We start from the raw sequence: 144,179 nt of genomic DNA, 5'->3' as shown, positions 1-144,179 counted from the left end.
TTTTCTTTCTCCCAACATTTTCCAGGGGGAGAGAGGAAGAGTTTTTTTAAAAGATATGGATATAAGAAATGAGCAATTTTGATTTTTTTCAAACAAAATTTCATTTAGAAAATTTTCATCCAAAAGTGAAAATTACACGCTAAAGCAGATCTTGAGTGCCATGTAAGGCCTTGTATTGGGTATTTGCATTGCTAGTCAGTTTCAACCCAACCAACTGAGAATCTGTGGATCAGATTCCAAAACGATCCAAGTCAATGGAAAGTTTCCCTGTGAGTTCAATAGTCCTCGGACTAAGCCATTAAAGCAGTTTGCTTCATTTAAGATAACTCAAACCGTTTCACCTCTCATCAAGTGAGTTCATTTCCACTGGTTTCCTTTGATTCTTTCCACATGACACTTGTTGCTATTTTACTCACTTAAAAAAAAATATTTGGAAAACCACTCACACACTTATTAAGCTGTTCATATTCCATGCCTTTTTTGTATTTAGCAGTTGCAAATATACTGCATGAAGGAAGACTAGGGCATGAAAGATGAGAGAGGAAAAGATATTTGCTGTGATCTAGATGACAGTGGTGCAATTAAACTGCCAGAAAAGAAAATACATGCTTTATTTGTCTAAGAGTGGTTTCAAGCTGAGAACATTTTGTACTGCACGTTCAAGGAAGTAATTAGCATATCTGGCATTGTAATAGCTTAGGTGATAGGCATCAGGATGTTAGTCACTGCAAATAACTGCAGTGTGGCACTAAAGGAACATTACAAGGATTGTTGTCTTACATCATGTGTTTGAAGAGTAAAAAAAATACAAATAAATCTAACAAATTAGAATGTGAAATTACATTTTTTTCTTTTGCAAACAGGCTTTGATTTGTTGGAATGATTTTTCAGGGCACAGGGCACCTCATAGCCTATCCTTTTTTGAAAAACTGAAGTTGAGTTTAATGGATGCTCTCCTGTCTCCTTGGACATGCAGCATTCAGTCCTCACTGGATAAAGGAATGACTTGAGGTTCTCAATCTGACATTTTTGCCTGATGATGACATAATATAAGTTCTAGCTGTAATCAGTTTTGTGCTCAAGGCCCCATCTTATTAACCTGAATTCACAAGCAATTCTTGAGATTCACTTAATCATAAAAGCACAATAAAAATGAAGGGCCTGAGCCTCTGCTGTCACAGGAGGAGGAGGGAAAGGTTCCCTTACATAATCTTTTGGCTTCCCTGATCTGTATGGCACGAGTGGGAAAATTCAACTCCTGGAATAAGTAAGGGAAGTCTGAGGTCATAAATACCACGCTATTTTTTTCTTTGAACAAGCTTCCAGTTACAAATAAACAAAACCAAGGAAACACCAAGAAACAGTCACCATAAACAAGAAACCAAACTACATAACAATAACAAAAAACTCACAACTGTTCCTTCTCCTGGCTTCCCGGGAAATATTCCTTCCATAAAACTCTCACCTAGTGTCATTCATCTGAACCTTTAAGAAGACTTTGTTGTCACAAATTTTCTGAGAGGAGGTGACATCTTTCTCCTTAAGTTGCCAGTATATGGTTGGAACAGCAGATGTGACCCAGAATGCCAGTGGCATCTCAAGATAGCTCTCTGAGGGTGAGGAATGAGGTGTTAGTAAATACATTTCAATTTTCAAAAATGCTTCTTCATTTAAACTTGTCTTAAGTTGGACGTCCTTCAAACTGTGAGACAAATAATTAAGGAAATATTTGCTGTGGACTTCGTTCTCTTCTCGTTTACTGCACCAGTGTAATTCCATTGACTTCAGTGGAAATAGTTCTGATTTACAGAGGTGCAAGATAGAGTAACCCAGTCCTTTATCTCTAGGTTTTAAAATAAATTTTCCTTTTTTTTTCTATATTCTTGGGTGGAAGAATTTAAAATATTGTGGACATTGGTGTGGAAGGTAGAAAGAAAGACTTTCATTTTCAGCATGGCTAACCTTTCCTCCAGGAGAAGGTTTTAAGGTACTGTGGGAGGGAAGAGATGAGAGACCGACGCCTCTCCCCGGGGCTGCACGGAGCTTGGCAGTGTGGGGAGAAGCAGCTTCCCGGGGGAAGCAGTCACTCACTAAGGCCAGCGGAGGGACAAGGAAGTGGAGGGTGGGCTCAGGCACCGGTGGTCAGGTGTGCAGCTCCCTTCTCCCTCCCTCCCCTCAGGCTCGTCACCTCAGTAATATCAACTTTCCCGAGCAACGCTGGGTAACTCCAACTAGTGTGTGTGTGTGTGTGTGTGTGTGTGTGTGTGTGTGTGTGTGTATTTAAAATAATAAATGGGAAAAACCATGCACATGTGTAAACCCCCATCTATAAAACCAGTGACGAAATTGAAAACTATAGCATAAAGGGAGTGCCATAGGAAAAAGAAAACCCAATAGATGGTTTAGTTTGCTTATACCCAGGCCTCCAATGGTCATGCCAACTGCTCTGAGATTTATTCCACATATCAGAGGCTCCCAAGGTTTTTTCCTGTGCCTTCCTTCTCTGTGGGAGTCACCTAACAGCCTCCATACCATCAACTCCTGCCCAGTTGGGAAAGACACTCACTGAGGAGCATGGGTGACTCACTCCCTGGGGAGCAGCAGGACCTGGCTGTCTCAGTCCCCAGACCCATGGCTGTGCAGTGCAGCCCACTGTGGAGTGGAGCGGGGCTCACTTCTGCTGCTCAGAGCTTCGCTGTTGCAGGCTCAGGAGAGTTTGTGTGTGGCTGTGGCAACACTGGCCAGGGCAGAGCAGCAGTGGGGTGACTGGGCAGGGCATTGCCGGTGGACAGTTACAGGAGAAGGGGGAAAGCAAAAGGAGGCTGCCAGGTCAGGGTGGAGCTGTGTGAGGCAAGTCCATCTTCATCAGTTTTAAGCCAGACAGTCCGGTTTTTGTAAGGTTTGACCCTGCCTGGTACAGATAACACTGTGTGTGGTTTTGTCCAGTGTCATTGTGGATGCATGAAGGATGCCATTTTTCAGCATATGTTGCTCATGCAAATTGGATAGGGGAGGGAAATACAGTAAAATGGCAACCTTCAGGACTGCCATTTATGCAACTGAGGCTGTGTCCAGACTCAGGGGGTTTTTCGAAAAAAGTAGCCTTTTTTCAAAAAAACTTCCCCTGCGTCCAGACTCAAGCCGCGTTCTTTCGAAATTAATTCGAAAGAACGCGGCTTTTCTTTCGATGGCGGTAAACCTCATTTCACGAGGAAGAATGCCTTCTTTCGAAAGTTCCTCTTTCGAAAGAAGGCGTTCTTCAATGTAAATAGGGCTTCTTCAAAAGAGAGCATCCAGACTCACTGGATGCTTTCTTTCGAAAAAGCAAGCCGCTTTTTCGAAATTTCTCCGTGCAGTCTAGACGCTCTCTTTCGAAAGAGGCTCTTTCGAAAGATGCTTTCGAAAGAGCCTCTTTCGAAAGAGGCTTGCAGTCTAGACATAGCCTGAGGGGGTGTCCTATCATCTGAGGATGCATCAATGTTCACTGCAGGGTGCACTGTCCTCAGCACACTCTCCCCACTCCTGCCTTATCCCGGACTGGTCATCTGGGCAGTAGCAGCTCTGCCTCCTGTTTCCGTAATAACCTGCTTGTGCCCTCTGGGGATGGTATGCCTCACAGTTTGGGAACCTCTGTCATAGGTAGCTGCATCAATATTTCCACTGGAAAATTGCAAACAGAAAGAAATTGTGTTTTGTGGGGCTTTTGTTGCTAAGAAAGGAAGAAAGTGCAGTTGTTTATTAGCAGTCAATCAATTGTCATTGTGATGTATTTTGCTAAAAAAAAAGGAACTTGAAAAAAAATACTCCTGTAAGACTGTGAGTGACCTATACAAGATGGTTTTCAAAACTGCTAGAGGTCACACACATCTGCGTATGAGCATCCTGTTGTTAGAAGCCAACATGTAGTGAGGGAGGGAATTAAAAAGAAAAGGACAATCGACTCACTGAAAAGGCAATACTGGCAAAATATCTGCAGAAAATGGAGCCCTAATTTGTTAGCCCCAAGTGCAGCATGAAACCAAAGGTGTGGACAAACCCTTTAAAGGATGGATTCTGGTTCATTCTAATTTGGAGTCACATGAATTTCATGTATCTGAATTTGCGCCCCACACCTTATTGCATGAGAATGCACCAAGTACACACAGGCCTGGCCTTAGGGCTCCTGGTCTTTTGAGAGAGGACAAAGTTAAAGTAATGGGGATGGGGGAGGTGCATACAGTTCCATCTTTTCTGTTAGAAGCAGACGGAGAGCTCCCTCTTCTGACTTGGAGAGGAAGTTCTTGCTCCTTCAGAGCTCTCATGTCTCCTTGGCTAGATGCCAATCTCCAGACAAAGAAGGCTGAAGGGAAGGGGCAACAAGAGGAACTGAGGAGTTTCTGGAACTCTCAGTTTTCCCAGTAGGCGGAGCAGCAGCAGCACCTAACAGAACTCCCTGTCTCCCCCCCCCCCCCAGTCCCACAGATAGGTGGGAAGTGGTTGGAGAATGGCATGGAGTAGGCTAAATGTGGTTCTCTCCACACTGGAGCCATATCTCTTGTGGGAAAATATCTGTCCCTCATGAATTTTACACAAATCCCTCTTTAAAAATGTTTTAAAATCTGCCAAAATGAAGGACATTGACTGCCCCACTCCTCGTAGGCTTACAAAGCTGCACCCCTACAAAGTCTGAAAGAAACGGCAAACTTATTTATAAACTCAGTATTCTAATCTTCCTATCCTAAAGTGTCCAAAAATCATGAGTCAGGCCACCAAAATTGTGAGATTAGTTTTAAAGTTATAAGTTATTAAAAAAAATAAAGCTTGGGCTCTTCTTATTTGTCTTGGGGGGGCAGGGCAGGGGGGAAATGAGTCTTTAGGATACATGAGGCTCATGCTTTTGAAGTTTTCTCCACAACCATGATAAGAAGCTTAGTTTAAAAAAAATGAATGCTGAATTCTCATGAATTTGGAGAACTCTGGGGGTATGTCTAGACTACATGCCTCTGTCGCCAGAGGCATGTAAAATAGGCTACCCGACATAGTCAATGAAGCCGGGATTTAAATATCCCCAGCTTCATTAAAATAAAAATGGCCGCCGCGCTGTGCCAGCTCAGCTGATCATTGGCACAGCACGGCAGTCAAGATTGGTCAACAGGGAATGCCTTTGTCGACCGCTCCTGTAAACCTCGTTTCACGAGGCATAAAGGAGCGGTCGACAAAGGTGTTCCAAGTCGACTGATCCACATCTTGACTGCTGCACTGTGCCGATGATCAGCTGAGCCAGCACAGTGCGGTGGCCATTTTATTTTAACGAAGCTGGGGATATTTAAATCCTGGCTTCATTGACTATGTCGGGTAGTCTAATTTACATGCCTCTGATGACAGAGGCATGTAGTCTAGACATACGCTGTGAGCTTGAGGCTTTATGAAAAATAAACAACCTGCCCCACCATCGCAAATATCGCGAGACTTGTGATAATATTGCACATGTCCGCAACTGTGTAAATTTCACAGGCCCATGTTTACTTTGTGTCTCATAGAGAACTAATCCTATTGCGGGGATTTAGCAAGCAAGGATTACGAGCAAGAAGGATAGCTGGTTAACTCCAATTATTATTGAAAAATGACTTACCAGTCAGTGTAGTTCTAAGATGCCAAGTTGGTCCTGCACTATTAGATATTAACCTAACTTAGGTCAATAGAATTAAAATGATAAAAGTGAGAGCAGAATCAAGTCTATTAGTTGCAATGAATCCACTCGGGTGGCAAAAAAATGCTCGAGTCCTGTTTGCATAATAAGCCCTCCCTCCTCAAATGTAGATTAGCATGAATAAGAAATCATTTGTCTTTGCATTTCTTTCCAGGAAGATATTAGCTTGTTTGTAAGATTTAGTCCGACTTCAACTAAAATGCTCACCATTTGAAGAAGACCACTGTACACATTCAAGCACCGGAAGGGAAAGCAGTTTCCTTGCTATATTAGTTTATTAAATCTAAATAATATGAAGTGACACCGAACAGCAAAAGTAATTTATTTGACTGCTGTCACCAAGCATTGCTACAGAAGATTGATGGTAAAACTCACTGAGTTTTCCTTTTCCCAGGTAAAAAGCTGAAGGAAATGTGACTGTGCTTCTCCATTCATGCCCAAGAGCATTTTGATTAATATTTTGTTCAGCAAACCCCATGCTACTGGCACACAAGAAGTATATCACATTCCTGGTGGCTAATTCAATATGGACAGCAGTAAGCAGTTGGAATGTAACACAGAAAAACATAGTTTTCACAGATTTCTTACGAGCCTTTACCTGTAGCAGACACATAGTAAGACTTGTTATTTAGTAGACTATCATCCATTTCTTAAGGAGCTTTTAGAGTGATGAAATCATAGATTCTTGTACTCTTCAGCACCTTACCTTTTATAATCTGCTGTCAAAATGGCTTCATTTTAAGATCCACTCATTTGGAAGAAACCTGCTCTTCAGAAGCATCCACTGATCATTAGCGATAAGGGGTTGCATTTGGATGAAAAAACAACAACCAAAATGAACCTTTGACAGATTTGAACTGTATCAAACTCAAGCCTTCTTCATGGACTAAACAAGTTTCCTTTCCTTTCCTCCTTTTTTCTTAATAGCCCTTTACTTTCTAATTTAGGTGAGAAATATTGCATCACAAGAGTAGCTAGGCAACAGCAAGCCATATCTGGACATTTGCAGCTTCCATTCATGTCAAGGGGACAAGCAGGTAATAGCACTTTACATGATTTTGTTCCTGGTATTCATCCCTCAGTGAGAACCAGGAAGGCAGTTTTTGGAAGATTTTATGCTAATGGAGTTCTGGGATAAGTTTTAGTTCAACAGTACTAATACTAATACTGACAGTTACTTCCTAAGAATAATTACAGACTAAGAATTTATTGCAGCAATTTTACAGCAAATAAATTTGGGGGCGAGGGGGGGTAACAATTTCTTAGCAGCGTCAGGAGTAAAATATCTTTAATACATTACTTTCATCTGAAGAAGTGGGTTGTACCCACGAAAGCTCATGATGTCATCTATATTTTCGATTAGTCTCTAAAAGTGCTACAAGGCTATTAGTTGTTTTTACTGATTAAGAGAGAGTTCTTTTTTCTAGGTGCCAGGTCCTGGCCTTGTTGATTTAGTCAGAAAGAAGCATAAGGGGGAATAAAATTCCTCACTTCCTTAGCGTATGTCTACACTACCCTCCTAGTTCGAACTAGGAGGGTAATGTATGCATACCGCACTTGCTAATGAAGCCCGGGATTTGAATTTCCCGGGCTTCATTAGCATAAGCGGGGAGCCGCCATTTTTAAATCCCCGCTGCTTCGAACCCCGTGTAGCGCGGCTACACGGGGCTCGAACTAGGTAGTTCGGACTAGGGTCCTATTCCGAACTACCGTTACTCCTCGTGAAACGAGGAGTACCGGTAGTTCGGAATAGGCACCCTAGTCCGAACTACCTAGTTCGAGCCCCGTGTAGCCGCGCTACACGGGGTTCGAAGCAGCGGGGATTTAAAAATGGCGGCTCCCCGCTTATGCTAATGAAGCCCGGGAAATTCAAATCCCGGGCTTCATTAGCAAGTGCGGTATGCATACATTACCCCGCTAGTTCGAACTAGCGGGGTAGTGTAGACATACCCTCACTTCCTAACTATTGGCATAGGAAACATCAGAGGGGTTGTATGCTTTTTTCTCCTCACCCCCAAATAAATGTTGAAGGCAGGGAATGAGCCAAGCTTTGGTTCAGCCTCCCTTTCTCCAGGGGAAATGAGGTAGTATGACATAACAGATTACTGCCCCCTTAGGCAAATGGGAAGGAACTATAACGTCACAAGTCTCAATTCCTTCCCTTAGTTTGTCCTGGGTTAGATGAACTTTGCACCATTCATTGTACAAGGTTAGAGGCATAGACACAATATAGCCCTAGAAATATTGAACGCTAAGGCTGTGTCTAGACTACATGCCTCTGTCAGCAGAGGCATGTAGATTAGACAGATCAGCAAAGGCAAATGAAGCCACGATTTAAATGATCGCGGCTTCATTTACATTTACATGGCTGCTGTGCTGAGCCGACAAACAGCTGATCAGCTGTTTGTTGGCTCGCCGCTAGTCTGGACGTTCCCCCTGTCGACATCAAAGCCCTTTGTCGGCAGCCCTGTTATTCCTCATGGAATGAGGTTTACCGAGGCTGCCGACAAAGGGCTTTGATGTCGACAGGGGAAACGTCCAGACTAGCGGCGAGCCGACAAACAGCTGATCAGCTGTTTGTCGGCTCAGCGCGGCAGCCATGTAAATGTAAATGAAGCCGCGATCATTTAAATCGCGGCTTCATTTACCTTTGCTGAACAAACAAATCTACATGCCTCTGCCGACAGAGGCATGTAGTGTAGACATACCCTAAGAGTCCCGGAGAAGAGTCCTGTGGAATGCTTCAAGTGCAATTATTTTGGGTGTATGAGTGATCACCCTGCACCATCCTCCAGGTCTTTGCTGAAAGGGAAGAATGCAAACATTTCCTGAGCAAATCCATTAATCCTTGCTAGGGTCAGTAGCTGAGACACAAAAATCTTGTGCTGAATGGTAAATCTAAATGTTTCAGGCTGGATAGCTAAAAAGATTATTCCTTAAGCAGGAAATGTTAGGCTGTAAAAAACATACATTAATAAAACCCACTTTATCATATGCTTTCACTATCATTCAACCATTTCCCAAATGAGTATTTTAAGCTTTTTTCATTACATTTCTGATCTCACTGTAAATAATTTACCTTGTTTTATTGAGTGTGTGGGGAGCGTCTCTGCATGTGCGAATGGAATAGAACATACATAGTCAAATACAATTAAGAACTGATGTAAATATTGAAACCCAGTATCGCTTGCAGGAAGCACACTGACAGTATTTCCAGAGAACGATGGCAATTGAAATTTATGCTTAATTTGCTGCACTCTGAAGACAATCACAATTTATATGAACATTCGTGGGCTTTATGTAGTACAATTAATGCGCCCATTAGCTTGTATTACAATATTTTAGGCATGTTTTCACAATCAGCTAGCTGAGATCCATAAAGCACCAGAGATAGGTAGTTTCAGAGAGCTTTCATTGCCGCATTTGAAGGAATTAGGAAATGCAATATATTCCTATTCAGATACATGAATGCCATCTGCCAGACTGCTCTGCTACTGGTGGTATTTGGAAGATTTACTTCCTAAAGCCAGGCCAGAGGGATTAGAGAGAAAGAGAGAGAGTAAAGATGTGGCAGCCAAGGAGTGATAATTAAGGGCACTGTCTGTTTGTGGCAGCCAGGTGGGTTTGGCAGATATTGCATTTCCCTTTCCTTGATCTGCTCTGGACTTTTCCTTCATTCTTTCCTGAAACAGTGGCTGCATCTTAGAAGTGCACTTGACTATATTTGAGTTTATCATTAAGTAACTTTATTTGTTACTTTATGTTGTTTTGCTAAAGACAGTTTGTGGTAAGAACACATACATGGGTTAAATTCTGCAGTCAGTGGAAGCATTTGATTTATTCATTGTGAGTGGACAGTGAGAAATATCTTCCTTCTCTTGTTTTATCCTGTTTCTGTTTTCTTTGGTTATTTCAAATAGGTGAAAGATTGTCTTCAGTTTGGGAGTAAAATAGAAATTAGTTTCTTGTGTTTGTCCTAGCTCTTATGTGTGACTCAGCCCTTTTGAGATTTCCGTTTTTACAAAGCAATTATCCAAAACCCTTCTAAGCCAACTGGAAGAGTTCTATTGACCTCAATTTTTCTTTAAATCAGGAACCAACAGCTGCAGGTCCCAAGCTGTTGGTATTCATAGAGAATGGCACTAAGTGCAAGATTTTGGGCTGGAGTGTGTGTGACTGGGTAGCCAGGGCAATTAGGCTAATAGGTTTGAAAATAACCTAAGATTAACTCTGTAGCAGAGGTGTCTCCTGGACTGTGAGAAGACATCTTGCTTAAAGAAAACAAGTTTGATAGTTTTAAAAAGTTGCAACTCTTTAAAATTGACATTTGAGTCCTGGAATAACATGACCTTAACACAGGATCCTAAGAATGGGATCAAATAACTTAGAAGTTTATTATGCCTAATAGTGCAAACTTTTTTTAGCATATGCTGTGTTAATGCAAATATAGGAGAGAAATCAATAAGGGTATGTCTACACTACCCTCTTAATTCGAACTAGGAGGGTAATGTAGGCATACCGCACTTGCAAATGAAGCCCGGGATTTGAATTTCCCGGGCTTCATTTGCAAGTGCGGTATGCCTACATTACTCTCCTAGTTCGAATTAGGAGGGTAGTGTAGACATACCCTAACACAAATGGCAAAAAACCCTCAATGTAAAGGATAAGTTAAATATCAAGATAGCAGAGTTGTATTTTTTTATAATTGCTTTTGGTAAAGTATAAAATTGTAATTAGATTACAATATGTACATAAAATTATGTTTATTGCATACTTTTGGAGTCCTGTGGCACCTGAGGCCATGTCTATACTAGGAAAGTATTTAGAAATTACTAAATTTAACTTAATAATTCCCAATTTAACAAATTCAAATGAATATCCACACTACATGGAAGCCTTGAAATAAGTCTGAAGTAGGCTCCCTTAATGTGGACATGCTTTTTGGACCTGGAACCCCAGGAGGCACTGGGGAGTAATTAGTATGAGTTACTCTGGGGAGTAGTTATTTTGAAATAGCAGCACCGGAGTGACCATACTACTTTTATTTCAAAATAACTATTTTGGAATTAGCATTACTCCTGATGAAAAGCAGGAGAACAGATTTAGAATTCCACAGCCCCTTATTTAAAAATAACGGACTTGGTAGTGTGGATGCTCCGCTTATAAATTTGATCTGGGGGTGTTTATTTTGAAATAAAGTCCTAACGTGGACCAAGTCTCAGATACTAACAGATGTATTAGGAAATAAGCTTTCATGGGTAAAACCCACTATGAAATCTTATGCCCTAATAAATCTGTTAGTCTCTAGGGGTATGTCTACACTACAAAGTTAATTCGAACTAACAGACGTTAGTTTGAATTAACTTTGATAGGCGCTACACTAGCGATCCGCTAGTTCGAACTTAATTTGAACTAGCGGTGCGCTTAATTTGAACTAGGTAAACCTCATTCTACGAGGACTAACGCCTAGTTTGAATTAACTAGTTCGAATTAAGGGCTGTGTAGCCACTTAATTCGAACTAGTAGAAGGCTAGCCCTTCCCAGGTTCCCCTGGTGGTCACTCTGGGCACAACCAGGAAAACTCCTCTCCTTTCCCCCAGCCCCGAGCCCTTAAAGGGGTAGACTCTGGCCAGATGGCACTTGACACAGCCAGCCCTGCCAGCGGTCTCTGCCCTGACCCAGTGGCCCCACGATGAGCCAGGGAGCCAGTGCCAGCGAGCCATCCCCTGCCCAGTCCCCCAGCACCCAGGGGCCATCCAGAGGCAGTAGACGGTGCGCGCCCTCCTGGTCTAGTGCGGAGGTCATGGACCTCATTGAGGTTTGGGGGCAGGCCCCCAACCTCCATGATCTCCGCACTAGGTGGAGGAACCCGGCTGTCTACGGCCGCATAGCAGCCGCCATGGCCCGAAAGGGTGCGCCTGAATGTAAAGCAGCTGCGTCAGGTGTACACCAGGGCCACCAGGGGCGGCGCCGCAGCAGGGGCTGCCACCTGTCCTTACTTCCCCGCCCTCGACTGACTCTTGGGGGGGCAGGGCAGTCCGTGCCAGCCCGGGGGACAGCGAGCCGGGACCGGAGGGCCCTGACCCGGGCACACCATTGGGGCCACCGCCAGCTGTTCCAGCAGGGTCATCCAGGGAGACCGTACCGGGTAAGTAGTTTAAATTAAGTAGTTTGGGGGGGCGGGGAGCTGGGAGGGAGACCAGAGACTGTGCGTATCGGCCATGCCTTCCACGGATGACGCAGACACCTGTGCACGTGCGAGCACGTGCCATGCCACCCTTGGGCAGGTGGCTCCAGCTGTGTGACACCCAGGGGCCATGGCCCAATAGGCACATGCATGTGTGAAGAGACCTGACATGCTCCCGACCCCAGGGCGGGACCCAGCAGGATGCTTTCCCTTCACATGTCCCCTCTACACAGAGGCAGGGGACATCTCCCCCCTCCCTCCGCCACCCCAGCCACACTATACATGGCACAGGGACATGGGTGCGGTCTTGGGGCAGCTCCCTGTCCTGGGGAGAGCCAGACATCCTGACCATGGCCTCTGTACAAGCACAGCGGCTCTGACGGTGCAGGGCATGGTCGCCCTCATGTCGGGGGGGGGGGGGGGCTGGGCATCATCCGCTGCGTCCCCAGGGAGAACTGACCACTTCTCTTCTTTCTCTACAGCTGCACCAGCTGCTCGTGCAGGGCGCACCATCCTGCCCAGGACATGCTCCCGCACCCACGGCCTGCTCCGGACCACCATCACGGAGCAGGAGTACTGGGACCAGCACCTGGGGTCCTTGCGAGCCATGCACTGCACAGTGGAGGCCTGGGTGCGGGCAGACCTGCAGCTCCGCCAGGAGCAGCTGGCTGAGGTCCGAGGGCTGAACTCAAACCTGCAGGCCCTGAACTCAAACCTCCCAGTTTTCCCCCTCCCCTCTCCCACACTCTCTCCTGCCCTTTCCCGCCTCCTTTCCCCCGTCTCCTCACAGTTTTATCCCCCCCCCCCCAGTTTTGTTAAATAGAGATTCTATTTTTGAACACACGTGTCCTTTATTTTGTACATCAGGAAGGGAGGCTAGGGAGGGGTAAGTGGAAGGAGGTGAGGGAGGAATGGGGTACGAGCCCCCGATGGGGAGGACTGGGCTGGCTCTGCGGGCTCCTCGGGGTGGAAGTTCTCCTGCAGCCCCTCAATTGACCATCCTCCCTGGATGGCAGCCTGCGGCAAGTGCCACCGGGCTGTTGGCCGAGTGCTGTGATGTGCCAAGTGTCGGCATTCAGGGCACTGCAAGCCAGGACTGTTTTGCTGTCCCTCATCGAGTTAGACAAGCAAGTAGGGAACCCCTGAGAACTGTCTGTCTGGGATGGGGGTTGAGTCCCTTTAAGCACAGCCCTTGGCTAGCCTGAGGCAGCAGCTCCACACTCTAAGTCCTAATCTGATGCCCTGCCGGCACTGCTTCCGGCCATCATTAACCTCGGTTCAGGGTCCACTCAGTGTGGACATGCTAGTTCGAATTAGCAAAACGCTAATTCGAACTAGTTTTTAGGTCTAGATGCACTAGTTAGAATTAGCTTAGTTCAAATGAACTAATTCGAATTAAGTTAGTTCGAATTAGTGTTGTAGTGTAGACATACCCAAGGGTGCCATAGGACTCCTCCTTGTTTTTGCAGATACAGACCAACATGGCTAATCCTCTGAGGCATATTTTGGGGTAAATTTTGGGACAAGTGTGTTCAGTTTGGCTTTGAACTGAGACTCAAGAGATTTGAATTGGGTTTCCAGTTTTGCCACAGACTTCAGTGTGACTTCTAACTCTGTTTTGTAATAGAGCTATTGCTCAGGCCAAGTATTTTTGTATTAGTGTGATAGTATGGGCCAGGGGTAGGGAACTTAAGGCCTGGGAGCTGGATGCAGCCCCCAGCTTGCCTGGATCTGGCCCCTGAGGCTCAGGGCTCCCCTCAGCATTGGGCAGCCCACACTGGGGAGAGCTCTTTTTTTTTGTTTGTTTGTTTCTCTCTTGTGAGCAGCCTCTGACTGATTTTTCTGTTGGTCAAAGGCCCTGACTCAAAAAAAATTCCGCACCCTGGTATAGACTATATATTTAAATACTAGCCTGTCCTAAGATGGGATTTTCAGGTCTCTCCTCCATGTTGGTCGTCTCTCCTGAGCCTCCGGTCTCTCGCTCCGTCTCTCTCTCTCTCTCCTCCTCCTCCTCCTACTGCCTCCCCCCCACCTCAGCTCTCCTCCCCCTCTTGCCTCTCACTCAGGAGACCACAGAGTCCCTTTTGGGCTCCACACGCCCTGTGCTGTATGGGGAGCATGGAGACCAAACAGCCGCTTGTGCCACTTGCTCCCGTGCAGCAGCCCTGTTGAGCAGCGCAGAAGTCAGCCGAGTGCCATGGCAGGAGGCAAACGGGGGCGGGGTGGTGACATTCATGGCAAGGGGGTGGGGCCTGGAGCTGCTGTCATGCCGCACATCACCGCCCCGCCCCCCCTTCTCCTCCTGCCGTGGAGCTCTTCTGAATTCTGCGCCACTCAGCCAGGCTGCCATGGGGGAGCAAGCGGCCGTTTGGGCCCCGCACTCCCCATGCAGCACGGGCCGCCCAGAGGGAACAGCCAGCATTTCAGAAACAGCACCGCCCAGAGGGAACAGCCAGCATTTCAGAAACAGCACCGCCCAGAGGGAACAGCCAGCATTTCAGCGTTACAGACTCACAGACACTGGGCTACTATTATTTAAACTAGCCAATTAGCCCATCATAAAACGGGATTTTCAGGTCTCTCCTCCACATCGGTCTTCTCTCCTGAGCCTCTGGTCTCTCGCTCTGTCTCTCTCTCTCTTCTCCTCCTACTGGCTGCCCCGCCCCCCAGCTCTCCTCCGCCTCCTGCCTCTCTCTTTCTCTTCTCGTCTCCCTCCTGCCTCTCACTCGGGGTGAGCATGGAGCCCAAACGGTCGCTTGCACCACTTGCTCCCACGCGGTGGCCTGGCTGAGCGGCGCAGAAGTCAGCCGAGCACCATGGCGGGAGGTAAAGGGTGGCAGAGCAGTGACGTTCACAGCCAGGGGGTGGGGCCTGGAGCCGCCGTCATGCCGCATGTCACCGCCCCACTCCCCTTCCCCTCCTGCTGTGGCACTTGGCCATCTTCTGCACCACTCAGCCAGGCCACCGCGGGGGAGCAAGCGGACATTTGGGCCCTGCACTCCCCATGCAACATGGGCTGCCCAGAGGGAACAGGCAGCATTTCAGCAACAGCGCTGCCCAGAGGGAGCAGCCAGCATTTCAAGCAACAGTGCCGCCAGGAGGGAACAGCCAGCATTTCAGTGTTACAGACTCTCAGACACTGGGCTACTTTATTTAAATATTATTTCTTTGTACTGGTTGAACCATGGCCCACTGAGAGTTTAAAGCAATTCTCATTAAGTCAAAAGAAGTTGACTTTAATGGGAGCTGAATCAAGGTTCAATGAGACCACTTGTGTGATTAGGGAATGAAGTATTTAGACACTGCCATATGCTCAGGAAGTGCTTCTATTGAATTATGACCCTCACAAATCATGACTCAGGCTCCCAAAAGTCATGAGACTGGCTTAAAAATCTTAAGAATCTAAAAACTAATGAATTGTGAGTGTTTTAATTTACCTTCTGTCTGTTAAAACCTTCAGGTTTCTTGTTTTCCAGCTCTCCTTTGCTTCAAAAGGTAGAAACTTAGTTTTTTTCCCCAAAACGAAAGCTGAATCTGTCCGTAGTTACCTGACCCTAATAATGATCATGAAAGGAGGATTACTAGAGCAGCTGATTTTTCTAAAATGTGTGGTAACACACATGGCAGTCATGACTATATTCCTGATCAATATGACTTTTAATGTATTAAACAGGATATATTGAGATTAAAGCCAACGTCAGAATAGGAATGGAATTATTCTTCCTAAATAAGGACAAGCAATCTTTCAAAGGAAACTAAATCATCAGATCACAGCTGGAAAGTGAATTCACACAATGAACTGCAAAATCAAATTGCATTTTCTGTCTTAAGGAGACATTTCACTTGGAACTGATTAATTTTGTGAACCAGAGATCAGAAGTGTGATTGGAAAGCCAATAGAAAATATCATTGCTTTCATTTAGGCAAAATCAATTGAGCATGCCATGGGGCAATTTCTGATATTTTAAACTTTTTTACCATATTTTACAAATATTTTCTAATACAATAAATATGGTATTATTTGTATACCATTTTTTTGAACACCACATGATAAAACTCATTTTAATTCTTCCATGTAGAAATAAGCAGCTGACCTATATATATATAGGTCTCAGAGGGTTATGAGTATTCTACCTTCTCACCTTGATAAATAGCAGGAGTTCCTGGCTAGGCCCTTGATCCTGCATTGTTCCAATCAACGGGAAGTTTTTAGAATTAGTGAGTGGGTGCAGGATCAAGCCTTAGATGCAAAGAGGGTCCCGGTATAGAAAAGAGAATCATGATATGGAAAAGGATGTGACCTGCTGATATAGCTATTTGCTTAATTATGGCCTCAATCACGCATGTGATTGTGGATTTGCTTGGGCCCATGTCTGCGTCTCCATGAAGGTGCAGCAGGGCACCCGTGTACAATCTTTTGCCATTTGGGGCCTGCATGTGTCTAATCCATAAACATAACTCACTGGAATGTGGGCCAGAAATCTCTCGTAACTTCCCACTGTTCGCTTTTCATAAGAAAGACAGAGCTGAATCATTTGTAATCACTTTATTTCTTGTTCAAAATACATATGAAACAAATAGAATAAAATTATATTTCAAATGTGTTCTTTTCTTTTTCTTTTCTTTTTTATAAAATTATCACAAACTGTACACTTCATAACATCTTTTGAGGTTTCATTGTTACATATTTTTTCTGAACTGACAAATAGAGTCACACTTTCTAGAGAATACATTGTAAAAATACTGAAATGTGTTACATCTCTTAAAGGCTAGTGCAAAAAACATTTACTATCAGTAATACAATTATATGCTGTCAAGTTTCACAAATGGCTGTTTAGCGCGTACAAAAAGCCAGTAACACGAGTTCAAAAAGGTTTTTAAATTTCTTTCCCCTTTATAATGCAGAAGCCATAGATATTGACTCGAACAATGGCTGGGTACCAAATCACAAACTGCATTTAAAAAGTCACGCCATGAACACTGAATAAAGGGTACCAAAACAGTCAAGTATTTAATTTTAGATCCCACTTAACCATTACCACATAGCAAGACAAGGCAAAAGCTTAGAAGAACTTTGCAGTTCTTCCATTGGCTACATAGACTTGGCAAAAGTTGCGATCTAATTGTGAAGATTATCTTAAAGGTAGGCAGTTTATTAGAGTTTTGGCTATTGAGGGCCTAATCCAATACCCACTAAAGTCAGTGGAAGAATGTCAGTGGGCATTAGAATGGGTTCTTAATTTTATATTTTTATTTTTTATTTTAGCCCTCAAATTTTCACAGGCCAGTAACCCAATAACTTCCTATCTTTCAAACTGTTCGCTCTTGACAGCAACATCTCTATAAATAACCAAAATATTCTCTTGTAACTATAATAGAAAAAATAGAATTCCATAGCTAAATCCTGCTTCCTTCATTTCACTCACATGAGGAGTTTCACTGCAATCCTTAGGCTGAGAAATGTGATTTGTGTTACATGCCCTCTCAAAAGAGTAAAAGGTTTTAAGAACTCTCCTTTAGCTCCAACTTGCACTAGCTGGGTTCTGAGTGAGAGCACACAGGAGTAGATGCCACTTAACTGGAGGGTGAGAAGTAAGCAGAGATGGGTAGGGCATAGAAACTTTACTCCACCTCCCACTTCCTGGTTAGTGTAGCTGAGCTGGTTTAAGAGTTGCTGTAATTTACTGATAGTATAGAGTAGCAGTAAGATCATGGTACAGTAATCCATTTCCACTCAGCAAAGTACTGTAGAAAGTGCTTAACTTAAGGTACATGCCTAAGTCCCAGGGACTTTAATGGGACTTAACTTTTATGTTTTTCCATACATCTAGGCTGTGTCTACACGGCCACTTATTCTGGAAAATCAGCCGCTTTTCCGGAATAACTTGCCAGCTGTCTACACTGGCCACTTGAATTTCCAGAAAAGCACGGACGATCTAATGTAAACTCGTCAGTGTTTTTATGGAAAAACTATGCTGCTCCCGTTTGGGCAAAAGTCCTTTTCCAGAAAACTGTTCCGGAAAAGGGCTAGTGTAAACAGCACAGATTTCTTTTCCGCAAAAAAGCCCCGATCGCGAAAATGACGATCGGGGCTTTTTTGCGGAAAAGCGCGTCTAGATTGGCACGGACGCTTTTCCGCAAAAAGTGCTTTTCCGGAAAAGCATCCTGCCAATGTAGACGCGCTTTTTCCGAAAATGCTTATAATGGAAAAGTTTTCCGTTTTAAGCATTTCCAGAAAAGGGTGCCAGTGTAGACGTAGCCCTAGACTACAGAGCTTTTCTGGCATATTGGAGGTATCCTGGAAAAGCTCTGCTGCATCCAAAGAATATGTCTGCTTTTCCGAAAAAAAGTCAGAAAAGTGGACGCATTTTGTCGGCATCCCTGTAAACGTTGTTTCACAAGGAAGAAGGGATGTTCCAAAAGAGGGTTTTTTCCCGACATTTGGCCCGTGTAGACTAGCCAAATGTTGGAAAAGCCTCTTTCAGAAGAAAAGCAGAAAAAGATACGCAAATTGTGGTTTGCAATTTGCGTATCTTTTTCTGACTTTTCTTTGTAATGTAGACATAGCCTATAGGAATAGACTTAAGTATGTGCTTAAATCTGACTGAATAGATCCTAAATTATTGTTCTCAGATCAGAGTGGAAAAAGGAAAGGAAACTGGGAATTGGAGGGGAGTCTGCCAGGTCTGCTCTTGTGGTGGTTCAAGAAGCTGCTGCTCCTGGCTCCGAGTTGTGCCTATAAGGCCCCCTATAGTCATTGAGACTGCTCATGTGAGCAAGGTGGGTAGTGTTTAGACCTACTTTTGGAAGAAGAGAATAAAACACACTCTCTGAAATATATAGATAATTTTTTAAATTGATAAGTAGTTTTCTACTTGGCATTCTTAGCAAAAGTATATTTTTATATATATTTTTCATAGAAATATATATTGAAAATAAGTGCTTCATGTTTGCTGTACAACAGGGCTATCTAAGGGTTACACCAGAAAAGTCTACTCTTTGCAGACACACTCTGAGGTTCACTACTAATATGGCATCAGACGGAAACCTGTAGGCTACAATTAAAATAAAAGATCCAATAAAGATATGTCTGACCTCCACACCAGGCTATAGACACCAGACATTTTTATTTAGTGAACTGGGCAGTGGAGGCTTACATTGCTTGCCAGTGCTAGGAAAAGCCACACACATGACAGGCAATAGTTTATACCCTAGAGATGCACTGAAGACTTGACTATAAGCTGAAATGGCAGCAAATCACTAGAATCTACAGTTGACACTTCAGAATTCGTCGCTCTTGCCTCCAGTCCGCTTGCTGGGTTCATTTGATGACATTTGCACCCTACTTGTATATTTTATCAAATGCAGCCTGGGCCAAAGCTCATTGATGTTTCAGCACTTTGTCATTTGTCTTGGTGTTGGAAGGAAACGACACACTATAAAGAATAATAGAAAACTGGATACTGCCCAAACGCTCATTTTTCCTGGGTACTAATATTGGCAGAGATGTAATATCTGACCTGCACATTTAAATTACCCCCAGGCACCTCATTTTAATGAACATAAGAACACATACATCAAATACAGAAAGAACAGCAGTTTAACTCCTTAAAAATCTCAGTTTAAAAGAACATTACAATTTTTACATATTGGAACTATCATGGTAACAGATTTTAATAAGCTTCCTTTACCAAGGCAAAATATAAAAAGTGTATTATTTTTCAAAGCATATTCTTTTAAAAAATAAATGCAATAACTTTGTGCTCTGTTCTCTTAATAATTATTAAAGCTACAGTGTTGTGTTATATTGTGATTTTATTCGGTTGAGGGGTTTCTTTGACAATGGAAAGGGTTGCAATTTTTTGTCCTACAAATTTTTACCATTGAGAAGGCTTTCAAAATAGGGTGTACACCTTTTTTTCTTCTAAAATCTTTTTACTAACATATTTTAGAATCTTTTTTGCATAATATTATATCCCTTTCAGTTCATGACTAGATCAATAGTACTACTTTTGCTGCTGCTAGATAACAAAATATCAAAGTTGTATCTCATTTAATATAAAGAGGATAGTTAGCAACAGTAGATACAGCAAAAAAAAGAAGTTCTAAAAGACGCCTTGAAATGGATTTGGATGAATCTTTTTTCTCTGTGTGGCTCTCTTACTAACAACCCTCCTTGGGAAGGATTCACATTTACTCCACTTGGGTATGGAGTGGTTTTAGAATTAGGCTTAAGATTTTAAGGGGTTCCCCCCCCCCCCGGCACTGTTTTAATGTATACCACCTGGCTCTGACACCCAACGGGTATCAGAGAGTGGTACCAATTCGTATTTTTCCTAAGGTTGGGTAGTTCCAGTCCCCACCTTTTTCCCCACCTCGAGCTGTGCTCTAGCTCCTGCTCCTTCCACATGGACCCCAGGTCTCCTTCGGACAGGAAGTCTTCCCTTTCTCTTATTCACATAATTCATGAGCCAGTGGCACCAGAAGTCAAGCAGACTCCCCAATTTGTGCCCTACAGCAATAGTCACTCCATGTGCCAGATTGTTACAGAACTCATTTATATTTGGCCTGGCTTCCCATCTGTATGGAGGAGCAGTTGGGTCAAAATTCAGTGGCATTGTGGCCATACCACTGGAGCAATGTTCCATACCACTTTGGTACCAGTTGCACTGATCTGCATAAGACCACCGCTTAAAAGTGGTCAGGCCAGATCCACCCTGATTCTGTGGCTTATGGAAGTGAAAAAACCTTGGGATGGGTGAGGGAGTCATTCACTACCTCCAGTCCCCAGTTGGCACTACTGATTCCTCCGACAGATGAGGGTAGCCAGAGTGCAGTTGTACTTCAGCCATGCCCTCTTTCACCGTAACAAAAGTCTATCAGTGTAGACTCAGTTACAGGACTGGAGCTTAAACAGGTTGAAGCTGTATATTTCATATTCAGCAGTCTGACTACACACTGGTAATAACTGTAATAATTTGGAGTGGGGGAGGGAAACCTGCCAGATGAGGTTAACAGGCTCAACAAATTAGTCAATCCCTGGTGCTAAGGGAATAATTCAAGTCATTAGACTCTCTTATCCTCTCTAAAGTTGAAAAGGAACAAAAAATGACATACCATAAAGTGCTCTTTGGAGGTTCATTCTAATCTCCTCTCTCATTTTCTGTGATAATCAAGGCTCCCTTCGGATAAAGAAGTCCACTCACACACACTCATACACTAAATACAATAAAATAATTACATTTGGCAATTCTATACCCTGTTTCATCCAAAGGTCCTCAGAGCTCTCCACAAACATTAATTAAACCTTACAAAACCCCTGTAAAGTAATGGCTATATTAGAATCACTTTGACCTCTGCAGAAACACTCAGTGGTTAGCTGCAAACATCACCACTGTGCAACTGCTTAGGGCAAGAGAAGACGAGTTCAGTATCAATTGAACCTGCATGTGTCATTTTAGATGGAAGATCAAAATCATTTGGAGTTTGACCTGGAAACCAATGCACTGTGGGATATTACATGATAAATACACTGTAACCAGGATTTCAGTTGTATGAGCCCTCCACAGAAGAAGTAGGATGGTAACACCTGTTATCTTCCTCCTTCAGGAAAATATCATAGAAAGACCTTTCTCCAGAGAATTATGGGCCTTAGAGGTTCAGGAAACTAAATTACTTCTCTTTCCTTCCCTTCTAGCAGGCAGAAGAAATGGGAAACTCACTATCTCTGAGCTGCTACCTGCTGCAAGACTGAGTGGCAAAGTGAGCCCTACTTTATTCTGAGGCATTTGTCAAGTCATGGTTCAGATTGAAGAATCTTATTATCTTCTGAATCCCGTCAGCACTTATTGCTTCCTAGTGGATTTTCCATCCAAACCCTTCTAGTCTGGTTTTCATGAACCCTAATGGCTAATAGGCCTTTTGTGTTCCCAGCTGTGGGCTTTCTAACAACACTAGTTTGACTGGGAAGAAGGTCAAGTCTTCAAAGATAACAATTCAGGCATCGTTCCTTAACAACACTCAAGCATTTGAGGTATGACATATCCTGAGCCATTCTTTGTTTCCCTGCTGTTTTTTCCTCACAGCCCTCTATTAAATTAAACCAATATTTGCATACAATAAACATCCAATAACAATCTCAACATACAATCTTCATGAATTAGTACTTTATTCTTAAAAAGCAGTTCTACTGCTATCACAGCAACCATCCAAATTCCTGCCAATGAAACCTTTATAGAACACCACCATGAGGAAAGAGCACATCTTCCTTAAGTTTTCATTACCAAACAATGCCTACGTACTTTGATAAATCAATGAAATTGTATTTTTCTGTATTAATTATATTTATTGTCTTATATGTATAGAAAGTAAACAAGGCCTAAAGCCTATCTTACCTGGATTGTAATTTCATCAGATTTCATAACCAGAGAGCTCAAGCCTGCCAGGTACTGAGCACTCTGTCACTATCCAGCAAAGCACAAAAGCTCCTGCTTAATGTTAATAGCGCCAGTAATCCCACTGATGCTGTGGTGTAAAGGCTTAATTAACAAGACTACTCCGCCCTTTCCCCTGTATTTTCCTGTTTTAAACTCTGATGTCTGCTTGAGCCCAGTGCAATATAAGACTCGGTCTGCATCTGAATGGAAGGTAGTATGTAGCTATTAGGCCATGTCTATACTACTGTGGGCCATCAACCTAAGTTACGCAACTTCAGCTGCCTGAATAACATAGCTGAAGTTAACGTACTTAGGCCTGTTTACTGTGGTATCTTCACTGTTCTAAATCCACAGCTGATACGCTCCCGTTGTTTACTCTTCTCATTTTGGTGGAGTGCCAGAGTCAATGGGAGAGTGCTAGGCAATTGATTTAATCAACTCCGATTGGACTGATAGATTCAGCCCTTAGAGAAGCCATGTCCTATGTCAGCAATGAAAAAGTGTCCTTGCAACAGCATGCAGTGTGCTATCTATTAGGCAAGACATAAAACCAAGGCTCCAGGCACTTACTGTCTTTAAGGACTTTGCAGGCTTATCAAAGGGTGTGTGGGAGGGGGCGAGAGCGGGGGCGGGGGGAGATGATGGCCACTGACACTGCTACTGTGACAGTAGGGACAGGAGCCCTGGGGCCTTTAAATCACCATTGGAGCACTGCTCCATACAGAGTGGGCAGCTCTGAGAGTTGTGGAGGGGCAGCGCCACAGTCTGGGCAGCGCTGAGGGCTGGCTACCCCTGGCCCTGCCCCTTCCAGTGCCATGGAATGGCCCCCACACACCTTGCCCAGGGGCCCATGGAAGATGTTGGCTCCTCTGTAGCACTTTTCACCAGATAGGTGTTATTTGTTCTATTTCCCCCTTTGGTATATAAATCCCTCATGTAGCTTGATTTGGAAAGATTATTTTCTTGGATTCTCAGCCTTTATTTTTCTATGTGTTGCTGAACAACTGCCAACTCCAGCCTAGAAATGCAGAAAGGGATTTCTGCACATAAGAACTGAATTAATTTTATATAATGCTTTGGGATGAAATGCAAGGTATCATTTGTCATGAACATGACAAAAGACAGTTCAGCATCTTACTTCATTTCTATACTTGCTGCTTCTGTGCCCCCCACCCCGAACAACCTTTTAAGCTCCCTCTTTATCACTGCCTCAATAGTGCATTCAGGCCCATCATGAAAAACGAATACACAGCATGAATATCGCAAAGATTACCTGCTCTAAAGAAGCTTTTTGCTCCACTGACTTTGCAGTTGTACCAAACAGTTGTACAGTTGTGGTTATGATTTCATCCTGGTCATTTTCCTATGTTTTCAGTAGCTCCATATTGCATCATGTTTGTCAGTTTTACAATTTTCTGGAAGTGGAGTGCTTAGATTTTTGAGTGATCCTCATAAGCCAAATGGAAGTGAGTTTGTGAACAAAAGGTCAAAACTGGGTCTCATTTCATGTAAGGAGAATGAAGAGGCAAGAACATTTTCTCTCTAAAATATTCAATAATATTCTTGCCTTAGAAAAATTCTACCCATCACTGGCTTACTTAACTGACTTTAAATCTTCTCCAGTTCAAAAGCTGCCTCAAATCTACTTAGCAATTCACAGTTAGGTCATATTTTATGCCAATAGAATCTTCAAGCACATTCATATGAATGCACAAAACATATTTTGAATCAGGGACTCTCTCTTTCTATTGTTTGTCCAGCATCTAGCACCACTGGAACTCTGTTTCTCATTGCTTTTCTGGGTGCTATTGCATTATAAATGCTAAATAATAACGATTACAGATTTTGAGCATGTAACTATTTGTGTGTTTTCAAATGTAGGTTTTGGCGAGCTCAAATAAATACTTTCTCAAATTTGGCTGACATATTTATGGAGCCTCTTTGAATATGTGACTCTTTAAACACTAAAACAGTCCTGTTACATATGTAATACTGCTATGGCTTTCCACATGGCAAATTACTGTAGATCAAATCATACTCTGGGACTTTCAGTGCAAGGTAGCAACATTTGCATGGGATGCTAATACATGGCAAACTGTAGATTAACACTCTGGTGTGCCATGCAATAACTTGCCAGACAGACAAGCCCCTTGGGAGTGCTAGATAATTTCTCAAATTCTCCATCATTTATGCTTTTAAAATGATTTAAAGAGTTTATAAACTACATGATTACCAGTCAAACATATGCAGTACCATAGACCATTTATATTCCATAAATTATGTAGGTCTGTATTTTGTTAAAGGGTTAAAAAACTAATTAATGTGAAAGTTGGCAATTAGATCATCATCACTCGACAATATTATAGTCAAGGCTTCCAAATCAGTAAAATAAAGGCCAACAGAAAATAAATGAAAGTCCAAAAGTTGGCAGGAAGGAAGGGTTGAGGAAGGATTCCCAGGAAATGGAACAAATTGCTAAGTCTTATGGGTAGAAGTGGTTATGAATTTGTTTTTTTTCCTGAGAAAACCTTTGATGACAATTAAAATTGCTTATTTTCATTGAAATCTTTCTTTTGAATTTTTGGACTTTCAACTGAATAATGTGGACATTTGGTCACTGAAAACCAAAACAAAAAGAAATTAAGGTTTTCGGGTTTTTTATTTATTGAGGAAAACCAAAAAAGAACATAAAAATGGCTACACTCGGTCACACCAATGGTCCATCTAGCCCCGTGTCATGTCTTGCGACAGTGGCTGGTGCGGGATTCTTCAGAGGGAATGAACAGAGCAGGGCAATTGATTGTATGAGGCACCTCCTGTTGCCCAATCCCAGTTTCTAGCAGTCAGACATTTAAGGGATGTAATTTTCCACAAAAGCGACATTTTTGAGAAAATTTCCCATTTCATCAGAAAAGTCATTTTGATGGAAAATTTGTGACCTGACATATTTATGGGTTTCTGCACTCCCTGCCCTTCCCACTCAGTCTAGCAGCAGATAACAGCACAGAGATAGTGTATTTCCCTCTCCTATTGCCTGCTGGAAGGGAAGGAGGTAGGAATAATGCTGCTTCCTGAATTCTTGATGAGCATCATACATTGGAGAAAGGCCAATAGCTTTTATTCTGACAGGCTACAGTTTCCTGAAGAAGGGAAATAATGGATGTAGCCATCCCACACCTATTAAGGAGGATGCAGGGAAAGGCTTTCATAGATTCTAAGACCAGAAATCATTTTGAGGCAGTGCAGAGGAAAGCAAGGTTTAGATGACTACTGCTCAAACACAAACCTGGTTGAGAAAATATGGTAGGAGAAAAGTGGGTAGGTGGGGGGGCTGATGGAGGGAAAGAGAAAAATCCATGGAGTTTCACAGTATAGAGATCTGCAGTTCACATAAAAGAGGGTGATGTGTGAACTGCATCAGCCTAGCTTCGATGAATATTTGTGGATGTCTGCTTATGTTTGCAGCCCCACTAGAATCCCAAAGTTACCCTGATTTTCATGACCCAATCACACCTTTTGCATAGACCTCTCACAACTTCATCATTGTTCAAAGTGTGTTTTATGGTGAGAAAACACTTCATTATTTACTCAAAAGACCAAACCGACTAATTGGAGAAATTTGCTCTTGAGCTTTGCCATTTTAAATTGTATTGTTCTAAATATATATATGAGCTGAACAACTGTTTTCAAGCCACTTAATTCATCATGTAAACACAGTATGTATATATTGGTAGAGTTTACTTTGCTGAGCACACTAAAAATTCTGTAGTACAAAGTAAAATTTTTATGAAAAATAATTACTGTGCTCAGCCAATTCAACATAAAATAATTTAGGCTTTTAGAAATGCAAGTGTTTTTTTCCAATTTGCAGATGTTATTAGAATGTACTTACACAAACCACTTGCTAAATTGGATTGTGTTTAAATGAAAAATAATATTTTGAATATTTGCAATCACTATATTTGTTCTTTTTTTGCACCCCTTCTACAAATTAAGCACAATTAAGTTTCTTAAGAACTGGTAGGAAAAGTTCTTGATTCACTCACTGGGACTTTTTTTGCTTCGTTTTCATTTTGATCAAACTTTTTTGCCAAGGTTTCATTTCTAAAAATGGCGGTCTTCGGGAAAAAATGGTATAGTCTAAGGCAGGAGCAGGCAAAAGGTGGCTAGCAGACCTCATCTGGCCCACCAACCTGCTAGATCAAGCCCACAACCGCCTTGCTAGTATCCTTACTACACCGTAGCTCACGTCACTTTAAAAACTAGGTGCTAATTGCTCTGGATGCTGGGGAGGGACTGGGAGGCTTCACACGCTGCCCCTACCCTCTAGCAAAATCCCTCAGCTCCCATTGGCTAGTTTCTGGTCAATAGGATCTGAGAAATGATGCTGGAGGAAGGGGCTGTGAGCAAAGCCTCCCTCCTCCCTTCCTCTGCTGGAGCCAAAGCCACATGGAGCAGTCAGCCCAGCAGACAGGCAGGAGCCTTTCTCAAGTTTTTGCAGGGCTGCTGGCTGGGAGCAACCTAGGTAAGCACCTTCCAGCCAGAGCATGCCTCTGGCACCCCACCCTTTTTCTCTCCCAACTTCCTGCCCCAAGGTTACCACCCCCTCCTGCCTCAGGTCATCACCTAAACCCTCTGTATCCCCTCTCACCACCTCCTCCCAGACACAACTCCCTCCCGGATCCTGCACTCCCTCCTTACACGCCTCCCCCAGGGCAGAATCCTCATACCCCCTACTGAACCCTGCACTCTAAGCCCCAGACCCAGTTCATAACCCTCTCCACTCAAACTCCCTCTCAGATCCAACCTTCCCTATTGCACCCCAGTCCTCTATCCCAAGCTCCTTTCTACACCCCAACCATCAACCCAGACCCTGCAACCCCTTCATAGAAGTGCAGCCCTTGACCACTTACCAAAATCTTGGCGTGGTCCCCCATTACAAATTATTGCCCACCTCTGGTCTAAGGCCTCAAATCCTGCAAGAAGTTACACACATACATAACTTGTAAGCAATTCTTTTGAAAAGAATGGAATTGCTCACATAGCAAATGAAGCACAGGCTTAACTTTGCAGGATCAATATTTAAGGGATCAATTAAAAAATAAACAGTTTTACATTACTTAAACTCATCACTGACAAGGGCATGGTATGAGAAACCAGCTAAAACAATATATATCTACACTTGTTTTTCCAAGTTGTATGCCCCAATTTAGGCATTTCAGTTTATATGTAGGCACCTAATTAAGCAGCCTGTTTTTTCAGAGAGGCAGAGCACCTGCAAATCAAGTTTGGAAACAGAAGCCATTATTAATAATTTAAAAAAAAAAATAGAGGGCACAAACTGGATTATTATTCCTTTGGTTTTGGATAATAATTTAAATCCATGAAAGTTATCATTTAAATATTTTGCCACATATAATAAAACAATACATGATAGTAATAGAAAATGATTAAACAGTTATTAACAAGATGTTCATTACTGAACACTAATGCTACATTTGATTGTGAACTTGTTAGATTTTTTTGGATATTAGATGCAAAAAAGTGCAAAGAATATTCAGTCAACTGTTACAGTACCACATTACAAAATAGTAACTTTTTGGGGCATAAACCCCCATTTCCTATAATACTTTATATTAAGATAAATGTATACTCAAAATAGTTTTTGAATCTTCAGATATATAGGTATGTATCTAAATCAGCCTTGCATAACTATCATGAATATTTACTAGCCCAGGCACAAAATCTCATGATGATGATTGATGATGAAAAACGAATTACAGTTTATCCCCTATTTAAAAAACTTACTTGCCCAAGGCAAGTGAATGAGTAAAATTTGCAAGGCTGTATGTATACATATTTATTAAAATACAATCTTGAGGGTTAAAATACCATGGGACAAGAGGACAAAACCTCTAGAAGGAAACAGTTTCTAAAGTTGTTTGCACAGATTTTTTTCAATGGTTGGTCCCTTTTTGGTTTTATTTTCAATAATATATAAAGAAGGCCTGAAAGGTTATGGAGTTTGTTTATGTATGTAATTATTTTATGGTTGGTTTTACTAGACTTTTGTGTTTTTTTCTGGAGGAAATGATAGACATCTGAGAGAGCAAGTTTACTGGGAGCTATCATACCTTAATTAACAAACTGGAGGTGATAGGCTTTTATCAATAAATCATTTATCCAAAATGTTAGTCACTTAAATAAAATTAGTATTAACCAAGCCAACCAAACCTGAAAGATTTGTTTTAAGTGTCCGTAAAATTCTCCACTCCCTAATTTTCATTCTCTTGACTCTTACCATGTCAGAATTTGGTAGTTCTCCCTCATTACAGAATTCTCCTGCTTAGACCGGACATACATTTCTAATTTTAAAATGCTTTTTGGATTTGTTTAAACTAAAACCTTTCTGGCTTTCTTTATATGCCAAAAAGGAACAAATAATAGAAAAAAAAAGAACAACACTAATTTAATTTCCTATTGCAGCTCACCTTTAGAAGACCAGAGCCCAATCCTGCAGCCTTTTTCTGCCCCCTACCTTAGTACAAATTCTGTCACTGAGTTAAACTGGAGTTTTATGAAGATTTGAATCAATACTGTAAAGTAATGTGCTAGTATTTATTCAATTTTTTAACCAACTAGCTTTAACTGATGCTCATTTTGTATTTTCTTTCCTTGAATATTCTAATAATTGAGTTTACTAGCAGGAATGTTCTACGAAGTAGTAACATTTAAGATTCTATCTCACTATATCAAGAGAAAGCAAATTTCAAATTCATAATCACAAAAATTTTCACTGGAAGCCCGACTCTAAGAAGTACACTCAGTCAGTCCTATTGAATATATCAGAACAGAACAAAACCAATTCCATGTGAACAAGACAGCCAATGAAAATAGCTTGGATATAAAATCCACATAGTTGTCTCCATAATATCAGTAGGTTTGTTTTAAGGGGTTCAGCTGAATGCATTCATTTATAGGATATGGGTCACATGACCTGAACTAAAGTCAAATGTATTTAGTAGAATACTTTCCATTGACTCTTTAACAGTGGGCTCTGTCACAGGCCCAAGGTGAGCAAAGTAACGTTCAAGACAATCATAGAGTTAGCATTGTCTTTCCTAGTACCTCAGAAGCTATAAAGGTTTTCCTTAATGATCATGTAAGATTTAGTGCAAAATTTATAATTTAGAGGCAAGTTACAAAGTAAGTGCTGTATGTGACAATTTGTGCTATCTTAAAAGGAATAGCATGATAAGCTCCATTTGTTTTTAAGTGCTAATAATATATAATATTTGTTTTTTTCTGATTTCCTTCCATCTGCAGAGAAATAGGTTGCATCAAAACAATCCTTTATGACAGATGCATTCCAGATAGTAAAAAGAATATCTTTGCATCAGGAAGGATTATTTTGGCTCAAGTGAAATTCATTCTTAAGAAATGATTATAAACTGTAATATAAGACTTAGAACAGGAAGAAAATCTGTCTTAATACAAAAATATGGATACAGTTCATCTGAGGAAGCCAAACCTTCTGTTAATGTAGGTGTGATGGACATGGAGCTTGGACACTGGATGTGATGAATCCATTCTCGTGCCCTAAGGTGTAGGTGGTGGTTTTGGTGATGAACAAGACCCCTGGCTATCAAAACTGGTTGCCTGGCCAGGTAACTGAAAGAAAAGTTTTAGTTTTACTATCATCATCAGATCTCTCCGTTCATCATGGTTATTTCTGAGGATTTGAGAGTCCTAAAGACCCTCTCCAGAAGGAGCTGAATGGTATCCCTAAATGAAAAAGACATCTTTAAGAAAATGAAAATCTAATCTGAAGTAATTTTGGGCCTCAGGAGACATCGTCCTGGAGAAGTAACCATGGTAAGAAAACTTTTTTTTGGGGGGGGGACACCCCTTCCGGACCCTTCCGGAATCATTCCATCTGGGTATGCTTCACTTCACCATCTATTGAGCTGCTGTTCTATCTCCAAACTGGGCATATTGGCTGGAGAATCCAGGAAGAGGCCAGGAAACTCTGGGTAGTGACCTCTGGACTTTTCTGGTTCCAGGTTCCTCTCTCTCACACACTCCCTTAAAGGGTAGCTCCTGCAGACACTCCCCAGCTGCTACTGCTCCTTTAAGGGTGGTTCCCCCATAGTAGAGGGAGCCATGAGATAGTTGGTGCTGCCTCAGGTTGCATGAGCTCTTAACTGGTTTATCTGTAAGGCTTGATTGAAGGGTGAACAACATTTGTTCCCCTGACTCCAGTCATGTCCTGCTGCCTAATGGAACCTAATCTGCACCCTTCCCAGCCCTAAAGCCATGATTCCAATGGATGTTATGCCTCTGGCAGAATGTGACCCTAGGACAAGGAAGGGGATCTTCTCAAAGTTCTCAGAATTACACACAGAATTTCCCCTGTATTAGGATTAGAGAGTTCAAATAAGTGACTGTTTTAGCATCTCTGTACGTGGCTACTTGTGTGTAGCCTGAACTCAGGATAATCAAGGGAGGAATATCAGCTCAGAATTTTAGTCACATAACTCTATTAATGCGAATGAATTCAGATAAGAAAATGATTGGCCTTGAAATGTTTACCATTACCGCTCCCAAGTAATTTTAAGCAACCCTTGGTAATCTCAACATTAACAATAGGTAGCCCAAAAGATTGCTAAGAATTTAAAGTCAAAACCTTGAGAGCAGAGCAAGGCAACTTCTGAAGTGACATTTTCAAATCAAACATAAACACCTAAATCAGAACCTCACTGATTAAAAGAACAGCTGACAAGCAATAAAAGCATTTTTTTAGATGTGAACCAATTCATAGATTTCTTTTGACTGTCCGCTATTTAGAGAAAATTCAGTCCACAAACATAACAAACTTCAGGTCCTATTCAAATGTGTGCAGGAGGGCTGAGGAAGTGAAATCTACCCCTGAAGTCCAGGGTCAATTTCTAACCCCCAGCCTGACCCAAAGTGGCTTTCCATAGCAGCTTTTTGCAGGGCAGCACAAGATGCTTTTCTGCAGCATTCAAGGTATGTGCAGGCATCCCTGCCTGGCCATTATAATGTGTCTCCCCCCACCACATACAATTCTTATGCAAGATTTAAGTGGGGTAGAGGACCTTGCACAAGCTTTCCACACAGGGAGTGATATTCAGCTGAATGACTGTCATGATGCTCAGAGGCTCGTGGAAATGAGTTATTAAATGTAGAGAGATGTAGCAACAAGTGGGCTACAGAGACGCTCTACTTCTTACCTCTACCAATGGATGCCAATGAGTAATAGGTTTACGGGGGTAAGCCAGCATTTCATTCCAGTGATCTCTTCCAAGTCCTTCAGCATCAAGTCCTGTCCTACACACCCCAATCACCTCATTGTGTCCTACTCTGAGGATTACAGAAAGGCAGAGAAAAGGTTTTTAAAAAATGCAAATAAATGTAATGATATCTTTGAACCATAATGCAATTTCCTTAGTTTAGCACACAATCATGTTGAAGATACCCAAAGTGGGTACATTTTTGTTATTAATTATATAAGTTAGAGGATGACCTAAAAATCCTAGACACCAGACCAATCCCAGAATGGTTTGGGGCACCATTTTGTTAGAAGCTACAAAATCATAGCTGAAGAGCTAGACCTCGCTGCCCTGGAAAGATTACAGTCAAAGCCTTGCAAATCTGCACATATCTGCTTTATATCCATGGACCATGTTTGTGGATTGGATGCAGGTAGCAATTTTGTAGTTGTGCAGGGCTCTATTTACAATAGAAAAGAACAGGCAAAGACAGGGATAACATACAAATAAATGAGCATGATTTTGCGTATGAAGTGCCATGCCTGTGTCGGTCCTAGGATATTAATGAGACAAGGGCAGTGGGCTAATATCTTTTATGGGATCAGGTTCTGTTGAGAGACAAGCTTGTTAGCTTGCAGACAGCTGTTTTTCAGGTCTGGGGAAAATTAATCAGTGTCACAGCTAAATACCAGGTGGAACAGATTGTTTAGCATCAGTAGTTAACACATATTTCAAGGAACCATTAAAGGTAAAGTGGCCGGGTTACACCCCTCCAGTCATAGGGAGGAAATGAAGGCAGGGTGAGGAGAAAGCAGAGCAGCTGGTGATGTGGTTAGTGGGTTATGGATTATTGCAATAAGCCATACATTCAGTGTCTCTGTTTAGTCCATAATTTTTACTGTCTAGCAGAGTTATGAATTTAAGCTCCCAGGCTCATCTTTTGAAAGTGTTGTGCAGGTTTCCTCTGAGGAGGGCTGAGAAGGGGGATATACAATGATCACTGTGTGAAAACTTTTCCTCCATAGGGGAAAGGGTGTTTTTTTGTCTTTTATCCTTTTGCTATGTGAGTTCCTTCAGGAACATAGTGATTGTCTAGTTTCACCACATAGTTGTTACTGGAGCATTTAGTGCACTGGATTAAGTTCACCACATGTTGTAACAGGCACGTGTAGTATCCATTGATTTTGAAAGGTGCATTGTGGGGAAAGCTGGTCTTTGTAGCAGTGGAAATACGTCTGCAGGTTTTGCATCTGTTGTTCTGGCATGGTCTGGTGCCACTTTGAGTTGGTGCAGCCTGATGCGGATTGCTTGCTTTTGGTGATGAGTTAGGGGGTGTTGGTAGATTGTTTGAAGATCAGGAGAGAGGGATTGGGAAATATTTCTTTCAGGATGGGGTCTCCACTGAGTATGAGTTGTAGATGTTTTATGAAACCCTGCATGGTGTGATAGGTGACAACTAGGGGTTGTGGTCAGAAGAGGGTGTTTCTTGGGGTATTTTTATATGATCCATGTCATAATTTCACCAAGTGAAATTAATAGGTAGCAGGTTTAAAACAAACAAAAGGAAGTTTCTCTTCATGCAGTGCACTGTCAACCTGTGGAGCTCCTTGCCAGAGGATGTTGTGAAGACCAGGATTTAACGGGGTTCAAAAGAGGACTAGATAAATTCATGGAGGTTAGGTCCATCAATGGCTATTAGCCAGGATGGGTAGGAATGGTGTCCCTAGCCTCTGTTTGTCAGAGGCTGAAAATAGATGACAGGAGAGGGATCATGTGATGATTCCCTGTTCTGTTCACTCCCTCTGGAGCATCTGGCATTGGCCACTGTTGGAAGACAGGATAGTGGGCTGAATGGACCTTTGGTCTGACCCGGTATGGCTGTTCTTATATTCTTATGTTCTTACGATTTGATGTGCTTCTCTGGTGGAGTGTTCTCTTATGGTAAAGGTGATTTTTAGTGTGTTATGGTATACATCACAGATTTTCTCCTTGGAGCATGTTCTGTGGCACCTGAGTAGCTGGCTGTAGGTAAGTTTCTTGGTGTGTTCAGGGTGGTTACTGGATCTCTGAAGGTATGTGAGGTAATCCATGCATTTCTCACATATAGTAGTCTGTGGGCTTTGAGTGGCATGTACTAGTTAGTTACATGTTTTACTGTTCTGTTTTAAATCACAGGGAAAGGGATGGTAAATGGGACTTGGAGGAATGAGAGTCCATGCAGGATCCAAGAGAAACTGGTAATCTTAAAGTATATTTTTCATTGTTGACTTGTTATAATAATTAGAACCTCAGGTAAAGACATGTGAAAGGCGGATCAAGGCTTCTTGTCAAGGCATTCAGGAGTGTAACTATGACTGGGAAAAGCTTAACACCAGCTCAGTGCTTAAAAGCTCTGACTGGCATTGATCTAATGCAGTGGTCCCCAACCTTTTGTGGTTGTGGGCGCCAGGGGGTGTGGCCATTCGCCCGCCGGGCGCCAGGGGGTGGGGACACTTGCGCGCCCGGGGGCGCCCCCCCATAGCCGCATGCCCGGGGGCGGCCCCCCCCATAGTCGCTTGCCCGGGGCTGGGGCCCCCCCATAGCCACGTGCCCGGGGCCGGTGCTCCCCCCCGCAAGCGCCACGCACCCGGGGCTGATGCTCCCCGCAAACGCCGCGCCATGTGCCCGGGGCCAGGCCAGCCCTGAGCACCTGGCGGGCGCATGCAAATGCCCCCGCGGGCGCCATGGCGTCCGCGGGCACCGTGTTGGGGACCACGGATCTAATGTGTGACCTGGACAACTCACTTCCTCTCTCTTCCTTATTTCTTCCCTCAGTAAACAGATGATGACACCTGCCTTCCCCTATGACAAAATCTTTGCAATGAAGAGTGATATAGAATGAGTCAAAGTGTATAACTCATTGCATCATTCTCTCCCTATGACTTTCACTCACAGCCACTGTCTTAAGGTGAAGCAGGCTATCTGAGGAACTAATGGATGGGGAAAATTCACTGTAAATTCTACATAATTAACTCAGTTTTTATTGCTGATTTGTTCCCTTATACCATTGAATGTCTCTGGCGCTCATGAGTAATAGAAGGTATGAGTGAAGAAGGCACTGCTCAAGCACTGTTTTGTCAATCCATTTCTAAGGTAACTTGCAACCCCCAGGCTATTTTAGACATGAAGATGGGGTTGTCTGCTTTGTACGAGGAAACAGTCTGGGAAAAGATGGGAGGGGTTGTCTGTGCCCGTATGGGAATATAACTGGGTTTTGTGGTTGTGGGGTATTTCCCTCCTCTACATGAGGAGAGGAATTAGGCAGGGCCAGAGTAATTGTCCTAAAGTCATGATTTGCCATGATTATCAGCAAGAATTTAGCCCAGGGTCCATAGTGTTTAAATCCTCTCAATTGCTTGAGCTAAAGGAATAACTTCATTTGCTAGAAATCATTGCAGACTTATAAGTCTCTTAGGGTATGTCTACACTACAACGTTAGTTCGAACTAACGGATGTTAGTTCGAACTTTCATAGGCGCTACACTAGTGCTCCGTTAGTTCGAATTTAATTCGAACAAACGGAGCGCTTAGTTCAAACTAGGAAAACCTCATTTTACGAGGATTAAGCCTAGTTCGAACTAGCTAGTTTGAATTAAGGGGTGTGTAGTCCCTTAATTCGAACTAGTGGGAGGCTAGCCCTCCCCAGGTTTCCCTGGTGGCCACTCTGGCCAACACCAGGGAAACTCTTCTACCCCCCTCCTGGCCCCGGACCCCTTAAAGGGGCACGGGCTGGCTACGGTGCCCGTGCCAGGTGCAAGCCTGCCAGCACCCAGCCAGCAGACCCTGCACCTGGCACGGATCGAGCCACCCACCCGATGCCCCCCAGCCCTCCCCCTCTTCCCGGGACCAGGCTGGCGGCTCCCGGGAGCTTGCCCTGGACCGCAAGAGGCGGGCACCCGACTGGGCTAGTGCAGACATCGTGGACCTTGTCCACGATCTCCGCACTAGGCACAGGAAAGTGGCCGTCTAGGGCGGGAGAGCTGCCAGCCTGGCCATCCAGGAGCAGGTGTGCATGAAAATCAAGGTGGTCCACTGAGACCCCCGACCCTGAGCTTACAATGGCCATCCTGGGTCAGACCAAAGGTCCATCTAGCCCAGTAGCCTGTCTGCCGACAGCGGCCAACCCTAGGGACCCTGGAGGGGATGGACCGAAGACAGTGACCAAGCCATTTGTCTTGTGCCATCCCTCTCTAGCCTTCCACAAACCTTGGGCAGGGACACCACTCCTACCCCCTGGCTAATACCACTCCATGGACCCAACCTCCATGACTTGATCTCACTTCCCTTTAAACTCTGTTCTAGTTGTAGCCTTCACAGCCTCCTGCAGCAAGGAGTTCCACAGGTTGACTCTTTGCTTTGTGAAGAACAACTTTCTGTTACTAGTTTGAAGCCTGCTACCCATTCCTTTCCTTTGGTGTCCTCTAGTCCTTCTTTATGGGAACTAATGAAGAACTTTTCTGTATGCACCCTCTCCACCCCACTCATGCTTTTAGAGACCTCTATCCTGTCCCTCCTCCGTCTCCTCTTTTCTAAGCTGAAAAGTCCCAGTCTCTTTAGCCTCTCTTCATATGGGACCTCTTTCCAACCCCTGATCATTTTAGTTGCCCTCCCCTCTCCCAGCCTCTCTCTTCCCCTCTCCCACCTCCTTTTCCCAGTCTCCCCCAGTTTTGTTCAATAAAGACAGATTCAATTTTTGAACACAATTGTCCTTTATTTTGTACATCAAGAAGAGGGGCTAGGGAAGGGTAAGTGGAAGGAGGTGAGGGAGGAATGGGGTACGTGCCCCCAATGGGGAGGACTGGGCTGGCTCTGTGGGCTTCTGGGGGTGGAAGCTCTCCTGCAGCCCCCCAATTGCCCCCTCTCCCCAGATGGCAGCCTGCGGCAAGTGCAGCCAGTCTGATGGCCGAGTGTTGTGATGTGCCCAGTGTGGGTACTCCGGGCAATCCAAGCCAGGACTGCTTTGCAAGCGGGGTACCCCTGAGAACTGTCTGTCCGGGGTGGGGGTTGGGACCCTTTAAGCACAGCCCTCGGCTAGCGTGAGACAGCATCTCCACGCTCTAAGTCCTCCTCTGATGCCCTGCCGGCACTGCTTCCGGCCATCCTTAAGCCTGGTTCAGGGTCCACTTAATGTGGACATGCTAGTTTGAATTAGCAAAACGCTAATTCGAACTAGTTTTTTAGTCTGGATCCGTTAGTTCGAATTAGCTTAGTTCAAATTAACTAATTCGAACTAAGTTAGTTCGAATTAACATTGTAGTGTAGACGTACCCTTACATGGTCTAGTCATAGGTGAGGGGAAGAAAAGACTCACACTTTTTAACACGGGTTACACTTACAGGACAATTTTCAGTCAAGTTTCATTTGCTTCATGCTGTCATTAATGGCCCCAATAAAAAGGGAGAATTCAAAAGTGTTTTTTAGTGACAATGAATATACTTAAAATATCAAGCAGCTAAAATAATAAGCCAGTTGCAATAATTAGGGAGACATCTGAAGATGAATATATCCAGAGAACAAATTGTGCTTACCGATCGTAGTCCATCACGGCAATGGAGAGGCTGACCTGGTCCACATTCTCAGGAGGGATATCGAAGATGATGGCCTCATTATAAACTGGGTTAAGTGTGTTTTTCTTGGTGGTTGTTTTCCGCTTTTTCAGTCTTCGCCCCTCACACATCAGGGATACTTTGACATATGGATCTGAGTAACGGGAATTTATTTTCACACACTGGTCTCAATGGAGTTGAAACGTAAAGCCAACAGAGCAGCAAATTCCTAGTAGGTTAGCATAGGTTATATAGGTCTTAGTGACCTAAAACAATTGCCTCTTTTGCAATTTTATGTTTCCTGTTTATTCAAAAGAATGGTGCAAGCAGACAAAATGGATAGACCTGCTCCCATATCACGCTCAGCTAGTAGCTCTAATATAGACCTGTCCACCTTAACCAGTTTTTTTGAAATTTTCATGTGGGTACCATATTCATTAAAAAATAAAAGGAGGAGGTTTTCAAATGTGCTGAGGGCAGGTAAGAACTTAACTACTGTTGAAAGTCAATGGGAATTGTGTGTCTGAAAATCTCACACATTTTAATGCTTCTTTTTCTTAAATAACTTCTGCTATTGTCTTAAAATGCTAGCTTAATCTCCATTGCCCTACCTCTCCAGAAAGCAAAGCAAAACTTAATTAAAAAAATCAAACAAACCCCAAAACCTTGTTGATGAATATCATAGTACAATTTAATGCCAAATAAATCAAAACTTTCCCACAGATTGGATAGAGAGGTTTTTAATGCTCCACTAAAAGGATGTCTTTTATAGAACAGTTCCATTCTCAAAAGCATCTTTGGTACGGATTTGCTTGTTTGTCTTGCAGTGCTTTTTGTACCAAGTTTCAGTTTGCATCTTAAAACAAAACAAAATAAAAACCAATCCTGCAAACTCAGCCTGAATTCTAACAGCCAACCAGTGTTTTTTTCCCACTCAACATCAAAACAATCAATGTTGGGATGGCCAAATTATACCTTCTCTTACACCTGCATTATCCCTTCAGTGAGTGATCTCAATGGCTATTGTTTTTGCTCAGAATAATTTGAAACTTTGCAAACAATTTGGCTGACCATGCAAAATATGAAACAGAATCTCCATTTCACTCTTTCAGAACTGTGTTATCCCTGCACTGCTAATAAAAAAAAAGAAGAAAAATCAGTAAAAAACCTGAGCAAATATGACTATATATTCAAAACATACATATTTGTTGACTAAGAAGTATATAGACACTTTTCAAATTAGAACCCCACCCTGTTAAGTGAAAAGAAGCATACTCACCTGATGCGCCAGTTACATCCATGGCTTTGAGATTTCTACATTTGATTACTGTTAGCGTCATTCGCCCAGCAGTAGGTAAGTAGCAAAGGGAAAACATGATTTCACCCAAATCTATGCTTTCCTGAAAAGGAAAAATGTGGTTAGAATTCCTGAATAATGCAAATGGTTCCACAATCCAACGTTGTACAAACATTCAAAAATGAATGCAGAAAAATCTATTTTGCTGATGATCCAATCTCATTTAGCTGAGATTATAAATCAACTTTTTTTAAAAATGTGAGGTATAGAAATCATTAGAAATGGAACAGTATTTGGGGACTGGCTTTTGAGTAGTAGACTGATGACTTTAGTTCACGAGCAACCTTAGAACTCTGATGTTTTGGGCTGGTGAGACTAGAGACTTGTTGCATTTGGAGTGAAGGACTAGGAATGCTGAATGTAGCATCCTTTCAGGTCATGGATTCTTAGAAGTCATAGAGAGATAATAATATCAGCTCTGGAAGGGACTCAGAGCTCTACTGTCCCAGCCAGTCAGTAAGGTGGTAAAGAATCAGCCCATGTATATTCACATACATTTAAGCTTGCTGCACAAATGTGTGAAATTTGTGTGGGTGTGAAAAATTTGCCTAGTTTTGTGATCATTTAGAGAAGTGATGGGCAAGCAGCGACCCATCAAGGGTCTATGTATGGCCCACGAGACATTTTATTTACCATTGCCTATGTGCAGGGTTGCCAGAGTCCATTGGTTTCCATCAGTGCAGGTTTTTTCCTACCGATACTACTAATAAGACACACATAAAGCAAGAGCATGTGACGTGAGGTGTGAACTAATTTCACACAACATTGACTGTAAGAACTGTGTGCTCCCTCTGCATCCAATCAAAACACTGCTACGGTTCAATCTGCATACCCCAAAAATTCTCGCTATGCAAATAGTTTGCAAAACTACCCGATCCCAGAAGATCATCTTGGCTATAAAAGTCTCGCAGCCCACTGAGATGAAGGAGGGACACTCATACAGCCCACTCACTAGTGTAAGTTGCCCATTGCTGTTTTACAGATGTCATTTCCCTTGTAAAAGTCATCAGCATGAAGCTCTTTATGATTTCCTTCTTCTGTTGTTCTATTGGTCAGATAGAAGGAAAGAAAGAGCAAAGAAGAATTCCCAATGCCACCTCTTTCCATCCTGAATACAACACAACCTTTCAGGAGGTTGATGTACAAAAATGGAAAAGATGGACAAAGTCCAAATAAAATTTCTTCCTTTATATTCCCTCATCATATTACATGGAGACATTATTTACATACAGAAGAGAGACAATGGCCAGAGATGGAACAAAGAAATAATGTGGCTTGTTGCATAAATATCAAGCTTGAGAATTGAAGGATAAAAAATATATGAATTATGGACCCTTTCTCCCACCTATATTTATGGTAATTTTCTTACAAACCAAATATACTTGACAGCAGATATAGTAGATATTATTCAGGTATCTTTCTCCAGTAAAACAACAACCAAAAAAATAAACCAAACCAAAGACAAAACCTGAATACTTTTTAAACCTTTAAAACAAACAAAATGAACAAAAAGAAAGCTGTATAATAAGAAATACAGGCTCAATACAATATTAAAGGCAAAGTAGGTCTTTCCACTGATTTCAAAGAGTTTTGGCTCCGACATCAATACCTGTATTCATATGTGTATTGAGAAATTTGCTGTAGCTACTTAATCTTAATACATTTTAATTATTTTATAAATATATCAAGTTACTGGGCCATTTATGGTGAAACAGTTAAGGCACATGGAGGAGAATGTGAAATATTTTACCACAATATGCCATATTACTACAGATTGAACCTTTCTACTTTGGCACCTTCGGAAATAAAGAAATTGCCAGACTATGGGAGGTCAATATTGTCTAGCAGCATTACCAACTTCCACTGCTTACTGGGTTCTTAGAAGACATTTAGGGATAAATTAGAGCTAAATATCAGCACAAAACCCTGAGAGCCAGGACTGGTGGTTGTAAACAAATTTTATGGGACTTCGGGAAACTTGGCCACACCCATGATGAGTGGAAATCCGGTTAATTAAAATCATGTTGGAACATGGATGTTGCCGGACCAGAAGGTGCTGGACTAGAGAGGTTCAACCTGTAATGTCTGTGTAGAAGGTGATGAACAGTATGTTGCTGATAATTATGGGCCAGATTGAGACTCTTCATTCACATTAGTGAGCAATTATTCTCATAAGTAGTCTCATTGACTTTAATGAGATTTAAGAGTATGCCTAATTTTAAATATATGCCTAAGGACAGTCATTAGCAAAGGTAGCGTCAACCATGGGCTTCATTGCTCCATTGAACCAGGGCTTCCAATTGTAGAATGTAAGTTTTAGAGTAGCTTTAAATTCGTTTCTGTGCTATAAATAAATACAAACAGCTGGTTGCCCAGGCTGTAAATCATCCTTGTGATGGTTCAACCTGGTGATGAACACAAACTACTCTCAATTATTCTCATAGCTGTTTCCATCATTTCACATTGATTCAACAGACTTTCTGAGCTTCAGAGTACCATAGACATAGTGACAATCTTGGACACTTATTTAGACTGAATTTTATGCAGGACAGTTCATATCTTGTTAATCTGTAAAACAGTTTTACTGGGGTTCTGTTCAGAAAATGAATTGGTCGATATGTATGTGACTATGCACAGCAGGCAATTTTCTTTGCTTGATAAAGTTTCCAGATATTTCCAATTGACTTCTGCTCATGTTCAGTCTACATCAGATGGAATTGGCCACTTCATTTCTTCTTATACCTCTTATTTTGTGACATTTTATAAATTATAATGCATGAAAAAACACATCTGGAAAATATGAATAAAATGTGAGAGGGAGTGATATTTTCTACCCATTCACAAAAGGAGTGACAAATCTAAATTATATTTAACCCAGTCTTGTCATTGCTGTACTTTTATTCTGATACAGCCCTTTCAGTTCTGTTCTACAACCCATGTACCCATATGCAGAAGGTACTCTCCTTGTATGGATTCCACTCAATTATGTGTGTAAAGAGGACATATCTATCTTCATATCATCATCCCCCCATGCCCCTCTCCACAACAAATAACATATGGAGGCTTCTTAACGTAGCCTTAAGTTCCCTTCTGGGGCAGGGGATAGAGATTGGCTGGCTCAGGAAAGGAAGTGGGCTGGTCAGATGTAAGACAACGAAAGACATACACCAGCCTTCTATCTAGGTCCATGGCTATTAAGAGAAAAAATAGACTACTCCAGGTGGTATTAGCATTCCTAAATAGCCTACAGAACCCACTATTACCTGGGTCATGTGAGGGCTGCCACAGCCAAGATTTACAGCTATGATTTGCAGTCTTAAATATAAGGTTTTTTAATTAGATTTCCAAAGACTTTAAATTGAAACTCACAAATCACAGTTCCCAGAATACTTATGTAATCTGAAGTGACAGAACATTTGTATCCTTATTTTTTTGTGGTTATTAGTTTTAGAAGCCCCAGCACCATGCTTGACACTATACCAAAAGCACAAATCAGACATAGATCTTCCTGAAGTGCTTGCACAATTATAGATGGGCAAAAAAATGCATGAAAGACATTGCATATGTTTTCCAAAATCTTTAATGAAAAGTTGTAACCAACATTTTAGATTTACTAATGTATTTGACCACTCTGTCAGCTAGTTGTAAAAGTCTCAACGTATTTTTGGGGAAATTTTCAAAAAATAAAAATAAAAATAAATTTGTATTGATATTTCAGAAATTGAGAATTTTCCTCCTGCATTCTAGTTCCAATCTAAAACACAGAGCTGGGGCAGGAAGATCTAGTGTGTGAGGGTAAACTGAGGATGTCCATGGTATTCTGCTAAGAGTCCCTATTAAAATCCTAAATTTGAGGCAAGGCCTGGAAACACACAGAACAAGCAGCTAACATAACCCTGGTCACCCTGGCAACCACATTCCAAGAGGGCCTCACTCCGATAAGACCCTGGCTGGTACCAAAACAAACTTTATGGAAGACGTTCTCACTGTCTTCTTTAATCCTAGATAAGTCTGAGACCCAAGGACTACACCAACGTGAGGTGGTATCATCTCGCAGTGGACACATAATTTCAACAGACAAAGTTGCCATTAAAATGCTTGTCTTGTTTATGTTGGCTTATTTAGCGTGTTAGAAATAACTATCTGTACCATTGATAAGATGTTTAATTGGCAATGGGCGGAGATGCTGTGTAACCTTCGTAGTTTATTGGCTTATGTGCTCATTACATCTTGCCGCCAAACCCTATCAAATCACTTCCACTCCACCCATCTGCTGCCTATATAATCTACTGTAATGTTTTGATTAACTAGTGTTCACCAGGTTAACCCCTGAGGGACACTCCACCAGTTGTGTGCAATAAATCCTCTGCTTGTTTTCACCTGCATCCAGAGTGTCCAGAATTATTCCCTACATAGAGGATGAAAGTTACTTAGATTTTTTAAAGCCATTTCTTACAAATATTATAATTCAAGTGACAGTGACATATTATGACTTTGTGATGTCTAATCTTTGGTTGAGTAGGCGACTGTTAGAATTATTCATGTATTTAAAAGCTGGTAATGAAAGTTGGTGGAGACGTTAAGTGATAGTATAATCCAAGGCTGAGGGTGATATTATAATATAAATGATGTTATATTTGATATGGACACATTGGGTTTAATTCTTCCCTCAGAAATACAAATATTTTATACTTGAATTGCTGAGCTCTCATTGTAAACTCCTTGGATAGTTACTGCGTTTTCCTCTCTGAGTTCTGCAGTGCTACACTAATAGCAAGAAATAATTAATAATAAATCATGGTTCATCCCTTTAAATATTCTATGTACAATGTAGATGGAAACAACCTTGAACAATTACAATCCAAACACTGAGATTTTAGCAATATGTTGGACAGTGACAAGAGTAGGGAGGTTACCTAGAATGTAAAGGAAAAAAATATTCCTAAATTTTCAAAATATGCTCTTTTCCACATACTATTAAATATACCACAGAAGGAAAATAAAGGCATCTGAAAAGCATAGATATGTACCAGTTGTACAAGTCTTATTCCACTGCGGTCCATTTATATGGTGACTCTAAAGTGATCATCAGTTAGGAGTAGATTGCCACTGCTCTCAGTAAATCCCTGTTTATCCAACTGCCATTATCTGGCTTTCCATATTAACCAAACAACCAGTGCACACATTGACCTATAGTTGATGAAGTGACTCTGTGATTGCACAACAAAGAAGAGAACCTTTCATCTAAAACAATGCAAACTGTCAGATTTTTTTCCCCAGCCATTATAAACATGAGAGTTGCTTTACCTATTACTATGCTGCACACAGTATTGTGTTTTAATTTGATGCTTAATGCATATTACATATTGTTAACATTGTTAGTTGTTACCATTAGTATTGCTGTTGCAACATTCAATGACCATATCTGTGTTTTTAAAATCTGGGCCTGGTTACTAGAAATAAGAGTTTGTGTGTGCTGTAAACAAAGAAGGGGACATGTTTTAATATTTTTCTGGGAGGGGTCAGTTAGTTTACAAGTAACTTTGCATCTTTAAAATAACAGACAGAAAGCTCTTAGCCCATTCTCCTGATTATTTGAATTTTTGAGGATCAAATCTGGCCCCAACCCCAATTAGATCAATTAAACAGGGTTGTATGGTATTATAACAGCTCAGGTGATTTAATCCATCTCACTGACATTTCTGCTCTGATGGCTGCACTGGCTGCCTATTGTAGGGTGACTGTGCTTCAGAATATTACTATTAGTTAATCAGGCTCAAAAGCTCTGCTTAGTGTCTGGGATGGGAAGGAGGGGAATATTTCCATCTAGGTTGCAGAGTAGCTTAAAACAGCTCTGTAGGGGTTACAATGGCCCAGTGGAGCCTGTGGGACTCCCTGTTCTGCACAGGGTGAAGGCCATGTTTATGCCCAGAAGCAAAGCTCTACACTAACCTGTGGCCCATGGGCTGCATGCAGCTGGGTCTTTATGTAGGGTCCATGAGACATTTTGTTCACCATTGCTCACATGCACAGTTGTCAGATTCTGTCCTCATAGATTTTTTTTCCCTATCAGTATTACTAAAGTGACACACATGTAAAGCAAGGGCATATGAAATAAAGAGCATACTGATTGCACACAACATTGATTGTAAAAGCAGTGCACTGCCTCTGGATCCAATCAAAATGCTGCTACGGTTCTATCCCCCCCAGATTCTAGGTAGGCAAGCACACTAGCAAAACTACCCTATCCCAGGAGACCGTCGTGGTTATGATGATCTAGTGGCCCATTGAGATGAAGGAAATTCACTCATGTGCCCTACTCGCTATCTTAGGTTACCCATCACTGCTTTATAACCTTGCATCGTCTATACGTATATCCTTCAGAGCATCTGAACTGCATGCATGGAGCAAGAGCCTGGAGTGACCTTTAAATACCTAAATAATATATAGTAAAATCAGTATAATTTAGTAGAATCAGTCTACCCAATGGAAACTTACTGCCCTATGTCTCGTGAAAATAAATGAGTTCTGAAATAGTAAAATTAAGGGGATCACTGAGATAGTCCATTGGTCCCATCTCAGGGTTCTCTGTCCCTATTACCATAGTGTTGTCTAGAGAGAGTTGGTATGCACGCAGTTCCGCCCATGACTTCAAATTCTCTTGCTATCTGGGTTCAGTATGAATCATTTTGATATCCTTTGGAGGAAGAGGTCCAGAATTCCTATATTGTATTTAATTATGGTGGAACCATATGTGGTAGCCTAATGTTTCGATGAGAGGTGTCTTTTTGTATGTGTGGAATGGAGGTTACTAGTGTTTTTGTTCTGTTCCTGTTTTATTGATCTGCTGTAGCATGCAGTCCAGTTTCCATATTTATATTCATTATGTATATTTTGCTCAGATATCCAGAAGCCATTGGGAACAAAGAAATAAAATTGTATTATTATAATAAATACATTGGATAGTAATTCATGCAGGTGCATCTTATCTGTCCTTGTGCAGAGGACCAGCACAAAGCCAATGCACCACTTAAATCCTATTTTGAGGATTTGAATGGTGCATATGATGATCATAACGGTCCATTCTGACCTTAAAGTCTATGAGTCTATATGTAAATATCACTACAAAGTTTGAGTTGTTGTCCCCCTCTAGAAACTGATGCACTATTTTGCTCTTGCCTTCTAGACATGTTCTTTAGCTCAAGCAGTTCATGCTTTTAGTACTGAACAGCCTACATTCAAACCCATCTAATAAACAAGCAAGGATATATTATGCACTCGTGTGCACACACACACACGATTTGGTCTATATTGCTATGTCTATACTTGCAGCTCTTTCTAGAGAGGAACAGCTCTCAAACTTCACCAGTTGCATGAACACAATGTTATGTCTCTTAGCAGTGGAGAGGTAACAGACCCTGGCAGTATGATTCTCTGTTTCCCTGTCTTTTTCCAGTGCTGTTAGCTGGACATGGGGCCTGAATTTTCTGGTGATGCAGGGAAAGTGGGTAGGTGGATGTTCTATGTGGTTCTTTGATCCTCTTCCATGGAATTCTATCTGCTAGCTTGCAACACAACCAATTTCATCTTGAATTGCTTCCCAGTTCTGTAACTATAATTCAGCATATGTTTGGGGTAGCACAGATTCAAGCTGGCTGTTCAGATTCAGTGGCAGGGCAAATCTGTCTGGTCCAACTTTTTTCCTCTCTAAACCCTCCATTCAGCAATATGACCTTTAGGCGACCTTTAGAGAGGTGACCTTTAGAAGAAACATCATGCTGGCAGTGGGGGCCAGATCTCCTCCACAGGACTGGAAAGACACCTCTCTTTTCCATCCCAGTACCTTGAAAACTGCTATGTTCACCAAATGATGTTCATCTTTCCAATTAAAAACAGCTGCCTGGTAACATGCCCCCAAAAGAAACCCACCTCCACCCCAACCAGCCCCTTGTCGCTCTGCAAACATTAAAAAATTTTAATAATAGGACTACAGGAACTTTACCATTATTTGCTGCAGCTCTTTCCTCATGGGCTGCAAAAGTCATCTGAGAAGGAAGGACATGGTAGATGCCTGAGATATTCAAAAGTACCAACATTTCAGCCTTTAGCAGCACAGTTAAGTTACCTGTGTGTATTGAGGCAGGCTCCGTAGTCTCCTTCAAAAGAGAAATGAAATATAATACTACCCTTGTGTTTGACTCTGCAGGATGTTCTGATGCCAACGTAGTACCCATCCTACAAGAGGGCAGGAGTAACACTACAGAGACAGCAGAGGCAGGCAGAGACAGACCTGGAGCATTTGTTCACCGGCATTCACAAGAGAAGTCAGGAATAGTTTTGCTCTTCAACAGGATGGAGCTTTGATGAACCAGTTTCTAAATCTAGAGTCATGCCACAGGGAATGGGAGTATGTCCAGAGGGCAGAGGATCATGCGCTCAGCCAGTTCCTAGTACAACTGGTAGTGGAAAGCTTTTGGGGCCCACTTGCTGCTGGCAACATTGCTCTGGTCTTGGAACAGACAGCCGTTCCTGCACTCTCTGCTGGATGCTTTGAGGTGGTGAATCCAACACTAGCTCTCATAGTAAGGAGGAACATGCTGGTCTCTTGACACAACGTCCTTCTCTGGCACCCAAGAGCCCTTGCAGGAATCCCCACCCCCTGCAGGATGTGGTTGTGGAATAGTGAGCCCCTGTCATATTCTGTAGCCCAGCCAGTGCTTATCCCTCAGGCTCCATACAGGAGATGTCCCCTCATTTTCCCCACATAATTTTTCTCAGCTATTCCCCCCTTGTGAGGGGAAGTGGAAGGACAAGGGGACAGGTCCACAGAAACTAATGTATGCATGTTGCTTAGGGAATTTCATCCAGTTTTTGATTCGTTCACAGTTCCTATTAAGATACCAGTTTTGTTCCATGTTCTATGGACCTTTCAAATAAAAGTTATTGTTCACTTCACTTTAGGGTGACCAGAGAGCAAGTGTGAAAAATTGGGATGGGGGTGAGGGCAACAGGGACCTAAATAAGAAAATGCCCCATACTTTGGGACTGATTCTATAAAATGGGGGCATATGGCCACTTCACTTCTGCATGCATCTTGCTTTCCAAGTACCCTTAGTGGGATATTTCCTGTATGTTTAGGATGGGTCAGCAGGCTGCATAGCACATCACTTATATAACTTTCTTATGCAGTGATGCCATAGAAAGACAATGAATTCTCTAGTAATAGAGATGTAGCCATGTTAGTCTGGTCTTGCTGAAACAAAAGACAGGACTATGCAGCACTTTAAAGACTAACAGAATGGTTTATTAGGTGATGAGCTTTCGTGGGCCAGACCCACTTCCTGGCCCACGAAAGCTCATCACCTAATAAACCATCCTGTTAGTCTTTAAAGTGCTGCATAGTCCTGTCTTTTGTTTCAGCAATGAATTCTCTGTCTCTCCCACAAATCCTTCCCCACTCCTCCTGCAGCCATGAATTTCCCAATGTTCAACAAAAAGAGAGATTGCATGTGTGCATGCAGCGTTTATGACAATTTACAAAGCTCTGGAAAAGGTCTTGCTGTCCTAGGCAGCAGAATGAAAGCCGGAGAAATTCACTTAAAATGTCTTTATAGTTTTGTCAATAATTTAACTGACAGCACCAACAAAGGAAACAAAACTAAATTAAAGCTGACAATATCTGATGCTGAGCAGGGCTTTTATGACCCTTTCTCCTTCACCCCATCAAACTCCTGCATAGCAGCTGATCTGTGCTAGTTGAAGAAAACGTTATGAAGAGGGAATGTGTGAAGTCCTACCCACAGCCTTACAGACCTATGTTTCGGTTACTTTTAGAATGATTAAGTGTTTCTCAGAGAGCACTATATAATAGTTGTTAACATATAAAAAAAAAGATTGCTCAGTGCTGGCACTGAAGTGCGTATGCACTCTCAAAACCAAAACCACACTCAAAGGCATTGACACTGAGGAGGAGCCCTGTCCTTCTAGTCTACTTTTATTTGGTACATTATCATTAGCTACAGCACTGTTTCCCAATTGTATTTGGCCACGGAACCCTTCTGAACTCAAAAGAATTTTGCAGAACTCCTGACTGACTGCGCGGAACCCCTGACTGACTGCATGCCTGTGCAGCGCTGAGTAATGACATCATCGTCCCCACTCTTTGGCTCAGCTGGCATTACACAGAGACACTTTTCGTGGAAAACACAAATGAAAATTGTTTTCAGGAAAATTCATAAATAAATGAAAATTCCATTCCATTCCAATAATTCAGGTTGTAATGGAATTTGCTTGTAGAACCCCTATTTTCACTTCGCGGAACCCCGGGGTTCCGTGGAACACCATTTGGGAAACACTGAAGTACAGGGATCAAAACACACCAATGGATGTCATGACATGACTATATAGGAATACTTTAATCTATTGAGCTTTCACAGCAGCACCATAATATCACATAGGGTGTGTCTAGACTACATGCCTCCGTCGACGGAGGCATGTAGATTAGACAGATCAGCAGAGGGAAATGAAGCCGCGATTAAAATAATCGCGGCTTCATTTAAATTTAAATGGCTGCCCCGCTCTGCCGATCAGCTGTTTGTCAGCAGATCGGGGCAGTCTGGACGCGCCGTGTCGACAAAGAAGCCTTTCTTGATCGGCACAGGTATGCCTCGTGAAACCAGGTTTACCTGTGCCGATCAAGAAAGGCTTCTTTGTCGACGCGTCACGTCCAGACTGCCCCGATCTGCCGACAAACAGCTGATCGGCAGAGCGGGGCAGCCATTTAAATTTAAATGAAGCCGCGATTATTTTAATCGCAGCTTCATTTCCCTCTGCCGATCTGTCTAATCTACATGCCTCCGTCGACAGAGGCATGTAGTTTAGATGTACCCATAGTGTCCCTGGTTACAGTCCAAAGTTACCTTCTGCTCCCGACTGTTCCCTAGTGTACAAGAAAATAGTACCATACATTTAGGAGCTGTGTGCACATGTTTGGGGTCTGGCTGCCTGTACAGGCTATGAAAATCAGATGTGACCTGTGCCAACTCAGTCTAGAAATATTCCTCATATCCTTGCATAGATTGGGCAAGGCACAGCACACCACAATGATGGAAAATGCATAGAACTCATTAGTATCCAGAGGGCTCTGCCATTATCACCAACAAGCTTTCAGCCACCCAAACACACACCCCACCGCCATTCTGTAGCTACTCAGCCTGTAGTTGAATTCTCTTTTACTTGGATCAGCAATCTTGGGCTACAGTTTCATGAATCACATTAGGTGTTGGTATGTGGAGCGTCCTGAAATAAATACCAAGCCAGCAATACTCTACATAACTATGTCATATCTGGGGAATAATGTCCCTTCTTTCCCCCTGCAATACAATCCCAATACACAGAGCACTCTGGCACTTTTACTGTGTCCCCAACATCGGTTTTCATACTCTAACCACCATGGTCCCCTAAGACAAGGAGAATGAGTGAATTGTAACTTTTTGGTTCACATATTCACTTGCCCCTTTTGGTAAGTAAAGGATTAGAATGTGTGTGCTGACAATGACCCCTGCACAGTTCAGAAACCCTTTCCTCTGAACTCCAGCTATAATTACAGGGACCTGGATTATGGCAGTCACTTGTGGATAGATCTCAATATTGATAGCCTGGCAAATCTACACAATCACCACCTTGACAGTTAACTTACCAACCTCAAACTGATTTGCAGCTTGCCGATAGCTGTCAAGTGTTGCAATATCCACCCACTTCTGTATATGTATCAGTTTTTGAAATGGAGTTGGCACAGCACTGGAAGGTTGGTTCAAAGTCTTCAACTACTCCATGAAGATCTGCTTCCTCATTTGGAAGTTCTGTAGCCACTAGTTATCCTCCCAGGTTCCCAAGATGATGTGGCCTAACCACATTGTGCTGGATTTCTGAAACCAGAAGTGGCATTCCAGCCATGGACATACCAATGCAATTGTGAAAATCATCATATCTGTTCCATTGGACAAGAATGGATTTTCATTCATCTTCTCAGTCTTCAAGCTTCAACATTACAGCTATTTCTGGTCCAATTCAATCCAGTATCAGGAAATGAACCAGCAGAACATTTGTCCTGCAAGCAGGAGCAGGAGCACAACATCATGGACTTGACTCCATGTCTTCCACACAATTTGGTAGAAAGGGAAGGTGAGCGAGAATGGCCACCAGCAACAGCATGAAGGTGGCATCTAGAACCAGCAATGCACTGCCAAGCAATTCTCAGTGTTTCCTGTGACACACAGGCGCCTAGGATACCATCCCTTCAGCGATAGTGCTATCCTCATGTACTAAAAATGGGACAGTGTAGACTAAGTTATATGCCTGAGCACAGTGTCTAGCTGTTCCAGGCAAGCATAGGTAGACACTTGGCACAGGTATGGGTTCCATGTGCTAGTAATACTTGGAGAAGTACATGAGGTACACATAACCATAGATGTAGCTTGTATATTGCATACACTCATGCTTAGTATTCTTTTCAAATAGTCTAGGTCCCTTTGGGTAACATTTTCAAATGTGCCTAAATGATATAGTAGCCAAAGACTCATTGACTTTGAGTAAGTCCTAGGCCTCTAAATCACTTTGAGACAGGATAACATTTTCAAAAGCACCTGACCTTTTTATTTCACGCCATTTAGATAAGTTTTACCTTAGCCACCTCAGCAGAATAGCTCAGTGCTATCAGATTTCACAAAGCCAAGATTGACAAAGTTCACTTTTGTATCTCCAACACAAGTTTAGACAACCTCTGATTCATGAGATACAAGCATAAAGAATTCCAATCCAATGCTTAATCAGATAAATATTTATTTACTGTAACATCAAGAATTTAGCATGCCAGAGTTTATTTTAGAAGCAGACTTTTATACTGAATGTTTTAGTTTATTTTTTTTTATTTTATTCACAACTGCTATAAGGTTGACATCTCTGGTGAAGTTTCTTGAATTTCATTAGGGTGTTGTGAGTTTTTTCTCTTCTTAAATTAAATTAAAATTTCAATTGAGAGCTAGCCTTGCTGACAGAGACTGTTTTACTTTCAGGTTCCCACTGCTCATAATGATTCACTGCCAAAGGCTTCCAATAATTTTTGTACCAAAAAAGCAACACTAAGCACAGATACAATAAAACACCCATTTGGTGTTGAGTATCTTTTATCCATTTGTTCCCCTGTGATGCACACAAGCCATTACACAGACCCATGGAACAGAAACAATGGTAAACACTATACCAGCTTACATTTTATTTCTACTGCTCCCTGTTTACATAACTAGGCAATACAGTTCTGTAATGGTGAGGAAGGAAAGAAAGAAATACAAAAATAGGGGAAACAAAACAAATAATAGTGTCAACCCTTCATATCAACTCTAGCATGTAACGGAATGAATATAGATTCCTTAGACAGAATTAAATTCTTATCTTTCACCGAGGGAACAACTCTATGACCACTCCTAAGTGACGCTGAACACATGTACATCTTGTTAGGATCAAGTGGAGTTTTGTATGCTCACTGTCTCTCAGTTGGTGACTTGATCCAGGGACCACTAAAATCAATGGAAAGACTACCAGTGTCTTCTGATCACTATCGTCTGGGACATTAGGTAACCAACTAGGTAACCATGCAGAGGTGTAAGGAGGTACTTCATATCCCCTGTCTCCTCTGCAGTGTGCACAGGATGATCCATGGCTTGGCCCTTTAGACTAGTTACAGGATAACACTTCCCTCTTTCTCACTCAGACAGACTTATGGGTTTCCACAGTTGTTCTCAGTGGTTTCCATATCAAATTTCCTCAGTACACAATTGAAAGCACAGTTCTACAGCTCCAGGGCCTTCAAATTCAACTGGGGATCAAGCAATGTTCATTCCTTCTCTGATACCATTACCAGTCATTCTAACCCAAATGAGGTATGCTGGTGATGTAGCTAACCCAAAGCCTATGTGCCTCCAGGGAAAGATATTGCAATAAGAATTGAGTAGTTCTGTTGATGGGAGATCTGGGACAGAGTCCATCTGACTTTCTAATAGCTTTGCCAGTTTTACAGTGCTAACAGGAACAAAACGTGAATAGGGAGCAGATCTGTGAAGTAAGAAGGTGTCGTTTTAAAATTATAATTTTTCTGATTATAACTCCAGTCTAAACAGCAGTAGAGAGGTAACCGTGTTAGTCCGATCTTGCTAAAACAAAAGGAAAAACTATGTAGCACTTTAAAGACTAACAAGATGGTTTAATAGGTGATGAGCTTTCGTGGGCCAGACCCACTTCCTCAGATCATATGAGTACGTGGGTCTGGCCCACAAAAGCTCATCACCTATTAAAGCATCTTGTTAGTCTTTCAAGCGCTACATGGTTTTTACTTTTGCAGTCTAAACAGTTAATGTATTGTCACACTGTTACTCCCTCTCTGGCTTTTCAAGCTTCCCAGCTAACTCACATTAACTCCTTCATCAGCATTTCTTAGCTGACTGCTGCCATGGGCTGGTTAGATGTTCCAAGGCTCTAGAACTTTATGTCCTTTTACTCTTGCTAGTTGGTGATTAATTGTAAGTATTAAAATAATTAAGACTGAATTATAATGGACAGGATGCTGTTGATGACATTAATACCATACAAATTATACAATGAAATCCAAAGGAATAAATCATAATTTAGGCTATTATTAATCAGTATTTAGTTACTTTCCTAGAACTTTCCTATCAAATATAATCTAAATGGTTTTAAAACTAGATATTGTGTGACAATAAAACAGCAAAAATATGGACATTATTTTCTACTCTTATATGCCATTGTTTGGATTACTCTTCTACTTATTTTTATCGTCACCACTTTTTGCTTCACTTTCCAAATAATTCTAATTTAAACTGTAATTTTATTAAATACTGGTCCATTTTCTCAGTTTGACAAGATGACATTAAAAATACCTACAATATTTTCATCTCCCTCCTATAAAGTATATTCCAGCAGCATCAGTTAGCTATAATACACAGTCCCTACGGCCAGATCTGCACTAAAGGGGAAAGTTGACTTAAGATATGCAACTCTAGCTATGTTAATTACACAGCTGGAGTTGAAGTATCTTAACTTGTGTTTTGGTGCTAATAAATCCCTATTCCGGAGGATCTCTTATTCCGACTTTGAAGTAGGAATAAGGAGGATCGGGCCAGTCTAGATGCTTTTTTCCGGCTTTTCCCCAAGCCGGAAAAAAAGCGGCGGACATTTTTATTTAAATCCCGCGGGGGATATTTAAATCCCCCGCGGATTTCCCTATTCCCACTTTTAAAATTAGCATGCCCCTTCCGAAAACGGGGCCAGTGTAGATGTAGCCCAGGAGTTCAAGAAGAACATACACTCCCATCAGCTTCTCTTACTCCTCAGAAGGAGCAGGATTACCAGTGCCGATGGGGGAGCCCTCTCAGTTTGAATTAGCAAGTCTTCACTAGACCCGCTAATTTGAACCCCCGGAAGATTGACTGCAGCAGCGTCAATCTTCTCCATAGTGTAGAAAAGCCCTAAGTTTTACATGTTTTGAAAACCTATTCTGCCACTTTTACTTATATTAAACAGTACCTTATTCTGGAATACTATCATTAATTTCAACAGGAGCCTGGTAGAAACAGGTCCTGAGATAGTTTGAAATCACAGGAAAGAACTCAAATATATTTTCTGGTTTTAGCAACATTTGAATGTTCCTGGTTTCCCACCAAAAATATCAGGATGAGTTTTAATATGCAGAATAATTGTACATTCAAATATCCAGTCAGGGACTAAGTAAAAGAATCTAGACAAATAAGATTATTGTGTGGTTTGGGTAGAAATTAAAGAGGAGATAGAGCTTGCCCTTCAAAAGCCAAACAGAATTGATCTGCACTAGAGGAACCACTGCCATCTCCATGAAAGGTTACCTAGGGCCCAAACTGACAATTGTGATGTTTGTCTGTCTGTGTATGATGAGTTCCTCATTGTGGTGTTTATCTTGTAAAACCTACATGAAGTCATAGGCTGGGCTTTTCAAAAACGCCACAGATAGATAGCAGCAGTAATCCTATTAACTTTCAGCAGGATTTACTCTTTTCAAAATACCACCCCCAGATGACACTTTGTTCTCTTCCCTTCTTCCAGGCACATGAATACTATTCTTTTTTCCTTCCCAGCATCATCTGTTGACTTAATTACTCTGCTGTGAGATTAATGCTATTGTGGGACTTTAGGCCTAGGAGATGACTCTTGTATTTTGACACAAAGGCAGTGATTGCTGGTATTAAAAGCTGCTAATAGCTCAAAGAACATCAGCATGTGCAATTAGCCTCTGTTCACAACTACAAGGATAGCACCCAAAGCCTGAATCGATCTAGGGAGAGGTATATATGATTACCTATTTTTAAAAACATGTGGTACCCAAACACCTACACTCTATTCAGTAATACTTTCTACTTATTCATCTTGAAAAGTGCTTTACAGGCAATAATTAATCTCATATCACTACTGTGAGGTATATACATTAGTTTTCACTCACAACATTGTGTTCCTACAGATGCATATCTTGAACATTACTATCTCCATTTACTTATGAAACAGATAAGTGTTTTATCCAAGCACACAGGAGTTGTTGTCTTAGCTCTAGGAGTCAAGAGTTTCTTGCTTCAAGTTCTTTCAAGGAGACCACTAAATAGCATATGTCTATCTATTGGTAATCTGGAACCCAAATGTACAGAGGCACACAAAGATTAAACTGAATAGATTCTATATTTATATAAATACAAAGCCGAGACTTTATCTGTACTTATATAGAACCAGGTAACACTGAGGTGCAGATCCTCTTGGATCCTACTGGAAAGTAAATGTAAATGATATTAGCTATCTCTAATGTGGCATATGAATCAGATTTTGAAAGTATCAGAGTATGGAAGATTATGTAGGTATACTTTAATAAAAGCTCTGGTTTTGTGATGGGAGTCCATCCCACACAGTACTAGAAGAGGTTAAGGTGGCTCAGTTGGCCTATTGGTTCCTCAGGTTGCACATGGGGGGAAGAGACAGGGAATAGGGAATTAATTGCAAGCAAGCCCAGCTGGGTAGGAAGAGGTGGGGCCTATAAAGCCAGGAAGCTGTCACTCTCTGGGAAGTGGGAGGAGGATTTGGAGCTTGTGCTCCCAGAGAAAGGGGAGGAACCAAGAGTGATAGGAAGCTGAAACCCAGAATAGAGGGGAGACTATGGTTCCTCTACCAGCCACTGTAGAAGTGGCACTTGTGGCAGTGAATGGAAAGTCTGCTCAGGTCTGTTGAAAGACTTGGCTAAACCCTAAAAGGAGGAAGCACAGACCGTGACCTGGCCAGATGGCCAAATCACAAGGAGAATGCTGCAGACCTAAAAGAGAGATGGTGTGATAGAGATGGTGTGACTTCAGGAAGGGGTGTTGACTTTGAGAGCTAATCCCAGAATGACCAAAAGCAGGCTTTAGACAAGCGGAGAGTGGAACACCCCATGGCAGATTTCAAAATATCAGTCCAACCTAGCAAAGACTTCAAATGCCTAATTCCCATTAGAGATGGAGGAAATTATTCCTTTGATTGTTGTTGTTGTTTTTTTTGAATATTTCCTTATATTAAAACCAATCAAAGTGAAACTGGAGGGATGTATTTATTTATTTATTGACTGCCTTTCATTTTTTAAAATCAGTGGATACAATGACCATTTTCTTGAATTCTATTACAATGGATAGAGTGAAGTCTATTTCAGTATGCAACCTTGGAAATAGGGTGGCAATACATTTGGCCACTCCAGTATATGGACCCTCTCAAAAGTTTTGAAGAAGCATCGAGTTCCATGGGTCTATAACATAAGATACTAACATAAGAGCTTCCATATAGTTGCAGTCTCATAGGGAGTCCAAGGATGCATCATTATCCCGGACGTAGAATTATCAGCACATTTTACTGTAACTGTCTATTTATAATCAATATTTTCTAGATATGTGCATTATATATAACTAATTTTTACTGTATGGTAAAAGAAAATTCTGTATTAAAATCAATATTTTCTATAATTAATGCAAGCATTCAAAATGGTCTTCTGCATATAACATTATTAGTAAGACATCTATTATACATTTTTTATAACCGGCTGAAGATTACAACTCACATATTAATTTGAGAAAAGAGAATGTCCATAGTAGATCGGGGGGAACAGGAGAGTCAGTAAGCTGAACTATGTTTACTTACTGAGGGCATGTTTACACTATGTGGAAGATTGCCGCTGCTAAGGCTGATTTTCCAGGGTTCAATTTAGCAGGTCAAATGGGGACACACTAAATCAAACTCAAAGGGCACACCCATTGGCACTGGTACTCCTGCTCCTCATGAGGAATAAGCGAAGCTGACGGGAGCGTTTGCTCCTGTCAGACTCCCACTGTCTGGACAGTGTGGAAACGTGATGTAAGATATATCAGTTCTGGCTACATAATTTATGTAGCTGGAGTTGCATATCTTACTTCAACCTTCAGATATAGTGTAGACTAGGCCCGAGAAAGGAAAACTACAATAAAGTTAATTTTAAGATGGAAGATGAATACATTTCATGCTTTTGGCCAGAAGGAGTCTGATAAAAATATAGAGGGTGAAATCCTCTTGAAATTGATGGGAAGCAGTGACATTGACTTCAGTGGGGCCAAGATTTCATCCAGAGATTCAGAGAACTGTTCACACAACATGTGCTGAGCCAATGTTGAAAGGACAAAGCTGTTCTGTGCTAGTATCCACCTGGATGCTTCCCTATATACCACTGGTTACTGTATTTTTGTAGCTTGTGCATTTGTCATATAAGGTTTGTGAACAGTTTTGGGCAAGAGCGTCATTTTGGAAGAGCAGGGGGCAGCAGCTGTGTGTACCAGGATGTGGCTTGCTTTTCTTCCTGTTCCCCTGACTATAAGGGAGCGAGGAGAAAGTACTTGGATTCTGTGTATGCCTGTCACTCCTGGCTGGGGAAGGGAGGAGGCAGAGGAGTAATTTGTGGAATCCAAGTATTTTCCCCTTGTTCCCTTTCTGTGAGGGGGATGGGAAGAAAAGCAATCCATGTCCTGGTACTTAGAGCTCCTGTTGTCTTGAAACAGCACCCTTGGTTACGGGATGCTCCAGCATGAAAGATATTACATAAATACCAGTGCTAAGTCATAAATTCTTCACTCCCTTTCAAACGAAACCAGCATTTTAGTACTCCAGTGAAGATTTCAGTAAATAAGGCAAGCTCCTGATGTATTGATGAACTGATTAATTTATATGTATACCCTTTGTTTGATTTAGAGGATGGTGAATATTTTGACATCTTTTTCATGCATATTTGCTCACATTTTTTTTTAAATTGCCTTTCCAATGTTCATTTTCCATGAATACTTTGGACAATGATTGTGGAGGCAAGAATATTCAAGGCACTGCTTAATTTATGCCAAGGTTCACCAAGGGTGACCCCAGCACCTCTGGGCATGGCAGTTCATAGCTCCGGCACCTCTGGGTTTGCTGCATCAGTTCTGAATGTAAAAAAATTGCTTGAACACTGGCACCTTTTTCACTGCAAATTACTGGTTCAAAGCAATGGGTCAACTGCAAATGAATATCAGATATTATTAATGAAACTCCTAAACATTCACTTCCATAAGATACTTTCTATGAGTAATTTTAATCCAATCAGAGAACAATAACAAATGGCTATTCGCCCAGTTAGAACTATTCCATATAGCTTGGGTTTTAGATACCAAATACTTGTGTAGTCCCCTTACTAATGTCAACACTAAAGATTCCTCTGCTTATTCTCTGGGAAGATCCTGTGTGCTGCAATCTAGCCCAAGCAACTGCAATTCCCATGAGCCCTGGAGGAAACCAGGAAAGAAGTTACTTTTGTTTTTGGGATCTGAGTCTCTCCATGTGTGTGGAGGAAGGCTCAGCAGTCTGTGGAGTCTTCCCTTTGGTTTTGGGAAAAAAGGAGCCAGGCTGCTGTGGAGGAGTTTGATCCAGTCCAAGAGCTGTTAGGTTGCAGCTACAGACTTGGACTAAGAACCTTTTGGACTGGAATCTAGCAGGCTACTTCTGATTGCCTTTTGGCTGTACCTGTGGCTAGAAGCTTCTCTGTCTGCATCTAGCACACAGAAGGAGACTAGAACAATCCACTCCAGCTGCAAAATCTTCAAGCGCGCTTACACAAGCAAGTGTATGGTACTGTGAGTTCTGAGGAATTCACACTCTGGAGTGGGATAAATGGTGGCAGTGCACGTGCCAGATAGATAAGTTTTCAATTATTTCTGTGTACTTTGTTAATGCTATTCACTGTTAATCTGTTAAACTCTGTTTCTTTAAGTTAAGTAAAGGTTGTTCATTCTAATGTAATCTATTAGATGTCTATGATTTGTAGTTGTTGTTCTGGCGTTAGATCCAGATTATTGCTGGAATTATTTTATTCCTGGAGGCTTCCAAGGCACACCATTAAGTGTGTACAGGGCCAGCCAGATGGAGGCACTGCCAATGTATGGTCTTTATGAGCAAGGGACAGCAGCAAGAGGGTGGATAGGGTTACCTGTGAGTGTAACCTGCTCCCGAGTAACCTGGGAGGAAAAAGGGGGTTACACTGGTAATTAATCTCTTGTCAACAATCAGAAGGAAAATAATTATGATTAAAATATTCAATAAAAAATTTGAGTAATTCATACATGAGATGTTTGTGAACTGCTTGTAGATTCTTACATCAGAACGGCCGTACTGGGTCAGACCAAAGGTCCATCTAGCCCAGTATCCTGTCTGTCAACAGGGGCCAGCACCAGGTGCCCCAGAGAGAGTGGACCGAAGACAATGATCAAGCGATTTGTCTCCTGCCATCCCTCTCCAGCCTCTTTTTTCTTAGCAAACAAGAAAAGAGAGGCTAGATTTGTTGTATAAACTTTTTATTTTGAATCATTTGCTTATTTCTAATTTCAACTGTTTGTATAATAAAAGATCTTTTAAGAACAATAAAAGAGATCAAGGTATTTAGCCATATTTCATAAGTGATTCAAAGCTGCATTTTCTTTTTTACTGAAATAAGTCAAATCAATGAACAAAACTGGACTATTTATTGAAATTGTATTTACCCAATTATAAACCAATTTTGGGGAGACTAAGAGCATTCACCCAAATGCTTAGGATGCTTTCTACAATAAATGAAAACTTGTAACAAAGTGAGTTGATCTTGATAAATTTGCATTAATTTTTTAAATGTTTTAGCACTTACAAGAAAGCACTTATAATAAATAAACTATTATACAATAGTTGTGGTTTTTCAACAGGCCATGGAACAGAAAAACAATTCTATGATATAAAAAATAAAGGGACAAAATGCAAGCTACAGAAGATGAATAGCAACAGGTGACAACTAAAGAAGTAAAAATGAGTACAGAAGGTCAATACTGCACTTTTTAAAATGACTGCACTTCCTAGTGGGATCCAGGAACACTCAATCATTGTAGTAATTCCTAGATTCATAATTTTCAAGGCTAGAAGGGACAATTTAGTCTGACCTGCATAACAGAGACCATGGAATTTCACCCAGGAATCCTGCATCAAACCAAAACTTTTGACTGAACTACTGCACAACTCTCCAATACAATCTAGTTTTAAAGAATTTGAGAGATGGAGAATCCACCATATTGCTATTCTTTCAGTAACTGTTAAAACGTTCACTTCATTTCTGGTTTGAAATTGTCTAGCTTCGGTTTCCAACAATTGGACACCATTATGCCTGTGTCTGCTAGAACCAAGAGCCTTCTAGCACCTGAAATCTTATTCCCAATTAGGTGTCTTTCCAGGAAGAACAAGGGACAGAGGGGAAGTCTCTGTCTGCAGAACAGGACAAGAAAGTTTGTCTGTGGAAGAAAGGTGGCCCTGGTAAGGCTTGAAAGCCTGAGGAGATGTCACTCACCCTTCATCTGGAGAGTGTCACACCAATCCCCAGATCCAGACCTAGGATTGGCTCCCAATCACCTACAGTGTCAATAAATCTTTAGGCATTATTCCTGGGTACTGGAAAGCATGCCTAGACTCATTGGTCAAAGGTAATAAACCCTTCAAAACAAACAAACCTGAACATAGGGAAAATCAAGGGGGAAAGAAGCATCAGAGAAATATAAGAACTGGAGTAGTACTGACCGAGTAAGGTCCTTATTTCTGCTCCAGACAGTCAACGTCTGAAACTATCTGCTGATCACTAATATGGGATGACTAGTTTGTGAGGAAATCCATTTCCATTAAAGCACATTCTCTTACGCCAGATCCCTTATGCCTTGTGCAACGAGGTTTACAAAAGGAAAAGTCTTTCTTTGTCAACCGATCCCTGTCTAGACTGCCGCTTTTTGCCGGCAAAGTGCCGTATCGGCAAAAAGAGGCGGCTATTTCTATTCAAATGAAGCGCGGGATATTTAAATCTCCACTTCATTTCCAATCATGATGTGCCTAATGTACACCCCTCTATCAGCAGAGGGTTGTAGTTTAGAAACACCCTTAGGAAACAGGGTATTTGCACTAGTACAATTTTGTAGATCAGTGGTTCTCAAACTGTGTCCGTGGACCACTAGTAGTCCATGGCCACCTTCCGGGAAGTCTGCAGCTCATACCTAGTCCCCCTCTTTTCCCCTGGAGTGGGAAGACTGCTCTGGCACTCCAGCCTTGCCCTCCCTCCCCCATGAGGTTGGAGCACAAACACTAGTTTCCCACTGAGGGAGGGGGTAGGAAGCCCTGAGCCTCGCTGTGTGATATGGCTCGTGGGGAAGAAGCACTCCCTCTCCCCCACAGGGGAAACAACAGCACGTGGATGTGTTGCCTGGAGGCTTTCCCTACTGCTCCCGTTGGCCAGCATTCAGCCAATGAGAATAGCAGGAGGCTGTGTGGAGCAGTGCAGGGTGTGAAGGCAAGTAAGTGCCCCTCCACCCCATCATGCACACACCCTGTACCACTATTTCCCCTCAGTCAACCCCCCACCAAGACCATACATCCCCAGCCATCCTCCTGAACCCACCCTTGCTCCTGCACCCTCCCTGCACCTTCACACACTGCACCTTCCCTTGCTTTTGCCCCCTCTCTCTCATCAGACACCCTACTCCCAGCCTGCTTCTGCACCTACCTCCCACTTTCATCCCCTCCAACACCCCACCTCATGTCCAGATACTGAACTCCCATTCCTCTTGCTGGCAGCCCTATCCCACACACTGAACCCCTCATTTTTGTCCCCACCCCAGAACATGGCGGGAGGGTGGGGGGCATAACATTCACTAACCCTAGAACCCCAGAAAAGTAAGTCTGGCCTATGGGATGCCTTGAACAGCAGTCCTTCCTATCTTTTCTCCTCCTCCAGTGGGGCTGGAGTGTCAGAGTCTCAGTCAGGGCCACATCAGTGAGGGTTGGGGGGTTTTGGATGTTTTTTGGGGTTTTTTTGCTTCTCACTTGTGTGGTCCCCAGCTGATTTTTCTGTGGCTCAGTGGTACCCTACCAAAAAAAAAAAAAAAAAAAAAAAAAAAAAGGTTCCCCACCTTTGCCATAAATAAAGAAAACATGGGAACCTTTTCTGTTGGACATAAATTAATACTTTATTTGAAATGAAGTTTGAAAAGCTAACACGAGAAAGTTAAAGCACTTAATATGTTTAATAATTTAAATTAATATGTCCTTTTTACTGGTTAAATTAGACCATTCTCCCTAGCTGTGGCACTAGCAAAACAGTTTAGGAGTAATTATGTAATTAATAGCAAGTTTCCATTAGCAACTGGTGGTCCACAGAAAGTTTTGCATTGAGCCTGGTGGGCCACAGGCCAAAAAGTTTGAGAACCACTGCTATAAATGAAATTGTGTTCATAGTTATAAGTGCCTTGTTCAATGACCAAAGCTCTCAACACAGCTGCTATTTCCTAAACTGCACACTTATGATTTGAAATTGTAAAATAGAGGCTCATTAGCACCAAGCAAGATACCACCACCATAAACGTAGCACTGCAATTAGGTAGGTTTGTCTCTCAATGCTGAGGAAAGTGGTACTACTGTCAGCAGTCAAGAACAGCAATAATTCTCAGCCACAAGCATTTTAGCATGTCTCTCCCAGTAGCACCATTTGGTATGACATTCTAGTCTGCTCAAAAAGACACCGAAAAAAGCTTAGAATGAAAAGATCCTGGTTTAGCAAATAAATAGATTTGCATTTTTGCCTGATCTAAAGGCTCAAAGAACATGAAATATATGATCTCTCAAAATCCTTAGGGCTGCATTTCAGCAAACAACTTGATGCACTCATTGAAGTCAAAGCATGTGAACGTTAAATTCATATTTAAGTGCTTTGCTGGATTGGGGTCTATGCCAATGGATACCTGGGATTTTAAATTTGAAGCCCTGGTTGTTCACTGGAAATGTAAAGGGATCTTAATATTTGTATCTCAGCTGTAATTCCAATTAAGGTCTAAAAGACCATTTGCATCCCATTTGCTACTGACATGGGTATTTGCTGTTTCAACATTCAAGAGGAACATGCTTTGACTTATTCAGATATTACAGCATGTTTCTTTTGCTACATCGGCTGATTTGCTTGTGAAATCAGCAGCAGTATGAATCTCTAATGGCCTGTTAGAGTTGGCTAGAAGAGGAAGTCAGCTGTTTTTAATTTACCTTTTGTGTGACTAAATGAACGTTCACATTTTAATATGCAAAAACAAATGTATTAGGTAGGTGGCACTCATGCTTTTATTTATCATCTATAGATAGTGGTGAAAGTAAAATTAATTTCTTCTGGTATGGGAGGAGGAGAGGGGCTGAGGGCTCACTAGCTAATGGGGACCACGTAACGCTCCATGTAACTCCATCTTACCTCTAGCCCCAGGCCCCTATACTTCCCCTTCCCACGTTACCAGGGCAGCGGGGGCTGGAGCTGATACAACAGCCAGAGAAGCTGCTAGTGTTCTGCACCTTTCCCTGCTGCTACTCACAGTGGGGAAAGGAGTCGTAGCTCCAGCTCTGCCCCCTACACTTCCATGGAGCTGCATCTCCTCCAGCTCCATACAGCAGCAGCCCTGACAGAGGCTGGGGATTCTGCTCCTTTCTCCTCTGGGAACGGCCGCATCATCCAGGAAAAGGAGCAGAATGCAACTGCTCCTCCAGCTGCTGTACCACTCCCAGCTCTGTGCCCAGCTCTGTTCTCCTGAGAGGCAGCTCTGTGGAGGCCCTGAGGGCAGTATAGTATCTTTCTGATATGCTATAATGGCTATAAACAGCTTGCTGGTGTGGCATACCAGGCCAGGCCAGCCTAATTCCACAGTTTCAGCTACTTTTTTACCCGTACATCGTACTTGCCTGTACCAGCTTACTTTCACTTCTGTCTATAGGAAGGGCTCTACTAAATTCACAACCGTGAAAAATTCCTCAGGGACCATGAAATCTGGTCTTCCCCTGTGAAATATGGACTTGTGTGTGTTTTGCCCCTATACTATACAGATTTTATAGGGGAGACTGGTGTTTCTTAAATTGGGGTCCTGACTCAAAAGGGTCACTAGATTATTTTAGGGGGGCAGGAGTATTGCCACCCTTACTTCAGAGTTAAGTGGCCAGAGTTAAGTGCCTTCAGAGTTAAGTGGCCAGAGAGTGGAAGCTGTTAGCTAGGTGCCCAGCTCTGAAGGCAGTGCCCCACCAGCAGCAGTATACAAGTAAGAGTGGCCATACCATACTATGCCAACCTTACTTCCGCGCTGCTGGCTTCAGACCTCAGCAGCTGAAAAGCAGGGCTGCTGACTGAGGGCCCAGCTTTGCAGACAGCAGAGCAGAAGTAAGGGTGTCAATACCATCCCATCCTATCCTTACTTCTATGCTGCTGCTGGCTTCTATGCTGTTTCTTTTGGCTTCAGAGCTGGGCTGCTGGCCAGTAGCTACTGCTCTCCAGCAGCCCACCTCAGGGTCTAAAACTAAGGGGGCTGACAGAATTGCAGAGGGGGTGGGGCTTTTTGAATTGCTGTGCCCGAGAGCAATTGTGCCTTCCCCTCACCCCACATTGGCAGACCTGCTGAGACCCTTCCCTAGAGCATCGCAGAGTTCAGGATTCAGCTTGAGACTAAACATCTACACTGAAATTTTGCAGCCAAATAGCCCCATGAGCTTGAGCCTTCTGACACAAGCCAGCCACAGGGGTTTAATTACAGGGTAAATAGATACATCCAATGGTAACACAAATAGCACTCATTACCATGGCCTCTGAATGCCTCACAATCTACTTATGCTCACCAGTCCTCTGAGCTGAGCTACCATTTTAATTCTGCAGACTGTAGAACTGGGGCAGACAGACAAAGCACAGCATCCTCCATGAAGCTTCCAGAAGAGCAGGGAATTGAACCCAGGTCCAAGGCAAGCCTTCTGAATCATCCTTCCCACATAAGATCCACTCTTTCATGTACTTGCCAGGCCAAAGAAATATGCTAGCAGCCTGTTAACTCTTCAAAGCCACTGATATCGGATCTATGATCAGAAAGAAAGTAGGTCCCCAAATCCTACCCAAATCTGCACCACTAAGTTGCACCCTGAAGCTAGAACCTCCAAAGCATGGCCATCCACTTGAATCTGGCAGTGCCCAATGCTACCATTCCAGAGATGCCCCATTCTGTAGGTGGTTAGAATAAAGGGGAGGGTGATTTCCCCTCCCCCCCTCCTCATTTGTTTGTTGGAGAGAAAGAAAAGAGGAATTGTCTGCCCACATTAAAGAGAAGGCATGCCTGCAATCGCCTGTGGTCTGTACCTCAGCCAATCCACCCCCCTAAGAAACTCGCATGAGCTCTCCACCATATCCCAGCTCTGGCTTCAACTTTCAGTCACTATAATTACTTTGTTCAGGAGGAAATAATTAAAATGCATATGCATGATTTTTAAAATTATTTTAATTTTTAACTCCACTGGTTATTGTACAGAAGATGGAGCCAGACGAACAAACCCTCCTAAACTCATACAATTAATTAGTCTCAAGATCCTTGCAAGAAAGATGCTGTAAAAGTGCAAAGCGTTATTGTCATTATGAAACAGACTGACCTTCAAAAACCGATGTCTAAAAACACAATAGTATACTCAAGAAGACTAAGACAATAATGAAAAAAACAGTTTCATATTCAGCCAAGAAATATTTTTAATGATACCCAGGCCTGCTGATGGGGATGGAGAGAATGAGGCAATTATCCTGGGGTCCGGAGCCCTAGCCCTTTACATCACTGCTGGAGTGCCATATGGCACACTCCAGGCAACTCTAAGGGCTGTGGGTGGAGTGCACCATGCTCCAGGTGGTGCTGAGAGCTGCGGGTGGGGGGCTGGCGTGGTGTGCTCACTGCTCCAGCCCCTCCCCCTTCCAGGCTGTCATCTCCCTTTATGTTACTATGAACCTTTAAAGTCTATACACTGTAGCAACTGGAGCTGATGACAGAGAGGACAATGGAGGTAGCCGAGATGGTTGTTCCACTCCTGTGAGTGAGATGCTGGTGCTCATTGGTATCTCAAGTGGTGGGACAGTGCTGCTTTATAGAGCAACACAGGATCTCACTATACACAACAGCAAGAGCAGCTGAGGTGGTGATGGCTTTAGCAGCTGCTGCTGTGGAAGAGAGCCAGCAGCAGGTGAAGAGAGCCTGAAACGGAGCTCTGAGCTGCCCATGGCTATTCTGAGATCCTGGAAAGGGCGCAAAATGGAAGGGAGACTGACAATTGGGAAAAACAGGGGCAAAGAGGACACAAGTGAGGGAAGATGTGAAAAGACGGAGGATGAAAGAAAAGGGAGTAGAGAGAAAAGGGTGTGTGTGGAAAAAGGGAACAAGTGGAGAGCAGAGCTAAGGGGGAACAGCAGGTGGAAAGAGAGCACCAAGACCATCAACGTGAAGAGGGAAGGAGGAAAATAATAAATGGGGGATAGACAAGATAAGAGGGTGAATTCTTTGGGAGAAAGGAAAAAACATAGAGGATGGTGCAGAGCTCTCACCTGTGAGGGTGCTCTGCTTGTAGTCCTGCTTGTGTTTCATCTCCTAGACCCAGTAAATCTTGCCTGCAGCACTGGCAGCAGCCCTTCTCACACTGAAACAGGGCTAGTGGAGACAATGGCTCAGAGCTCCGTAAATACCCACAGTACAACAAGATAATAGGAAGTTTCTGTATGAACAGAGTAGGCTCTCGGATAAATTGTTTTCTGAAACCATTTATCTGATTCAAAGTGGAAAAGATAAATTTGACTTCTGAGTGGAAAAGATCAGGTTGGGAGGTAATGTTTCTTCAGAGCTGCAGCATGTCAACTTTTTGTGACTGTTCAAAGGTAGATTCTACAGGCTGCAGTTCCCACTTGAAACAGTAAACCCATTCTCTTCATTTCCAAATGCTCCCCCGTAGGTCTTCATCAACATCGGGTAACAACAGTATATATCAGCAACACAAAATATGTAGACCTTTCATATAGAATACCCTATGTACAACTATTAGAAATCATTTTAGACACTGGACCATCTTAACCTTCATCTCGTTTTTCATTTAGATTCCAGCATGTGAAAGACTGTTGATTATATACTATGGTGGTTTTGTGGCATATTAGCACAAGAACATTTTGAAGGACAAAGTAGAAATGTACATATATTTTGCTAACAGGAAAATAGTAATTGTTCCCATTAAAGGGTGACACTTAGCAGTGTTTGATTTAATTAATAAATCTAATTTCCATTTCTATAGAGTGTCTTGAGGGTAACTCTAAGTTCCCAGAAGAGGGTTATTTTTAATTACATTTCACGGCTTCCCAAGCATCTTATTTTCCATGCTCAAAAGAAAACATAGGCAACTCCTTTTTCTTTTTTCAATCTGTGATGACAGACAGTATACACTTTCTGTAAAGTACAAAGGAGAAATGAAAATATAATCAATCTGAACACTTTTGGGACACATTACTTACTGTGGTGGCACAGTGGATGTCTTTCCACACAGTGGCTTCCCTGGAGAGATCAGAGACTTCAAAAAAGTTATCAAGAATAACTTCCCCAATCATGTCATGTCTAGAAAATCTGTCAAAATCATATACACTGAAATGCAATTTCCTGTTGCTGAGCTGATCATAGGCTACAGGAAACTGAAAGGTTTCATCAAAGACAGGATTTAAAGTCTTTCTGTGAACCCGTGTCTGAAACTTCTTTTTCCTATCTGGAAGAAGATAAATCTTAACGTAGGGGTCTGAAGTTCCGGTGAAGTCTTTAGCAGGTAGATCTAAGGCTTTGACAATGGTAACAATGAGGAGTTCATTTTCATAATCATACCGGAGAGTAAAGTTAAGTTTCCCACAGATTTTCACGTCTTCTTGCTTGCCTTCTGAATCAACAGACTTCTGTTTGTAGAGTTCAGGTTTTATTCGCCCAATGCTGGTTGTTGTCTCACCCCGTTGTAAAACTGGATCTGTCCCCATGTTAAAATCAACACTGGACACTTGCATCTGCCTTGGCAAGTGCCTCCTGAAAGAATTATGCCTGCATACACAAAAAATTAGTTTTCATTATCTCCATGAAAACGTAGGGAGGTTCCCCAAATGAAAACACAAACAAATATTGTAAACAAACCAAAGCTTGGTTTTAAAAACAAATATATTATTTTGGAAATCCAATCTTGAACTAAAAATTACCATTAACAGCATACAACATAATTTCATGTGGAAATGAAACTTCTTATCCAAAGAACACCCAATTTCCTAGCAAGACAACACATATCTTTTTTAGAAAAATGTGCACCTGAAACTGTAGTAGAAATTATGTGACTCCCCAAACTCCAGTACAGCTCAAACAACATTGTAAATTAATACCTTTGTTTTTATGATAAGTACCATGTGATATTTTTAATAATCAGTACTGGCCAGGAATTTGGTTTTATAGGTCATAAAATAGGAGCTCTAACATTGTTCCTTAGCACCTTGCTGGGCTATTAGTATATTCTTATTGAACAGGAAAAATCACTGCTGGCCTATAACTCATGAACAACACTTCCTGTAAATCTTGGGCCCTAGGCCCTAATCCTGTGAAGATTTATTCATTCAGGATTGAGGTTATAATTATGTTCTCAATTGGTGTTTTAAATGTTAACATTTCATCCTAGATAATCAAGGTTAATTAGCAATTTTTATGTCCCATTTTTCCTACTTTCCTATTCACTTTATAACGTGTCAGGAGATGAATTCACTTAGCAGTACCAAAATAAATTATTTTTAATTCCCCCTAATTTGGATTGCAGTATAATACTTTCATGATACTTAAGGCCTTATGCAATCTACCGGTTAAACCTCTTTAGTTTGGCACCCTCAGGACCTGAGCAGCGCTGAACCAGGGAATTTGCAGAACCACAAAAGGTCAATATTGTCTAGCAGCCTTACCAACACTTCCACTGCTTTCTGGGCTCTCAGAAGACATTTAGGGGTAAATTAGAGCTAAATCACAGCACAGAACACTGAGAGTCAGGACTACTGGCTGTAAGCAAACTTTATGGGAACATGGGAAACTTGGCCACACCCATGATACATGAACATCCGGATAACCAAAATCATGTTGGATCACAGATATTCCTGGAACAGAGAGCACCAGACTAGAGAGGTTTAACCTGTACAACAATAGTGGGAAATTTGCCATTGCCTTCAAGAAGAGCAGAATCTGGCCTAATATGTGTTTTATAGTAGTATAAAATGTAGGATAACATGCTTACTATATTTATCCTGCTTCAGACTTTGTGTAACCTAAATGTCCATTTTTAGGTTACGCAAAGTCTGAAAATGATTTTTCTGCCATTATAAAATTTCTCAGGCATATTACCACCCTTGAAAGCTGCACTGTAACAAACTCATAGATTGCTCCTATGAGTACACTTATACTTAGTTGCCATTAAAATCCAATGTAATGGTCAGAATGTCCTCACTTTTCTGCAGTCTATTACTTATTAATGTCAGCTGTAAGTGTGCATTATTGCTCAGTTCCCAGACTGCTCAGCATGCTAAAACCAAGAGGAGTCACAGCTGTAGGTTTACTTCTTTAAACCAGGAATATAAATTGTCCATTTGAAAATGTTCATGACTAATTTAATGGAAAATAGACTTAATTCATGCTATATGGAAGAGGTAGCAAAATGCACAATGAACAAAACTGCTATGGATCCACTGAATGCTGCACCAAGAGGGCGATCTGCAGCCATTAAATAATGAACAAGAACATTTTCTATTCTGGATGCCTTAGTGGTGTTGAGTGCAGTGAATAGTCCTCTCAACACAGCCACAGTTTGGATTTGAATTGGTTACAGGAAATCTAAGTAATTCAAACTTGAAAGTTAGATGAACAAAACATACTTCTGATTACACACATTTCTGCATCAGAGAGGAACCAACCCTCAAAGTGAATTCAAATCAAATAAAAAAACCCCTACAGGGCTGCATCCCTTGCTTGCTATGCTCGCCAACCCCCCTCTCTCTGGGGGGTAGGCAGCCCAGTTCTCCACCCCCTAGCCAATGGGCAGGGCTGAGGCTGAACCAGCCCCAGATCTCCCCCCATTCTCTATGGAGGGGACCCCCGGGGCCTCACCAACCCCAGCTCTTTCCCTATGGCCACTGGGGGGCCAGTGCCTCACCATCCCTGGCTCTCTCCCCTCGGCTGTTGGGGTGGAAGAGGGACACCCCAAGGTCTTGCCAGGCCCCATGCTTTCCCCCCAGCTGCTGGGGGGGGGGACTCACTAGCCCTTGCTCTTTTCCCCCGAGAACTGAGGAGGGGCCACTCTCAGGCCTCACTAGGCCCCACGCTCTTCCTTGGCTGCTGGGTCCTGCTCTGACATCTCGCTAGGTCCCGCACTCTCCTCTCAGCTGCCAAGGGCCTCACCAGGCCCCACACTCTACTGCTGGCCACCGGGAGGGGCAGGGCCTTGCCAGCCCCAGCTCTCTCCCCCCAGCCACCAGGGTGTTCCTTACTCAACACTCCCCTCTCAGCTGTTGGGCAGGACCAAGGCCACACCGGCCCTGGCTCTCTTCTCCCAGTCACTGGGGGAAGGGGGCAGGCGGCTGCTCTGAGGCCTTGCTAGGCCCCACTGCCTCTCCCGGCTGCTGGGGGTGGGGGAAATGGCTGCTCCGAGGCCTCACCAGTCCCCGTGCTCTCCCCCAGCTTGCCTAGCACCAAAGATGGGGGAGGAGAGAGGCTACAGTGTGGCAGCTGAGTACTGGGGAAAGGGGCGGGGGGCAGGAGGGAGGAGGCAGGCGTGATGCCAGAGTGCTGTGATAATGTCACTCTGTTGTCCTATGGGGAGAAGTTTTTTTATATAGAGAGAGGTCTATAGTTTCAGGTGGTACAATTGTCCTTAAGTCTGCCTGAAAAGTTGGAGGCATTTATAATCACATTATTTTTTAAAATGTTTTTTTCCTCTATGTTGATGAGAAAATCTCTACAAACAACAGAAAATCTGACTATTCCAGTGGAAACTGTGAAACAAACTGCTATCAGAGGAACAAAGTAAGCAAACTGGAAGCACATAAAAAATCTTTTTTGTTCTCTTGTATTTTCAGTAATTGGAGGTGGCATTTATAAAAATCATAGGTAACATTTTTTCCAGACAAATGTAATTTTTAAGTTGCACAGGTTCTTTCATACTTAAGCATTTAAACACAGAGACACACATGCATACACAGAGTAATATTCTCCAATGAGCTAGTTATTGTTTATAAGTGTCACTGGATAAAACAGTGCAGCTGTAAGATTGCTCTCAGTGGGAATCAAAGCTCAGTAGTACGTTTACTCTACTAAGCCAATGCCCTAATTATACAGTACCTAGTGAACATTCTGAGTCACAACTTGTCAACAAGACAGCTAATTGCTCTTTTAATTATTAAGGTGCTTCACTGTTGTCATGGCAACATAGTTACGTTCCTTTTTTCTGTAGTAACAAAAGGATTAATGACTATTATACTGAAGTGCTAGGTTCTCAGCCAATCATATTGTGGTGATGCCTCACAGTTACAGACTTGCACCTTTACTAGGATTTTCAGTGACATTAGAGTGCAGGTCCAAGCACTCTAATTCCCTAGTGCCCCTAAAATATCCATAATAAACAATGATACCTCGCTCTTCTATACCATTTTTCATCAGTAGATCTGACCAGCTTCCCCATCCCCCAAACAAGCATGATTTTCTCAAATCAAATGAGGAAACAACTTTGTGTCATAAATGTTTACTTACAAGATATTTTCTAGTAATATCAATAGTAATTATATAACAATTAATAACAGGATAGTGCTTTCTGTTAACTCAGTATGAACCACATCCAAAGAAATAAGATACTGTAATGAAGAAACTGTACTGGAAGTCAGGAGATAGGAATTCAATTATTTCACAGCCTTTTGGTGTGACCTTGGGCAAATCACTCAGGGTAGGTCTACACTACCCCGCTAGTTCGAACTAGGAGGGTAATGTAGGCATACCTCACTTGCAAATGAAGCCCGGGATTTGAATTTCCCGGGCTTCATTTGCATAAGCGTGGAGCCGCCATTTTTAAAACGCCGCTGGTTCGAACCCCATGCAGCGCGGCTACACGGGGCACGAACAAGGTAGTTCGAACTAGGCTTCCTAGTTTGAACTACTGTTACTCCTCGTGAAATGTGTACAATGTGTACAATGGGGATGGAGGTGGGATTTGATAATACTTTTTTTCTCCCAAATTTTATAAGTTTTCTCCAGTTAAGCGAGGTCTATACTAGACCAGGAAGGTTGGCTTAAGGTGCACAGTTCCAGCTATGTAAATACCTTAAGCTGAATTTGGCATTGAATTCACAATGGGAGATTGATGGGAGCAAATGCTCCCATTGGCTTCCCTTATTCCTCATGATTGTGAGGAGCCCTATGTGTTCCATTTAGCAGGTCTTAACTAGACTGCTAAATTGAACACCAGAAGATCAATCTCTGGAATATAAATGTAGATGTGGCCTTAGATTGTAAGCTTTCAGAGCCTAATGGGGCTGTGTTTTCAGTTGGAGCCTCTAGGCATTAGTGTAGTATAAATAGTAAAGAATAATTATTTGGTCTTTGGCCTCAGAATTTCCTTAACTCAGTAGAGGATATTAACTTGCACAAATAAAGCACATTCAAGTTACAATTTAATTATAAAATAAGGAATGGTATAGAGCAGACAGTTTGAAAAGTCTTATTTCTTCTTTTTTATAGTACATTGATATAGGAATGAAATTATAAGACAGTAAGTCAATCTGTCAGTGGTTGCTCCAGCTATGAAGCATAAAAGTTTCTTTCTCTTATTTTTAATCATATATAATGTAACTATGGATGATCTAATTATCTAATTAAAGGTCTAATCCTTTTTTCAGTCCTAGACTCCTATCCTGAATTCTACTGCAATAATGCATTCCATAGGTCACTTTTGTTTTCCTGCATTCCACCTTCTCCCCAATTTGATTGGTTTTAAATTTGTTGCCTTTCCGGTTTTGTTTTTTGTTGAAAATTCCACCAAGGATAAATTGGGGCATCCAATTTACCATGAATTATTTTGTGTACTTCTTTCATCTCCTGTCCTATTCCTCTTCTCTCTAAACTGAAAGGCCCAGGCTTCTCAATATCTCCTCACATGGGAGGGGCTCCATGCCCCTATGATTTTCATTTTTGCCTCCAAAACACTCCTAGTTTTGCTATATCTATATTGATGATAGCAGGAGCTCTGAGCTCAGCACATCTGAAAATCAGTTTGGACACCCTGATTAAACTGATGAAGCTACCCAAATTTATAAGCCATTTTGCTGCAGATTTGACCTTCATGACTTTCCTTAGGTAACACAGGGAGTCAGTGGCAGCATTCAGAATGGAATCTGAGTCTATTCATACTGTTGCATTCATTCCAGTGGACACTAGTTGCCTCCCTGCAGATTTCAGCTGCCACCTTCTTTCCTTATTTTGGTGAATTTCTTAAAAAGCAGGTAAATTTAAAGTAGCTTTTGCAATAGAGTTTAATTCCTACTTAATTAAGCTCTGTAGAAGAGCTGGAGGAAGAAAACAAATAAATTGGGCTAAAGCTGCACTGATCAGGGAGTGTCACAAAGTAAGAAAGTTCTTCTAGTGATGCTGATTGTACCTCAAGGTATTTTCAATTCTTACCTTCTTTTATAAGCTAACTGAATCAGGGGCTTTTTAATAAGCCCGATTTAGATTTTTCAGTTGTTAAACTAAAGTTGCAAATGGCCAAAGGGCCATACTGCTTCTGAAAGAACTTCTGGTAACCTGAGGAAGAAAGAGACCAAACAATTCAAGATTTTTTAAAAAGAAGTTAGAAGAAATTTGTTAGAAATTAAATGCAGGTAAGGGTGTTTGTAACTTACCCCTGCTAAAAACTCTAGAATGGATATGTTATAGTAAGAAGCTAAAATGATTTTTAAAACTTTTTTTTCTCTTTCTGAAAATGTAAGTGATCAGTAATCATTTGCATATCATAAGAGGAAAACACACATCAAGGAGTGTATTCCTGGGCTGTCAGTGAATCTACTTCTCAAGTGGTTGAAGGTACAAAGCCACAACGTACCCCAAGAGGGGCAGCAGTGGTGTAGAAATAGTCAAACTGTTAGGCTGCGTCTACATTGGCAAGATTTTGCACAAATACTCTTTAACGCAAGAGCTTTTGCGTTAGAGTATTTGTGCAAGAGAGCATCTACACTGGCATGTGCTTTTGTGCAAGAGATGTGCTTTTGCGCAAAAGCATTCATGCCAGTGTAGACGATCTCTTGAGCAAGAAAGCTCTGATGGCCATTTTAACCATCGGGCTTTCTTGTGCAAAAAATTCATGTTGCCTGTCTACGCTGCCCTCTTGCTCAAGAACACCTGTGCAAGAGGGCTTATTCCTGAGCAGGAGCGTTATAGTTCTTGCGCAAGAAGCACTGATTTCTTACATTAGAACGTAAGAGTTCTTGTGCAAGAACTCGTGGCCAGTGTAGACAGGCAGAAAGCTTTTGCGCAAAATCTTGCCAATGTAGACACAGACTTATAGTTTACTGCTTAATTGGGATCAAGACAGTGAAGAGTGACTTATTTTTACTTAGCGGACCTTCCTATTTGTGCATACTATGACAATGATAGAAAATGTTCCAGTTCAGCTGACAAACATCATTTTCCTGATCACACCTCTGTGTTAAAAAAACATTATCCAGAAATTATGATCAGATATATTTTTAGGTTTTGAATAATTTATTACATTATTATAATTATAATCAGCTAATACCATGCAGTTTTTTTATTAATTAACTAATGTAAGACCAAAAATGTCTCATTTGAATGACAGACTCCTATCTAGATCCTCTACTATCAACTTAGTTCATCATAGGTGATGGGGTCTATACACTCCCTGCTTGGGCACGTCTACATAGCAGGGTGAAAGTCGAATTAAGCTACACAACTTCAGCTTTGTCAATTGCATAGCTTAAGTCAAAATAGCTTAATTCGGCTTTTGACTCTGTCTACACAGCAGTTGAAGGAAAAACACTCTTTCTTTGACTTCCCTCACTCCTTGTGAAATGAGGGTTACAGAAGTTGGAGTAAGAAGCCCCTTACTTCAAAATTATTTAAAAAAGACGGGCTTGCTGGGTTGACACACACATTGTTATGTATGAGTTATTTTGAAATGAGCATGTAGTGTAGACAAAGCCTTATAGTACAGGTTAGAGAAGTCTTGGAGCTACTTTAACTTTAACCACCTGGCAATCTTCTGCTGGCTGAGCATAGAAAGAGTGCAATGCATTCTGGTCATTTTCTGATGTAACACGCCTCTTACTGAATACCATGGGTGGTACAGAAGCCAGCAATGCCACTTCTGTGTCTGATATGGACTCTCCTATCACTACCAGGAAGGTGGAGCCAGAGTCTCGGCAAGACACAAAGGGGACTGAGGAATTCAGAGAACTGACTTTTGTATCTGCTTTTCTGATATATAAAGTTTTGCATCACAAGAATTACACTACTGAATGTTAGAGGTTCAAGGAGCAGCAGGCAAACAGCTATATGAAACCAGTATAGTAATGGGGAAAAGGTTTTTGTAAACAGAGAAAGTACGATGCACAAGGCTACTATAAAGCTTTTATGGGGGATCTCCTTCTAAAAATACAGAAAAAAGCTGGAAACACTATCAGCTGAAAAAAGTGAAAAGGGAAGAAATCACTGCTTATACTCCTTAATATAGTCTCTTGCTCCAAGTCTTTTTATGATTTTAGACCCATGGGAAATCTACAGGAATATTTCCACGGACTTGAAAGGGGTTTGGATCACGACCCTAGGAGTTATTTGCTTTCCTATATGATACTTCATACAGGACCTGGGTTTGTTTTGCAACTAGATATTTCTTCTATCTAATCATTAACTGATGTTTCTTAGAGGTTTACACTACCTAATGGAGATTTTGGGATGTGAAAAGTGATGCTATGGGCAAGAACCTTCCTATTAATATCAAACTTTTCTGTATAATATTTTCGTGTTAAATGGTACCTACTTTGGTCCCTCTGCGGCCAGTAAGACATTTAAGATCTCACAAATGTCTCTCCAGCATTTTGAAAAGGATTCATATAACTGGTCAGATTCTGTGCTCTACCTGTTAGGATGTGGAACTCTGAACTTGGAGACCAGACAGAGTGGGAGAAAAAGATGGCTTTAAGCCATCTGAGCACTTTCTTAATCAGGGTTATACAAGAGGACTGCATGGTTCCTGGCATGAGTGAGACCCTCCTCGTGAATGTTTTGACTTACATGACCACTTCATAGCCTGGAATAGTACCAATACAAAGCACTCCAGTTACGTACCATTCCACTCACAATACTCCCCCAGCAAATCCCTATGCATAAAAGAAGGCACCTAAGCTTGTCTACTGGGGTCACAGTGAAGGAAAGCACCTGAGTCAACATGTCATCATCTAACATCTTCAACATTTGCCTGCACTGCTCATGTTTTTCTGCTTCAATTTCATGTGTACACAGTATTGAGTAAAAAGGAAATATTTTATATTTAGCATTTCTTGTTTTCAATTTGTGGCGTGATTCATAGTACATCTCGCCCCCATCTTCATTTTCCCTTGCTGCGTCTAAAAAGCATGACTATGTTCTTTCATATGTAGAGAATGATGTATTTCACTTTAACTGTTTCATGTGCACTAACTACAAATTTCTGTCACTCAGGTTACAAAAAATTCTTTGATATGTTATGTACTGCTAGGTATCACGATATATCTAGTTCACCACCTATTGACATAATCCAGTACCTGAGATGAACAAAAAGATGTTCTCTGAATTATACTATGGCTTTCAGGGCTGCTTCAGATTTATTTACAGTAGACTTACGATAATCCGGAACCTTTGGTATTTATGTGGTGCCAGATTATCAAATATGATGGACTATCAGGAGGTACTATAAGGTGGTTATATATATATATACAGTAAATACTGTATATAAAATGTTTTTAACTCTTTTTATTGTACAACAAACTCTGTCCAGCGTCACAGTGGCAGATTGACTCAGTCCTGTCTCATTTTTTGCCGAAGCTCACTCATTAGGTTCTCGCCATTTTGATGCCGGACTATCAGGAGAACTGTACAATTGGATGCCGGACTATTGGAGTTTTACTGTATTTTAAAACCTTTCTATTATAGGTTCTATTATAAGAACATTCCACAGAGAGAAATATTTTGTTTAGTCTGGAATTTTAATCCTTTTAAAATGTGTAAATCTGTGGATATTCACAATTGTGAATGCAGATATCCACAGCCCATTTTTGCAGATATGGATGCAGATGCAGATGCAAAGTTTGTATCTAGAACCCTGCACATTTGCAGATATCCACTTTATATCCATGGATATTTGCATCTGCAGATGTCAGTGCTCATTTTTGCAGAGACAGATGAGGATGTGGATACAAATTGCCCAAGCAGGGCTCTAAAAATGTCAGTTTACACTGTAAAGAAATTTGCATCAGCTACAACTTTGTAATTTATTTTATGAGTCATATTTTCTTTTGATGGAGCTATACAAATATACATTCTGATTGTACCTGAAAGCAAGATATTTTATAAGATTGCCTGGTTCTGGCAATTTTTCCTAAATGATCTTTCCTTAAGAAAGGTTTGTATGAATATGTTTTACAAGTTCAGATTTACACTTAAGCACTATAGAGGCAGACGTAGACGTATTCTTTGTATTCATAAACAATACAATAATTTAATTTAAATCTTTATTTTTGAGAGAGTGTTCATTATTGTTGTTTACTGAAAAGTTTGAAAGAACGTTGATGCTTTGACTTAATAAGACTGGTTTTTGTTTTTTGTTTTGTTTTGTATTTTATCTAAAACTTGAAAGCACTGAAAGGAGATCTCTCAAATTTTGATTCCTTAATTCATTACAAAACACCCTGGCTCTTATCTGTACTCTATAAATTGCTATAAAATTGCATTTTCCTTACCTTGATGAGGATGTAGGCTCAGTGGTCTGTCTCTGCATGCGCGCATGTTTAATTAGATGTTCTTTCAATGCATTCTGGACTTCTGCTGGAATATCAGGTGAAGTGTGGCTAATTTTCATTGCAGCTTCAAGTACCTTCACAGAAGGTTTCCCATTTTCTTTAATTTCCTTTTTCTCATTGGTTTCAAAAACCTCAGGAGGAGCACTAGAAGTGCTTGGAGGGATATTACTGGTATGAGAAATGAGAGGTTTGCTTCTCCAGCATGGCCAACACAACTTCCAAAAGACAAATAGCGAGACTACCAGCAAGGCAAGGCCACAGAAGCTGACGACTACTGCTAGCAGACTGACCGAGATGTCTGCAAACAATCAAAAACAAAGATCGTCAAGACAGTCAGACAGAGAGAAAAAGAAACATGGCAAGTAAGGAAGGAGAAAATTGTAGATATTTCTCTCTTGAGATTTCAGGGTATGACTGATGAACAATTTCATGCTTATAGATAGGCAAGAAATATGTTTTAAAAGTTGTATCCACTAATAGTTTAACTAAAATTCTAATAATTATTGTTCTGGGCCAGTGGCCAGTTTCTGCCAATTTTACTCACACTACAATGAATGGATATATATCAGGCCTAAGGTACTAATCACTGAGAGGCAGAATAGCTGTTTTTTCCATTGATTTCAGCACACTTTGGATTAGGCCCTGGGTGAATTCTGATGAAAATTTAAATGAAATAAAACCAAGAGTGTATCTGACCCCAAAAATGAAATCACAGAAGCTATTTCAATGAGTATATGTGAATATAGAACATCACATGCACCCAGGCAGATATATACAATTGTTTGGTATCTTCCAAACTTTGGTCATGTTAGAAAATTTTCATTGATTGCATTGGAAACTTATCAAAAGCTCAAGGGCAATACATAATTTACATAAAATAGAACAAGTTATGGCTGCTTTCTTTTTAAATATGTATGGAAGTGCAACCAGCATAGAGTAACCTCCCAAAGTGGCTCAGCTCATGAATGGCATTTAGTATGCTGGTATCTAGAGTCTCTACAAGCTATAGCTCTGTACTGAAAATGAGGATGGTCACAAAGCACATTGTAGAACACTGTGAGCTGTGTATAGCCCATGTTCTGCATTTTAGCTATCTCTGCTGTCCTGCGTTTGATTTGGCCTGCCACCATGGGTGAACATGTCCAATAACATTATCAAAGCAACAACAACAAAATGTAATCTCTCTCAACTTTGTAAAGAGATTCAAATTTCAGGGGAAGGCTGACCTTTGGTAGTGCCAGCAGGAGTCCTGATAAGGAGTATTATTATTTTGAGACACACTTCAGTTTGATTTTTTTTAGTACCGTGCTATATTACAAATATAGACTTAAAAATCCTTTTGAAAAGGGCCTTGCACATGTTTTAAAATTATCCAATAAGCCCCAATTAAATCTTGTGAAGAACTCTTGTCCCTTAAGCAATTGCTGCTCCTGCTTGTTCCAACAAGGGTTGACAGATCTACAGCTAATACTTTGTATCCTAGGCTTCAGGCTCCATGCAGTTTAAATGAAGGAGTTGAGAAGCACACTGAGCATTTCAAATACAATTTTGCTAAAAAATCACAGAAAGAAAAAAATCCTTGAATTATACACTGGTTCTATCAAATGATATGTAATTCACGTGGGGGGGAGGGAGGTTAAGTTACAATTGAAACTGTAGAGGTTTTGAAGAATATTATAGTTATGATTTCCACAGACATATTTTTCAATAATAAATATTGAGCTCAAGGTCCATTACCATGAAAAGGGATAATAGTAACAAATGAAAAAAGAGAGGTTTAGAGAATATTTGATAGGCCCAGGAAAACCTTGGGTTTTAAACTGAGCCAAATCAAGATAAAAAGATACTTAAAATAATGTAGATATTAAATTATTAATACTTAACATTTCATGTCAGAGAAATGAAACAATTACAGAGTTTTAGGCAGACACACATTTTGGCTACTTGTCTAAAATTTGGAATTGTTTTATTTCTCGTATATATAGAGATTTATCTCTCTATATATTAAGTAATCCTTTAGACCCAAACTGTGGCTTGCTCTTATAGATCCATAATGGAATAGGAATGAAATAAGAAATTGTTCACTCCCCTTGTTTGGTTTGAAAAATTGAAATTGAAACCTGTGCTCTAGCAAGAACAGACTAGGTTCACTTCTGAGTTGCTGGCTGAAAAAAGGATGAAGTAACAGGCAGAATCACATTGACACCTTTCCTAATCTCACCAATCTAGTGGCCAATCATACAAAAAAGGGAGGTTCTGAGAGGAGTGTATGCATGCTATTAATAAGTATTGACAAATTACTGCCTTCAATGCAACTGGTGAGCTGCAGAGGGCATTATGTCTCTCAGGGTATGTCTACACTACAAAGTTAGTTCGAACTAACGTCCGTTAGTTCGAATTAACTTTCATAGGTGCTACACTAGCGCTCCACTAGTTCGAACTTAATTCAAACTAACTGAGATCTTAGTTCGAACTAGGTAATCCTCATTCCACGAGGATTAAGCCTAGTTCGAATTTACTAGTTCGAATTAAGGGCTGTGTAGACCCTTAATTCGAACTAGTGGGAGGCTAGCCCTCCCCAGGTTTCCCTGGTGGCCACTCTGGCCAACACCAGGGAAACTTGTCTGCCCCCCTCCCGGCCCCGGACCCCTTAAAGGGGCACGGGCTGGCTACGGTGCCCGTGCCAGGTGCAAGCCTGCCAGCACCCAGCCAGCAGACCCTGCACCTGGCACGGATCGAGCCACCCGCCCGATGCCCCCCAGCCCTCCCACTCTTCCCGGGACCAGGCTGGCGGCTCCCGGGAGCTTGCCCGGGACCACAAGAGGCGGGCACCCGCCTGGGCTAGTGCGGACATCGTGGACCTGGTCCACGATCTCCGCACTAGGCACAGGAAAGTGGCCGTCTAGGGCAGGAGAGCTGCCAGCCTGGCCACCCAGGAGCAGGTGTGCATGAAAATCAAGGTGGTCCACTGAGACCCCCGACCCTGAGCCCTGAGCTTACAATGGCTGTCCTGGGTCAGACCAAAGGTCCATCTAGCCCAGTAGCCTGTCTGCTGACAGCAGCCAACCTAGGGACCCTGGAGGGGATGGACTGAAGACAGTGACCAAGCCATTTGTCTCGTGCCATCCCTCTCCTGCCTTCCACAAACCTTGGGTAGGGACACCACTCCTACCCCCTGGCTAATACCACTCCATGGACCTAGCCTCCATGACTTGATCTCACTTCCCTTTAAACTCTGTTCTAGTTGTAGCCTTCACAGCCTCCTGCAGCAAGGAGTTCCACAGGTTGACTCTTTGCTTTGTGAAGAACAACTTTCTGTTACTAGTTTGAAGCCTGCTACCCATTCCTTTCCTTTGGTGTCCTCTAGTCCTTCTTTATGGGAACTAATGAAGAACTTTTCTGTATGCACCCTTTCTACCCCACTCCTACTTTTAGAGACCTCTATCCTGTCCCCCCTCCGTCTCCTCTTTTCTATGCTGAAAAGTCCCAGTTTCTTTAGCCTCTCTTCATATGGGACCTGTTCCCAACCCCTGATCATTTTAGTTGCCCTCCCCTCTCCCAGCCTCTCTCTTCCCCTCTTCCACCTCCTTTTCCCAGTCTCCCCCAGTTTTGTTCAATAAAGACAGATTCCATTTTTGAACACAATTGTCCTTTATTTTGTACATCAAGAAAAGGGGCTAGGGAAGGGTAAGTGGAAGGAGGTGAGGGAGGAATGGGGTACGAGCCCCCGATGGGGAGGACTGGGCTGGCTCTGCGGGCTTCTGGGGGTGGAAGCTCTCCTGCAGCCCCCCAATTGCTCCCTCTCCCCAGATGGCAGCCTGCGGCAAGTGCAGCCGGGCTGATGGCCGAGTGGTGTGATGTGCCCGGTGTGGGTACTCCGGGCACTCCAAGCCAGGACTGCTTTGCAAGCAGGGCACCCCTGAGAACTGTCTGTCTGGGGTGGGGGTCGGGACCCTTTAAGCGCAGCCCTCGGCTAGCCTGAGACAGCATCTCCACGCTCTAAGTCCTCCTCTGATGCCCTGCCGGCACTGCTTCCGGCCATCCTTAAGCCCGGTTCAGGGTCCACTTAATGTGGACATGCTAGTTCAAATTAGCAAAACGCTAATTCGAACTAATTTTTAGTTCTAGACACGTTAGTTCGAATTAGCTTAGTTTGAATTAACTATTTTGAACTAAGTTAGTTCGAATTAGCGCTATAGTGTAGACGTACCCCCTGAGTGCTTCTCTGGATGGGCGTTGCTCTGCTATGTTTTAAACCCAGAACCAAGAATAAATGTCGAAGTGTAGCCCTTAAAATCTCTTTCACATCAATTTTAAGATAAAAAATTTCAAATTGCTAATTTCTACCACAACACAAATGAATACATGATTACAGCTAATAGTAACAACAGAATTGCGAAAAATAAATTTCAGTGAGAAGCATTCATTCAAATGCCAGAAGGGATCATTAGATTCTGTCTCTTATCTCCTGTATTTCACAGGCCATTCCGTTTCAGTGTCTTGTTATGCCTTTCTCTGATAGACTAAAAAGCCTTTTAGTACCCAGCATTTTCTATCCATGAAGTAAATATACACTGCAATCAAGCTGGTTCTCAATCTTTTTGATAAACAGATTGAACTTTCATGTGGAGAGGGGTAAAAGATGGATTCCCATCCCAAACTGTGGTGAACCCACCTCAGAATTTGCCTTAAGCCTGTCCCCTTCTCCCCCAAAGTCACCCTCACAGCCAGGCCCAGCTCTAGGCACCAGCAAAACAAGCAGGTGCTTGAAGCGGCACATTGCCAGGGGCAGCATTTCAGCCCGCAGGAGGAGCTGAGCAGCAGGAAGCCTAGTGGAGGCTGCCCTGAGCTAGGAGCCCCATGCTCAGGTGCTTGGAGCCTGCTCCTGGCCCCGGGGCACTGGGAGCTCTGCTTGGGTAGCCCCGAGGCACAGACCCTGCTGGGGTACTTCTTGGAGGGTGGTGTGGGGCGGCCATGGCTGGTGAGGTTGAGCCCAGTGGCCTCTTCTTCACCTTCATGAGTGCGGCCCCTTATGTGCCCCCCTAGCTGGCCACCCGCCCTCCCACGCTCCTTCCATGAAACTCCCCCTCCCCCCAACCTGTGTTCTCTCCCCCGCAACTCCCCTGCCTGTGAACCCCCCTTGCCCAGCTGTCCCACCCCCGGCCTGTGTGCCCCTACCCACTGTCCCACAACCCCCCCGCTAACTCCCTCCTCTTTTCTCCTCCCCCGGCTTGGCCTCTGCCCAGAAACCCCACCTCCTGGCCCACTGCAACCCTGCTGGGACCCCGTCTTCTCTTCTCCCCCACCTCCCTATTTCCTGTCTGGCTCTCTAAACAATCCCCCTCCCACTACTCTCTGGGCCCTGAACCCTCCCCCTCCCACACACACACCTGCCCAGGAACCCAGCCCTCTTGTGCAGTGTCCTGACAACCTCATCCCTGACTGGGACCCAGGTGATTCTCCCTCTCCCTTTGTCTGAGGAAGGGGAACTCTGGTGTTCCCAGTAACCGTGTCTCCAAGTCCGTTCCTGTCTGGGGCAGGAGAGCTTTATTAAAATTGGAATTATGATCCCATTTAAATAGGCTTTGTTTTAAATAATATACCTTTAAAATTAAATTAAAAATTGTTATGGCCTAAATTTATCATAATCTATTTAAATAACTTATGAATTAAATTTAAAAATTAAATAGAACATGTCTCATGTCAACTTTTAAAGAAATTCTATCAGTTCACTAGTATAAGTACCTGGAATCAGTGTTTACATCAGCAGTAGCTTCTTCTGCAGGTGAACAGAGAATGTTTTTATCACTTTGGTTTATTCAGCTAGTTCAATTCAATGATTAGTTCATTCACTGTTGCAAAAGCAAGAGTTGATGAACCTGAGAAACTTGTTTTCCTCTTCTCTCAGTAAAAATCTGGTTATAAGAGCGTTCTAACATCTCGAAGATCATGTTGACTAGATTTCATCTGTTAAATTCTCTATGAATATTTTAGATGCAAAATGTGTTTGGATACTTTTTTGTTATGTGTCCTTCACATTTAATTTCATACAAAAATTAAATGCTGGTTTTGTTTATTTTAAATAGAATTTCCATCCAGACAGAAGTAGATGCAAATCATACGTTTTAAAAAAAGTAGCCACCACTTAGCAAATAATAAATGGGGTAAAACCTGTCTCTTAAGTGTTCCTATTACACACCATTTTGTAATAGAATAAAAATGTAAAAATTAAGAATCTGATTACATGTAAATTACACAATTATTTGGGCATTTATTTAGTTGGTAGCTGTACTGAGTGTATTCTTCTGGTTAGTAAATAGAAGCACCAAATTTGGTATAAAGGTTATATATATTTAGCTGTAAATCAACATATTTTAAAGGTTGCTAATCAATAAGACTCAACCATCCTTTAGGAAAATTTAAAAGTATAATTTAACTAATTAATTCCTTACTTAAACTTAGGTTTTCTTCTTACCAGTTTAAATCATGATTAAAATTAGAGATTCAAATCAAAGCTATTTAAATCAATCCATCCTGCTTCAGAGGCTGTTTGGTCCATCCCTGAAGGAGAAAGCACAGGGCTGTGCTCATGGAATAGGTCCTAGGCTAGTGGGGTTTTGTTATGTGGTGCCTGTCTTGTTCTGGACAGTTGAGCTGGGGAGTTGAAACAAAAGTTCTCTTAATCCCTTTGAACTGTCTCATTGTATAGTGAGACTGATTCTTGTGCATGCTGACACCAAGAGTTGGACAGCTTATGTGCTGAGGTTGGAGTCTGAGCGATTATAAGGCTTCTAATAATAAAATCCCTTTGCAGAGTGAGGAGTGGGACCAGGACTCCAGCACTAGGTGATGTGAACAGCTGCATGCTTTGGAAGCCTTTAACTGACTTGCCCTCCTATTGTCCTCACGTGGGGAGTCCCTGGTGCTCTCCTAGGAGATGAAAATGCCCCAGGCTTTGGGCTCCCCCTGAAGCACGTGTCCCACCCCCCAGAAAGCCGCACAAGCTGCATTTGCATGTGCACCCCCTGCAAGCCGTGCAAGCTGTATTTGAGTTTGCACCCTCCCCAGACAAAACAAGGGGGGAGGCGGCCAAAAATGTTTTGCTTGGGGCAGCAAAAAACCTACAGCCAGCCCTGTTCACAGCACAAAGGTCAAACATTACCTGGAAGTAAGGGTAGTATGATGGAACACTAAGGGTACATGTACACAGCAGTGTTATTTCGGAATAACTGACATTATTCTGAAATAACATAGTCCACGTCTACACTACAAGCAGTTATTTCGACATAATGTCAAAATAATGTTGAGCTGGAGGACTTCTTACTCTGACTCCTGTAGGCCTCATTTTAAGGGAAGTCAGAGGAAGAATGCTTTTTCTTGGACTTTCTGCTGTGTAGACAGAGCCAAAAGCCAAATTAAGGTATTTCGACTTAAATTACGCAATTGACGTAGCTCAGGTCATGTAGCTTATTTCAGTTTAAGCCCTGCTGTGTAAGTGTGCCCTAAGTCTTCTCTGAAAAATGGTATTAACTAACATACTAATGTTTACAAGTATGCTGTGAAAAGTGATATCTATCTATCTATCTATCTATCTATCTATCTATCTATCTATCTATCTATCTATCTATCTCACTTTTCACAGACTCTTAGCTAGCTAGCAATTTTGCTCTGAAAACTGATATTGACAACATTTCTTTGTTCCAACCTCAAATTAAACAGTAACTATTTTAAAAAATAACTTTTTTGCTCCTAACAGTAATTTGACAAAAATGTGTTTTAGTCTTAATTTAACTGTGATGAGAATATGTAAAATCATTTTAAACAATAGGCTTATTCCAAATGGGAGTATAAATTTAGCATTTAAAATAGCTTTAGTATAAAAACGTGTTTTTATTTTATAAAAGGAGGAGGTCCACACTCAGAGGTCACCAGTACAAAACGTTTTAGAATGCTTGCTCAAGGTAATAGTTAGTCCTGCCTTGGTGCAAGGACTAGGTGACCTATCAAGTTCCCATCCAGTACTACATTTCTATAATTTTATGCTACTTTAGATATGGCCTGTATCCTTTCCTCCTTGATATACAATCAGTCATAGCATTACACAAGGGCCTCCTTTCCTTTGAGGCCCTTGAGAAAATCCAAAACACGTGAGTTATTGGTCTTAGCCAGAGCTTTTCTATTACTTCAACTTTCATATAAAGAAGGAACCTTTTGTTTAATCAAGGCTACCACTAACTATTCTCTTCAGATTCAAAAGCTATAAAGTTTAAATATTTGCATTGCTTTTTCTTGTTTATTTGAGATTCTAATATCTTAACAGGAAATATGTCCAATCATTTTAATTCAAAAGAATCAAATGAGATGTCTAAACCTCTAAATAGAAAAACTGAGGTGTAATTTTAGGAGTAATTATAGTAGTAGTAGTCTTGATTCTTTATTGGTTAATTCAACTGTTTCACATGCTGTAATACTTTAATAAATAATAAAATACCTTAATAACTATGCAGTTTTGCATTTTCTAGGAAGTTAAGCAGCAAATAATTCATACCCTAAATACTGAAATTATTGCTCTAAATCTAAATATCATCCATAAAAAGTACCAGTTGTATTAGCTCATTTCCTCAGTTCTGATAGTCACTCAACTTAGCAATTATTAAAATTACCTTACTGTCATATTAAGACAGAATTCATCCAAGACCATCTGTGATATAGTATTAAAGCTAAGCTTTCCAAACCTTATGTATTAGACTAGCAATGTCTCCTAATAATGTTTTTTTCCCAGATAGTTAGATTTGATAGGAGTCTCTTCACATGCCCATGAAGCAAGGTTAGTACTTAAGGCTGAATCTGCAAACAGAATGGATTGAATTCCCTAGATGACAATAGTGTGCTATTTCCCCCTTACTAAAACTTAAAGCTAGGGACAAATTAAGAGCCTACTTTAATTTATGGATGAAGACATATGTACATTAATTCTTTTATGCAAAAGTCATGGGTGCCTGAATTCTAAAATTGCTGATCTAACTTGCTCTGGATTCACAGAAGGGTCAGGAAATTGGGGAACTTTACCCTGATTGCTGAGAGTCCCCTCCGCAGTTGCACTCAGCCATTTATCTTCAATGGTACACAGAATAGGACAACTCAAGTTTTATTCTTATGTTTCACAATATCTTATGAGTTCTGTGGATTGCATTGAACATTCCTGTCCTCAAGCTAAGTTGTGTTAAAAATGTAAGTGAAAACATGGCCACACTGAAGTCAATTGCAAATCTCCCATTAACTTCAATAGGGCCAGGATCTGATCCAGGGTATTTTTTGTTCAGAAGCCAATCATTTGCCATGATTTCATATCTGCAGCCTAATAAGATATTATGATTGCAAGTACCTGTCATTTTTCTGTTAATTTTCCAATTAAAATGTCTCCTTCAAGCTGTTGTGTCTTTGGGCCATTTTGTATTTCTCATTTATTTTGGGAAATGCAGTGTACCTGAGTAATATTTACCTACAATTATTTTTCCTGTAGCTCCTGGCTTTCAGTGTTTGTAGGCATCCTTGAAAATACTTCCACTATGAAAAGCTCATTGATAATCACTATTTCACATTAAACAAGTACTCTAGACATTTCATGATTATTTTTTAGATTTTAAACAGTGCTTTGCGCAATAATTTCTGTAATCACCTGTACAATGGTGGTCTATGTTATGGTCTATATTGACTTTAGATTATTTCTGCTCATTAAATCATCCACTACCAAACACACTGCCTGCATTTCCTTTTCCATCTGAATGTAGTTTGGTTATACTTTAGTGCTTTGGAAATATATCCCACTGAGTGGTTATCATGTAGAAGGACAGACCTCCATCCATGTAAATTTGCTTTGAGATGCAAGGGTCTTTGTTAATCTCAATTATAATGTAGCTGGAACTTTTATTTAAGTGCCTCCAATTTCTCTTCTGCTAATCACCCAAGTGCCATTCAGTACTATCCACTGACAATGTTCCGAGTGGAGCACTTAATTATGACAAATTAGAGGTGAATTTACTCAAATGCATTAACATATACATGAAACTATGGAAGATCACCTTAGTGGGATTTTTCATTTGTACAGCTACCTAGGTACAATCAAACTCCATTGTAATTGAATATGAATCCTATACAACTAACCTCAATTAGACCAAATTTGGCAAGTTTGCTGATTAAAATATTTGTTTCCTTTGGCAAACTGTAGAACATTACACATTTGTGTTGCTGATCATTGTGTTGGCCTTTTTGCCCCCAAATTAGCAAATCATCAATAATTACTTCCACTCCATCCAGATCCTCATTTTTTGAGGAATGCAGGAACTTTCAAAAAAGGTGGGGTTTTTTTCTAAAGAACCACATCTACATGGCGGTTTCATTTTCAAAATACCGTTTTTCAAAAGTACTCTGTGATGCGATTATGCAAATGAAGCATGGGATATTTAAATCCCTGCTTCATTTGCACTTTTGATCTGCCTAATTTACAACCCTCTTTCAAAAGAGGGATGTAGTTTAGACACGCCCCTCCGTTTGGAAACATTATATCTCAGGTAGCTGATGGTGTACAGTTTTGTAAGTTTCTCTAGTAAACTAGACTGGTCAGAACACTTTCTTCACATCCAAAATTAAAACACTTTTACATCTGAAAATCTAGACAAGACCTCCTTAGCTGTTCTCATGCACTAACACTCATCATTTATGGCCTTACTTAAATCTTTTGACTCTGTTCAAACATGTTCATTTTTATTCCTGTGCCCATACTGTTAACCCACTGTTTTGGTATCTGGATATGCTCAATAAATACAATTTTTACATTATTGCTGATGGTCACACATATCTTTGGTGCCACACTGGGATATATATGAATGTGTGATTCATTATCTCTTGAGAGGATCACAATCCATTCATCAAATATATTTTTCATCCTGAGCAGCAGGGAAGTTACATATCCGTTTGATCACCAGTACTTACAGACTGTCCTTTACCCCAAGCACCCACAAGACTTTCCTTTTTCACTGTTTAAAACTACTTAACTGTCTGACTTTAAATAGTGTGGTTTATAGGAATTGGGTAATATCCTATTAAATAGTTTGAGAGTCCTTATTCTATATAGGGATGAAAATAAAACGATGGCTGGCCTGGGTCAGCTGACTCATGCTTATGGGGTTTGGGCTATTGGCTAAAAAACTGCTGACATTTATACACATTCAGCTCTGAGCTAGAGCTCAAGCTCTGGGACTCTGTGAGTGTGGAGAGTCCCTCGGCTCATGTTGGAGACCAAACCTGACCATCTACATAGCAATTTTTAGCGGAGCAGCATGAATCCCACAAGTCTGAGTCAGCTGACCTAGGCCAGCTGTGTCTGTGCTATGAATCTTTTTCTCTGTGTAGACAGCCTTAAAGGTCCTCTAGAGGTCCTCCAAGTATTTCTTTCAGAAGCAACCAGAACACTGCCACAAAACTGTTCGAAAGGACTCTTTGTTTTTGTATTAAAACAGAAGCAATCAGTTTTCTTGTATGTTATTTGTTATTTAAATTCCTCAAACATATTCCCTTTCCAAACTAATTATTCTTAAACAACAAGAGCTTTGCCTGGGCATAAGCTTTCATGGGCATCTGAAGAAATGTTTTTTACCCACAAAAGCTTATGCCCAAATAAATTTGTTAGTCTTTCAGGCCAGGTGTATACTAGAGCCGGAAAGTTGAGTAAAGGTACGCAACACCAGCTACATAAAATACGTAGCTGGAGTCAGTTTACCTGAAGCCAGGCTTGGCATCATTTTCACACAGGGAGGACAATAGAAGCAAATGCTCCCATTGGCTTCCCTTATTCTTCACAACTGCAAGGAGTAAAGACACTGACTGTCCACAGCATTTGATTTAACAAGTCTTAACTAGACCTACTAAATCAAATGCCAGAAGATAGATCTCCAGCACGGCAAGTGAAGACATAGTCTAAGGTGCCACAGGGCTCCTCTTTTTTGTTTAACAGATGCTGACTAACATAGTTACCCTTCTGAGACTAATTATTCTTAGTCTTTTACATCTCTTCTCATATGGAATCTCACCAGTGCAACTCTCTAGCTTTTGTTTATTTTTAATGTATATTTTCTGAGACATAAGACATACCATCCTGATGTATAGAGCTATAACAATGTTTTCTGTAAAATCCTTTTTCTTCTTGATTCTCCCTCACATCATATTTGTTTTTGGACTGTCATGCAGCACTGAGCTCAATTCGATAATGTTTACTTGAACAGCAATAAATATCTGTATAAACTCTAATGGTGTTTACTTGCATATTGAGGTTTTGTTTCTTCTCCACATACATATGTGACCGTCCAGGGAAAAATCCTGGCACTTCCACCATTGCTACTGAGAGCCTTAGATGCTGAGGAACTGGTGTGGTTACACCATGTAATGGAAGGAGTTGGGGAACCTCCATCTGTGGGGGACAGGGAAGGGAAGAAGTATGTGCAGAGGATCACTGTGCATCAGAATTTGAGGAGCAGAGAAAAGACACGGGGAACTGCAATTATGCTGATTTACCAGCTATTGGTTCTCAGAGAGTGAGGAATGGCTGGGCTATAGCTGCATGACCACCGAGAAACAGCTGGAGATAGCTTTCTTCTTTTACCTGAACCAGAACAGAACACCACTGTGCCTTACTGAATCTCACATCAAATATTATTCCTTGTACCAAACTGAGCTACTTGTGCTTAATACAGGTTGAACCTCTCTAGTCTGGCACCCTGAGGACCTGACTGGTGCCGTACCAGAGAATTTTCCAGACCATGGGAGGTTTATATTGTCTAGCAGCATTACCAATACTTCCACTTTTTACTGGGTTCATAGAAGACATTTAGGGGTAAATTAGAGATAAATAACAGCACAGAACTTTGAGAGCCAGGACTGGTGGCTGTAAACGAACGTTATGGAACTGCGTGAAAGTTGGCCACACCCATGGTAAGTTAACATCTGGCTAACTAAAATCATGTCAGACCACAGACGTTGCTGGACCAAAGAGCGCCAAACTAGAGAGGTTTAACCTGTACAAAAAAAAATTGAGCCTCATTTTCAGAAGTAGCAGACAGTTCGCAATTCCAAATGAAGTTACCAGTGGGTACCAGTACCTTTGAAATTTTGGATTTCATCTCTACATATTAATAGGCATTATCCATGCACATTAGGATCAGCAGAGATTCCAGTATGTCTATTCTATTTTTAACAGACACATCTCTTATAGCTTCTCTGAGCACTGCAGTTACAATCCTTCAGCACATAATGCTCAGGTGCACCCGGTGTACATTCTGCTGTTTAAAAGTTCTGTATTTAAGTGTTTAGATATTTAAATATGTTAACACTGTTAATATATTAACAACAAATATGTGTTTGCATTCCTTTTCTGGTGTCAGTAAATATTAAATTATGTTTGCTAACAAGGTTTTAATTAGTAGGATTGTTTTTAATTTAATCTGAGTGTAAATGCAGTTGACAAGCATTATCGCATAGCAATAATTTGAAGAGGAAGATGTGTTTGCAAATAAATGCAAATTCTCCTTCAAGAATAAATCACGTTAATTGAAATTCATATTCATGTTCTAGATTTGAGAGAAAATATGATCTTAACAAAATTGAATGATCAAATGCAATAATCGAGGAGACATCACCATTGACCATCCATCTTCAAGTATAATAGCATACATAAATACATAGATTTCATATAGGTTTTAGTTTGTGTGGTTAGTCATAAAAAGCACTTGCTATATTAAACAAAAGAATGGTAAAAAAATCAGATTGTGTGAGCAATGTCCTGTATCACCAAATGATGACTTACACTGCTAAGGAATACAACTGTCCTGGCTGTGGAGACATGGTCACTTTCAAACACAAATTAAATTTAATCTTTTTGATGTGCAATTGATAGTTATCTTAATGAACACTGATGGTTGTGTAAAATATGCATGACTACAGAAAAACCTTGCCATTCTTCAATGGACAGAAAATAAAATGTGTAGGAGGAGGAAATCACTTTTTCATTCATCTCTCCTTGGAGTGGACTGCCTACCTCTCCATACATCCCTGGTTCATTGATGTGACTTTACTACTATGAGCCAACTAATATGATCTTGTAAACATTCTATGTGGCACTGTAATGGGTTTGGACTAGATTCTGCTATCCCTATTCGTTTTGAGTAGTACCTTGTTTGGCAAGTGGTTCCACTGATATAAGTGGAACTATATACTTGCACTCCTCTCTGAATACAATACTGTTTGGCAGAGGTGGAAGAACTTGGCTATGACCATCTAACTTTTGGCCTGATCCTGCTGCCTTTCTTCAAACAAACTAGTGTGGTCATGGGCAGATTGAGAACCCCTTATAGCAGGGACAGGAAATACGCAGCCCACGGGCTACATATGGCCCACAAAGCCTTTTAATCTAGTCCACAGCCACCCTGCCAGGACCCTTAGGTAGGGAGCATCCCCGGTTGTGCTGAGCTCTGAGGTAAAGCAGGCAGGGAGTCTGGGAGATGGTCCCATTGGGCTACTGTCCAGGAACCACCTAGGTAAGCAACTCCCAGCCAGAGCCTGCATCTGGCACCTTAACTCCTCCCGCACCCCAACTCCCTGCCCCAGACCACCACCCACCTCCTGCCCCAGGTCACCATACAAACCCTCTATACTCTCCATCACCAGGACACATTCCCTCCAAGAACCTGCACCTCCTCTTACACCCACCCCTATCTCAGAATCCTCTCCTCTTTCCAGATACCCTGATGGACTGTGCACACCAATCCCCTTCTCCAGGTCACAACCCCCTCCTTCACCCAAGCTCCCTCTCAGACCCCACACTCTCTCCTACATCCCAGTACCATCCCTGAGCTCCATTCAGCACCCAACGTCCATCCCCTCCACAAAAAAGTGCAGTCCTTGGCCACTTACCAAAATCTTGGAATGGTCGCCCCATCAAAAATTATTGCTCACCTCTGCCTTACAGTAACAAGCAGCCTTGTACACAAGTAATCCTGAAGATGTTAAGTGCACTATTCAACAGCACTACTGTTCACCAGGGACTGCAGTGCAGCACCCAGTGACCTGAGTGGAAGTTTTGTCTGAAGAAGAAATGCTGAATCAAGTCTTTTATCAGTGCATTAGAGATCTCATTTAATGTATGGAACAGTTTAAAAATGCTAATGAACTTTAAAACATATGTACATTCTTATTAATGAAGTAAATTCTATACTACAGAAAAGAACATGTTTATTTTAAAACATGTGTTTGTATGCTTCATGAGAAGATACCCTAAGATTCTATAGCTTTTTAAAATGATGTAGCTACACTAAAGACAATGTATTTGCTGACAAGAAGTTAAAATGTATCAAGCATTCATCAAATGGAAGATGTATTATAATCTAATATTCTAATAAGTTAGAAAACACATCTTCTAGCATTATTTTTATGTAAGTCATGTTTCTAGTAATCCTCTGAGCAAACAATTTTAAGTTCTCACCTCAGCTACTTTAACTTTATGGCAAACTATTATTGCCCCAGAATATAAAATTTAAAATCATGGACCTTTTCATTAGGAGTTGCAAGTCAGTTAAGGTTTATTCATTCAAAATATTGCTAAGATTGTTGATTTTGAAGAAATCCACAAAATTAAAGTATGCAATGTAATATGAAAACAGGTGCTCAGTTTAAATTTCTAAACCTAAAAACTTGCTTGATCAGTACCTTGCAGAGCATCTTTCTAACTTTCATATTTCATTCTTTATACTGTATCACATTTATTTTTGTTATAACAAATTTAATAATGATTGTCCAAAAATCAAAATACAATGCACTTGGTGCTGTTTACTATAAGTAAAGCAATCCTACTGGAAGATTTAGAAGCTTCACACCATGTACATCTCCATTTGACATTATTCAGTCAGGAACAAGAAGATTAACATATTCTTAATTATAACAAATATGCTAAAATATGCAAGTGGGGATGCAAGTGTTTAGTTCATCCAAGTGGAAAATAGCATGTCCACTAGTAACATTTCTGCTTATACAATCTATTAAGAGCATACTATGTTTTATGTATTCCTCGCCACACAGAAACATTGTATAACACAACACCTCCATCGAGGCAGCTAAACTTTCTCCTGGATTCTGTTCCCACTAGAGACTTAGGGATTTTGACACAACTCCAGTAGCAGCAGAATCACTTCCTTTGTTCTTGGCTCGTGTAAATAAGCACATAAAATGATCCAGAGGCGCCAGCTAGCGTTGACTTGATCAGAGAGATTTCATTATGGATCCCTGTGTTCATTGGTATGTAAATGCACCTTAGAATAAAACTTGATACAAGGTTGCCTTAGCCTAGAAAAAAGAACTGGAAGGGTGGTTGTTGTTATGGTTGGGCTTTTTTGACGACGGGAGTTGGAAATACATTAGATTCTCATCCCTCTCTCTTTCTAACTAAGGATTATCTCCGTTTTGAGGCGTGATTGTTGAGTGCTATAAAACTCCACCCCACTAACAAATATACAGTAAAAAAGAAAAGGTAAACACCTGTGGGATATTTGTGATACTGCTACTGCTTTTCACAAGGATTTGTAAACGACATGTTTATTAATTTGTTCTGTTGAAGACTGCCTGGGAGAGAGTAAGAATAAAGCACCAAAAGTGGACTAAATTTTAAACACAACGAGTGGCACCTTCGAGGGTAATTTTTAAACGCCCCTTTAAAAATATGACCATGGGAAAGGCAATGGAATGGAATCAGCCTATGGCAAAGTAACGTGAAAGATCTGAACTAAGCCGAAAACTGCGCGACAGTTCAGAAATGAGTCTGAAACTCATCCCTTAAACCTTGAACGTGTCTAGGTATAAACTGTAAGTGACGAAATGTGGCCCCACACGAGCTGCGTTCACTAGATAAAAATGAGACCGTTTCACCTGCGATTACCTTGCTTCTGAGGATTTAAGTGGGTCCGTTATGGTTTTCAACTCTTGCCTGACGGGAACAGATCTGACCCCAAAACACAACACTGGACCAATAGGTTTCCATGTCTACAAACACATCTCTCCCCCACCCTCCCACCCCCCGGCAATGTGCAATGCACCTCCTTAACAGCAATCTCTCCCTTCCACGGGGGCTTATCCTATGGGACAAATGGAGATTCAATTCTTAAAACGAAAGTTCCGTTCATTCATAAAACGCCTTGCTGTGGCCAAGGTCCACTGCAGCAATACTGTGCAGGAGCAGTAAGAGACCGCTGCAGCAGCGGGGCATTCAGAAGGAGTCGAAAGTGCCCGCCTCGGCAGAGCGATGGGACCCCCGTAATTTTTGTTTCTTCCAAAGAATATAACACAAAGTACTTTTTTCATAGTTAAAACTTCAACAAAGAAATCGGGAGTACACATTAAAACCCGTCTAAACACGGCGTCTCTGCTCTGCCAAGAGGATCCCTGTCCATCTCTTTCCCAGTGCTCTCCCCTCCCCAATCCTGAGCGATGTGCAGAGCAATCCTCCATTTGAAGCGCTTCCGATTCATGCAACCTGTTGCCTGATTGAAACCGTGGGCTCGAAAGATCGCAAGGAACACTAACGGCCACTGGGGAAAGCAGAGAGGGGAAGGCGTGTGGGGTAATTCATCCATGCAGCATCACCCTCCCTTCCCCCGGAACATACATTACTAACCATTGTCTACAACACACAACCAGCAGCCTCTTCCCTCTCCCTACATCGATGCAACAGGAGCAAAGAGTTTTCCGGCGTTCAGAAAGGAAAATTTCATCGTAGACAACGCAAGATTCTCTTAAAGACAAATAGCAATGCAAGTTCAAGTGTGTGTGTGCGTGAGTGTGTCGGGGCGGGAGGGTTGCACTAGCAAGAGAGTCAACTAGGATATTTCCTATTGCACAAATCCAACCATCAACTGCTGGGCTTTCACTTTGGGGGCGAGTCTCTCTCACTCTTTCCTTTCCTACTCCTCCTATCCATTAACACGGCGCTTCTCCCCCATTTTTCTTCTCTTTGGACTTATTGTCCCCACGCTCTGCAGCCTCGCTATACAGCAGTGACTCCTCCAAACAGCATCAGAGCCTTCCCGGCGCTCTGCTTTCCAATCACCACCCCACAGAGAAAACGGGACTCTAGGCGGTGCTGAGGGCGGTCCTGAGCTCTTGAAGAAAACTTGCTTTGGATTATTGTTGTTTTAACCCGGATTCTTTCTCTCCCCTCTACTCCCAACTTCGCAGTCAGGGCAAAGAAAAAGTTCCACTTTCCAAACGCCCACACAACCTGCTGCTGCTGCTATTAGTAGATCACCGTCCTACACGCCTGTTCCCCCCTCTTGGCTCTAAGGAAGCGACGGAGAAGCAAGGCGCAGAGTAGGGGGTTGGGAGGGGGGGTGAGGGAGAGAAAGCGGGTGCTGGAAAGAAAGGGGGAAGCAGCAGAGGACTAGAGACGATCCGGGGGAGGAGAGCTCCGCAGAGAGTCCACTTTACCTGTGCTGCCTATACCTTGCTTGGTGGTCTCCAAAGGGAAGATGCCTGAACATTTCTCCCACTCCACCTGGCCCCCCAGGCACAGCTCTGAGATGATCTGCAGCGCCTTGTGACACAGGCTCTCCACACCATCCTCCTTGTGGAAACTCATCTTCTCCTTCTTCTCCTTCCCTCTCCTCTAAGCCATTGCTTGCCTGGGAAGGGTTTTGTGGATGTCACTAAAAAGCTACCCAGCTACCAAGTCACCATCCCCGGAAGAAAGAAAAAAAAAGAGGGGGGGGGAGGAAGAGCAGAGAAAGAACCAGTGCAATTGACACGTTGCAAGTGAACCCAGGCTCCCATCGGCGGGGGGGGGGGGGGGGGGAGGAGGGAGGGAAATAAAGAAAAGGAGGGAAACAAAATCAGCATCCACTTAGCAACGCCTTTTGTGCCTCGCAGGCTTCGGTAGGCGGCTGTGGCCAATGGGAGCGGAGCGCGGGTGCTTGGGAGGGATGCAGGTGGCAGCGGCGCCGAGCTGGCTGCACGGTCCGGGTGAGTCCGTGCCCCAGCGTGTTCCACGCGGGAAAGGGGAGGGGACGGGCGGGGCGGGGCGGGAGGAGCAGCCTGGTGCAGGGGGGCATGCAGGGGGGCTGCTCTCTCCGAGGACACATCTCTCCTCGGGGTCCTGCCCTGGCCCCTCCCGGTCCCCAGAGTGTCTTCTTCACCCTCGTCTTCCCTTCCCCCTGCACCCCAGCAAAGCGCTGGGGGGCAGAGATTGGGGTGAATGCCCCCCTCTCGGGGGATGGATACGAAGCTCTCCCAATTGGGGTGAGGAGAAGGCATCCCATGCGCGGGCTGAGCTCAGGCACAGCAGCCCCCCCACCAGCGCGGTGCGCTCCCCCTGGCTCTGGTCTGGGGGGGGGGGGGATGATGCACGGGGCTGACTCTGTTCCGTGGTGGAGCCCAGGCATTGGCATTGAACGGCAGGTCACACAAGTGGCAACTGAGACTTGGTAACTTGAGCCAGGCTTCTGAATAGGTTGTGGAGCTTACAAAAGTCCCTATTAAAAAAAAGTAGCTATAAAGGGACAGGATCTAAGGACCTGCCGCAAAGCCCACTGTCATCCAGGGGATCTTCCTGTTCATTTCAATGGGGTTTGGATCATCAGATGATTTTTTTGAGGAAACCCCCCTTTACTTAGGTAGTGTGGACGGTCTGGTGCTGCTATTTTGAAGTAACTACACCCCAAAGTAACTGGAACTACTTACTCCCCAGTGCATCCTGGGGCACTAAGTACAAGTTAGTGCATCCATTAAGGCTAAGTCTAGACTACGGGTTTTTTCCGGGATACCTCTATCCCAGAAAAACCTTGCTGTGTCCAGGGAGTGCATTTGCTCTTCTGCTTTTTTCATGGAAGAGCAAACACACTCTTTTGGGGAGCCCTGTATACCTCATTCCCCAAGTGATAAGGGCTCCACTGAAACAGGAGGCTTTTCCACCATATGGCCCCATCTAGACTGGGCCAAATGGTGGAAAAGCCTCTTCCAGAAAAGCAATCGGAAAAAGCTATGCAAATTGCGCTCTGTGATTCGTGTAGCTTTTCCCAATAAAGCCCCACAGTCTAGACCAGTGTTTCTCAATCTTTTTTTATAAAGTACCCCTTTAAAAAAATTATAAGTACCCCCAGCACCTACAGTTTTCAGACACACATTTTTTTTTCTACCATTGCAACACATTTGTTTAAACAAATTAATTGTTGCTGGGCAGGCGACGACATTTTTGGGTGTAAAAAGTATAAAAATATTAAAGCGCTGTAAAACTTAAAACAAAAATTCAGTTTTCTCCAAATTTCAGTTGTGTTGATGTACCCCCCAAACTTCTCTCGAGTACCGCTAAGGGTACTCATACCACTGGTTGAGAAACACTGGTCTGGACCTAGCCTAACGGAGTCTGCCTCAGACTAATTTGGAGACATCACCCATAGTGGGGACACACTAGTTCGGGAGCTTTTAAGTCAAATTTACTAATTTTGAAATAATTTCCTAAAGTAGAGATGGCCTAAGGTGCCACAGGACTAGTCATTGTTTTTAAAATTACAGAATAACAGGGCTACCTCTCTAAGGCTATGTCTAGACAGCTGCTTTTTATCAGAAAAAGGTATGCAAATTGTGGAGCGCAATTTGCGTACCTTTTTCTGATTGTTTTTTCGGAAGAGGCTTTTCAGAAATTTGTCCCACCCACACTGGGCCAAATTTTGGAAAAACCTCCTCTTTTGGAAGAACCCTTCCTCGTGAAATGAGGAAGACAGGGCTTCTGAAGGAGCGCAACTGCTTGTCTGCAAAATATTTTGGAAGAGCAGATGCGTTCCCTGGAAGCGGCGGAGTTTTTCCAGGATATCTCTGGTATCCCAGAAAAACTCCATAGTCTAGACATAGCCTGAGATTCCTTAGTATTGGTGCTCCTATGAAAGGCCATGATGAATGCACAACCCAGAAAGAACAGAAAAGATTTTTTTCCCTTCGTTTTGTTTGATGTGAAACTCCTTGATTTTCAATTCGCACTTGGTGGGACATGCTGAGATTATTTTTAACACACTCTTGTTAATTTGGTGGTACCTTCATTTGTTCAAATGGCATGGACAGTATCACTTTGGAAAACATATTGTGCACAGCAGTGTCAGAAATCACCACAGGAGCTCTGGTTTTTTATGGCATAATGCTAACAGAGAGACTTTTAACTGATTCTTAACTTGTAAAGATATTTATTAGTCTTGAAAGTGTTTAGTTACAAAACAAATTAATTTTTTACAGATGCTTTATCACAAATTTAGATATTCTTGATACTTTCAGCATATCTGATGGATTTTTAAAAGATTCCAACACAGTTTCATTCTCAGTTCAAAGAGTGCAATCATTTTCAATAAAGAATCCACTGTTTATTAATTTGATAGTATAAAGCCTTAATTCTCCTAAGTTCTCAAAGATCACAAAGCATTTCATATGGTTATGAAATATATTCTGGTTCATGACTTGTGTATATTTTTCAGTTCTGATCATTGTACATTAGGCATAGGTTGAAAATCATTCTGGTAGCAATTTGCTTAGTTAAACGGCCATTAGTCTGTTCTAGTTTGTACTTGGATTCTTGTACTTGATGAACAAGAACAGTTAACATCCTCATTACTGAACTTTTTTCCCCAAATTGAATTTTTAATCTCTTACTGTCAAGTTAATTTATAATTGATTTCCAATAAAATGCAAAAATGGATAGTGTTCCTCCTTGCACTTTTTTATGCATAGACAATTAAGAACATAAATTATTTAAATATTATAAAATATTTCTATTTTCCATTCTGAAAGTTATGTGTTTTGAATATAGAGAACATTGAAGTGTGTGTAAAAATAAGCATATTAATTTATATACTTTTTATGCATATTAATTTACATACTTTTTTCTGTTTTCTAAGCAAACTAGTGTCGTACTTAGCACAAGAAAAAAAGTCAGATTTTCTAGAATGACTTTACTTTTCCATGTTCAAAACATTTTCTGAGAGCTACATATAACATTAAGTATAGCATATCAAGTCAAAGAACTGGACAATCTTAGACAAGTTGCATTTAATCCTTATATAGACAAATACATATAATTAATTAAAATATATTTTTAGGGCTAACCGTCCAGAAGTACATTGCTTTAACAATTTGGAGACATGACAACCACATATTGTTGCTAACCAATTTGGTGTTGGCAAATCAGCTGTGCATGTGTGTGTGTGGGGAAGGATGGGGGGGGGGAGGCAGGATTTCTGAGCTGTCTGATTTATTCAAAGGTTGTGGACATAAAATATGTCCATGAAGGTTTTTGAACAGTGCCAACGCCACTGATGGGACACTTGCCCATAGTTTGCCTTCCTCAAAGAGCACCTTAGTACATGACCCATAAATGGTACTACACTCCATTGTTACACAGGAACTTCTTGATAAGAGAGGCCTGTTTTTAGAAGGCAGAATAGGCTGAACTGAAAAAAATTCATGCTGCCAGAGTGTTCTGATTATTGGGAGTGTATATTCATGGACAGATTGGGACACTATCACCACCAAATGACATTGTCATAAATGGAGTTTTGTCCACACCATAGTTTCAGGGGACTCCAGCTATACCCTTTTGCCTTTGCTTATGCAGTTGTACCCTGATGAATGATGATTGTGCTTTTGGCAAATTGAAAGCCCACTGGCACTGTTGATAGAAATGTTTGGATTCCAACGTCATCAATATTGTCTGCACTGTTGTGGCTTGCTGCAGACTGCACAACTGTTGTGACTCCAAAGGTGAGACATTGCTCTTGAGTGTATTTGTGATAGTAATGGAATGCAGAACTGTACACACAGCCAAAAAAGCACATCTGTCAGAGCTTTGTGCACCCACATGCTGGCCTTGCATGAACAATGGACGAGGTTTGTTGATGAATCTATTTATACAGCAATGTTCACAGTAAATTAAGTACTCTTAGTATGTGATGCAAATGGGGGGAATTATTGATTTGTGTGACATGAACTATGAACTTTCATTATGGACTGATCTGAAAATATGTATTGAGAAATTGCGTTAGGATATAACTTTCTAGATATGCCTTATTATGTCTATATCTTTATTCTTTAAATACACTCCATTGTTATACAGGACCTTGTTGATCGCAGAGGCCAGTTTTTATACACATAGGCTACGTCTAGACTGGCATGATTTTCCGCAAATGCTTTCAACGGAAAAGTTTTTCCGTTAAATGCATTTGCGGAAAAGAGCATCTAGATTGGCACGGACACTTTTCCGCAAAAGCACTTTTTGCGGAAAAGCGTCCGTGCCAATCTAGACGCCGTTTTGCGCAAGAAAGCCCCGATCGCCATTTTCGCAAAAGCATTTGCGCAAGAGGGCTTTTGCTCGAACGGGAGCAGCATAGCATTTCCGCAAGAACACTGATAATCGTGAGATCACATGAGATCGTCAGTGTGCTTGCAGAAATTCAAGCGACCAGTGTAGACAGCTGGCAAGTTTTTCTGCAAAAGCAGTTGCTTTTGCGGAAAAACTTGCCAGTCTAGACGCAGCCATATTGTATATGATATGATGCAGTGAAGGTAACGGACTTTCTTAATGACATAAATGTTAACATGGCTGTATTACAAAAAACAAAGAAAACAATATTAAAGAATTGTCTGCTCAGGCCAGCTGCCATTAAAACACCAAAACTAGTAATAAAACAAAGCACATAAACATCTAACTTTCTCTTTCCACCGTATTTAGCAGGCACTTGGCACTATATGAGAGTGAAAGACTCCAGGGGCTAGAGGACTGCAGGGAGTATATGTATCCTGTCCAATTAGCATTCAATCCTGGTTTCAGGGGCCACCCAACCATAGTATTTGTCAGTGTGTTCCTGCTGTGTGGAGAAGTACTGTGGAAGGAACTCAGGATATAGTGCAATAACCTAAACTATCATGGCCATTACTGCAAGCAGCATACATATCGTTCTGCTCTCTCTTCCGTCTTCGGTCACCATTTCTTGTCTAGAAACTGCATTGCAAGTTTCTCCTGCACTCTGAAGCCTGTCTTGGCCTTTTCCCTTTTTGTAAATCTTTCCCCCTTTGGTATTGTACCTGCTTGTTGGCCTCATCCAGGATATTCACCACAAGTTCATCATGGACAAGCTTCCTTTTGGGCTGCTCTAAGACAGTTCAAAAACCCTGGTTCTTGCTAAATTGTGGCTGGGCTACAGAGGTGGAAAGGCCTGAAAATAGACATCCAACAGTCCATTATTGCCTCAGTACTTCAATAAAGGTTAATTACATCCTTAGAAAAAATTACCTTTCAAATCCCAAGGCAAAAAAAAAAAAAAAAGATGCCTTGTAAAACTCAGCTTCAATATACTCTCAGAGCAACGCTTACAGTCTCAGGTGCTCCATGCATATAGCGTAGTTAAACAGAGTGAAAAGGCTGCACTAAGAATGATATGGTGAAATTTATAAATGTTATCTGTTTAAAAGTCATAGACCATTTTCATTTTGGTATCTGTATGTGTGCTGGGGTTTGCTTCCTAAGCGTTCTCACTCTTTTCAGGTGTTCCACATTCTGGAGGACAACAATCCTAGACGTTCCTGCATGACAAAGGAACATTATTTTCCAAGCTGCTGATTGGAAGCCAGCTAGCTGTGTATGCCAGAGAGGTTTTCAAGCTTATGATGACCGAGCAACACATTTACAGGTACAAGGAAGTTGGAGTCGGAGTCCAGGCATGGCACAAAGGGGACTGAGGAAATCAGAGAATTGACCTTTGTGTCTGCTCTTCTGATATATAAAGTTTTGCATCACAAGAATTACACTACAGGTTGAATCTCTCTGGTCTGGGATTCTCTGATCTGGTAACATCTGTGGTCTGGCAGGACCATTGATGTTGCTGGACCAGAATGCCCCTGGACCAGAGAGCCCCATCTTGGGGCAGCAGAGTCCTGGTGCCCTGGGGCAGCCTCAGGGCTGTGGAATGCCAGTGGTCCTGCGACTGGCCATGGAGTTCCAGCAGCCCCAGAGCAGCTGAGCCATAGTGGCCCCAGGACAGTGGAGCCATGGCGGCACCAGAGCAGCCGAGCCTTGGTGGCTCCAGTGGTCCCGGAGCAGATGAACCCCAATGGCCCCAAAGCAGATGAGCCCCAGAGGCCCTGGGTCAGCAGAGCCCCAGCAGCCCTGGGGCTGTGGAGTTTGGCAGACTTGGGGCAGTGGAGCCCTAGCACCCAGGGAGCCTGGTGATTTGCTGACAGACCCCAGGAAAGCCCAGACTCTGTCAGCAGAGGGGCCTACTTCCCTTGGTCAGGCAAACTCCCTCATTCAGAACCAGTCAGGTCCTGAGGGTGCTGGACCAGAGATGTCCAACCTGTATTAGTGAAGTGAGTTTGTGTTCTATACAGGAGGGCCTGAAAAATACATCCTTCCCACAAATGTGAGTACCTATCTTAAGTTCCTACTGTGGACATAGTTTTCAGCTATGAGCACCTGTGACTGGGTCAGAATTCATGGGACAATTCAGCTAGATGCTGCACTAGAGTCTACATGGATTACTGCCTCTGTGTAATCTGCTGAAAACGGGGTGCAGCTAGAACTTACTTTGCAGCCCGCTCTGACTATATTTTCCTGTGGACTACACGCAAACATACGTGACATTGTGGACTCTCAAAGAACTGCATAGGTACATTTCTGGTCTGCACAAACCAAACTCTCTAAAATACAGTAAGAATTTAGTTATCCACATGTTACATTGCACCCCTCTCCTGTGCAGCAGATGATTCATTATGCTGTGGCATGGCCAATTTGCATGACATGGTGTACTAAACCGGCAGCACCACATCTTTGTAAACATGTACAAGTATCTAGTAAAAGTGTAATGTTAAATGCTTATTTAACTGCTACCCATGGCTTGTAATAAAAAAATGCAATGTGTCATAAATTAGAAATCCCTCCCATTCATATACAGGTAACCCCCAACTTATGACTGCCTGATTTACCACCCCCACATTTACGACTGCCTTGCTCCAGCTGTTGCCTTCCCCTAGCACAGCTCCCAGCTTGCTCTGGGAGCAGTTCATGCCTCGCCGCCTTCCCCCGGTACAGCCTCCAGCTGGCTCTTGGAATAGCTCATGCCGTGGACTACAGCTCTCAGGAGGCAAAGCGGGCCAGGAACGGAACCCCTTTTTTATTATTGCACCTATGGGAAAAAAGGGTTCAACTTACGATGGCTCGACTTATGATGGTTCTCCAGGAACCAATTAAGTTGTAAGTGCTGGGGTCACCTGTACTAAAAAACAATAGCCATGGAGCCAAATGCATAGCAGGCTCCAGGCTATTTCTGTATCATCTGCCAGTTCTGAGGCAGACTGATCATCCAGGCTGAGGGCATAAAACAGCTCCTCTGGGTATGGGACCAGGATGAATAGCAGCTGCTGTGATGGCAAAGCCTGCTGAGGGACAACAAGGGGCACCAGAGCCACTTAAATTGGGAGCTGCTTGGTTGCTGGTAGAGCTATACTAGATCTGGGGATTGGGAGGTTGCCATGCTTGTTGACTGGACTATTGTACCCAGCACACAATCCAAGTCCTTATAAAGGGGAAGGAAGATGAGGAGTTCCCAGAAGTGCGGTTCTCACTTGTGACTTTCCAGTTCTTGCTCTTGAGCTGCTTAATCTGCTCCCTGCACTGGTGACTGGTTCATTTAATCATCAGTGCTTCTAGACTGTCTGCTGCTTTTTTGTACATGTGGTTATTTCTTAGTGCTCTTACTGAAGATGAGCATCTTGATCACCTAGCACCAGAGATTTACAAGGATTGGATTGTGATGCCATTACCGGGTAGCAGCATGGATCACTCCTTGTTGGTGGCTATAGCTTATCTGGGAGATAGTTCACTTTGTAGTTTGGTGGTCAGAATAAAATGGAAGAGTTAAATGCTAAACAACTGTATTTGAACTCAGGGATTTGCTTCCCTCTCCTTGGAGCCAATTGGCTAAGTCTTGGGATAGAAAGGCTAAGGAATGCAGACCAGTGGGATTGTGGGATAGTATTCGTAGACTCTCAGGACATGAGTCTAGGCATTCAAGCCCAAACATCCACCTTGCACAATTATGTCATTTAGACTTAGCGGGACTCGGCTCAGATCCTGCCCTCCAGATCCTGGGTCCTGGAGGATGTACTGAGCCGAGTCAGACAGATTTACATATAGATGGAAAGTGAGGGTTGGCTTGAGTTAGAGTCTTACACTCTCATCATAGAAATACCTTACAGCCAATATATAGTTCTTACTGATGTTAATGGTAGGTATGAATATGCACAGAGGGGAAGACGAGAAATCAGTTTAGAACGCCTAGTTTTAATAGGAGTAGAGATTGAGTCTTAACTTTGTTTTAGACTCAGGAAGTCCAACTTCAGTTCTGTGCTCTGCCACATATTTTCTGTGTGACATGATCAGGGCTGGAATTGGTGCCCCGCTGATGTATTGAGTGTTTTGCCACTGAATTCAACAGAGCATAGGTTCTGGAACTACTGTGTATGGGGATGCCGTAGCACACCCTGGCTTGAATTGGTTTCCATCATCTACAGGGTTTATAGTTTGGTTCAATGGCTCTCAGCGCCCCCACTGTACAAATTTTTCCAGCACCCTTGCACAGAGTCAATATTTCATCACATGTAAGATGGAAATAAAAGTGTTTCCCTTTTTATACCCTTTGTATGTCTTGTCTGGTTAGAGTGCAAGCTTTTTGGGCAGTGTGTCAGGGGACTGAGTCATAGACAGTTAGTTCTGGAGGTCACAATCTGAATGCCAGAGCCCAAGGTCAAAGCAGAGTCAGAGGTGGAGGTCAGATTTAGGTCATAGTCCTAGTGCCACATAGTCCCGAAAAAAAAATTAATGTTCCTTAGCAAGATCTTAGAGAAATTAGTGAAGTGAACAATTCTGATGACTGGACATGTTGGAGCTATCTTGTCCTCAGTCCTGTGAAGCCATAAGTTTTGTTGTTGGGAAGAGGTTGTTTATTCAAGGAGATTCCTTCTTTGTTTATTGAGGGGATTAATTTGGAAATATTGAATCAGAATAAGAGTCCTAACATTGCTCTCGGACGTGTCCTTTCAATGGAAAATCGTGAGCCTGAATTGGAAGTGAGATGAAAGCTTTTCATTTTTTCGAGCTGGTTGACCTCACAATTTCATCACATGCCCTTCTGTCCAAGAAGCTTGATTATTGCATTTCCCTCTTCATGAGGCTCTCTGTAAGGCTGTTTCATTACTTGCAGCTTGTTCAGAATGCAGTGGGAGGATTACTCATTGGTTCAAGCAGTTATGATTATTCTTATACCCTACCTGTACTTGTACGGTTGACTGCCAGTAATTGGCACATTTATATTAGGTCTACTGTTTGCTTTTTAAATGCTATAGAAGTGTTGACACTGGCTGGACATTTGCTCTTTGAATTTTCTTATAGCCATTATCTGAGCTCCCAAAATGGATGTTGGCTCTAACTAAGTTGGGCATCTAAAGACCTGGGATCAATCCCCAGCTCCACTAGAAATTTCTCATGGGACTAGAACCTGGGGAGTTTAGTCAGCACCATATAGATCAGGGGTCTCCAAACTACGGCCCGCGGGCCGGATGCGGCCCGCGAGGCCCTCTCATCCGGCCCGTGGAGACCTTTTTGTCTATGGAAACAATTTTGGCATCCAGGAAACAATTTCACCATTCACACTAATACAGGTGTTCATGTGTAGTGTATCAATGTGTTATTAAATAATAACTGAATAAAATAATATTAAATAAATAATTAAAAACAACATCCATGTTTTGATTGTTTTTTATTTGGACCTCAAGTGTGTAGTCGGCCCCCGAACTGCTGTTTGATAGTTAATGCGGCCCTTGGGCTGAAAAGTTTGGAGACCCCTGATATAGGTGGATGAAGTGCAGGTCAATGAATGTTATAGTTTCAGATGTCAAGAGTGAAGGGTAGATCTCAGCTGCTAAAACTGGCATAGCTCCACTGATTTTCATGTGGATGCAGGGTGGTCCAGTGGGTGGCCAGTGAAAGATTTTATTCTTGGCTCTTTCATTGACCTGTTGTTTTTATTTGGAAAGACCATGTCACTTCTCCATGCTTCTATTCCCCTCTTATCTTTTGTGTGTCTTTACAACTTAGATCAAAAGTTTTTCAGCACAGAGATTCTATCTCACTGTGTGTTTATTTAATGGAGCTGGTATCTGTAGGTGCTACTATAGCACAGATAAGGGCTTGTTTACACAAATACTTAGTTCACAGTAAGCTGGGATGTACATACTGAGTAATCTGCCATACACTAAATGGTTTTCAAAGAACAGGTTGCAGCCTAGTACTGGGCTGTGGAATGTCAGGCACTAGGTCATCTTGCTGTAGGGCAGGGGTGGGCAATAATTTTCAAAAGGGGGCCACTTCATAAATTTCTGAAGTGGCCCCAGGTGTCCCTGGAAGGGGTGGGGCCTTGGGTAAAAGGGGCGTGGCCAGAAGACTTTTCTGCTCCCCCACCCACAGACTCTGATTGGCCTGGGGGTGGGGGAGCAAGTGAAGTCTTCCCCTCCATCCGCCCCCAGCACCTATAGAAAATCACCAGCTGTTATAAAACAGCTGGTTGCTCCCTCTAGCCGCAGCAGCAGGAGGAGACCTTGCGTGCTACCCCCACCCCCAGGTCAATCAGGGCCTGAGGACAGGGGGGAACGTGAAAAGTCTTTCACCCCCTGCCCCACCCTGCCAAGGGTGCATAGTGCCTAGAGAGAACTGCTGACTGTTTTAAAACAGCTGGCATTTCTCTCTAGTCACAGCATGCCCTTGGTGGGGAGAGGAGACTTGGTGCACTCCCCTGTCCCCAGGTCTTGATTGGCCTGGGGGCAGGGGAGCGGCAGGGTGGTCATGGGCCAGATTTACTGGATTGACAGGCCAAATTTGGCCTGTGGAGGCCCCTTTTCCTAGCCCTACTGTAGGGTGACCAGGAGAGCTGCTAAGGCAGGCTTCCTGCCTGTCCTGGCACTCTGAACTATGCTGCGCTCCAGAAATGGCCAGCAGAAGGTCTGGCTCCTAGGTGGAGGGACCATGGGGCTCAGCATGCTGTCCCCACCCTGAGTACCAGCTCTGCACTCCCATTGGCCAGGAACTGGACACTGGGAGGTGGGGGCAGAGGCTGTGGATGAGAGCAGCATGCAGAGCCTCTTGCATGCTCCGCCTACAATCTGGACTTACTGGCGGCTGCTTCAGGGGCACAGTGCAGTCTGTGGTGCCCAGAAAGGCAGGAAGTCTACCTTAGCACCCTCCTGCACTACTGACCAGGAGCTGCTGGAGGTAAGTCCATGCCCCAGTCCCTACATTCCAGCACTGAGCCCTCTCCTCCCACTCCCCCGTCATTCCTGATCCCACCCTGGAGCCCACATGCTAGTCAAAGGACATAACTGAGTTGAGAGAAAAAAGTTTGAACTAAGACTCCTTTTCTGCCATGCACTAAAAGTTCTGTAGTGCGTTTTGATCTGCTCCTGTTTCAAAGCAGAGTAGTTCAAAGTGTACTACTGAACTTTTCATGCATGGAAGCAGGATCCATAGAGACACTGAGGGCATGTCTACACAGCAGCATTATTTTGGAATAATGTCAGTTATTCTGAAATAACATAGTGCATGTCTACACAGTAAGCCTGTTATTTCGAAATAAATTTGAAATAACGGGCTTCTTACTCTGACTTCTGTAAACCTCATTGTATGAGGCATAAGAGAAGTCGAGGGAAGAGTGCTGTATTTTGAAATAAGTGCTTTGTAGACGTGCCCAAAGTCGAAATAAGCTATTTTGACTTAAGCTACACAATTGATGTAGCTCAAGTTGCATACCTTAGTTCGAGTTTAGCCCTACAGTGTAGACATACCCTTTGTGTGTAGCAGCCTGGTGTAGGGTAGATTTACACCCCAGCTAGCTGTGAACTAAGTCCTTGTCTGTACTAGAAACTTAATTTGGTATAGTTACATCACTCAGGCACAGGACTGCTCTTATGATTTAGGGGGCCCTATGCGGTACTATTAAACTGGTGCCCCTATGCCCAATGGAACCTGGGGGGGGGGGAGGGGAAAACACACAATTATTTAGAGATAAAATAATTTTAAACTAAGGTCCTGTAGACCAGTGTTTCTCAACCTTTTTTTTATAAAGCACCCTTTTTCAAAAAAAAAAAAAAAAAAACCACAAAATTATAAGTACCCCCAGTACCTACAGTTTTCAGACACATACAGTTTTTTTCTACCATTGCAACACATTTGTTTAAACAACGTAATCGTAGCTGGGCTGGTGATGAAATGTTTGGGTGTAAAAAGTAAAAAAATAATAAAGTGCTGTAAAACTTAAAACAAAAATTCAGTTTTCTCCAAATTTCAGTTGTGCTGACATACCTCCAGACTTCTCTCAAGTACCCCTAAGGGTACACATACCACTGGTTGAGAAACACTGCTGTAGACATACACAGTAAATTCAGCAACTGACAGTATGTGCCTGGGGTTTCCAAATGCCACTTGAATGGCTCTTTCACAGGTTCAGTGTTTACTAATAGGTCAGGCATCTTCATTTTTAAGTTAAACTAGAGCCTCTCCTGAGGAAGCAGAGCCATATAACATGGATAAGAAGAGGCGAATGGATGCACATTAAGATCCTGTGGTGCCCCAAAATGTCAGGTGCCCTATGGAGCTGCATATTCTGTGTGTGGGTAAGGATGGCCCTGCTCAGAGATATGAAAAATCCGCACCTCTGAGAGATGTAGCCGCACCAACCTAATCCCGGTGTAGACAGTGCTAGCTGATGGAAGAATTATTCCGTTGACCTATGTACTTCCTCTTGGGGAGATGGATTATTTATACCAAAGGGAAAACCGTTCTCATGGGTAGTATCTATAATGAAGTGCAACAGCCGCTCAGCTGCACTGCTGTAGCATTTTAAATGCAGACATACTGCAAGTATTCATGTAGACAAGCTCAAGTGAATTTACAGCAGCTGAGGATCTGGCCCTCATTATTTCTGTGCTTTGCAGATCAATAACTGGAATATACAATCATGCAACAACAACAACAAAAAAACTGGAGGAAGTTAGACATTTCAGCTTTATGTTTTTAAGCTATTTATAAGAAAAGTTAAGTAAAAGCGTACACTTTTAATATGAGTATCATTCAAAATGGATTTTAAAATATATAGGAAAATTCCAAAGCACTAAGGATTGATTTAGCTTGCTTGAACATTTTTAACCCTCTAATTTTGAATAAGAAGTGTCTTTCACTGTTAATGTAATAACAAAAAATTGCTGTCTGGCAGGCATTATTGCAGTTATAAAGCAATCCACAGGGCAGAGTCTGTCAATGCTGAGCATTCGCAACAAGCACATTTTGAACATGGTGTATCATAAAAAGTGAAATGGAATATGCAACAACAGACTAGTGTAGTGTGGCAGTATAGTATGGGAATGCTGCTTTCATTCAATTCCAGTATAAAGAGATGAGAATGAGATCACTTTGGTCAAAATTTGAACTCCACTCTCAAGGTGAAAGTTAGTGCACTAAGTCACTGCATGAGATAATTGTGTCATGCTCTCTTCTAACAATTAGACATTTGTTCACTTTGGTTTGTAGTCTTTTAGCGAAAGGTCAGAATTGTTCAGAAGGCACCATCTAATTCTTTGAGACAGTTCCAACTGTATATGGAGGAGGCTGGCCCTGTGGTTAAAACATTGGTGAGTAACTCAGGAGTTCTGGGTTCAATTGCCAACTCTAGCACAGTGTTGCTATAGCCATGTTGGTCCCAGGATATGTGAGATACAAGATGGGTGAGATAATATCTTTTAATGGATGAGCAGCTGTTGGCGAAAGGGACAAGTTTTCATGCTTCACAGTGTGACCTAAAGAACAGCTCTATGAACTTTGTACACCAAGGTGTAGGTCAGTGATTCCCAACCTTTTTCCCATGGAGGAACCCCTAAAATAATTTTTCATATCCCGAGGAACCCTTACCTATGAAAACATTTGCTTGGCCAGAAAAAGTTGACAGTGGGGAACGCAATTCAATTACTGCTAAATTATTGTCAAGAACTGTTTTATATATATATACTAGCCAATTAGCCCATCATAAGACGGGATTTTCAGGTCTCTCCTCCATGTCGGAGGAGCCTGCGGTCTCTCTCTCTCTTTCTCTCTCTCTCTCTCCTCCTCCTACTGCCTCGCCCCCTCTCTCTCAGCTCTCTTCCATCTTCTGCCTCTCTTTCCATCTCTCTCTTTCTCTTCTCCCCCTCCTGCCTCTCACTCTCTCTCTGCTCTCCTCTGTCTCCATCGGGGATGCATGCTCGTCCAGGCCCCGCCCCCGGGTATGTATGTCACTGCTCCACCCCCCCATTCGCCTCCCTCCGTGGCGCTTGGCTGACTTCTGCGCCGCTCCGCTGGGCTGCCACACAGGAGCAAGTGGCGCAAGTGGCCGTTTGGGCCCTGCGCTCCCTATGCAGCACCCCCATGCTGGATGGGGAGAGCGGACCCCAAACAGCTGCTTGCGCCACTTGCTCCCACGTGGTGGCCAGGCTGAGTGGTGCAGAAGTCAGCCGAGCGTCATGGTGGGCAGCAACAGTGCTGCCCAGAGGGAACAGCCAGTGTTTCAGCGTTACAGAGTCACAGACATTGGGCTACTATATATATGATATGTCAGCTTACATTGTAAGAAAACATTATTTATTTATTTCACGATTTCTTGCAGAACCCCTGATGATGGTCTGCAGAACCTGGTTGGGAAACTCTGGTGTAGGTGATGTGACCTTAGTAGTACAACCAGAGGGTAAAATCAGAGTCATGGTCAGAAGGTAAAACAGTGGTCAGAGACAGGAGTCAGACCAGAACCAAAAAACAGACCTAAGGGCCATGTCAACACAGCACATTTATTTTGGAATAAGCTTTTCTGAAATAGTTATTTCAAAATAGCACGTCTATACTGCAGAGAAGCTCAAAATTAGTCTGAGATAGGCTTCCCTAATGCAGATGTGCTATCTCGATTTAGAACCCTAGGAGGAATAACTTAGAATGGCCCTGGTGAGGGGCTATTTTGAAATAGCAGACGTGGAACATCTATACATGCCTTATTTCAAAATAGCTATTTTGGAATAGGCGTTATTCTTCATAGAATGAGGTTTACAGAAGTCGGAATAAGCCTCCCATTATTTCAAAATTATTTCAAAATAACACTATTGCGGTGCAGATGCTCGCATAGTTATTTCAGAATAACGGCCGTTATTCCAAAATAACTTTGCTGTGTAGACACACCCCTAGAATCATGGTCACGAAACAAGCCAGTGCTCAGAGCCAAGAATCAGGAGTTCAGTGTTAGTCACAGACTAGGGCTGGAGTAGAGTAGGCAAAGGCTGGAGCAAAGGCTGGACAGGAAGTAGGTCTGGCAAAAGTACTGAGCAACTATTGTGCTGCTTTTGCTACAGGGCTACAGGGATGATGGGTTGGCTCCTCTGACTAACCAAGAAGCATAGTCTGTCAGGGTGCATCACCACTGCACTGTTATTCCGGAATAACTAGTGTTATTCCGAAATAACAATGCGAGCATCTACACAGCAATTCTGTTATTTCAAAATAATATAGAAATAATCGGCAGCTTATTCCATCTTCTCTAAATCTCATTCCACAAGGAATAGCTCCCCTTCCAAAATAACTATTCTGAAATAAGGCGTGTGTAGATACTCCACTGCTGCTATTTCGAAATAGCCTCTCACCAGGGACATTTTAAGTTATTCTTCCCCCGTGCCTCTAGGGGCTCTAAATTGAGATAGCACATCTATATTAGGGAAGTCAGTCTCACATTCATTTTGAGGCTTCCCTGCAGTGTAGATGTGCTATTTCAAAATAAGCTATTTCAGAATAACTAATCTGGAATCGTTTATTTAAAAATAAGCATGCAGTGTAAATGTACCCTCAGTGAGGAGCCAGTCAAGCTAATTTAGTTACTAGACAACTGAGCCCACAGGCAGCTGGATTCCAAATGGTGAAGCTCAAAAGCTTCTCTCCTACACCCAACAGAAATTGGTCCAATAGAAGATATTATCTCTAGCACTGACTCTCTTGTGATCTTATGGAAGTTGCTTCAATTCTCTCAACCCCCTCACCTGTAAAATAGCGAAATTCCTTTCTCTCTGTTGTTGGATGTTTGGCTGAGTGTGTGGTTTCTTTCTGCATGCTGCACTAGCTCTGGTCAGATCCCTTATACAGCAGGCTCCAATCAAATTTCTCAATAAGACTACAAAAGTTGGTTTAATTTTATTGTCAGCAAAGCATGGTGCTAATGATCCAGCTGAATCAGGTACATTAACATATGCATGCCCATGACAGTGGACCTGTTATCAGTAGTGGGACTTTCCACTGACCTCGAGGCAGGACAAAGGGTTCACGCAAAGTGTCCCAATATTTTATACATCGAGACAAATAATCTGGGATAAACAATTTCAGGACATGCTTGTTACTTCCCCTTGTACTTTTCTTCTGGTGTTTTAGAGAAAACATTCCAATTTGCCCCATCTTTGGATTGTTAATTCTGATGTTTCAGACAAAATATCAGCATCACATTGGTCAAACCATTTCAACATGTGCTAGTGTAACCCACACACCTAGGGTGTGTCTAGACTGCACCCCTCTGCCGGCAGAGGAATGCAGATTAGGCAGGTCGAAATTGCTAATGAAGCAGGGATTTAAATATCCCGCGCTTCACTAGCATAAAAATGGCCCCCGCTTTTTTTTTGGCACGGAACTTTGTCAGAGAAAAGCGGCTGTCTAGAGGGTGATCTTTTGCTCGTTTTATGAGGCATAAGGGATCTATCAGAAAAGGGTTTCTTTAGTGAAAGATCAGCCCCTAGACTGCCGCTTTTCTCTGACAAACCTCCATGCCGAAAAAAAGCGGTGGCCATTTTTATGCTAATGAAGCACGGGATATTCAAATCCCGGCATCATTAGCAATTTTGATACGCCTAATTTACATCCCTTTTCCGAAAAAGGGATGTAGTCTAGATGTACTCCTAGTGTGGTTCACTGTCACAAGTAGTGGCACTTAGAGCACTTACAGAGAGAGATAAGAACAAGGGAGCTCTACAGCCTAAGCTGAGAGCCAGCTGGTTTTATAGCTCAAGCTGTAGAGGCTCCTACACTGATGTCCACATTCAAATCTGCCTGGTGGTGGTAACACTGGGTTAGGGTTTACTTCTTACATTCTAGAGGAATGTATTCACATGGTTTCTATGTTTTAGCAATGCTAGCAATACTGGTGCTGAATCCGTGTAGGCAAGCGTTTGCTTTTGACAGGGCCTGATGGTTGCTCATAGCATAACTTTTGCTGACTTTGGGTCAGGTGTCAGGCCTTACACCAGGCCCATGCTTCAGTCTCACTCTTTCTACTACATTCCCATTCTTTGTTTTTCTTGTTAGTTGAGATTATGAACTCTTTTGAGCAGGGATAATTCTTTAAGTATTACAGGTGGTCAAGCATGGCTTCAATTTTTACTCACATAAACATTCCTCCTTTGCCTCCCCTTGCCCCCTTCTGCTTATGCTATATATTGGTATAGGCCTCACACAGTGTACCATGGATCTTGGTTGCTATTTCCAGACTCAAACTTAATATAAGTAATGGGCGTACACACACAGATACACAGAACCCCCGCCCCTCCGCACACCATGTATAAGTGCATATTGGTCTGATTTACAAAGGTTGAATATCCACAGGTCCCATTGGTTTTTAAAGAGTTTAGTGCAATTATTATTCTGATTTGAATTCCTTTGGGATAGACAAAGCAGCAAAGGTCTCATAGGACTTTTACAAATATCTGAAATCAGAGATACATAATGCTTGAGTTTTTCAAGAAATGTTTCTCAAAAAGACTTATTACTCAGAATAATCTGTGAAGATTTAGGAGAAGATCTAAGTGCTAAAGATTAATTAATGACAGGGGAAGAAATGATATTTAATATATTTTATTTCCAGTTGTCTTTGCATGTGATCAATCCATAAACTGGGGAACTGTTTTGGCATCTGAAAGTCTTGAGTCTTCTATACATAGTTATTTCCTTTCCGGTTGCTAGCTGGTGATTAAATAAAAAATGTTTGTCTGATCATTCATTAAAGTGTGATGTGATCTTTCCTGTGACAATTTGAGCTGAAGTAATAAGCACGGAATTGGAAGTCAGAAGGTCCTGAGAGCTAATTTTGGCTCTTACACTAAGTGGGTGGCCTTCTGCCTCGTGTAAAATTAAGACAACACCACACCTACTTATCTATTTACAACACAAAGAGGTCATGTAATTTGCTAATGGTAGTAAAGTTCTTTAAGCATGTAAAGTGTTATATTAATACTAAATATTTCATATTTCATATTATTACTTGGAAAAACCTATGCTAGCTGACCTTTTACCAAATAAACAAAGTCAGGTAAGGTTTTTCTTTCCTGGGAGTAGCTAGCCCAGATTATGCTGGTCTTGGAAATTTAGCCATTGCCTCGTCATAAATTATTGACCCACTTGTGATAGCTACTGAGATGCCACAGACATTAGTGAGCAAGCAACAATTTCTATCCTGTGGTGACAAGAGATGGATCTAATTTATCTTTGTGTGCGGTGAGAAGTCTGGCTATGGTAGATCTCCTAGAACTTCCTTCACCTGACAAGTTGCCCTTCAGGTAAAGTTTCTTGAGATATAAGGAATTATTGTATCACCCTTCACTTAACTAGAATGCTTCCTTGTCTTTTTTGTTGGAGGCCCTAGTTAGAGGACTTAGCCCCTCATGTACCCTGTCTCCTCTTTGCTGCCTCTCATGTGCTGTTCAACAAACAAAGGAGTGGGAACGTCACACCAAAAATAGTAAATCCAAGCGTGTCTGCAGGAGACCATAGTCATACAATAGGCAGCAGGTAGATAATGTTGGCCCCTCTTTTCTTTCCTTCTTTTCTTTTATCATGGAAAGGAACGATGACTGATGACTGAAATGTCTTCAGCTTGAGATAAGAAAACCATGTTGTCTCAATGCTGTTATTTGGAAAATGCACATGTATGAAAAAGAATAATCTAAATTGTTTTTCAAAGTTTTCCTGTGAAATGTCAAGGGCAGATTCCCCAGGATATGGTGACTGCTCTGATGATACAAAGAGGTAATGAACCTCAGTGAAGTAAAGTTTAAGGTTTGATTTTTCTCATTGAAGTAGCACAACGCAGCTAGACTGAACTGGTGAATTTGGCCCATTATCAATATATCCCAGTGTCTGCAAGTCAATCAGATTGCCAAAAGCATGCTCCTTATTTACTTCTGAAAGTCCACAAAAATAAAAATAACTTATTAACTAAATAAATACACTGATTTATCCAGTACTTTTGTTTGGCTCAGTCATAAAAACTGAAAAACGGAATTCTGTCTCCCATTTTGACTTCCAGAATATTTCATTTGGAAATTCACCAAGAATATGATCCACTGGTCCTAATCCTGCTCTTAGTGAAGTTAAGAACTGAATTCATTTATTGTTACAATGGGAACATGATTTGGTTTGATAGATTGCAGAGCAAGGCTCATTGAGCCAATTCATAGTAGTATGGTTAAATAAACATTAATTTTGATAAACCATTCTGCTTGGCTATGGTACATTAAAAAGCCTTCTCTCTAGGGAATCAGAATAAAATAAGTCAAATAATTGTACAGTAAATCTTATCTGCTGCAGCAATATCCATTGGATAAAATTACTACATATATATCAGTCATTTAGTTCAGTATAATAAAAATAATTAGATCCGAACCTTGCTTTAAAAATGCATCAGTTTTACCTTGACATTTATTCTTGATAAATGAGCTTCACTTCAGCATTTGTGTAGCAGCAGGAGACCTTTATCTTGTGACATTGTTCTATTCCAATGACATTATTTCTTAATTACCACCGCTATCACTAGTATGAAGCCCTGCATGTTATTGGCGAAATTCAGCTTTGGCTAAACTATGCACAACACTATTCAATCTCAGTGGGAATTGTGCCTGCTCTGTCAGGATGGAAATGGGTATTCCGTTCTCAGGCACTGCTTGTATGGCTTGATCTTTGTATATTTACTTCAAATTGCAGAAAATGAGTACAGAAAATTAATTTTAAAAATCTGAACCCACGTAATAGAAATCTTTTGGCCAGATCCTGGGTCCTGCATTTGTCTTTTCCACACTATTCTGTTGGCACAAAGGGGAAAGAATGCTGCCTTATAGGGCAAGTAGGGTAGCCATCTCTTTTATGGGTTGGGGACTGGAGCTGGAATGAAGTGCTTCTGGTGAAGAACTGTCTCAAGAGAGAACTGGAAATAAATCCCAATTCTCTCTGTTGAGCTCAAGCCTTAAAAACTGCTTCATAATAATTTTGCTTGGCCTATAATCTGCTCAAACATGAAATATTCCCTTTACAAATCCTGAGAGAACCCAGTAGCCTGTGTCCAGTTCCCTAGTACATAAGAACATAAGAATGTCCATACTGGGTCAGACCAAAGGTCCATCTAGCCCAGTATCCTGTCTGCCGACAGTGGCCAGCACCAGGTGTCCTAGAGAGGGTGAACCGAAGACAATGAGAAAGTGATTTGTCTCCTGCCATCCCTCTCCAGCCTCTGACAAACTGAGGTCAAGAACACCATTTTATCCCCTGGCTAATAGCCTTTTATGGACCTAACCTCCATGAAATTATCTAGCTTCTCTTTAAACTCTATTATAGTCCTAGCCTTCACAGCCTCCTCTGGCAAGGAGTTCCACAGGTTGACTACACGCTGTGTGAAGAAGAACTTTCTTTTATTAGTTTTAAACCTGTTACCCATTAATTTCATTTGGTGTCCTCTAGTTCTTCTATTTAGGGAACTAATAAATAACTTTTCTTTATTGGCCCTCTCCACACCACTCATGATTTTATATACCTCTATCATATCCCCCCTCAGTCTCCTCTTTTCTAAACTGAAAAGTCCCAGTCTCTTTAACCTCTCCTCATATGGGAAGTTTTCAGAGAACTGTCCAAGATAACTCCAAGATCTCTTTCCTGATGTGTCGTAGCCAAATTAGCCCCCATCATACTATACGTATAGTTGGGGTTATTTTTCCCATGTGCATTACTTTACATTTATCCACATTAAATTTCATTTGCCATTTGGTTGCCCAATCACTCAGTTTGGTGAGATCTTCTTGGAGTCCCTCACAGTCCGCTTCTGTCTTGACTATCCTAAACAGTTTGGGTATGTCTATACTACCCTCCTAGTTCGAACTAGGAGGGTAATGTAGGCATACCGCACTTGCAAATGAAGCCCTGGATTTGAATTTCCAGGGCTTCATTTGCATAAGCGGGGCTCCGCCATTTTTAAATCCCCGCTCGTTCGAACCCTGTGCCGCGCGGCTACACGCGGCACGAACTAGGTAGTTCGAACTAGGCTTCCGAGTTTGAACTACCGTTACTCCTCATTCCACGAGGAGTAATGGTAGTTAGAACTAGGAAGCCTAGTTCGAACTACCTAGTTCGTGCCGCGTGTAGCCGCGCGGCACAGGGTTCGAACGAGCGGGGAATTAAAAATGGCGGAGCCCTGCTTATGCAAATGAAGCCCGGGAAATTCAAATCCCGGGCTTCATTTGCAAGTGCGGTATGCCTACATTACCCCGCTAGTTCGAACTAGCGGGGTAGTGTAGACATACCCTTTGGTATCATCTGCAAACTTTACCACCTCACTGCTTACCCCTTTCTCCAGATCATTTATGAATAAGTTGAAAAGGATTGGTCCCAGGACTGACCCTTGGGGGACACCACTAGTTACCCCTCTCCATTCTGAAAATTTACCATTTATTCCTACCCTTTGTTTCCTGTCTTTTAACCAGTTCTCAATCCAAGAAAGGACCTTCCCTCTTATCCCATGGCCATGTAATTTACACAAGAGCCTTTGGTGAGGGACCTTGTCAAAGGCTTTCTGAAAATCTAAGTATACTATATCTACTGGATCCCCATGTTTGTCCACATGTTTGTTAACCCCTTCAAAGAACTCTAATAGATTAGTAAGACAGGATTTCCCTTTACAGAAACCATGTTGACTTTTGTCCAACAAATTATGTTCTTCTACATGCTTCACAATTTTATTCTTTACTATTGTTTCAACTAATTTGCCCGGTACTGAAGTTAGACTTACCGGACTGTAATTGCCCGGATTGCCTTTAGAGCCCTTTTAAAATATTGGTGTCACATTGGCTACCTTCCAGTCTTTAGGTATGGTAGCCGATTTAAGGGATAGGTTACAAACCACAGATAATATTTCAGCAATTTCCCATTTTAGTTCTTTTAGAACCTTGGATGAATGCCATCCAGTCCCGGAGATTTGTTAACATTAAGTTTTTCATTAAGTTTTTTAGTAGATCTTGATAAATAAATAGTTAGACATAAGGGACTGTATTGAAAAAGAAACATAGCCATCTAGAAAAATCACTGAGGTTCACAAAGCCAGATTAGGTGCCGAGACTCCCTATACAATGAATCAGGAGAGGCACTGTAGAATATTCACAAAGCCAGCATACTTGGAGGATCGCACACTAGGGCAAAAGTCTTTTTCCGACAAACTTTTGCGCAAAATGGCCAGTGTAGACAGCAGAGATTTGTTTTCCACAAAAAAGCCCCAATCGCGAAAATAGCCAAAAAAAAGTGCTTTTGCGGAAAAGCATCCTGCCAATCTAGACGTGCTTTTCCGAAAATGCTTTTAACGGAAAACTTTTCCGGAAAATCATGCCAGTCTGGACGTAGCCTGTGTGAGAAGCTAAGTGGGAGCTTTGTGAAAGCCAGTGGCACCTGATTCTGGGATTTAGGTGTCTAAAGTGGCTGTTAGGAGCATAAATCGAGCCAAAAAACACTATTTGTTTTCCCTGATATTGCAGTAGTTAATTTGCCACTAAAGTAAAAATGTATCTCTAATTGTACCAAGTGTGACAGCCTCAGTTTGACATAATTTCCAGATCTATTCCACTGTACTTCTCTCATTTTAACTGGTGCGCTCACTTGAGTTTACACACCAAGTTTACAAATGACAAATTAGGCAACAGAGGATGTTTTAGTACCATACAGGGGACAGTTATCTGTTGGTGGAATCTGGCAAGCAGCTTCCCATTAGCAACCAGATTACAGCCATTACTCATCGAGAGCTCATAAAGGAGGGATGATGATAATGTGCACATCACCGTGGGGGTGGGGAACAAAAGACATGGGGCCATGCCCCAACTTCTCTCTCCCTCAGTGGGCCTGGTGCAAAGGCAGAAGTATCCTGAATAACTTCTCCTCCACCTGTGTGCTTGGGAGCTCTAAGAATCAGACCTCCTCCCAAACCACCTCCCTTATGGGTTAGGGTAGCTTTGCAAATGGCACAAATCTATCCTAATTAAAGTGCCAACCAAACGTACTTCATACTCCTGTGAATTTGTCCCCACCTTATATGTCTTAATGCACAACATTTGAGTGGTTCAGCAGTGCTGAAGAAACCTACAGCATACAGCAGGGTGCACCCGGTAGCCATAGGTACTAGTTATTATTAAAGCTATTTCTTATAAGGGTTACTTTACTTGAGATCCACTATATTGTTGTGTGTTTATTACTTATTTTAATACTGCATCGTAGTGCCTTTGTGTGTGTGAATATACAATCAGAATATATAAATACACATCTAGCTCATTAAATAAATCTTGTGGGACACTAGAGAGTATAAACTTGCAGATGGTATTATGAAAGAAGGCTAATTAGTTGTTAGTCTAACAAAGGGTTGTGTTACTAAACTTAACTTTGTGGTTAACTAACTTTCACCAGCAGAATCCCTCTGATAGCTAAACTAAATAGAACCTTGCATTAGAGTGTCCAAATTGTTACCTACCACCCTGTGCTCTTGGGGATCTAGGGAGTGACATTCATGGAAAACCATCCCCCCTCTTCCCCTAGGCCTCTGCCAGAATCAGACAGAAATAAAGCCCTATTTTGAACTACCTGTTATTCCTCCTGCAATGAGGTTTAACTGGTAGTTTGAAAATAGGGCTTTATTTCGAACGCCCATTTCACTGTCGCATGTAGACGTGGGCAGTTATTCCGGGCTTGTAAATTTAAAAAATGTCGCCCTGCTGGGAAGATGCAAATCAAGTGCGGGATACAGGCAGTCCCCGGGTTACGTACAAGATAGGGACTGTAGGTTTGTTCTTAAGTTGAATTTGTATGTAAGTCGGAACTGGTACATATTGTAGGGGAAACTCTAGCCAAACATTTTTTTTAATTTTGGATAGCATAGGGAAAGGTTAACTCCCCTCTAATGTTTGTTTTGCTGTCTGTTCCCCTGTTCAGAAGATTTCACATCTATTTCTGTCCCTGTGACAAACTCAGGACTAAAGGAGTAACTCATCAAATACCAAACAGCTCTGCACCATGCTTTGAGCTAATAGCTTTATTTCCACACACCACCCAGGGTTCTAGGAGGAGGGTCCTTTTTTTGCTAACACAATGAGGCCAGCACTTTGTTTGTTTTGGTGGAGTCTTTGTTTGCCCAGGGAGCCCAGCATGTATAGGGGGAGGAGGGGCGGAGAGGCTGCTTTTGTCTGCTGTTCGGCAGCCTGTTGCTCAGGGGAGGGGGCAGCCTGTTGCTGGCAGGGGGGGAGGGGGAAGGCGTGCAGGATGCGAGGCCGCGGGGGGGGGGGGGGGCAGCGGGCGTGGGGAGGCACTTTTCCTCTGCCCGGCAGCTCTGCGGGATCCCTGTCCCTGTGGCCAGCTGCTGCAGGCAGAGGCCAGTTGGAGCCGGCCGAAGAGGAGTAGAAGGTGGATTCTAGGACCCAGGTGAGCGAGCCCCGGGGACGCTGCTGCGCTCCGGGAGCCCGGCATGTATAGAGGGGAGGAGGGGCAGAGAGGCTGCTTTTGTCTGTTCGGCAGCCTGTTGCTCAGGGGAGGGGGCAGCCTGTTGCTGGCAGGGGGAGGCACTTTTCCTCTGCCCGGCAGCTCTGCGGGACCCCAGTAGGAGCCGGCCCGAGGAGGAGGAGGATCCTAGGACCCAGGTGAGCGAGCCCCGGGAATGCTGCTGCGCATGTGCGGGAGTTGCCTCACCCCGTTCGTATCTAGGGATCTGACGTAAGTCGGATCCATGTAAGTCGGGGACTGCCTGTATTTAAATCCAGGGCTTGATTTGCAATTCCGAATGCCTACATTTGCAGCCCTATTCCAAAATAGGCTGCAAGTGTAGATATACCTTTATTCTGTTTTACTCATGTTCTGGCATACAATTAATTTTATAGCAGTCTTTCACAGCAGATTTGACAAAAATCAAAGAAGGTACCAAGAAGGTACTTCTTCCAAGGTGAGATTTCTAAACCGATATCTACACCACTTGACCCAAGGTTTAAGACTCTGAAGTGCCTTCTAAAATCTGAGAGGGATGAGGTATGGGAGTCTTTCAGAAGTCTTAAAGGAGCAACACTCTGATGTAGAAACTACAGAACCCAAACCACCAAAAAAGAAAATCGACCTTCTGCTGGTGGGATTGGGCTCAGATGATGAAAATGGACATGCACCAATTATCAACTGCTTTGGATCATTATTGAGCAGAACCTGTATTCAACATTGATACATGTCCTCATGTCCTTTGGAATCGTGGTTGACGCATAAAGAGACATATGAATCTTTAGCTAACCTCGCATGTAAATATCTCGCAATCCTGGTTACAATAATGCCATGTGACATTGAAAATAAGAAGTGGGTAGCATTGTCTCCCACAAATATAAACAAACTTGTTTGTTTGAACAGTTGACTCAACAAGAAATAGGACTGAGTGGACTTGTAGACTCTAAAGTTTTACACTGTTTTATTTGTGTATGCTTTTGTACATAATTTTATAGCTGTAACTTCAACTTTCATAGTAAATTGATTACACTAGAGTACCTCTATTTACTAGGTGAATTAAAAAATACTATTTCTTTTGGTTTTTACAGTGCAAATAAATGCAATCAAAATATATACAGAGTGAGCACTGTACACATTGAAATCTGTGTTTTAATTTAAATCAATATACTTGAAAAAGTAGAAAGCACCCACAATATTTAAATAAATAGTATTCTCTGATTGATTAACAGCACAATTAATTGTGATTAATTTTTTTAAGAGCCTCACATCCCTAAAACTCATGCGACTAAAATGCACATATGAGATTTCTGGATAAGTGGTTTAGAGCCAGCATGTTAAAAGACATTTTTTAAAAGTTGGTAAGTTTGCTGGTAAAACTATAATTTTGATTTAAATCACTCCAAGACCAATTCATTTGAAATAAACCTTAGGAGCAGATATTTTTAGAGCATACAAGCAACTCTCAACCAAATCTAATGTTCTGTAAAATCAGGAGTTAATTCAAGAGATCAATATAGGATCTCTTCTGAACTGCATGCTTTGGTTTGATACCTTGATAGTGACAGCTCTAGAGAGTAACAAAGTAGTGATGAACATTAAAGAAACATGTTTTAAAACTATGAGGGAAAAAGTTAAAAGCAAACTGGAGAGGAAAATTAAACTTAAAAACTATGTAATTGGCTTAAGAGTTGCTTAAGATTAGTTATAAGAACAGCAAAGGGCAAGAGTTTCAGATGCATTCAAAGTCTTATGGCTGCATCTGAGGGAAGGATGAAAGAAGTCAGTTGTGGGTCTGATTCTGAGATGGATTCTATACTGACCTGGACCTCAGTTTACTGTAAATCAGGGGTGGGCAAATACCGGCCTGTGAGCTGGATCCAGTTTTCCAGGTTCAGCCCCCGGGGGTCACCACCACTATATTTTCCTCTGTCTCCACAGGTATAAGCGATTGGCACCAGATCACTGTTCCCTACCAACTGAAGCTGCGTGAAACCGCTTGGACTGGGACACCGTTTCCTGGAGCTCCCATCGTCCAAGAATGGCAATCCACAACCAATGGGAGCTGCAATCGCTTGTGTCTGCGGAGGTGCAGATAAATATAGTTGTGGTAGCCTGCCAGGGGCTAACCCTGGTGTACGGCCACCATTTTATTGCCTACCCCTGTTATAGATCAACCTAAAGGCTGCTCTAAGTATGCCACCAGGTTATATAAAACAGATTGCTCCAGTCTTGCCTCCAACAGGTCCCCTATGTTAGCCGCTTCAGAGAGGTATGTTGTAGGAACTTGGGAGAACCAGTGAATTTCTGTCCCCTTTGGCATTTGAGTGGCACGAAGATCTTAAGTGAAGAAGAGAATTTTGCTAATAGCTATATTTTAATTGTAAAACTGGCATAATTATTACCTGTCTCTTCCTAACAAGTGGAGTACCCCTCCCCCCCCAGTAAGGTTTTCTCAATGTGAAAGCATAGTATGACATCATCTGGAAGGAGGATTCCAACTATGGGATGATTTTCCTCTGCTGCAGTTGGATGTTCTCCTCTGAGATTTTCATCCTACTCAACAGCATAGAGGCTGTCAGTCTGGGATGGAGGGGAACCATCCTACTGTGCTCCAGAAAGTCTCATTTATATACCTCTTTGCCTTCCTTATCTCCTCCAGTTCAGCCACTCTTGTTTCCAAAGCCCATACATAGTCTCTGAGAGCCCAGAGTTTCTTGCACCCAATACTCACATATGCCACCTGCCAATTGGATAGGTAATCTTCCATGTGGTTTTCATGAAAAAAATCATTAGCCTTAATTTAAATAATGTTTTCTTTAGATGCGTATGTAGCTACCTGGCCAGTATTCACCTAACAGATGTGAAGCAAATAAAGTATGAAATAGGAGAAATGTTGATTCGAATATGAGATCTAGCCTTTGAGACCACCGACTACTACTGTGGTGAGAATTACAGACTATATAGGCTTTCCTCAAGTCTGGGGGTATGTCTACACTACCCTCCTAGTTCGAACTAGGAGGGTAATGTAGGCATACCGCACTTGCAAATGAAGCCCGGGATTTGAATTTCCCGGGCTTCATTTGCATAAGCGGGGAGCCGCCATTTTTAAAACCCCGCTGGTTCGAACCCCGTGCAGCGCGGCTACACGGGGCTCGAACTAGGTAGTTCGGACTAGGATTCCTATTCCGAACTACCAGTACACCTCGTTTCACGAGGTGTTCCACGAGGTGTACCGGTAGTTCGGAATAGGAATCCTAGTCCGAACTACCTAGTTCGAGCCCTGTGTAGCCGCGCTGCACGGGGTTCGAACCAGCGGGGTTTTAAAAATGGCGGCTCCCCGCTTATGCAAATGAAGCCCGGGAAATTCAAATCCCGGGCTTCATTTGCAAGTGCGGTATGCCTACATTACCCCGCTAGTTCGAACTAGCGGGGTAGTGTAGACATACCCTGGGGCAATTTTCAAATAAAATAATAAATAACAGAAGAGTACTAATATGGTAGATAAGTATAAGCTGAATGTCCAAAAAATGTATCTCCTGTAAGGAAAAGTCATGCTATGTCCAACTAATAAGAAACACAATCACGGAGTATAGGCAAAAAGCCCTAAGCTTTGATTAAAAAGTAGTGAAACAGGAAATAAAAGAATCATAGTGGAAAGAAGTTGACAAAACTGTACCCCAGAGGCTGAAATTGGCACTCGCATTCTTATTAATGACTATAGTAGGTAGAGTGAGCCAGTGAAGTTAAATGTGTAATTATTTTAGAACCAATAGGAGGGAGTAGTAGAGGTTTTATAGTATGAATGGGAAGGATTTGTGATAAAATGTTATTAGTTGGGAGTACTGGAATTCTCTAGATTGTTACTCCTTTTATAATAGGAAACTAAACATCTTGGCAGCTATTATCCCAACAGCATTTATACTTAGTGTTCTATAGCAAACTAAATTTTGAGCAATATTACATCAAATAACCAGAATAAACATTTTATTTTTATAATTAGATTAAAAAGATGTCTAATTCTAGTTTTCTTAGTGCAGAAACTTCAACTATAAATTATTCTTATGTTTCCCAATCTATAATCAGTGGAGAGTCAGATAAGAATATTGAAGTTGGGTGTTTTTGATCTCCTTCAAATAACTTACATCCTATTAATACAATGGAGTACTCATATAGGATTTAAATACAAACTCTGTAAATCACTAGAAAGACTCCTATTGACTTTTTGAGAAAATGTCTATTATTGAAAAAATGCACCCATTTTTTATGGTTTACATAATCAGAAATAATTAAAACTATTGAGAGGAATACAATCCCAAACAAAAACAAAAGAATCATATAAAATGTATTTTTGCATTACTCTGGCTTCAATGACTTTCAAATATCAATAAAATCTTATACCTTTAATGATGCACCATCTGCAACTGCCTATTTTAATATATTTTATACGTATTGTACATTTGATTACTAAATAATTAATAACTTCATCTTAGTTTTCAGCAGAGAGTCTTTGGAACAAATCATAGATCAAAATAATTCACTTAAAGACAGACTGTACACATGATATTCATCAAAGTCTGTTCTGTGCTTTAAACAAGGCTGCTACATATTTACATCTGTTTAAAATGTAAAGCAACTATTCTGGAGGATAAAACTTTCCAAAAACTTGAGCTTACTTCTGTATTTGTTCTCATACTCTCCATGCATTCCTAAGACTTTCACAGCATGATGTAAGTAACCTATTCAACTTTACAACAAAGTAGTTTGTTCATTTTTTATGGATTAACTATTTACATCTGATAAAAATTTTACAACTTTTTAATGAACTAAGTCTGTCTACCTATCTACAGACATAATGAATGGTGTGTACACAAGTCCTTGCAATACACATTCTTTTTTTCTTAGTGCATTAAAAACAGATAGAAGAAACATTCTGTATTTATATCCAGCAAAAATTAGCTGTTACTATAAAGAATAAGGGGGCCTGATTCCTTACCTGTGTTACCCAAGATTTTATAGCAGAGTAACTTGACTGAAAACATTTATACCAGCTTAAAACTGATGTAATATAGGGGCAAAAAATTAATAATATTACACTTCAGAAAGAATACACCAAGCATTCAAATTACTTTTAGAAAAATGCTAATGTTTTAATTAATGTTCAGCAAAAGACTCGACCTCTCTCACTTAGAAGACACTTTGGAATGCATTTGAAGAATAACAATTTTTAGACAAAAAAATCTCTTGAAGCTATTTAACTGGAATAACAATTGTGCACAATATAGCTTCATTTTTATTCTGTAAAGAAAAAATGGTTTGCCCGTTTGCACTCTACTTGCAAATGTTCTACATTTTTTTTAAAAACACATATTACAGTGAAAACTTTGTTATCCAGCACTCATGGGGAATGGGGGTTGCTGGTTACTTACTTTGTCCCTGCCCCCTACTGGCAGTTCTGGCTCCTGGCAGCTTGAGGCAGGCTGAGGGGGAAGGAGGTGCCTGCTGATGACTTCAGCCGGCAACACCAGTTGTTAGAAGCCTTGCAATGACTGGTTGGATAGACAGAAGTCAGGCATGTGTGCCTGAAGACATGGCAGTATTTGTGACTGGGGATAGTGCCTGTTAACAAAGTTTTCCGATTAACAGTATGCTGAATACAAAGCTTTCTCTGTATTTTTTTTTTCACAAATGGAAATCCTTTAAGCCTAATTTTTAAGGCAACATCAACCCGGCACCCATATTATGTACATGTATAAATGCATGCGTGTGCACATGCACACATGCCTATATACTCACTTTGAGCACAGTAGCATTGTTGTGAACAGGTGAAAATAACATCTATATGTAGGGTAATAGATTTTGTGAGTGAACAGTTTCCTGCTTATACAGGTGTTATAATGTATTATGTATTACTCCTACTTCTGAATATGTTTGTGTGTGTATAAATGAAGTGTCACCGTCTACTCCTTTTCTTCTATCTGTTTTCCCATACAATATAAATGTGATTATTTCTCACCTTTACCACGCCTTAATGAAAAGCCCCTGGATGTTTATGTAAGAACATAGAGGCATGAACCTACAAGGCACTGCTGGAAACAAATCTAAGTAGTCACAAAAGAGGTATAACAAACAAGTTGGCTTTCCTGCGCCATTCCATAGTATGCTTCAAATCTGATAGGAAATTATAGCCTCCAGAGTGACAGGGCAGTTCAGTTTCCATGTCTATTAATTGCTGGGCATGACTTTGGAGAAATTGTGATGCTGAGGCCAGTCTTTTGTACACTAGTCATGAAGATGAACATAGGCATCTGGTACCCTAGTTGCCTTCCCAAACCACCAGGTATGGCCCCGCCCACACTCCACTCCCAGAACGCCTGCTGTAGGCGTACTGAGGGCATAGTATTGCTGCCCCCGAGCACCTGCCATCCCCATGCTCCAGGGCCGGGAGGTTGGAGCCACGTACCCTTGTTCCTCGCCAGTGCTCTGGGTCAGGGAGGCATGGCCTCCTCCCTCCCTGGTGCTCTGGGGCTGGGGAGCCTCAGGCTGCACAGTCTTCTCCCTCCCCAGTGCTCTGGGGCCGGGGAGGTGTGCACTCTCCCTCTACTCAACCTGTGGTGGGAGGGGGTGTGCGCTCAGCATGATTCCCCACTTCCTCCCCTCCCTGTGGTGGGGAGGTGGGGCCTCTGCATAAGGGACAGGGCTGTAGGTGGAGCTGGGAGCCTGCCTCCCTCAGCCCTACCTTTATCCACCACTCATGAGGATGAATAACTAAAAATACTGATTTTAGTTAAGATGCCATGGACTTTCCCCACACAGGTCAACAGTACACCTCACGCATATATTTTAGTACCCTTGCTATTTTAGTATGAAGCCTTTATTGAGCTGACACTATTAATCATGCTGCACTATGCAGAAGTGCATACCAGTGCAGACTAGGAAGAGACTATCAGACTCATTTTTATTTGTGACCTAGGCTGACACTAGAATTTGAAGCTAAACCAACAGAGGTGAAAGACTAGTGAGCTAATTCTTGGTTACTAAACTCCCAATCTTACCTCATGTACTTTAAAGATTTCAGTGTTGTATCACTGTGTGACATAATTTCAAGGCTTTTGTCAATTGCCTAGTTAGTCCTTGTATCATTTTTAAATATGGTGTAATCCTGAAAAGACATTTATTACCTATGATCCATGTCCAAAAAGTAATTACTCTGAAATTAAAATAGCACACAATTTCTTAAAGAGAAGAAAAAAATGGTGTTTTAGAAGTATTGGAGAAAATATTTATTCATCACAATTCACTTTAATAGATTTTATAAATGTATGCACTGTTTTTGAAGAGCTAGGGCACCCAGCCAGAAGAATGTATAATTGGGGATGCTGATTGAAATATTAGATGTTAAGACTTTTTTATCCCTGCAGTACTTTAGATTTAAACTACAGTGCTATAATATTCCACCCTAATTCACAAACTAAGCAAAATATTAAATAGTTATTGTTTTAGTTTATCTATAGGCTGTAAAATCACATAATGAGGCCAAATCCAATTGCCTCAGTCATCCCAAAAAATCTTATTAAATAATTCTTGATCTATAAATCATGCATGAGAGTTCTGTTACAAGTATTTGATATTTGAAATTTAAGCAGTGTTAATTAGTTTTAAATATCTATGTATGTCACATGGTAGATTTCTATTTCCCAAATGGATAAGCGCAACTCTTAAAAAATCAGATTTGTAATGGGAATACTGACTGTTATTAGTTCACAATTCACTGTCCACAATATGTTCCAATAATCACATAAAATTCAGTGTTTTTATCTATTCCTGCCAGTAAACTAGGTTTTATACAATATTCAAATATAAAAGGAGGCATCAATAAAACAGTAGGACATGTATATTCATATACATTGTTTTATACTGTTTTCTCTGTTCTAGGCTTTTTGACCAATGGAATAATTTTTGGCAGCTGAAACAAATATTAAATAAAATATTAACTACTATAGGAACACACATTTTATTCACAGAGGAAAAGTTTACATTGAATGTACAACAAGAACAACCCTGTTGCAATGTGCTGTATACACTGACAGCATTATATTGCTATTAGATTAAAAGAAGACTTTCTATCAGGTTTAAAAAGAGTCAGATTTGCATAATTGAAAACATTATTTTAGTCTCGGCAGAATTTTTTTTTTATAATATCTGATAACCAGTGTGTACTCTTAAAGATTTATTTTTTTTATCAATTTGAATTTTTAGTTACACAAAAGTATCAGGTTTAAGCATTAAAATGTGCTGTATATTGACATGTTCACAGGTGTGTATAGGATCATGCAAGAGGGGGGCATCAAGTAATTTTTTAATCACAGATATTGAAATTTAAAGAATTAACACACATAATTGTCAAGAACACGTGTCAAAATATATAAAGCAAATAACCTTAAATCCAACTCTAATAAGTTCTCAAGCAGCATTTTTCTTCCTTTGCTTAGCTGTAAATGTCTATTTTTATTATTGTTGATAGAAATCTTTTTTCATTGGCTTGAGTATGTACAGTGAAATTGACATTTATCAACATTTACTAATAAAAATCTTACCCTAACAAGACTGTTGAGACTGTTCATGTCACTGTCCTCAGCCAACTACAATTACAAAGAACCTTTCTATTGTTGTTGTTTTAAATGAAGGTGCCACAGCTGCTTAGATAAATAAATGACCATAATGATTGAGTGAATGCTGAATGAGGAAGCATAGCCAGGTGTTCTGAAAGAGTAGGCTTCAAAGTGTGAATGAGCTTTGATGGATGTCATAAAAGCCCAAGGTCTTCAGGCCATTGTTGGAGAAACTTTCAAGTAATTATATTAGAGAAAGTAAAAAATAAATCTACTGTATAAGATAGCTTTTGCTTTCAATATGGGAAAGGCAAGACATGTCAGCAGGAACAAAAGCAAAACCATGATTTTACAATTAACTGCAACCCCGACTCATACTCATATTGACAGAACCCCCTGTAGCCATGGAGAACCTATCCAAGGAGAGTCAGGAGCAGGATTGGGATCTGAATTTATGTAAGACCTACACTTAAAAAAAATAGTCAAAACTGCCTTCTCAATCCACTGACACAGCATAACCATCCCAATGTGTCTGTATTATTGAGATATAGTTACATAAGAACATAAGATTGGCCATATTGGATCAGACCAAAGGTCCATCTAGCCCAGTATCCTGTCTTATATCAGTGGCCAATATCAAATGCCCTAGAGGGAGTGAACAGAGCAGGTAATCATCAAGTGATCCTTCTCCTGTCATTCATTTCCAGCCCCTGACAAACAGAGGCTAGGAACACCATTCCTATTCATTCTGGCTAATAGCCATTGATGGATCTAATCTCCTTGAATTTCTCTAGTTCTTTTTTGAACCCAGTTAAAGTTCTGATCTTCACAACATTCTCTGGCAAGGACTTCCACAGGCTGAAAAACTTCCTTTAGTTTGTTTAAAACCTGCTACCTATTAATTTCATTTGGTGACCCTAGTTCGTATGTTATGGGAACAAGTAAATAACTTTTCCTTATTGACTTTCTCCATACCTGTCATGATTTTATAGATCTCTATCATATCTCCACTTAGGCTCCTCTTTTCGGAACCTTTTCCAATGCCAGGATACCTTTTTTGAGAGGAGGCAGCCATATCTATATGCAGTATTCAAGATATGTGCATACCGTGGATTTATACAGAGGCAATAAGATATTCTCTGCCTTATTCTCTATCCCTTTTAAAATTATTCCTAACATTCTGTTTGCTTTTTTGACTGCAACTTCACACTGAGTGGATGTTTTCAGAGAACTATCCACAGTTATTCCAAGATCTCTCTCTTGAGTGGTGATAGCTGAATTAGTCCCCATCATTTTGCATGCATAGTTGAAATTATTTTTTCCATAGTCCATTACTTTGCAATTATTAACATAAAAATTCATTTACCATTTTGTTCCCCACTCACCTAGTTTTGTGAGATACTTCTGAAGCTCTTTACAGTCTGCTTTGTTCTTAACTATCTTGAGCAGCTTAGTATCAACTGCAAATTTTGCCACCTCACTGTTTACCCCATTCTCCAGATCATTTATAAATATGTTAAATAGGATTGGTCCCAGTATGGACCCTTGGAGGACACCACTAGTTACTTCTCTCCATTGTGAAAACTGACCATTTGTTCCTACCCTCTGTTTCCTGTCTTTTAACCAGTTATCAATTTATGAGAGGACCTTCCCTCTTATCCCATGACAACTAACTTTACTGAAGAGCCTTTGGTGAGGGACCTTGCCAAAGGCTTTCTGGAAATCTAAGTACACTATATCCACTGGATTCCCCTTGTCCACATGCTTGTTGGCTGTTCTCAAAGAACTCTAGTAGATTAGTAGAACTCAAGTAGATTACAGAATCCATGTTAACTTTTCCCCAACAAATTATCTTCATCTATGTGTCTGACAATTCTATTCTTAACTATGGTTTCAGAAGCTTCAGGGGGTTAAAAAATAACAAATGATATGGTAGCACTTTATAGACTAACAAAACACGTAGATGGTATCATAAGCTTTCGTGGGCACAGCCCACTTCTTCAGATGACCAGAGTTTTAGTGTTCACTCCGCATCAGTGTCTTCTGTTGCTATGAGAATTTTTCAGTGTAGATTAGGTACTCCACAGAATTAAATCTTTACTGGATAGCATGAGTTGGTTTTTTTAACTGCAAACAAAAGGGGAAATATGTCCTTTATGTCAGTATACTCTTCTCTGCCTACACAAGCACAATCCTTAAGATGCACTTATTATCATATACATGTTTCTTCTGTACTAAATTGGCTAAGAGAACTTCCCTAAACAGACCATCCCTTTCTAAGAAAAAATAGAATCAAGATGGCTTTTCCTGTCCCTACTGATCTAGTGAGGTAGGCTTAGCCCACCGGGGACAGATGTGAAATACTATGGGTATGTCTACACTACAGTGCTAATTTGAACTAACTTAGTTCGAATTAGTTAATTCGAACTAAGCTAATTCAAACTAACACATCCAGACTAAAAAACTAGTTCGAATTAGCGTTTTGCTAATTCGAACTAGCATGTCCACACAGAGTGGACCCTGAACCGGGGTTAAAGATGGCCGGAAGCAGTGCCGGCAGGGCATCAGATGAGGACTTAGAGCGTGGAGCTGCTGTCTCAGGCTAGCCGAGGGCTGTGCTTAAAGCGACCCGACCCCTACCCCGGACAGACAGTTCTCAGGGGTGCCCCGCTTGCAAAGCAGTCCTGGCTTGGATTGCCCGGAGTACTCACACTGGGCACGTCACAGCACTCGGCCATCAGACCGGCTGCACTTGCCGCAGGCTGCCATCTGGGGAGAGGGGGCAATTGGGGGGCTGCAGGAGAGGTTCCACCCCCAGAAGCCCGCAGAGCCAGCCCAGTCCTCCCCATCAGGGGCTCGTACCCCATTCCTCCCTCACCTCCTTCCACTTACCCCACCCTAGCCCCCCATTCCTGATGTACAAAATAAAGGACAATTGTGTTCAAAAATAGAATCTCTCTTTATTGAACAAAACTGGGGGAGACTGGGAAGAGGAGGTGGGAGAGGGGAAGAGAGAGGGTGGGAGAAGGGAGGGCAACTACAATGATGAGGGGTTTGGAACAGGTCCCATATGAAGAGAGGCTAAAGAGACGGACTTTTCAGCTTAGAAAAGAGGAGATGGAGGGGGGATATGATAGAGGTCTATAAAAGCACGAGTGGGGTAGAGAGGGTGCATACAGAAAAGTTCTTCATTAGTTCCCATAATAGAAGGACTAGAGGACACCAAATAAAATGAATGGGTAGCAGGCTTCAAACTAATAACAGAAAGCTCTTCTTCACAAAGCAAATAGTCAACCTGTGGAACTCCTTGCTGCAGGAGGCTGTGAAGGCTAGAACTAGAACAGAGTTTAAAGAGAAGTGAGATCAATTCATGGATGTTGGGTCCATGGAGTGGTATTAGCCAGGGGGTAGGAGTGGTGTCCTTGCCCAAAGTTTGTGGAAGGCTGGAGAGGGATGGCACGAGACAGATGGTTTGGTCACTGTCTTTGGTCCATCCCCTCCAGGGTCCCTAGGGTTGGCCACTGTCGGCAGACAGGCTACTGGGCTAGATGGACCTTTGGTCTGACCCAGTATGGCCATTCTATCCTCAGGGCTCAGGGTCGGGGGTCTCAGTGGACCACCTTGATTTTCATGCAAACCTGCTCCTTGGTGGCCAGGCTGGCAGCTCTCCTGCCCTAGACAGCCACTTTCCTGTGCCTAGTGCGGAGGTCATGGACGAGGTCCACGATGTCTGCACTAGACCAGGCGGGTGCCGGCCTCTTGCGGTCCTGGGCAAGCTCCCGGGAGCCGCCAGCCTGGTCCTGGGAAGAGGGGGAGGGCTGGGGGGCATCGGGTGGCTGGCTCGAGCCATGCCAGGTGCAGGGTCTGCTGGCTGGGTGCTGGCAGGCTTGCACCTGGCACGGGCATCGTAGCCAGCTCGTGCCCCTTTAAGGGGTCCGGGGCCGGGAGGGGGTAATAGAATTTCCCTGGTGTTGGCCAGAGTGGCCACCAGGGAAAACTGGGGAGGGCTAGCCTCCCACTAGTTCGAATTAAGGGGCTACACATCCCTTAATTCGAACTAGTAAGTTCGAACTAGGCTTAGTCCTCGTACAATGAGGTTTACCTAGTTCGAACTAAGCGCTCCGCTAGTTCGAATTAAGTTCGAACAAGCGGAGCGCTAGTGTAGCGCCTATCAAAGTTAATTCGAACTAACGTCCGTTAGTTCGAATTTACTTTGTAGTGTAGACATACCCTATGTGACTTCCCCTTATGAAAAACAGGTGTTTACATTGATTCTTTACATACGCTCCAGAACTCATTATCCTTTTTGTTGCTAGCAAACTATATTGTGCTGAACAAACACACGGACAAACAAACAAGATGGAGTATGTAGGTCTAATGGAGGACTATTCATTGGCAGGGTGAGTAAAAGGAAGCTAGGAAAGCTGCTTCCTTTGCTGCAACCTCTCCCTCAACAAAAGGAGGGTTTCAGTCTGTGCAGGGATGTCAGCTTGGTACCTTTCACCAGTATTCGTTCCCATGGTGTTTTGAAATGCTAAAGCGTACAAAAGGCTAATGCATTTCAATAGAAATATAAAAGAACAGGGCTGTTTCTGACCTATTTCAGCTCAAAATGGACATTTTTTGTGTGTCTATTCTTTCAGAGTGACTATTAGTTCTTTGAAACTGGCCTGGAATTTTGCATGCAGCAAAAGATCTGTTTACTAGTCATTGTGCATTTTAAGAATTAATTTAAACATTCACTTAAAAATAATCTTATTCTAAAATAGGTTCTCACACTACGCTCATCACCACATTATCTGAGCACCTTCAGGTAGTGAGCTAAAGTTCGGTGGTTAACATCTAGCATGTGTTGGTTCTCTCATGCTCTCTTGGGCGGGAACGGAGTGCGGGGGGTGGAGATGTGTGTGGAGCGCAATTCTTTGATTTGGTAGTGTATTTGTTTTGGTTTGCTTTTTATGTATATACACAGACATTTCCCTCCTCTCCTTGGATGCACCCTGCTATGTTTTTGCATTAGATATGTCAAAGGTTAAGAGACTTGAAGCAGAAAGTGGGGAGTCTTGTGATGGTCTTTTATTACCTGAAGGTGTTCTTTCCATTGTCTCAGATCACTGCCCTCTACCCCCACAAAAGAAAGCTATCTCCCACACAGACAAATTTTACAGTCCCAATGGGGACCCTGAGGGTATGTCTACACTGCATGGCTATTTCAAGATACTGGAGGTATCACGAAATAGCTACCCTGTATCTACATAAGCTGCCCATTATTTAAAAATATTTTTCAAAATAATGTTGCACGGTGTTTAAGGGATGGTGCATTATTTTGAAATTTGGCATTATTCTGAAATAGATTTGAGTTTAGGAGTGCTGTGTAGAGGCACCCTAATTGATTGTCAGGAGGAAAGTTGTCAAGCACACTTTACAGCTTTTGGCTCTCTTTTAGCTCTTCTTGTGTCAGACCACAGACCACTTTGGAGATAAGACTAAGGCCTTGAACTAGATTTGATACTGTATGGGACATCAATTTAGAGAGCAGAGAACAGGTCCAATGTGCTTACTACAGCCCAGTGTTGCTGAAGAGGTGCATTGCAACATGTCTGTACTCATTGGAGTTTAAGTGCCAGAGGCTTCATGAACAGGTCTATCACAGTGCTGTAGTCTAACCAAGAAGTGACCGAGATGCTGCTGAGGCCAGGTCATCGGCCCCCAGGTTGGGATGGAGTATCCTAGTTGACCAGAGATGACAGAAAGTGATGCTGTTATGAGAGATCTGAGCATACACAATTGAGCAATTGTGGGTGTTTACCTTCAACCAACGGGAGACTGCACCATGACTACATACTCCAGAATACTTTGTTATCAGTCTTGTTCAGGTTCAGCTTCAACTAGCTGTTATTCATCCATGAACTGCTCTCATCCAAACATTCAGCCATCTTGATACTACAGGTTGAACCTCTCTAGTCAGACACTCTCTGGTCTGGCAACATGCATGGTCCAGCATGATTTTAGTTAGCTGGATGTCCACTTATTGGTGTGGCCAAGTTTCTTGCGTTTTCCACCAGTCCTGGCTCTCAATGTTCTGTGCTGTGATTTAGCTCTACTTTACTTCCTAAAGATCTTCTAAGTGTCCAGTAAGCAATGGAAAAGTTGGTAATGCTGCTAGCAATATTGACCTCCTGTGGTTTGGCAAATTCTCTGGTTCAGCACTGCTCAGTTCCCAAGAGTGCTTAGACTAGTGAGCTTTAGCTTTGTAGTAGCTTCTAGATTCATCCACAATTTCCTTACAGCATGGCCCCAAACACTTCCAAGATGTGGAAGACAGTGGATACTGACCCATTCCAGGGGAGGTCAGGAGGGAAAAAAGCCAATTTCATCCAAATGACCACTGCAGGGAGCTAAAGGCAAGGGGACTTCTCTAGTCCAGCAACTCATTCAGACTATTTTTTGTTTGATCAGGACAATAGTATGCTTGAAATTAATTCAAAGTATATTTTCAGTAAGAGGTAGAGATAACATTGAATTGGCAGCTTCTTTCTTTGTGTTTCAGAAGAGTTTGGTAGCCTCAGAGAAAAGACACTATATAAGATCAAAGTGTTATTAACCAGAAAGCAAAGGAAGCTATAAAACTGAAGGCTATTGATCATCACAGGGTAGGTTGTATTAGTAAAGAAAAAATAATTTGGTTACCTAAGCTTTTTCTATGATCTGTCATTAAAGCTACTTATTTTATGGTTGTATTTCTTCCTGTTTTTAGAATACAGCTTAAACAAGTTGAAGGACTTTGCAAGTGAGGAAAACAATTAAGGGGGATTGGCAACACAGGCATTAAAATACACTGTCAGGCTACACAGTTTGAGATTAGTTTAACTGGAGAATTAAGCTAGATAATTGTAATTGTAGCAATGGAATGAACAAAGCAATAATATACTAATTTTATTTATGAAGCACCCCCTGTGCTCGAGTACTATTTGCCTCGGGGCTTCTGTATAGTAAAAATTTGCTCAATGGTTGAGAACACTGAATTGACTGATCTTTGAAATCAGATTTAGAAAGCTTGACAAAGATGGATGTCCAGGCCAGATAAAATCTACTCCATTGGAGATGCTACTGGAAATATTTAATTGTCTGACATCTTGAGCCACCAGCATTGCAACTCCTACAGACTGGGTATTTGCACTCTGTCACCAACCAATGCTTCTAGTATTTCTAAATCAGTGTACTTCTGTATCACATGTGCAAAATCTTCTCTCATTTCTAACTCATAGGATTTGTAAATCAACTGAGAGAAGCAAAATTATGAAGGGCTTAGTGAGATCTTTCCAACTATTTCCTTTCCCAGAGATATAAATAAATTAGACATAGAAAGGAGCCCAACACTGAAGTTTAAAGAAGTAGGATTATTGAACTGTTTAGTTTAGCTTGCTATTAAACTTTTAGGTAAAGAATTTTAATTAATTTCTGTTATGTGCAGGCTCAGTTAATTATGAGAGACTTTCAATTGTTTATCTTTTATTAAGAAGTGTTGCTCCAGATTGAGAGGAGGCAGAGAGGGAACCCCTCTTTAATAGGTAGGGATATGGCAAAAATTGAAAATTTCATTCTGAGAACAAGTTCCAGAATCTGAATAAAATTTTATTCAGTCTTTACTAGATTCTAAACTAATAGAGTTTTATATTTATCTGTCTAGAACAACAACAAAATAAAATTGGGGATAAAGAAATGGTACAAAACTCTTTATACAGAATCCATCCAGCAGGATTTCTGCGAGGGAGATCATTGGCAAAAATACACAGAACATCAGATTCAGCTACTTTTCATCCAGTTGAGTAGCTCTGTGGAAAACCGTGGGATTATTCACTGCGTAAGACTATTCAAGATGAGTAAGAGCATCTGAATCCAGCCCACAGCAAGCAATGCTTACCTTATATGATCACATGTAAACAGAGGTAGTGTAAACATGTGCATTCAAGGCATGATTCTTCTATTCTTCTTCACAATGAGTTGCACTTGATTCTGTGAGATGTCCCATTTGGACTGCTGGTGGAGAAAAGTACTGCTACTTGGTGGCAGAATCAGGGCCATTGTGAAGAATGGGACAAATATTAAGTGCACATGATGTGGATGTTATGTAGTTTCACTATGATGTCCTGATGAGTGTGTTTTATACTTAGACATTAAAAACAAAATACTAGATCCATTACCCCAGGTGTAAATTGCCATTTTAAAGCTTACTTTACTTTTAAAGACCAAATTCTGCTCTGTCCTGCATAAGTATATTGGGAAAGAGTAGACAAAGGGCCATCCCTTAGCTTCTCAGCTGCTCAAATAAAAGGCTTTGTACAGAGGCCAATACAGGACCTTGAGGGCATGTCTACACCAGGAAATTATTTCAAAATAACTAAATTCGACTTAATAACTCCCAGTTTTACAAAATTGAAATAGCATGTTCCCACTGCTTGGAAGCTTCTAAATTAGTCCGGGGCAGGTTTCATTAATGTGAATATGCTATTTCTACTTAGAGCCCCAGGAAGCACTGGGGAGCAATTAGTTCGAATAACTCCGGGGAGTAGTTATTTTGAAATAGCGGCACCAGAACATCCACAACCGCTATTTCAGAATAACTATTTCGGAATTAGCACTATTCCCTGAGGAAATTAGGGGTACAGATTTTAAAATAATGGGTTTGGTAGTGTGAACGCTCTGCTTATAAATTCAGCCGAAGAGGGGTTATTTTGAAATAACACCCCTAGTGCTGAGGGAATACTCTCTAAGCAGGAAGGAGAGCAAGCCTGTAGCAGCTGCAGACCAGCCTGCCACTCTTCCTGTACTGAACATTGCTGGGCAAATGAATCCATGCAAGTTATAAACCCACTCTTTTGACCATGATCTCTCCACGTGCCTGCTGCCATGGACAGATGCATCATGAAGCAGAACTCTAGAGTTAATTTGTAATGAAAGAGATGCCAGGGCTCAAACTGGGCAGCTGGAGAGTGGCAGCAGCAGAAGTAAGGGTGGCATGCTATGGTGTATTTCCACCTTTCTGCACTGCTGCTGGCAGTGGTGCTGCTTTCAGACCTGGGCAGCCACAGAGCAGTGGCTGCTGCCTGGGCGCCCTTAGGTGCTAGGACTATAAAATGCTGAGTCTGGAGGTGCTGGGGCTAAACTCCTGCACAAATTAAGCACTACATATAAGGGATATGCAGAGTATCTCCTGCGAAAGCTTGACTTCCATCCCCTTAGGCCTAAACAGCAGGATGACAGACACTGGCATTGGGGGCTTTCTGCAGAGGTAAAGGGGTCAAGAGAATTTGGTCATTAGATCAGATAATTTCAACTGAAATTCTAAATGCATTATATATATTATCTCTGATTTCAAGCTGCTGTCCTTTGGAATATAAGGTAACAAACTAAAGGTTGTATGTTCAGAAGCTTCAGGGGGTAGCCAAGTTAGTCTGTACAGGTAAACTGAAAAAACAGTAAATAGTCTGGTAGCACTTTATAGACTAACAAAACATGTAGATAGTATCATGAGCTTTTGTGAGCACAGCCCACTTCTTCAGATGACCCTGTTGTTTTTTCAGTTTAAAGGTCGTATGTTAGTGGGAATTCATGTTCTCTGTCACAGTTGGTTTGACACTAAATATTCTCTGCTTCTATTGCTTCCACTAAAGATACACTTCTGGTGGCAGCTTTTAAAAGTCACTTTAGTACCTTGCATGAAATTACTTTACTGCAGTATTTACAGTATCATTTGCATTTTTAAGTGCAATGAGAAACAGGAAACACTATACTAATTAGAGTAATCAAAGGCAACATTGGAAAGCTTTTAAGATACTATATATATTTTAAGGTCAATATGAGGATTGAATGTAATAATTAGTTATCATTGTCTGACTTATCAGTGACCGGCAACTTACATCAATGTTATTTTTAAAGTATTTATACAACTTTTAACAGCTTAAAGGGGATGCATTTGATGTATTTCTTCAAAACGGGCTATTATAGTAATGCATACTATTAAATATAAATGAACTCAGAATACCAGCAGCTCAAGAACACTGAATTACAGAAAGACACTTGGAAATATGTAGTATAACAGAAAGAATGATATACAGTTGAAAATTATTCAAGTTATATACACTGTTGAAGGAGATCATATCTGGCTAGAGCACTGATTTCATTCTCTTTCTGACCCCTTTGAACTACTCTAGTGGAGCAATGGAGCTAGAATTCAGAAGTGATTAGTCCACTAGAGATTCACCAGGACTCTAGGTATTAGACGTTTGAAGATCCTACAGAGGAATATGATCTCACTGGCAATAAAATGCGACATGGTGGCACAGTCTGCAATATCCAAAGAAGTGTCCTTACCTTCTGAAATGTTCTTAAGAAAAAAACAGAAGGTGGTTCACTATTTTGAGGCAGTTAGAAAGACATGTGACTTTGTGTACTTTACATAATTTTGATTGCATTTGAGCAGTGTTTCTCAAAGTGGTCCGGGGACCCACTTTGAGAAAAATGCTACTACGTTTCTCCGGTTTGTTTATTTACCAGCTCCCCAGCCACGGAGCTTCATGGCTCCCATTGGCTGCAGTTCATCATTTTCAGCCAAAACAAGCAAGCAAGCAAACAAACAAACCACTTCCACATCTCAAGTTTATGAATAAAGACTTTCAGAACCAGAGTCTTAGTGAGCTTATCTTAGCCTGTGTAGAAAGAGCTTGCGCCAAGTTCTTTGAAATGTCATTTTTTTTTAGGAGGGTGTGAAATTCAATTATTTTCCAATTGCTTTTCAGGCATAGGGAACATCTGATTTCCCATTTGAAGTGAAGAGGTTGCTTGTGTAGGAGGTTGTCAGTGTTCTGGAGAGAGTTCAGCTTTTTCCCCCTGAAATGTTTGATGAAGAGGGTTGGTTTCATTTTATTTTGTTTCGGATCAGTTACCCATTCATTTGTCTTATCTCCAAGAAGACTGAAGGTATTTTCATGAGTGTAGCAATGCATTTTTGTGATTTTTGATATCTGGGCCAGATCCTGATTTTTATGCTCGTGTAAGTCTGGAATAATTCTCCATTTGACTCCCTGTTGAAAATCTGGTCAATTGTTTTGACGTGATCCGGGTTTTGATCCATCTGTTTAGAAGTAGACTTAAAGAAACAAACCAAAACAAAACCTTAGGACCGGATTGTACTGCCCTTTGTCACATTGGATAGCACTTTATGCAAACTGGGACTTGGGAACCAGGCTGCTAGAATGAGATAGGCCAGGGCTGCTTCAAAAGCCTGGAACTTTTTCCCGTAAGCAGGACATGACCATGTTCCTGTATTTGACACTGTTCATGTCACTATGCCTGATGTGTGAAGCTGGCAACAAAATGCACATAAAGCAACTTATCTTCTACATGTTATTTATAGCTGAAACATTTCAGATAATTAAGATATTTGTGGCCTGACCAATCGTTAGTTCTTTATTAGCAATGTACATTTCTTAAGCTGGGTAAATTGAAGCTGTTGCATTTTATCTATAAAGCCCTCAATGGCTTAGCATCTGCCTCTTGATAGACCACGTCTCTCCGGCATTGTGATAGCATCATGGCTCAGCTGATGGGAGCTGATGGAGGGGCACAATCGGAGAGGTAAACTCTCGTTTGGGTGTTAGTACAGGGGTGGCAATGCTTATATTTTATTTCTGAATTCTCTAACTCAAAACTAAAAGTATCATACTGAATTTATGAGCAGACATGAACTCAGTGGCTACGTCTAGACTGGCACAATTTTCCGGAAATGCTTTTAACGGAAAAGTTTTCCGTTAAAAGCATTTTCAGAAAAGCGCGTCTAGATTGGCAGGACGCTTTTCTGCAAAAGCACTTTTTGCAGAAAAGCGTCCGGGGCCAATCTAGACGCGCTTTTCCACAAAAAAGCCCCGATCGCCATTTTTACGATTGGGGTTTTTTTGCGGAAAAGAAATCTCTGCTGTCTACACTGGCTCTTTTGCGTAAAAGTTTTTCAGAAAAAGACTTTTGCATGAACGGGAGCAGCATAGTATTTCCGCAAAAGCACTGACAATCTTACATGAGATCGTCAGTGCTTTTGCGGAAATTCAAGCGGCCAGTGTAGACAGCTGTCAAGTTTTTCCGGAAAAGCAACTGCTTTTCCAGAAAAAGTGGCCAGTCTAGACACAGCCAGGATGATATTTGGGCTTGGCACACTTTGGCGGAGGATGGAGCAGGTGGCATTAAGTTACCAAGTCCCTATCTGGCCACCTCAGCTTTTTTGGCTCCTTGACAACATATTCTGTAGGCTTTGTTCTGATGCTGCCCTGAGAATCTAACAATGAGTAGAAAGTGAAGCTTTCTATAGTGTGAGTGGAATAGGCACTGGGCACAATTTACTGTGGACAAATAGTGAAGATTTCTAAAATACCAAAGTAAGGGCCTCAATTTCTTTAGCTGCTTTGGAGAATCATGTGTGTGATCCCAGTCTACAACTTACCCGTCTTCCCCTGAATGGCGGACTTCTGCCAAGTTATGGGGGCAGCATACTGTGGACTTCCATGCCTTCTTTGGCTAGATCATGATGTTTGGTTCCATTCCCCTGAATACTTAACGCCTATATTTTGTCATTGGCTCAAATAACATACTCTGGAAAGAGTATTTTCTGCCTTTCTGAAATGTAATGGGAACATACAGTCACAATTTATTATATGGTCGACATACAGAGGCATTTCCTAGCACAAAGAAGAAAGAACAATTATGATAATTATGTGGGTTGCACATGCAATTAAATTATCCTTTTGTTTGCAAATTTGCACTTTTAATAGTTTTTAATTGCTTGTACTTAGATTTCATGCAACTCAAATTGCTCTTCATTAAATTAATAAATGTAGACATATGTAAAGCACAAGTGTGAGACTTCATATGTTAGATTATTTTAAAATATAAATATAAAATTAATTTAGAAATAGACCCTGTTATTTAGAACATTCCTTGCCAGTGTTGCAGAACCAGTATCTAATTTTTCAGCTTTAGGGTAATGTTACAGTCAATCTTTGGAGTCTTTACAGAGCATAGATGGGGAGTAGCATACAGGAAACACATTTACCACTACATATTAAATAACAAACATAATCAGTTTGGTTGGAATTTATGGAATAGTCTAAGACTGAACAACTACAGCATGAACAAAACTGGTCAGATTCTCTCATGTGTAAGAACTCAACTTGGTGAAAGAAAGTGGGTGAGTGTAAGTAAATTGGTTCCAGGTCTGTGACTCTGAGAGCTGAGCCAGCTCCCTGCCCTCTCCCAAGCCTCAACACAGCTTAGAACTTCTGCTGGGAATAGCATTTGTGTAACATAGATGTGGCATGACGGCTCCCTATTTGTTACATTGGGAAGGAGAGGTTTGACAAATGCCCAAATGGGGAACCCAGCACAGATAAACCATAAGAGAATTCCCCTCCAAGAAAGGA

General features: G+C 41.8%; 1 protein-coding gene and 1 long non-coding RNA gene across 2 annotated transcripts; one reads left to right on the top strand and one right to left on the bottom strand.

Annotated features, from left to right (window-relative positions):
• Positions 1-28,252: 28,252 nt before the first annotated feature.
• SYT10 (synaptotagmin 10) lies at positions 28,253-96,883 on the bottom strand. The gene is made up of 8 exons (XM_075940230.1): positions 96,643-96,883; positions 78,061-78,418; positions 67,533-68,086; positions 45,197-45,210; positions 38,469-38,589; positions 37,172-37,343; positions 31,567-31,696; positions 28,253-29,983 (listed from the first exon to the last, which is right to left on the bottom strand). Exons 1-8 carry the CDS (start codon positions 96,791-96,793, stop codon positions 29,912-29,914), a joined length of 1,572 nt encoding a protein of 523 aa, XP_075796345.1. The 5' UTR covers positions 96,794-96,883; the 3' UTR covers positions 28,253-29,911.
• Positions 96,884-97,080: 197 nt separating this feature from the next.
• LOC102452964 (uncharacterized) lies at positions 97,081-125,078 on the top strand. The gene is made up of 3 exons (XR_012900833.1): positions 97,081-97,173; positions 102,731-102,875; positions 124,040-125,078. It is a non-coding gene; the product is annotated as an uncharacterized LOC102452964 (long non-coding RNA).
• The last annotated feature ends 19,101 nt before the right edge of the window (positions 125,079-144,179 follow it).

This window comes from Pelodiscus sinensis, chromosome 1, assembly GCF_049634645.1.
Source record: "Pelodiscus sinensis isolate JC-2024 chromosome 1, ASM4963464v1, whole genome shotgun sequence".
Taxonomy (NCBI): Eukaryota; Metazoa; Chordata; order Testudines; family Trionychidae; genus Pelodiscus; species Pelodiscus sinensis.
The sequence above is the reverse complement of the archived record's forward strand: the minus strand, read 5'-3'. Positions and strand labels throughout refer to the sequence as shown.

What these genes read in the sequence shown, in the direction of transcription:
- SYT10 (XM_075940230.1), bottom strand. Translation starts at nt 96,793, where the DNA reads ATGAGTTTCCACAAGGAGGATGGTGTGGAGAGCCTGTGTCACAAGGCG. An exon ending in GGATGTAACTGGCGCATCAG is followed by an intron (nt 37,344 to 38,468) that starts GTGAGTATGCTT and finishes CCCGTTACTCAG; the next exon opens with ATCCATATGTCAAAGTATCC. An exon ending in GCCGTGATGGACTACGATCG is followed by an intron (nt 31,697 to 37,171) that starts GTAAGCACAATT and finishes TGTAATCCTCAG; the next exon opens with AGTAGGACACAATGAGGTGA.